The sequence below is a fragment of the Pseudonaja textilis genome, chromosome 2 (assembly GCF_049901715.1).
Source record: "Pseudonaja textilis isolate UNSWEBS1 chromosome 2, rPseTex1.2, whole genome shotgun sequence".
Classification (NCBI taxonomy): Eukaryota; Metazoa; Chordata; class Lepidosauria; order Squamata; family Elapidae; genus Pseudonaja; species Pseudonaja textilis.
In genome coordinates this window covers 109,263,487-109,407,665 of record NC_141991.1, presented here as the reverse complement: position 1 = coordinate 109,407,665, position 144,179 = coordinate 109,263,487, and the positions used below count along the sequence as shown (strand labels likewise).

Here is a 144,179-nt window from a genome sequence, read left to right as displayed (position 1 = left end):
CCCGACAAGAATAGCAAGAATGTTCAAGAATAAATCCAAAAAATGTTGGAAATGTCATCAGGTACCTGGCTCATATTACCATATGTGGTGGACTTGTGCGGATGCTAAAAAATACTGGATTAAAATCCACACATGGCTGGAAAAAATGACAAAAAGCATATAGACTTGAAACCAGAGATATTTTTATTGGGAATTTTACCTGAAATATATAGTAAAGACTTGAAATACCTGATTGTAAATGTATTAACAGCGGCTAGGATTGTATTTGCTAAAAACTGGAAAAATAAGAAAATACCATCACAGGAGGAAATCATTAAGAAAATATTGGAATGTGCTGAAATGAGTAGATTGACATTTGAAATTAGAGAAGAAGAGGATAAACAATTTTATAAAATTTGGGATCTTTTCTATCAATGGTTAGACAATAAAGTACAGTAATGAATTATGTAGACTTTTAGAAAATAATAAATATACAAAGATGTACTTCTTGATTTTAGGATAGATTTGGGATGGTAATATGAACTGTTATAAGATCTAAGTAAATTATAGTAAAACATGAATGAATAAAAGTATAGTCAAATGATTGATTAATAATGATACTAAGGTATTTAATTTTTGATTGACAATATGAGATTATATGTAATGTAATTGTAATTGAAGACTACGAAATGGAAGCACAAAACAATTTGTAAACCGGCACACTGTATGTATACCTATGGAAGATAGCTTGATGTTTTTATGTTTTGTTTGTTTATGTTTGTTTTTAATAACCAATAAAATTTGGAAAAAAAATATGATTGTCAGGAAGCCATAAATGCTCTCTGAATACTGAACAGTGATAAAGCTATAGGTATAAATGGTGAAATGGTGGTAAAAGGGCTGCAGAAGTGGTTTGCTTTATACACGGCTAAGTGGCTTGTTTTACAACAATTTGATTGCATCGGTAACACTTGGAAGCATGCCAATTTTCTTTCCCTCCTATAAAGAAAGGGGTACAAGCGGTCCTTAACTTAGAACAGTTCGTTTAGTGACCATTCGAAATTACAACAGCACTGAAAAAAGTCAGTTATGACCGTTTTTCACATTTATGACATTTGCAATACCCCCATGGTCACATGATCAAAATTCAGATGCTTGGCAACTGACTCATATGCCCTCAGTGTCCGGGGGTCATGTGATCTGTTTTGCGAACTCCTTACAAGCTAAATCTATGGGGAAGCCAGATTCACTTAACAAGTGGGTTACTAACTTCACAGCTGCAGTGATTCACTTAACAACTGTGGCAAGAAGGGGGATAAAATGGGGCAAAATTCACTGAGCAACTGTCCCAGTGACAGAAATATCAGGCTCAATTGTGATCATAAGTTGAGGACAACCTGTAATAAGAATTATTATAAAATCTCTAGGCGGACTAATTCATGCTACAATAATGTTTGTTGAGGTTGTCTCAAAACGGTACTAAGAGGTGCCATAAGCAAGATGTAGTGTTTATTTATTTATTTATTTGATTTGTCAATCGCTTACAAGATAATAGGTATAAGCATAAACATAGTTATGAATACATGAAATGGGTACGTATAAAAAAAATAAAAGAAACAATAGGACAGGGATGGTAGGCATGTTGGTGCGCTTATGCACTCCCCCTACAGACCTCTTAGGAAAGGGGTGAGGTCAATAGTAGACAGTCTAAGGTTCAAGTTTTTGGGGTTTGGGGAAGAAACCACAGAGCCAGGTAGAGTATTCCAGACATTGATCACTCTGTTGCTGAAGTCGTATTTCCTGCAATCAAATTTGATGCGGTTTACCTTGAGTTTGTATCTATTGTGTGCTCTTGTATTGTTATGGTTGAAGCTGAAGTATTCAATGACAGGTAGGACATTGCAATGTATGATTTTATATACCATACTTAGATCAGACCGAAGATGGTGTAATTCAAGGTTTTCTAGGTCTAGAATTTCAAGTCTGGTGGCATAAGGTATTCTGCAACGAGTAGAGGAGTGGAGAACACTTCTTGTGAAATATTTCTGGATTTGTCTTTATGACAGGCAGAGGAGGTGCAAAACAGATTTGTTTTTCAGTGGAGGGGAGATGTCATTAAGAAAAGTATGGAAGTGAGGGAAAAAAGCTTATTTACACTTTTTTCATTTTGAGAAAGTATCATAAAGTGAATAGTGTGGAAGTGTGGAATGTTTTACAATGAATATGAAGTTCCAATTGGTTGCTGACTGGGAGGAGAGTGATATATGATAGAAAGAAAGCACATACGAGAGGTGTGAACAGCTTAGTGGATGGTTTAACATTGAGTGGTCAATAAAACAAAGATGTGTGATGTCCCATGATTAATTTATATTATGCCCAAATTTATAAGGAAGTGGTATAAGGAGGTGATGATAGAGGTATTTTATTTGCAGACAATGCCATGTTGTTGGTTGAGAAGCTGAATAATTAGCAGACAAGTTAGATTAGATAGATTATATAGATAGCAAGGTGTATGGATCTAAAAATTAATCTAACAGAAACCAAAGCGATAGTGTTTCACTAGGAAAATGGAATGAATAATTGCAGGTTGTAAATATACCCGACTCTGTGGTTTCTTCCCCAAACCCCCAAAACTTTAACTTTAGACTGTCTACTATTGACCTCACCCCTTTCCTAAGAGGTCTGTAGGGGGTGTGCATAAGCGCACCAACGTGCCTACCGTCCCTGTCCTATTGTTTCTTTTTATTTCTCTTATATGTATCCATTTCATGTATTCATAACTATGTTTATACTTATACCTGTTATCTTATAATCGCTTGACAAAATAAATAAATAAATAAATAAATAAAATATTACAAAGAGCTAAAGCAAACTTATTTATTAATTTTATTATTTATAGATGCCCATCTTATTGACTACATTAATTTGGTTACCTTGGTAGAATGCTTACTAAAAGTGGGAAAACTTGTTAAAGATATTCAGATGTTAGTAGTAAGATGGTGGGTTGTTTGTGACATGCAACAAGGATGAGTGTTTAATGTAAAAAACTAAAAATGGTTATGTATAGCTATGTACAGCTAGTCCTCAAATTACACCCATAATGAAGCCTACCCATCACAATCTTACCTTATGACAGTTGTAAAGCAAGTCATGCACATGACTGATTCAAATTTATGACTTTTTTGCAGTGGTCATTAAGTGAATGCTGCAGTTGTTAAGCAAACCCATGGTTTGCCATGTGTCAACTTTGCTGAAAATTGGAAGTAAACACCATTTTTCAGTAAAACTGCTGCAAAATTCTGCCAATGGCCATAATTGTAACCTGATTGCTGAGCCACCAAAGTGTGATCACGTGACTGCAGGAAGGACTCAACTACTGGAACTTCAAATCCAGATTGTAAGGGCCTTCCAGATAGATCCATTGAATGGTTACTAATCCACCAATCCTAATTTAAGGGCTACCTGTATTCATCATTGGCATACTTTATTATAATGAAATGAAGGTACAGCAGGATCACAGTAAAATTACTTTGATTGTTGTGTCAACAGAGTACTGGGGAAATGTGTGGGTTAAAAGCAAGATGAGGGAAGCGCAAGAAGGAATTAATGCGGAATGAAAGTAAACTGAATATAAAAGTGAGCGACTGGTACAAAAATACAGTGGGAGAGTTGAGTCATACAAAGAAAATGAATGTGGATCAAACTGCAGGACGTATATATGAAGGAAGGTGACTCAATCAAAAGGATGAGCACCCAGCAAGTCATGGTTGGATGGAGTTGAAATGATTCTGAGAGAAAAAAGAAAGACGTAGTTTAAGAACAAAATGATAAATGAAATGGTGCACAAACGTGATAGAAATACTAGAAAGGCTTGGAGAAATAGAGAGAGTGCTTTTGTTTAACGCTTAGATTCAGCTATATTTCTTATTCTTTTCTCATGTCTTACAGCTCTCATTTCTTCTGCTTACACTTGCGCGTTCGTTTTTCCTCCGTTTTCTCACCCTCCAAAAAGAAATAGCAAATTTTCCCTTTCTCCACGTATGTAACCTTTCCAGAGGGTTGAAAAAATGCCATTTAGTGTCATTGTAGGCTGCCATGGGGAAGGGATGGGTGGTGTTCCTGACTGGACACAATATTGTTCCTTAACAAAGCTCAGGGATCAGGGATCTACTACCTTTCTCTTGCTCTACTCATTCAATAAGGTTTTTCTCTCTGACAAACTCACAAAAATCTCTTAGTCGCATTTTCACAAAACCGAATAAGAGGGGAGGGAGGGGAGAGGGGGAGGAGAAGCAGGGGAGAGAGAGAGAGAGAGAGAGAGAGATTGAAATGATGACTTCCATCAGTTCAGTTGAACGCATATAAATCTGGACCCAAAGGAGCAGATTTTATTCTTATATTCCCAATTTAGCATAAATTTTAATGAGTTCTTAATTGAAAAGCAAAATAATGTAGGATCTAGGTTTATTAAGCAGAACTAAAGAAAGTATTAAAGGCTGCATGCAAATCAGTTTCTCAATCAAAACATGACACTTGTTTTTTGCATCTACTTAGCTGGATCCTCTGAGAACTCTGAATCTGCAGGAAATGCTGCATTGATTATATAGCATGGCTCCAGGAACTGTCCTCGGGCTCTTTAAAGCCAGCAGGTATTTAGCGTGAGGGATTTCTGACTTCTGAACCAATCCTACTGATTACAAGGTATTGATGTGAAGTGAATAAATGGTTCCAATTTTCCTTTTTTAAACAAGCTGGCTGAACCCAAGTAGGGAGTTCTGAAAGGGTAATGATGTTATACAAACTTACTGGAACAACAACAAATAAAGGAGTTTTAGTCAATAAACAAGGTAAGTGCTTGGAGAACAAGATTGTTGAACAAAGATATCAGAAGCATACATACAAGAGCTAGCCATTATTAAATAGCAAGCACGCAAATAAAGAGAGGGATGTAAAACAGGAGCAAAATTGAAACCATCTCAAATCAAACTGGTACTGCAAAGAAAGAAGATGCTTTTAATGTTCTATCTACTGTATGGTTTTCCTGCCAACTTTACCCTAATGTCCCAGTTCCAGGGGTGGTATTCAGCAGGTATCTGACCAGTTCTGGAGAACCATTAGTGGAAATTTTTAGTAGTTCGGAGAATCAGCAAATGCTACCTCTGAGTGGAGATTTTACAGTATCCTTCCCCTGCCCGGCCCACCAAGCCACATCCACAGAACCGGTAGTAAAAAAAAATTGAATCCCACCACTGTCCAGTTCCCCTATTACTTTTGAATGAATGCTCACACATCCCAGGCCCACTCAATAAAACTGCTTCTGCAGTCTTTTGTTGTGCTTCCAGGACCTACAGATTCCTGATTCCAGGGTGGATTCCATTCCGTGTCTAACAAAGAGAAGGACTAGAGGTGACACGATAGCAGTCTTCCAATATTTGGGGGGCTGGCACAGAGAAGAGGGGGTCAACCTATTGTCCAAAGCACCTGAGGGCAGGACAAAAAGTAACAGATAGAAACTTATCAAGGAGATGAGCAATCTAGAATTTAGGAGAAATTTCCTGACAGTGAGAACATTTAATCAGTGGAACAACTTGCCTGCAGAAGCTGTGGGTGCTCCGTCTCTAGAGGTTTTTAAGAAGAGAATGGACCGCCGTGTGTCCAGAATGGTGTAGGGTCTCCTGCTTGAACTAGAAGACCCCTTCCCCAAGGTCCCTTCTAACTCTGTTATTCTATTAGTGAAAGAAAGAGTATTTACAGATTATCTAAAGCAGTATTTTTCAAATTTGGCAACTTGAAGATGTGTAGATTTCAACTCCAAGAATTGTTGGCCTGGGAATTCTGGGAAGTCCACATATCTTCAAGTTGCCAAGTTTGAAAAAAACCATTGTTCTTGAGTTACCATCCAGCCTACAGGTTTCTAAATATCCTACCCCAGATAATTAATGTTAGCTATAAAAGTCTCAGTAAGGTTGCATGTTTCACTACTGTGCACATATTCTAATTTTCTATACACTATGTAAGTAAATTCTTTAAAATTATTTTTCAGTTTCTTGATTGAACTATTGAAAAGGCCATCTGGGTGGCAGAGAAAAGAAACTTGTTCCTTTTCTCTGATACTGACATCCCAAATTATGTCCATTGGGAATAGATTGTGTAAATTGTACTTTAGATCAACAACTGAATAGTTATGATTGCAATTTTTTGACATAAGGGGGCCAATATTTAAAATGTGGAAGCATGTTTATAGGAATTGCCAATACATTCATTCATTCATTCATTCATTCATTCATTCAATTTCTACAGCTGCCCAACTCTAACAAGTGACTACCATACAGGTAGTCCTCAGGTTATTGTCAACTCATAAAACAACTCCTCAGTCAGCCTGACCGATTGGATGTCAACGCTGAAAGCAACTTGGGAGAATGCCAAAAAAGCTCTGGCAAAAGCGGCACAGACCTATAAGAGACAAGCAGACAAACACGAGCCCTGCAACGGCCATTCCAATTGGGGGAGAAGATCTACCACTCCAACCAATATCGGAGGTTAAGACTCCCTAGCAAGAAATTGAGGCCATTCCCCATAGTAAAGATCATCAACCCAGTCACGGTGCAGGTTGGGGGTGGGGGTGGGGATTTGAAAGAGCAGTGCAGCAGTTTGGAATTGAAAGTGCATTCCATGCACACCTTGCAAAGATTATATTAACCGACTGGAGTTTCTGCCGTGCAAATCTCCAATTGGAGAACATGATTGATGACTCTTGGCTATGGATGTTTTTCTTGGAGATTATGAATTATTATATACACAGAGGAGTGGAGGAAAATCAGGGTGACAGTAAATTACGTGTCTCAGAATCGGCTACATACAGGTCATGCCAATATGTTGCTCCTAATGAATTCTTTGAAGCTTTTTGAAGTTTGGCTCAAGGCTCATGTTTTAATTAGGACGATCACTGGAATCCTGACAGTTATCACTTGAGGAAGCCTGCTCATCACAGTTGTAAGTTATGATGGTTGTAAAATAAGTTGACCATGTAACTGACATGATTTTACAATCTTTTTAGCAGTGGTCATTAAGCAAACATGTCAGTCGTAAAGTGGCCACCATAGTCATTAAGCAAACATAGCAGTTACTAAGTGAACTAATGATTTGTAATGGGCACATTTGCCAAAAACCAGAATTGCCAATTGTTGGCAAAACCATCCTAAAATGCACTCACATAGCATCCATAGGATACTGCAAATGGTTGTATGGAACTCTAACAGTGAGAGCAATCAACCGGTGGAATGGCTTGCCTTCAGAAATTGTGGGTGTTCCAACACTGGAGTCTTTCAAAAAGAGATTGGACATTTGTCTGAAATGGTATAGGGTCTTCCGCTTGAGCAGCCGGTTGGACTAGAAGACCTCCGAGGGCCCTTCCAACTCTTATTATTCTATGTTCTCTGCATCCCAGTTACCAAGCACCCAGAGTTTGCCCAGAGTCACCCTGGGAGGGATCCAACTGTTGTAACTCCAAATATGGATCATAAAATATGAGTCACTTAGTGCAATAGTATCTACAGGCAGTTGCCAGTCACCTCTCCATGTCCTGGATTGAACACACTTGTTGATGAATTCATCATCTCAAAGCTATCCCTTCCATTCTCACGGTTCCCTGTATGGCCAACTTGCTAAACTTCATTGAGGAGGTGTCTTTTACTAAAGAGGTTCCACAGCTGGTTCTTCGAAATGAGATTGATTAGTAACTTGATCAGCTAATTGATTTCCAATACTTCTCTTCTGGTAGCTCTTAAAGAACTGATGAAAGAGAATTTATTTGTGAGGGCAGAGAGAGATCAAACCCAAGACACATAACGTAAAACGGACAGAAAAAGATAATTCTGTGTTGTGTAGATACATCCAAGTATAAAGCTAAAACCATGAAAGGAGTGATTGATGATGAGAAGCATCAATTGGCCATATCCTTGAGGATATACATAGCAAGAGTTCAAGGGCTTGATTGGTTAATGGCTTTCCTGCTGGCAGGGACAGAGATTGCCAAAGCTGATAGTTGCTTACCTTCTTGACCTGCCAGGCCAGACATCCAGATACTAAATCTGCTATTGTTTTGCCAACATCCAGAAATCAGCAATGCAAATAGAGAAGTGAAAGGAAGAGGATCATTACACACCATGGTACTGAAGTCTCACTCTTGGATCACCTTAATATCGTTTTAGTCCCTATTGTTCCCCAGATGTGCTGAGCTAAGACATTACTGTATGAAGAAACCCTGTTTTGCTACCTAGGTTCCTCTGCCAGCTAACCAACATGCGTTCTTGCCTTTTTGCAGTGTCTAAGTATGCCAGCTTCCATTATAAGAGTGAGTTTTTGCTGCCAACTCTTTCTTAAGCAGATTATGGAATGGTGGGGGGGAGTACAAATGTAGGAGTCCAATTTAGAGAGAGGCAATTTAGAGAGAGGCAGGTGATGCTCTGTTTTTTAATTTTCGCCTGATGTCTTTCATTCTTCCATTTACCTTCTCACCACCATTTCTGGGTCTTACCTTGAAAGGCACGTACTATGTTTAATCTATATCTAGCTTATTGCATTCACCAAAAAGGAAGGGAAAAAAATCAATGATCAGATCACCATGACAGAAGACTTTTAGATGGAAAGATATATATGTAGTGAAGCATTTCCAAAGGGTCTTCCCCCTGCCCCCACATATTGCAGAGTCAGGCTGGGAACTTGTTTGAGATGGGCAGCTATTCAAATTGAATAAATACATAAATCATTGAAGAAATATCATCAGAGGAATCATCTAAAATGTACAAAGGTACATCAGTTTCTTTGCTGGAAATGTGAAGAATATACTGTATAGAAACATTTTGTCATGTTTGGCGGACATTATACAAAAAATACCAAACCATTTTGGATACAAATGCAAATTCAGAAGTTTTTAAAGGTTAAAAGTACAGCTTTAGAAAGCAGAGACTTTTTCTTTTGGAACTAGAAACTAGAAGAAAGTCACAGAACTGTTTTTACCTATGATAACTGTAGTGAAACTGTTATATGCTCAATAGTGGAAAGGCTTGACACCATCCACAATGGTGGAATGACTGAGTGAAGATGACAGAACTTGCAGAGGTAGCTAAATTCTCTTTGTTTAGAGAATAAAAAACCCCCAATATCTACATTTATGGTTGACTGGAAACCCCTTATAGACTTTTTGCATGAAACAGGGAAAAATGCACAGGTGGTTTGTAGCTTTGATGGACGAGAGAAAAAAAGTGAGGGTGGGGTTTTTTTTGTAATTATAGAGAGAATTTTGTAAATGTACTTATATTTGCTGCAAAGAAAAACCGAAGCTTCTATTTGTTTTTGTTTTTTCAATTCTTTCTACACTTTTGCTTTTCTTCTTTTCTTTCTTTACTGCTTCTCTACTTTCTTAGTTGGTGTTACTTTTGATGTGTGTTGTAAAGCTTTACTAAAATATTTATTTAAAAAAGAAAATAATCCCATTTATCTCAAGGTCAAATTTGAGTAGGAAATGGACTGTATTTAACTATTATAGCTGCTTGAACTATGATAAAAAAAAAACTTTCCAATGTTGTGTTAGCTTAGTGTGCCTGTCCTGTCCAAGTCTGACTGAAATTTCTTCATTTCTTTGAGCTCTGCTTTGCTTTAATTTAATGCACTGTCAACACATCAGAAGTCCTCTTACTCCCTTTTTGTCACACCATTAAAATATGCTGACATATTTGTCTTTTGTTCTGGATAATTTGGCTAATAGGAAAGAAGCAAGACTTCTCTCCCATCAGAAATTGAATGAACCCAGGTTCCCCTTCACTGCTCAAGAAGTAATAGATTCTCTGTTTCGGTCTCTGTGATGTCCACACAACTAGTGGTTTCTATATAGAAAATACAGACAAAAGAACATCAGTAAACCTTCTCCCGGTTCCTGCCACTTTTCTTTCCAACTTAAGAAACACTTGGTGAAGAATTCTGCACAGTTTGCAAATGAGGATATATCAAGTGGTAACCTATTGATTTTCCTTAAGTGACTTTACAGCTCTGAATCAAGGTTCCTTTGAGGAGGACCAGCCCCAGTTTTGCATTCCAGTCTGAGTTTATTACTACCTTTGAGGGTTTCATCTTAATCTTGAGGGGCAGAGGTGGGTATTCAGCAGGTTCTTCCCAGTTCTGGAGAACCGGTAGTGGAAATTTTGAGTTGTTCGGAGAACTGGCAAATAATGCCTCTGACTGGCCCTGGACCCATTTGTCCCAGCTGATCGGCTGGGTCTTCTTTGATTGCCCTTCATAGGAGAACGGAGCTGGAAAGCGGGTTAGTGGGGTGGGGAGGGAATGGGGATTTTGCAGTAACCTTCCCCTGCCATGCCCACCAAGTCTAACCCACCAAGCCACGCCCACAGAGCCAATAGTCAATTTTTTTGAATCCCACCACTGTTGAGGGGTCCATGACTCCCGCTATTCTTTAGAGAAGCCTTCCCAAAACCCCAAATCCAACCCTTCTCTAAGATGATCCTTTTCAAATGTATTGTAATTTCCTCCAGTGAAGAGAGATAGAGATAGGAAACGATACTCTAATACATCTGATGGGCATCAGGTTGGTGAAGACAATTATAGTTTATATGTCATGTTTTAAGCAAAAGACCACAATAATGTTTAGAAGTTCTCTTTGAGAATCTGTTTCTCCAATACCTTATAAGACAGATGGGCAGTGTAAAAATGTAATAATTAATTAATTAATTTTGGACCTTCAAATAAATGTCACTGAAAATGTTTCCAAGGATATTTTTTTCAACAAGTCCTAATTAAGTTAGAGATTTGAGCAAAGTGGTTGTGGCAGGCTTGGTTGCTGTATTTTGCACTGCTCTCCTAGAATGGAAGTGGGGGAGCAAGAAATGATGAAATATGTTTTGTGTGGAAATGTCTGTGTATCTTGTACAGCGAAATTGCTGAAGCCCCACCCACCTGCTGGCTCCCACCCTTTGGCCTCTTCCTCCCAGCAATTTGCCTCCTTGCAGCAAACAGCAAACAGGCTGTTTCAGCTTCAGCACAGCCTGATTAGCTGATTGTCAATTGGATCGATCTCCTGATGATCAGCTGTTTCAGGCTGCAGGGATTGCCATAGCCTATTGCCACCTCTGTGTGCTGCATTTTTGGCCTCTGCATACCATTTTTGGCTTCCACGTGCTCCATTTTCTGCCTGTTCTGATCCCCGCTGCCCAGAACAGCTGATTCAACCGACAATCAGCTGCTTATGAGAATTAGGCTGTGCTGAAGCTGAAGTAGGCTATTTGCTGTTTGCTGCAAGGAGGCAAATTGCTAGGAGGCAGAGGCAGAGGCAGATTTTTTTTCTTGTTTTCCTCCCCCAAAGCTAGGTGCATCTTATACTTCAGAGCATCTTATACTCCGAAAAATATGGTACTTATGCCTGATATCTGGAGCAAGTACAAAATGGGCTGGTTGCACTGAGACACAATATGGATTTTGTCAGTGTCCATCATCATAGTTTGTACCTGATGCCTATATTTTCACCAGGACTTGTGTGTGTGTGTGTGTATTTCTAATATATATTTGTCTGGCTGTTTGACTTTAGGAAGGTCATCTGCCCTCTTCCTGCCATCTGTGAGGTGTCTGAAAAATAAACCTCCCATGAAGAGGTGCTGAAAGGTTTAATTATGAATTGTGGCAGGGACATCATTTTAAGGAACATCATGGAAGGAAGAGTGATGAAGTGAAGGGACAGAAAAAACTTTGATCAAAAGGGGCCTGGCCACTCAACCCAATATAGCGCAACCAACACAAGTCATAAAAAGAATAATACTGCCATACATCAAGAACCTCTCAGAAACTACCAACAGACTACTACAACCACTTAGAATCAGAGTACCACGCAAACCAATTAACGCCCTTCAAAACATCCTAAGTAAATCGAAAGACCCAGTAGCCCAAAAACAAAAAAACAGGAGTCATCTAGAGCATACAGTGGAATGATTGCAACAGGCACTACATAAGATAAACAGGCAGAAGACTGGCAGAACGCATCCATGAACACCAACTAACAGTCAGTGGACATGATGAAACCTCTTTAATTTCACAACATATAGACAGACTTAACCATAGTTTCAACTGGAAAACTATGACTCTCCTAGACCTAGACGAAGCCAAGTCCAAAAATGCCAGTGAATTTCTAGAATCCTGGCACTCTGACAAAGTAGCCATCAATAGACACATAGACATAAACAACATCTACATATTATGCAAAAGAGACAATCAACAAGCCAAAATAAGAACAAAAAGACGAAAACACCTCCCCACCAGCAATCAGCACCCAGATGAGCATAGATTAACATCAGATCAACAATAAGAAGTAAACAATATCCCAATCAAGGAACTGCCAAAAAAGCCAACAGTAAACAGCCCAACCAAAGAACTTCTAAGACCAACCCCACCAACACTGACAGTGCAAGCCACTAGAATGTAAACTGAGAGCAAACCCCACTCCTTACTAGCACTGATTAGTTACCTATTTTGGGTAATTAAATGTCTGCAAGAAAACAAGCAAGCTCAGAAAACATCAAGAATCCTGCACAACATAAACTTCTTGATGCCTCCCAATTCCTTGTCTGAGGGCGGGGCAACAGATTACATAGCAAGGACCTGGATTATCTTTTTCTATGCCATTGGCTATTGCTGTCTTGCCAAAGAATGAGCCTCTGGAATGATGGTTAGAAGCTGGATCTCGATCCTTAAAATCTCCTTACAAACCTTTAAAAACTGTATTGAGATGGTCAGATGCTTGAGGTGCAATCTCAAATCATTCTAAAGCTGCAGGCTGTTTTGTTTTCTTTATAAAATCCTGATTGTCATAAAGTATAACATCCTGAGAGTTACAATAAATGTACGTGCAGATTATAGAAAGAAGCAAGACACCAAGAATAAGAGGTAAATTTATGATAGCATTTATAACTGTTATACAGAAGATTGGAAACTAGTTTCTTTGTACCTTTTTCCCTTTCTTTTCTATTTTCTTTTACTTTCTTGCACTTTTAGTTTTCTCTTTGATGTCTTTCTAAAGATTTTTATATACTTTATATAATTTGTATGTTTTATCTTCCTCTTTTTTTAAAAAAGAAATCTTTAATTAGATAAAATTTGTAGGTGCAAATGTAATAATTCTCCTCATCTTCTGTCCTGAGTAGCATCTAACAGTCTCCTCATCTTTGCCTTTGTACGTTCCTGAGGAACAAATGGTACTTGAAATATTGTAACACAAAGAAATCATTAATCCTCACCCAGCATATCTAACAGCTCTCTGGAAATTATAGATGGTCTAACACATCTACGGGAAAAAAATTTCCAGATGGGAAAAAATGATTTCTGAGTTTCTGCAAATCATCTATTGCCTATAAACTCAGGTAGAAGGAGGTTGATCTCTCCTGCAAGAGAATGTTATACTAAAGCTGAATCCAGAAGATATCAGAGGTGGGTATTCAGCAGGTTCTGACCAATTCTGGAGAACCAGTAGTGGAAATTTTGAGTTTGGAGAACCGGCGAAAACCACCTCTGACTGGCCCCACCTCCATCTATTCTCTGCCTCCTGAGTCCCAGCTGATTGGCTGGGTCTTCTTTTGTTGCCCTGCACAGGAGAATGGAGCTGGAAAGCAGATTAGTGGGGTGGGGAGGGAATGGGGCTTTGCAGTATCCTTCCCCTCCCACGCCCACCAAGCCACAGCCACAGAACCGGTAGTAAAAATTGTTGAATCCCACCACTGGAAGATACGTATGGAATTGGCCATTGTAATGACTAAAAAACATGTAATGAAATAGGTTCCCAAGATAGGAACCCAAATTCTTTCTTAGCTATGATTGCTACATGAAACAATGGAGTACCATGATACCAAAGCCTGTGAATGTTCCAGGGTCCAAATTTTAGGTTGGAAAGAAATCAGTGTATGTATACATCTGTCTCTTACCAGATGCTTTGCCTCTTGTTAGCTCCTGCTGGTAGCATTTGAATAGAAGTGACATAGCTAATCCCACAAAAAGCTCACTGTATTGAAAACTGGATGCTAATAAGGTTAGAGACCGGGAGATGGTCACAGGAAACTGAGCAGTAACCCCCACAGAGCGGAGCCTCTTTTCATCAAGGCATTTACAGTGGCAATTAGCTGTCTTTACATTTTGATGCTTGCTCTTTCAAGGGAGCCAAATTGGTGGCTGCTTCGACAACAAGTCGTTTGCTTCCAGCCTCTCCTCTTTTTAATTTCATTGTGACAAATGCCTCCGGCCTGATTTCATGTTTAAGCTACTGCTTTCTCCTCTGCACACACACCCTCTTTCTGACAGGGCAGTTTATAATAATTGAGGTTAGGCCTATTCTCCCACCGCCTTCCCGCCAGCTGCAGGGAAGGGAGTCCCAGCCCTGAGAACCGTTTGCAGTCTGTTGGCTGGACTGAGAAACTTCCCCTCCCTCTTCCCATCTCCATTTCACCCAAATGTTTAAAGTGAAGATTGACTTCATCCTGTCTCTCCAAGGGTACTAATGAGGAGGCTACTTGTGCCTTTGCAGAGTTCTCTAAGGAAAATGAGCTGGCTGTGGAGCCCCAAGCAGCAGCATAGTGGGTCGTTAGCCTGAAAGAGCATTTATAAAAACATTCTGGTTTGGTAAGACAAGCCTTGTCAAACATACATATTAATGTTCTGGATGTTTGTAGCTAGGACCGACAAGGGCAAACATCAGTGGATTTAAAAAAAAAATTTTTTTTATACAATGCACCATATTGGAAGGAAAATCCATCTAGTTCTGTTCCAAGCTGGGAGAAAGACACTGGAAATAAAATGGAGGCTGGAGGCTAATTGGAAAGAAGGTCCATGTATTGATGAAAAGAACCACCAGTGTTTGTGGTTCTGGTGTAGCTGACAAAATGGAATTGAGAGTGGATAGATTTTTATACCTTCTGGATTCTTATGGGGTCATGTAGGGTTCATGACTGGCTCTATAGGCAAAGGGGGAAATGGAAATCCTAGGTGTTTATGTGAGTTAACCTTATCAACCTTTGGCTTGTTGCTTATCTGAAGTTTCTGTCTGACCTAGTCTTTCTGAATAGATCACCAAATCTGCATTTTTAAAAGCTGGCCTCCTCAGTTTCTGCGTGGGAAAGGGAAACTGGGGGTGGTTTCTGCCTCCCTTAAGATTTTTTCATTTCTCCTTTAGGGGAAATATTCTATCCTGCCTTTTTAATATCCCCCAAACTCTTGGGAGGGGGGGGCTTTCTACAACTGGATAACTGCAACAAGGAACATTAAACTCCCCAAAGCAGAATATATTGTGTAATAAAAATAAAAAGCAAGAGGGGTTTTGATATAGTAGCTATCAGACAAGTGTAGTTGGACAGCGATGATGGTAATAATTGCCCTAATCTGAGCAACATGACGATATCTATCCAGTCGAGTCTGACTCTTGCTGATTCTATGGACCAAGTCTCTCCACATCTTCTGATCTTGCACTACTTAAGTCTTCTATGCTTTGGCATAACTTTGATGGTGTCCAGCCACCATGTTCTTTGGTGCCCTGGGTTCCCTTTACCGCTAACTCTTCTAAGCATAATTGCTTTCTCCAGTGAATTCCCCTTCAAGAAATGGCCAAAGTAAGTGAGACGGAGTTTTGTGATTTTTGCCTTCTAGTGACATGTCTGATGTGAGCAAACAATAGCAAGTTGCAACTGGTTTTATTATAGGGTTGTAACACACATAGTTCAAGAGGAATTCTGGGAAGGTAAGGTCTGCCTGGTAATTAGGGCATAGCCAACCTGACACTTCAGGATCCAGAACTGGAGTCAGTAGTAAGAGGCAGATATAAGAGGTGGAAGGTCAAAAGCATAAAAATAGGAAGAAGCAACAGCAGAGAAACCAGAGTGGTCTATCTATCTAGATTTCAGACACAAGAGACTTCTATAAGCTATTCTGAGTTTTAAATCTAGAGTCTGGGAGCAGAGTATAAGGATACAGGCATGCAGAACTGAGATCGCAGGGTAGTTTTCAACAGAGAGCAAGACCTGGTAGCTACTTCAAAGTAACCTCCGCTGTGGGCAGAATTCAGGTAGGCCAGACCCCCTTTGTTCTGCCCTTCAAAATTGGGAAGGTGTCTTGGATCTGGGTGTCATGTATGAACCTGGCCGTGATCTGAGTCTGCCTTCTCCTGCTCTGTTGATGGTCTCTTTGCTCTACTTCAGGTGATTGATTGCTTGCCAGTTCCCAAGCTGACAACACATCAGATTAGGCCCTTCAGCCTCTGACTCGGATGAAACAGAAGAGAACATAACTGTGATAATCAAGAACAAGAATCGGAACATCACCAGACGATTGTCACCTTTGGCTGCATTGTGAGCATGCAGAAGAGTGTACCTTTTTATGCATTTTGTCCAGAACTGTCTGCTTACATTTGCTGAGATGTGAGCTGTGGTTTTTCTGAATAATTAATCTACTTGTTTGAAGGGATGATAGCAAGTTCCAAGTGGTAGGATTATAGCATGATAGCACTTCTAAAAGCAAATTATATTAGGTCATGGATTCTTCAATGTCTTTCAAGATCCAGGAGAATTGTGCCCAAAGGTGAGAAGCAAATCAGGGAGACTGCTGATGTCTAAGAGAGATGTGCTACTGAGCATGGGGGCTTGATGTGGAAGAGGCAAAGTCTCTGGGAGAAGAGAGTCTCATTATGCACATGGTCTGGGCTACCATCATAGCTTGATAATAAAGTGACATCTGGATGAAAAAGCCTATGCTTTCACTGTATTTCCCAGTATCTAAGCCAATGGACACATATTCATAATCCAGTTCTATAGCACTTTCCTTAAAGTGACCGACACTGGTCTTTTGCAAAATGGCCTTAGTTTCTTCTTACAGAATGTTTCTGGGGGAGAAAGAATCGAGTCCTACTCAACATAATTTTGACTACCTGAATCAGGTAATCAAGCCTCACTCTAAGCTGCAGCTTTTGAATTAGGTTCCTTTCTTGGGGGCATATTTATTAATGGCTGACTTGCAACATTCTCCAACCCTGGGCACAGATGCTCTTTTGGTGGTTGAACTAGCAAAGTGCTTGAGGAAATGTGATTTTTCACATCTGAGTTCAGAAGCAGAATAAATGAAATAGTTTTTTAACTGTACAATGATATATAGCACTTAGACTTATATACCGCTTCATAGTGCTTTATAGACCTCTCTAAGCAGTTTACAGAGTCAGCAATTTGCCCCCAACAATCTGGGTCCTCATTTTACCCACCTCGGAAAGATGGAAGGCTGAGTCAGCCTTGAGCTGGTCAGGATCGAAGTCCTCGGATGTGGGCAGAGTCTGTCTGCAAACTGCATTCTAGCTACTGTGCCATCAAGGCTCTTAGATATGTATGGGTATATGTTGTGTGATTGTGTGTGTGTTTATGCATATGTATATGCACTATGGAAAACAACATGAAACATTCTCTGTTATTAATTAATGGGTCTTTAATTTGAGAACTCAACAATCCTGCCAATTATATCTTGCACATGTTCTGGTGGCTGCAGTTTAGCCTGAGATCCAGCCTCTCTGGATACATCACTAAGGTAACATCACTAAGAATGCAGGTTGGCCACTCACTCTGCATCTCTGTTGCTGACTTTGGCACACTTGTGGGCTTTCCTTTTTCAAATAGCTCTGCAACGTATCTCAGTTTGGTCTACCTACAGTCAGGTATTATCTCTATTTAAAGTACTCCAGAGGAAGTGGGGGAGGGGGAATCTGTCTAGTTTTACAGTGTTAGAAAAGAGATGGAGTTGTCAAGCTCTCAGCTTGCCTGCTCAGGATAAAGTCTTTGATGGAAGATGCCATAGGAGACCTTTCAGTCAAGCAAGTACTTTATTTGAAGTACCCAGTTGGGTTTCTTGTAATCAACAGAATGTAAGCATGAGATAAAATGTTTTACAGTCCCAAAGGAAGATGATCTGGTGCTTCCAGTGGGCATCTGTGTAGTAAATCTGGATTAAGGGCTCTGCCTTTAATTTGATGGTGTCTACCATCCTCTCAGCCCTCGGTGCCACCTCTTAATTTGTGGAGGCTTCCGGACCTAGAAAATAATAACTGCCTGTGACTTTTTAAATCAGAAAGAGGGCATCCTTTATTGTTCATCTCTTTCATTAACCAAAATCCCTTCTGCTCTACCTTTCCCACGATGTTCTAAATCTAAAAGGTAGCGTTCAGGCAATTAAAACAAAAATTGTAGTGATCAATAAATAACGCTTAAGTAATCGGGCAGGCTATAAGGCAAAATATCACCTTGATAGCACACATGCTCTTTCAGCTGGGATGGGGAAAGGGGAAACTGAAGGAGGAGGAGAGGGCGATGCATTCATAGAGACTGTTGCAATCAGAAGTGAAAGGACTTCCTTTTTCCTCCCACATAATATTGACCCAGAGAAGAGTGGAGAAATTTGTTTCAGCATTGTACAGAGAACATCTTGCTGGGTACAAGAGTCCATGGCCATTTTAACTTTATATTTAAAAAACTGCATCAAGCAAACATCTTGGAATATTTGAGGTCTTCATCTAACTATGAAAACAATGTGGAACATGCAGTTGAGGGAGGGGACCAGTAAAAAAAAATTGCAGGAGACTTTTCATTCCACCACCTGCACTGCTGTGAGGATAGCCAAATATTTTCCTTCCCCTATCCCCAAAGCCACTCATGTATCATGAATAATTCCCCATAGAAACAACTTGGACAAATACACTACATCCGTGTTTCCCAAGTTTGGCACCTTTAAGGTATATGAACTTCAACTTCCAGAATTCCCCAGCCAGCCAAATTTGAAAAACACCCGACTAGATCCTAGACTAAGACTGATATGATAGCAGTGTTCCAATATTGGAAGGGCTGCCACAAAGAAGAGGGATTCAGGTTATTCTCCAAAGCATCTGAGGGCAGGACAAGAAGCAACAGTTGGAAACCAATCAAAGAGAGAAGCAATTTAGAACTAAGGAGAAATTTCCCGACAGAATAATTTATCAGTGGAACAACTTGCCTCCAGAAGTTGTGAATGCTCCAACATTGGAGGCTTTCAAGAAGAGTTTGGACAGCCATTTGTCCAGAATGGTATAGGGTCTCCTGCTTGTGCAGGGGGTTGGACTAGAAGACCTCCAAGGTCCCTTCCAACTCTATTGTTCTGTTATTTCTCTTATTTCCTAGAAAGGATTAGAATTGTCATTTGCTGAAATTCCAGTTTCATCACAAATAAAACAAAACCTCTGGAAATTAACATATGCAATATTTGTTGTATGCAACCAATCTCTTTTCTTCTCTTTTTCGATGTTGCTCCAAATCACCCAAAACTGGACTTTATCTGAGGATGCAGCTCTCTTCATGGTTTACTGCTTAGATAACACAATTACTTTTCAGCAACCATCTAGGCAAGCAGTGAGAGCTGCTTACCTGGACCATCTCTTGCAATAGGCTCCATTTTTGCATTCCTGCAAATGTTCTGGAGCTCCACAGATTTTAAGGCAGGATGAAAGTCATTTTTTGTTTTCTATGTGAGGAATATCAGGGGATTGGACACTTTTTGCGTGTGTGTTTTAATATGATAGAGTCCAAGGGGGTGAAGGGGTTAATTCCCCTCCCCTTTTTGGGATAATGTTTTTCTCTTTCTCTGACAGGATGATGGATTAAAGCATGAACCAAAAATACAGTAGACATTTGGAAGTGCTTTCTCCAGCAGATTAGATGTTATTTTCAATTTTCCACTATGCTGCAACAATGAAACACATGTATTATAGGGGAAACTATTGCAGCATTCTGAGTTGTGAAACATGCTTTTTTTAAAAAAGAAGTATTTGAAGGTCTTTGAGTGAAACTTTGAGTTTCCTACACATTTTCATCCAGTTCTTACGGATGGTAAACTTATATGTGCGTACTACTACTATCACTATAGGAGAAAGCTCTCATATAGGAATGCAACTATCTTCCTCCTCTGCATATAGAATGTTGATAGAAACTTTCCTCCCCTTAACTGGTTGACTGAACATTTATCTCAAGGTTTGCTAAACATACCTTTCTTGCATAAGATAAAGAGCAAATAGAGAAATGGGTTATCATAGAAAGGCAAAACGTGGCACAAAGGCTCAGAGAGTCTGTAAGCACTGTATAAGTCTAAACACTACTGCTATCATTCAACAATCAATGCTAGAAGGAAGAGGGGTTTGCTCTGTGTTTATCTACAAGGGGCTCACCCTGTCAGTTCCTGGTGGTTCCTTGAATAGGCTGTTGTTTACAAGTTGGTTGTTCCTTGATTCGGTATTATTTGTTGCTTGGTGTTAATCTCTGCTTATCTGAGTGTTGATTGCTGGTCAGGAGATGTTGTGGTCTTTCATTGATGATTTCTTTTGAATGATATATGGTTGCTGTTTATGTGCCTGTGGATGATTTGTCTGAATGCCAGACTCCCAGGAATTCTGTAGTGTTTTTAGACTTGGCTTGGTCTAGGATATTTACTGTCTCCCAGTTGAAACTATGGTTAAGTCTGTCCATGTGTTGTACAAGCAAGGCGTTTTCATCGTGTCTTCAGACTGCTAGTTGATCATGGATGATCATGGATCATGGATGCCCTCTGCTACTCTTCTGCCTGTTGAGCTGAGTGTTTTGAAGAGATAAACTGTTTAACAAAGCCAATCAGCTACACTTGGATGGATATGGTTCAGTTTCCAGTGCAGGAATCTCTCTCCTTGATGCTCAAGTTAATTTGATTATTTGAAATCTCTAATAGCTTGCTCTTCATTATTCTATCAATTAGTAAGAACTATCATTGTTTGAACTTGGACCACACTAGCTTAGGTTTTATTATGAGTTCATCTCCATGAATATATTAAGGTGCATTCCCCTGGTCCTTGAGTTAAAAGAAAAATAGGATGGCATAATTTCCATAATTCTGAGAGCTGAGATCTCTCTAAGTTGTCCCAAATGTGCTTTTGTTTCAAAAGGCAATTTGACTTTGCTTTTTTTCTTTTAAAATTATCAGATTAACAGAGTTGGAAGAGACCTTGTAGGTCATCTAGTCCAACCCCCCCACCCAAGCAGGAGACCATTTCTGACAGATGGCAGTCCAGTCTCTTCTTGATAGTTTCTAGTGAAGAAGCTCCCACAACTTGAAGGCAAGCTGTTCCATTGGTTGATTGCTCTCACTGTCAGAAAATTTCTCCTTATATAAAATATTTTGTTTCTCATCAAAATTGAAATTCTCATTCTCATCTGCTAAAAGCGTAGGTTTTTTTAAGAATTATACAAAGTGGGGAGAGGAGAACCCTAGAGAGAGGCTGAACAAGGGTAGTACGAGATAATCATTTGGGAGGTGTTCTGTATTCTGTACAGTGGTAGATTTTGTCTTCTGTACAGATGCAGATAGATAAACCCAACAAAACATTCATACAAAGTCTTTATTATTGGTTCATCAGGTATCCTCATAACTCACATCTGTGATGAAGTTCTTCTTAATGTCCAGTCCTTTGCATACCTGTCTTGTAGATAAAAAGATGGTTATCTCCTTATCCCTTTCCTCCCATCTTGTAGCGGTAGAGGTAGAGCAGCTACCACCAGTCCATGAGTTCAGGCAAGAATGAACCCATCCCATCGAGGGTCAATTTAGTGATCAATCAGGATTACAGATGTGGTCACGTGACATGGACTACATTTCCCAGGATACCTTAACTACATTTACCATGATGCATTCCCTTAAGGGGACAGCTCACAACTGCTAACTAACTATCCAATTCCCATACACTGGCTGGACAGCACAGGAGGTCATCCAGGTTAAAAGAGAACCCTGACACACATACATACACACCATTCTGAAGGATGACCATGGAAGTAATGAACTTTTGTTTCAGAAAATCATTGTTTCTGTAATGATAGACAGAAGTCAAGCTGGCTCTTGCATCAGATTCTTGATATTTGTGGGTGTTTTACTACTTAAGCCTTGTATATCTTCTTGTTTTATGCACAGATTAGGATATTGAATATATGCTTCTACTTGCATTCCATCCTCCAGGCTGGGCAGGAAGAAATTTTATTTATAATTTCCTTATATGCTATTTATATAAAGTTGCAACATCTCATATCATTTAATCAGGTATAAAATTTCATTGTTATCAGCATCATATGGAGGTATCCCTGGAACACTAAATACAGTTTTGTGATTTATTTTAAAGCAAAATTAGTGACACACGTCTTTTCTTTTTTTTTTTAGTATGTTCAGGTTTGTTTATCTGCCAGGAAAGGGCTGAAATCTCTTAACTACATGTCTAAGAGGTTGTATTATTTCACTCATCCCCCTATTTTTACCTTATAAGGGCTAGAAAGGCAGCACAGATTGAGAGCATTTTCATTACACACCCCTTACATTGGAGTAGTGGCATGAACACCAGGTGAAGGTCTGCAGGAAAATAGATGGTACCAATAAAAGCCACTTAGTTGTTGTCCCATGGTATGGGGTATCAGAGAAATTCTGAGAGAGGAAGTCTTTCAATCTGCACTATGGGCTTAACCAAAAGACCACAACTCTCAGAGAAGAATGGCCCTGTTCCTCACTGAGTGTTGGAATATCATTTAAAGTGGGGTTTCTTGACAATTGAAAGGTGATTTGTTTTCAAAAGGTGTATCATACAGATTGCCTTTTGTCTGCAAATTACCTTTACGTTGTTAGACATTATTGTTTTATTACTGACATTTACAGTATATTGAATTGGAGCACCGTGATCTTTAGAGAAAGGGGGAAATATTTCAATAAAAATATGGGCATTATTATTCAGATCTCTGTCATTCTAGCATCTCGTAATGCTAAAGATTTTTATTACAATGGTGGCATTTTATTGTATGCTTAACGTTATCCCTTTGATTTTCTTTTTATGGGTTAATGCATATCATCTGCCAGAATGCCAAAATCATTGACTGATGAACTCTCCTTGGTCTGGCCAGTGAATGAGATGGTTATAAGGGAGTCATTTTGATAGTGAGATGGGTGGCATATAAATGTATTTATAATACATGACTAAAGTTCATGACAAATTAGTGTAGAGCAGTGTCTCTCAACCTCGGCAGATGCCGTCGTGACTCGTGATGACTCGAGTTTGACACCCCTGGTGTAGAGGAAAGGATAGATATGGTTAAGAGGATTCTAGGTTGCTTTCCTATGGACACCAATCTCAATATTTTCCATAGGGAGCGAACAAATAATCTCCAAACACTACAACACTATAACATCCAGTTTTGCTGGACCTAGTGAGAATTGAACCGAATATCTGGAAGTACAGCAGGTTGTTCATTCCTCCTTTGAGCAGTACAGATTCTCTGCCAAAGCTTTTGCATTTAAAGTAAACACTAAAGGTTGTGTTTATTAAACCCTAATCTGTTGTACAGAATGGAACTATGAAGTCAGATTATCAAATCTGCAGGAGGCAGAAAGCAGTTTGAAAAACAAAAGCAAAGATTCAAAAATATCTAGGCAGGCTCGAACAATGACCTGAAACAGACAAGATAAAATATATCATCTGGGAAGAAAAAGAAATTATACAGGATGGGGGAGACTTGGTTTCACGATAGTGTATCTGAAAACAAACTACTGTAGGTGGTTCTAATATATCATGAATTAAACATATGGCAGCAGTGCAAAGCAGGAGCCAAAGAGGCATGTGCTATATAGAGATGTATTAATATAGTCCAGATCACAAGAAGTAACTAACCCACCCCCCTCTAGCTTGGGTCAGACTCTTTTAGGAAGATTGCACTGTGTCCATTTCTGGGCACTGCAGTCTAAAAGAGAAAATTACAAACTGGAAGAAACTAACTCATGTGAGATTGTTTTTAAAAAGGAACTGGGTCTATTTAGCTGCAAAACAGAAGACTGAGGGGAGATGCAACAGTACTGTAGTCTTCTAAAAGAGAAAAATATTTGTTCTTTGTTAGAGGTCAGACCAGAACTGCTGTGTTGAAACTATAGAAAAGTAGATTTGGATGAGGCATATTTTTGCACCAGAAGTGCCGTGAACCAATTGAATTAGCTGTCTTATGAAGTGATCTATTCCCCACCTCGGCAGAGGTCTTCCAACAGAAACTGGATCACCTGTTGTCCAAAACATTTTAGCACATCTAGCATTGGACTTGATAACCTCTGAGAGGTTCCTCTCATTGCACAGGACCTTTTTTTCCTTGAAAAACAAAACAAAACAAAATGCCAGAACAGGAGACTAGACATCTGGGAGACCAAGTGTTGCCCATCCTTCAAACCTCCCCAGGCTGGTTTCATATCCTTGTAGTGATCATTTGAATGCCAGATTTTAGCAGCCCAATTTTAGGAGGAGGGTGAAAAGGGGGCAGTTGAGCTGTCAGAGGTACCCTGCTTCCAATCTGCTCCCCTTCTTAAAAGCACTTTTTAAAAAGGCTGAGAAAATTGGTGCTGCTCGTTTGGACGATGTCATTGAGTCACCGGATGGGGCAGAGGCAGCAATTGTGGACACGTTGCTCACTGTCTAGGAAGTCATCCTTCCTCTGAATGTGTTACCCTGAGTCCAAGCCAGCATGCAAAACACCTAATGCTGAGCTTTAAGGTGGATTTGCCTTAAAAGATTTCAAAGGCAACGGAACAAAAGACTATGCACTTCTGTATTTGCCTTTCTTGTTTTTGATTTTAAGTCAACTGGATGACTCATTTGCAAATGTTACTCTAAAGCAGAGTCAGACAATTGTGTTTAGTTTGGAAACAACACTTTTGTGAGGGCTTCCAAAGATCACCTGGAGAAGGGGAGGTGTTGTTTCTGGCACAAGCACATAGCAATAGCACTTACCTATAAAGTGTTTATAGTGCTTTACAACCTTCTCTAAGCGGTTTAGAGTCAGCATATCGCCAACAATCTGGCTCCTCATTTTACTGACCTCAGAAGGATGGAAGGCTGAGTCAACACCTCGAGCCAATCAGGATCAAAGTCCTGGCTGTGAGTAGAGTTAGTCTGCAATACTGCATTTAATCACTGTGCCGCCATGGCTCATGATGCTGTGTGATTGGAGACAGAGAAAGAGGGAGGGAGGGAGGGAGAGAGAGAGAGAAAAAGAAAGAAAGAGAAAGAAAGAAAGAGAGGGAGGGAGGAGGGGAGAGGGAGAGAGAGGTACGCATTTCCTTTATCACATCTATTTATGTTCTCCCTTTTTGTAAAATAAAAACAGCCCCTTTTGCTAATATATTTCACTGTAGCAACTTCAAGAAGGGCTGTGCACTGCACATCTACACAGGCAGACAAGAGTCAGTTGTCCAACAACAACCAATGTCTACGCTAACCCACTATTAAAAGAAAAATTGGCATAGGAGAAACGATTCTCCTCTACCAGCAGTGAAAGCAGGAACTCCCAGGCCCCTTTTCCGTCCAGTTGTGCTGCCAAGTTGCTTTGTATCACGTATTTTGCAGGCTGCTTGGGCATTTCCCCCCCTCCCCCCCACCATTCCATCTGGAAAAAGGGCAGCTCCATCACTGAAGTCAAATGAGCCCCTAGCTAGCAAGTGACATTAGTGAAAAATTAGCAAGGAGGTGATCTTTCCTTGAGACATTTTTGATCCTGCTGGGATTATAATGAGGCAAAGTGAGTGAAACACAAAAAAACAAGCTTTGTGGAAATGAAGAGACAAAAATATCAAAGGTCCTTCCCCACTCCCCTACCTCTAACAACATACTGAAGCTAAATTAAATACATTTCTTTTCTTTCTGATTTCTGTTGAAAGGCTGAACGTTCATGCTGTCAGGTTTGCTCTGAATATGTTCAACCAGGCAGGGGAAAGCTGAGGTAAAATATATTCCAGGAGCAAGACTAGCAAGAGCTAGTTTAGTCAGTAGTTAAGCCATCAGGCTAGAAACCAGGAAACTGTGCCTACAGCCTTAGGTGACCTTGGGCCAGTCACTTTCTCTCAGCCCTAAGAAGGAGGCAATGGCAAGCCACTTCTGAAAAACCTTGCCAAGAAAACTGCAGGGACCAGCCCAGGCAGTCACCACTTTCTCTCGTTCTCTACATTTCGAAAATCAGTAATAAATCAGGCGTTAGTAACAATTGCTCCCTTGTAAAAGGAGAGGTAAAAGCCAGTTTGATGTACTGGCTATGGCATGGGTGTGGAATGATGGCCCCTTTATAACTTGTGGACTTAAATTCCCAGAATTCATGAGCCAGCCGTGCTTGCTCAGGAATTCTGGGAATTGTAGCCCACAAATTATAAAAGGGCCATTGTTCCCCATCTCTGGGCTAAGGCATCAGGCTGGACACTGGGAGATGGTGAGATCTAATCCCACCATGGGCACAAAACCAGCTTGGTGACCACGCACCAGTCACTTTCTCTCAGTCCTAGGAAGGAGGCAATGGCAAACCGCTTCTCAAAAACTTTGCCAAGAAAACTGCAGGGACTTGTTAAAGTAGTCACCAAGATTCGTAAAACTGACTCGAAGGTGCACGCAGATACACTCACAGATACACTCTCTCTCTCACACACACAGCAAGTTATCCTCTTCAGATAATTTTTTAAAAAAATTAATTTTTCTAAAGCAGCACAAATGATGTATGGTACCCAGCTGCATATCCCATGCTTTATAAAACCCTGTGCCTATTGCACATTCTTTTATATTTTAATTGATCCTGATAAACATATTGCCCTTGGTGGGGATTTGCAGCAGTGGGGGTGGAGTGTCAGTACAGCTGGTGTTACTTTTAAAGTGGCTTGAAAGGTGGGGGGAAGTCAACATTGCAGATCTCAAGTGTAATTTTCAGAGTTTATGAAGTATGAAGGGTAAACAGTTTTTTCTTCATTTGTTAGAAATATTTCCCAGAATATTAGTAGAGAGGACTGAAAACTGATTATGCATGAAGGCCATAGATTACTTTCTATGTCCCCAAGATCTACCCACAAACATACATATCAAATCCTGTGCTCTAGCCATGGCCATAAACTCCCAGGGGTTTGCAAGCAAAATATTTGCAAGTGAGAAACAGGATTCACCTGGAAAAAAAAGAAATCTAGCAACTTCAGTGACAATAAATTTTGAAGACTCAACATAGCTCTTTACTGTCGTTGTATTGCTCAGAATAGCATATTCTTTTAATGTAACATTTTAGTGGATGGCTTTATGGTCAGCAGTGCTTATATAAGAGAAGCCCAACGAAAACATGAGTGCTGAGTTAGTTACTGTCTCTTTTCTAATTTTTCATCAAGAATGTCTCAGTGGAGGTTACTTTCACAATGGTGAGAAGGGAAAATGAAAATGAAGTGCATTGGTTCTTCTTGGAGATGACCTGGGGCATGACTTGCATGGGAAGAGGATAGTGTTTCTGGTCCTGTCAGACCTCTTGACAGTTTTCACTACCATTAATTGAGATATTCTTCTAGATTACCTGCAAGGTTAGGAGTGGGCTGTAATGATTCTCTTCCTTCCAGAGCAAGTGGGGCACTTGGCGCCTCTTATTATTTAATGTCTAACCAAAGTTTCTAGGGGAGATCCCCTACTGGCATAAAGGAGGCGTCTTTAATATGCTGGTGATAATCCAGTTGCATACTTACACCTTGAACCAAACAGGCAACGCTAAGGCCTGATCTGGTGCCTGTAAACTGTTAAAATTTGGAAGGGGAAAGAAACAGCTTGGGTTTAATCCCAGCAAGATGGAATGGGTGTCCAGTTAAAAGTCTTCCGATTCCAGAAAATCCAATGACTCTAGAAAAGGGGTGTCAAACTCATGTTGCCACGGCGGTGTCATGTGATTTATCGGGACTTCCCCCCCTTACTAAACCGGGCATGGCGGTGGCCAGCATGTGACGCATCCGGCCTGTGTGCTGTGAGTTTGACAGCCCTGCTCTAGAACAAAGCTGTACTCCCCTTGTGGAGATCAAGTGTACAACCTGGAGCTCCTCCTGTGCTTAAGACTCCTGCTGTAATAACAGTGGAAGTCATGGCAGAAGAGTCCCTTTCCAGCTTCAGCTGGTACATTAGTTGTGGCCTTTCATGGAAGAACAGGTTTTACTGAAGTAATTCATGCTCTTGTCACTTCATAACAAGACTAATGTAATTTGCTCTATATGGGGCTGCCCTTGAGGGCCAATTGGGAGCTACAGCTGATTCAAAATCCAGCTGCACAGAGTTAACAAGTGAAACCTGCTTTAGCCATGTAACAGTTGGTAACACCACTACTGCAGAACTGCTGTTAATTGCCAGACAGCTTCTGAGTGGAATTTAAGGTGCTAAATGTCTATGGAGATTCTCAGCCATCCAAGTCATGGTTGCCTCAAAGGTGCTTTTTCAAAAGGCATCTGGACTTCCTTCAAACAGAGGAAAAACAAAGTCCAGTTGCCTTTTGGAAAAGCACCTTTGGGACAATTTAAGGTGTGGATTATCTTCTGCAAAGCCCTATCTGGCTTCAGACTGGCTATCTTGCAGGACTGTCTGCTCTGAGTGGCATATGCCCATCTGATGAGAGCCAGCAGAATGTGGAGGCGATGGATGCCTCCTCCTGCATAGTTTCAGCAAGCAGGTCTCCCATGGCCCTCTCCTCTGGAGCAGCTTACCTACAGGGGCAAGGATCTAAGCCAGTGATGGCGAACCTTTTTCTTGTGCTGTGCTGAAAGTGCGCAGCGCGAGATAGTGCGCATGTGTGCATGCTGGCACCCACAATGCAATGCACCCCAGCCCCCACGCATGTGCACACAACACCCCCACCCTGCTCCCTCACTTCCACTGCACATGTGTGTGCCTCCCAGCTGACTTTTGGCCCATTTGAGGCCGTTTTCGCCCTCCCATTTCGGGCACTTCTGGTATTTCCAGAAGGCCCGCTTTTCAGCCTCCCGGGGCTGCAGAGGCTTCCCTCAAGCTCCTGGGAGGGTGAAAATGGCCTCAAACTGGCTGAAAATCAGCTAGGAAGTGCACACATGGGCTGTGCAGTTAAATTTGGCTGGGGCTCACATACCCATACAAATGGCTCTGCATGCCACCTGTGGCTCGTGTGCCATAGGTTCGCCATTACAGATCTAAGCAGTACAAGTTTTCCCATCCCTAAGCAAAAAATAGTAGCAAAAAATAACATTCCTTATTGCAATAGCATTCTGTCCGCAGACAGCGGAAGTGCAATAGCTTCCCATTGTTTGCCTGCTTATTTTTCTCTAGGCTCAAGTGTCTATCATCAAGCATCCCATTAGTTCTGGAGTTCTTGTTGGCTCCCTTAGTTTTTTTTTCCTTTTTAAACCCCAAACCTTTGTCTTTTAATTTACAGCTATAAGCTTCAGCATGCTTCTGGAATTCTCCAAATATATATTTTATGTTGGTGATCTCCTTTTATTTGCAAACCAATAAGCCAGCCTGCATTTGCTGTTAACATAAGTAGTTTTTTTTTTTTTTAAAAAAACAGTCAACAGGACCACTGAATGCCTCTCTGGTGATCCCTTAAACATGGGAGCCTTTACTAGGCTACTACAAATACCTCATCCGAAGCTGGGAAGCTACAGAGCTGCTTCTTCTAATGCCTTCTTGATAAATAAGAATATTTCTGCCTGAATTTGAATTTTTAGTCATGCTCGGGGAGTAAGATGCCTGCATGAATCCAGAATAGTCTGCATAATGAGACAACAATATTCTCACAAATACTTTCCTGTCACCTGTATTTGCTCTGCAGTTCAAATTTGATGTGGCAATAGCAGCTATTGTTTTAAATACACCTTTTTTTATGATGCTGTACTTTTAAAACGGCAAAAAAGCCTTTTTACTGTTTTAGGGATGGTGTAAAAAGACAAGATTAGCCAATGCAGCGAACAGCTACATGGAAAAAAGAAAGGGGAAGTTAATACATTTCAAGACATGGCATTTGAGGCTCTTTATGAAGAATCGGAGAGTACTGTAAAACACTAAAAATATAGTATTTGCCTGTTAATCATTTCTATAGTTCCATTTCTATCAGTGCATAGGGGTAAACAAGATAGTCCTAATTTTTATTAGGATGCTGTTGGCCGTTTCCAGCTGAGTCATGGACAGCATGCTCTGAAAAATAGCTGGCACTGTGATGTAGATGGAATCGATGCGTCTTAAGCTATCCACAGAGAGGCTGCATGCTGCGAATTACCACAGGAGCCTTTTGCATGGAATGAGCGCTCCAGTGCTCGGCAATGGAAGACTTTGGAATGCAGTCCTTAAAGTGCCTTCGACTGGGCTTTGAGTGTTGCTTTGATCTTAATTCCAGCAGGAGAGAAAAGAGAAAGGTCTCTTGCTCTTGAGTGTACAGGAGACCATGACTTTTTCTTGGTACTGCTACAACAGGGAGAAGGAGATCGATGGTTTAAGATGGTTTGTCATCCGCCCATACGAGCCTATTTCTGGAGTGCCCACAGAAGTGGTTTCCTGTGCATGGGACTGATAAGTTGTGCATCAAGTGCAGGCACTCTTCGCATCATCCTCTCCCCAGCCCACCCCTGCCTTTTCCCACTGTCAGACTTCAGATTCTAGGCTAGATATCCACCTCCATGATCTTGTTGCACAAGGGCTGCGCATCCTTGGAGTTGTTGACGTATTTCTCCTCGCAGTGTCGGCCATCTGAATAAATGTTGGATAAACCCTGCTCTGATTTCTGCAGTCTCTCTGTGTGCTACCAAAGTACATGGCCCTCCGACCATCCTCATGGACCAAGAAATCCCTGCTGCATGGGGGCCAGGATGCCTGACTGAAACAGTGCTCGGTGGCACTGGATTGTTCACATAGGTGAGAAGAGCCTGGATGAAAGCTTCTCCAATAAATCGGTAGATTTGGGTATGAGTTCACATAAGCATATTGCTTCTGCACTACAGCTGAAGAAGCCCTGTGTATGCCTGAGACGTTCTGCAGACAAGCCTCTCGATAGGAAGGAAGCTGCACAGATTGTGAATGTAGCAGCTCTTTCTCCTTCCAACTTACATGATCGGCCTGCATACATTTCTTATTGCATGCGTTGCTTGGCCTAAGGGCATTGGGAGAATGGTGGTGGACTCCATGATGAATCCCAGGCAGCAGTTTTGCTTTGGGGATCAAGGTAGCTTTGGGAAAGAAATCCAGGACATCCTTGGAACTGGAACACTTTGGTGGATGCTCCCAGATGCCTAGAGAATGGAACTGTTCATGCTGTTCCAAGGTTGATCTTGAAAGGCTAGCTGTATAGGTCTCCTTTTCTCTTCTCATCTCTAGTGGGTCATATTCTTTATGGACAAAGGGCCTACAAGTTCTGTTGTCCTTTGGGAAAGAATTATATAAACAGGGATGAGGCCAGTAGTGAGTTTCCAAATTCTTTTTCTTCTCAGAAGAGAAAGCTAGCCTTGACTCCTGGGTTGCACTGCTATGCTCACCTTCTTTATACAGGTGGTCATTCTGATGGAATTTTTGTTTCCCATGGCCTCTGGACACAGGGAGCTTATACTTATGGTTATGCAGAGAAAGTTCCTGAAGAGTCCTGATTGGGGAACGAGGAGCATCACTAAGGGGACTTTCAATGTGTTTTCTGAGGTTAGCCTGAGACGTGGTTACCAAATACTGTGGAGAGTGGTACACAGCAAAACCTGGAATAATCTTATCTTCAGAGCAGTTGCCTCCTAATTTCAGTGGATGAAGTATCGGTGGGTGCTCAATTGTCTCTCCGCAGCTTTCACTGGCTGGTCCCATCGTTTGCTGAGGTGCCAGAAGCAAGGGCGGAAGGTTCCTCCCAAGCTTCTCAGTTGTTGTAGTGTTGGAGGAATGAGCCGGCCTGTTTGACCCACTAGTGTTTTGAATCACAAATTGGGGAGTTCTTAAGGAGAAAGTTGTTTGGAAGTTTTCACTCCTACTAGACCAGTTCTCTATAGTGCGTGTAGCATTTTCCAGTGAGTTCCCAACACCGGCTGTGGATACCATATTCTTGGCTGCCTGTAACATCTTAAGCACATTGGCTTGAGCAGAGTTAGCAGTGACATCTGGTTTGTAAACACGAACAGGACTCTCCAGGTTCTGGACTCCATTAAAACAGCTGTAAATACCCTGGGAATACAAGATGAAACAAGAAAAGAATGACAATTTTTTTGGGGGGAAGGAATGACTCATGATGATACTAAAGTAATCTTTTTTTCACAGTGAGGACTCATAAATATTGAATAATTTCCTTTATCTGAGCAAAACTAAGTGCTAAAACCATATAAACCTGTATATTAGATTCTTCGTCCTTGAAATAGGGAGATTTAGAGAAAGGATTTTCTACTAAAATTAGTTAGGGAAGATTGAACAAAACTTTTTTTAAATTTCTTTTCAATTGTTGGTCTTATGTGGAAAATCTTGATTCCACAATGAAGACACAACAGCTCACTAAATACTGATTAGAAAGAACTGTTCCCTCCTCTACAATGAGCTGCTCCTTCAGGCAGATGTTGTAGTATAATGAAGCCATCTTCTGTTTATCTCTCAGTATGGAATCTTGTGTTCTAGTTGTTAGCTTCATAACTGTCTTCATTCTGTATTTTAAAGTGTTTGCTGCTTAATTAAATTTTGTAAAATATTCCTTGAGGACCCTAATAATGATTGTTACGAGATGCAATGAATCTAGTGGCTGGTTAAGAAATTTCATGTAACTAGAATTCAGAAAACACTTCTCAAATACATGAGCTTAGTTTAGGTATTTAAAGCATTTAGCAACACAGGGAATTAGTGTTTTAATAGGTAAAAACAGACATTGTACAAATAGTTATTTTCTGTCTGGTTTCTATTTACGCATGACTTGAAACGTAAGTATTTTTATTTGTTTTTATTGCTTATTTAAGGTGTTTATAATGGAAAAGACAAAAGGACTTGAAAGTCCATATGCAATATAAATGTAAGAGCACTCAACAAGCAAATAAATTCTTGTTTAATAAGCACGGTTGTTTTCTTTCTTAGTAATTGTGGAAACTGTTTTCTAATTACTTTATTTTCAAATACATTTCACACAAATTAATATTAGTGGCACCTTTCTAATTTGTTTTTAGAAATTCTAACAGCAGATCCCACCTCATGAATCTATACCGGGGATGTTTGTTAGGACGGGATTATTAGTAAGGCTGAAAACTCTCCAAAAGCAGTTTAGAATAAGTTTTTGGGGACTTGTCCAAACGCCTGCTTTTCTGCTAGGGGCAAGTTTGAAAACCAATGTAACCATACAGTAGTTGAGATATTGGATGAAAAATGTTGTACTTAAAAATATGACAAGTTACAAACAGTGAAAATCTTTGGGTCTTCTATGCACAGGAGTAATTCCTATAGTCAACTTCCAGATTTTATTGCATCATCTGCACTGGCAATCATTTTAGTTTGTATAAAATTGTATTGCCTAAAACATTCATCATTCGCAGCTCTTTACTTCTATGCATGTTGTCGTAAGTGAAAACAGCCAAAGTATCTTCTTACCTACTAAAATTACTGAATTGTTTGGAATCAGACTGCTATTATTCACACAATTTCATGAGAACTCTTACTAAGCATTTAGGCTGTCACAAGTTTAATAAAATTTAAAACACCTAGAGACAGCAGGAGGCCTTATGTGGAAGATGGACAAGTGATTGAATAACAAATAAGATTGCCCCTTATGCATCAGTTAGTTAAAGTGCATTTAATTGATTTATGGCAGCACTTTGACTAGACAGACCTAAAACTGCTGACAAAGGAACTGGAGAGAAAAAACAAGTTTATTATTATTTATTATTAAATTATTATTTACTGTATTAAATTTATTTGCTACTCATCTTGCCACATAATTATCCCACAATTCCCAGCCAGTTCTGCTCCAAAGATGTTTTTTTTTTTTTGCTTTGATTACAATTTCCAATCCAAGCAGACTATTGAAAAAGTAGCCCATCAATTTAAGCCCTTAGTCCATAAACTGACATTTAAGTATCACCTCTTGTTGTGGATCTCTCTGGAGACCCAAAGATCTGAAAAACGGGGAATTTTGCATCTAGAAAATGACAAATCCCCTATCACTCACACACACAATGATTTGAGAATATTTTAACCAAAATATGGGAAATAAAAATTAATTTCCTTTTAAAGAGAGAAACAGAGTTGTTAGGAATATGTGTGCTCCCATTGGCAAGAGTCAAAACATTGCTTTTTGATGGAATGTCTTGCCAACTCGGAGCCTAGAGTGTTTGAACACATTGATGATGCCACTAATGTTTTGCTAGATGTCCTGTTGTTTAGCCATTTTTAAAATTCTATTTTTATCCAGAAACTTGTTTCATTTTCATTAAAAAAAAATGTCTTTGCAAAAGAGATAGTATCTAGAAATGGGTAAATAATTACTGAAGTTATACATCAATGCTCAGTATGACCTTAGTAAAAGATACTAAGCATATTACATCAAGTTGTTTTTATGATACAAAATTATAATTTATGTATAAATTGGGGACCTAATGCAAAACCATTATATGTATATATCATTATATTATTATAAAAGTTGAAAAGAAAAAATTAAAAGCATCCTAAAATATAGTTAATATGTGAAGTCAATTTTAGCATAGACCTTACCCTATGTAAGGTGATGTTACCTCTAAAATCAAGAAAATAGCATGCATTGAAGTGATGAGGCTATTGAATTGGGAACTGGTGCCTTGGAGGAATTGCTCTCTTCCAGCTTAATCTATCTGTCAAGGTGGTTTTATACCTCATACTAAGCCATGGTTTAGTCATGGTTTACCAGATGAACCACAGTTAGTGGAGTCTGCACAGATTGTTGAACTATAAGTCATGTTTCATAAGTCACAGCAGCGGAATCCATACATTATCGCAGTATGTGCAGTATGTGGAACTCAGTCTCAGAATCATTGTGGAAAGAGGAGCACGCTGAACAGTAGGTGGAACACAAATCTAATGAATGAATGAATAATTTAATTTGTTCTTTTTTAATGAACATTTATACAAAAGAATATCCCTATAAATATAAAGCATTTTCTGGGGGAATGGAAGAAGGATTTTGATTATAATTAGTATGATTATTAGATTTGTATCACATTTTTATTGGTGCAACTCAAGGCTGCTTGCATAATGTTGCTTCCCGCCTCCTATTTTCCCTACAACAATTGCACCGACTGCCCCACGAGATGGGTCAGATTGAGAGAGAATAAATAGCCGAAAGTTTACAGAGCTGGCTCTCATGCCTAACAAAAGACTAGAACTATCAATCTTCCGATTTCAAGGCCAGCACTTTCATCCACACCAAGACCTCAGCAGCCCCCATTCTACTCCTGCTTTGAAGATCTGCTGCTTTTCTCAGGCCTTTGGCCAGGTTGAATGAAGTCTCCTTGAATAGGGTGGATTTGTTTCTTTTTCCATCCCTGTCCGGCTTTCGTTATCTCTGTCAATTTTTATTTTGGTTTATTATTATATACAGGTAATACATATCAACTTACAACCATTCATTTAGGGACCATTCAAAGTTGCATGGCACTGAAAAAAGTGACCTATGACCGTGTTTCACGCTTATGACCATTGCAGCATCCTCACAGTCACAAGATCAAAATTTGGATGCTTGGCAATTATTTATGTATCAAGTATTTATGACATTTGCAGTGTCCTGGAATCATGTGATCTCTTCGTGTGATCTTCTGACAAGCAAAGCCAATGAAGAAGCCAGGTTCACTTGACAACTATGTTACTAACTTAACAACTGCAGTGATTCACTTAACAACTGTGGCAAGAAAGGTCATAAAATGGGGCAAAACTTACTTAACAACTGTCTTGTTTAGCAACAGAAATTTTGGACTCAATTGTGATAGTAAGTCAAGGACTACTTGTACACAAAAATGTGAAATCACAACTGCCATCTCTTTTATTCATTAAGCATGAAACTCAGTCAACTAAACATTTAAAAATGTATCTCAAATATCATTGACTGGCACTGATGGTTGATACGGGTTGCTGCCAGCATCCTAGATATTAACCATGTCTTTTCTTAAAATGTATAATGTTTTAAGTATTGCAGTTCTGCTGGTGTTATTGCAGGAAGCTGCAGTTTGTTGATATGATTATGATTATGATTGATTTTACTTGTGAGCCCTCAATAGGGATGGCATTTGGGCAACACAAAAATGCAATAAAAAAACAACGAATCAATAAACTGCCTGTGCAGAAACATTACTTACCCTGCTTATAGCTAGAAGGAAATCAAGTCTGTGGGACTTTGGCACGGAATGCCGCAACTTCCAAAACACCAGGTGCTCCCAAGCAAAGACAAGCAGGCTCAGCCCCATTGCCACCAGCAGCATATAAAAGACCCCCGCCATGTTATCAACGTCTAGCTTACTGCTCATCACTTCATTCTTTTCATTTTGGCAGATGCCAGACAACCACACAGTCTCCAGTTTTTGGGTCTCACCTGCAAAACGACACACAAACAGACCAAAGGTAGAAGAGGGAATACTTCTAGCTAAAGAATCCATCTGACATTAAACATTATCCCTTCGTGGACCAACTCTTTAACCTTTCTGGGGCGGAAATGATGCTTGGGGTGCATGAATTTCACAGAAAAGAGGGGGAAATGTATTGTCCTGGTTTGAAAAGCTTTTTTGCTATTAGCATTTTGTTTATGTCTGCGCAAAGTGACCTTTTTAACATGGCCAGATCTGAGGTGAAAAAAAATATACGTGGTAGTAGCTTCTTCTCCTACAGTGCATCATATTTGCTTGTTTTTGTTTTTTCTCCTCTGATGTTTGCATTCTAATTGTATAGTGACAATTAGAATTGAACTAAGAGGGATTTATGTGGCTGAACTAATGGTGCAGGCAAAACACAATTATGATTTCAAGTTTTAACTTCCAAGCAGTGCAAATGTTCAAGGGAACAAGAGTGTAGCTATCATCTTCCTTCATTCCCATGGAGTTCACAACCATGAGCACCTGGCAGGTGCAGCCTTTTAGATCAGTGGAACAGCATGAATGGGTAGCTCATGACCCGCTCATTATCCTGACTGCCAGTCTCTCATTTAAATCAGAAGATTAAAAGCAATAGACATGAAGCTCTGAGTTGAAGTCAAATCTCTGTATCTGAACCAGATATTGAAAACATACCAAATGTAGGGGTACTCTCAATTAAATTGACAACTGTCTTGGACAGCTTCCAAGACAGACTTTTTCTGGAACGCATTGCTGTATTGAAAGCTTCACTCAAATAAAGCCGTAGTTCAAACCAGAGCATGTTTCTAAAACCTGAAAATATTAAGGTACATAACTGAATATATAAAAGTCACCTGTGTGCATGCATTGTCTATTTGTTAAATCTATCTTTGCCTTTAACTTAGTTTAGTGTCTCTTTCACAGGAATGGCACCCCGGCAAGCAGGAGTCAGTGGTTTTTGTTTTTTTTAATAGACCACTGCTGATAACTAGGATATATCCAGTGCTCATGCTTGTCATATCAGAGACCCCTTGGAGGTTAGATCTAAAGGCATACCTAGTTCAGCATTGTGTTTGCACAGTGAGCAAGTGAGAACCCTAGAAACAGGAATTGCAATAGCACTTCCATTTGGATTCCAAGGAGTTAGAGTAGAGTAGAGTAGAGTAGAGTAGAGTAGAGTAGAGTAGAGTAGAGTAGAGTAGAATAGAATAGAATAGAATAGAATAGAATAGAATAATAGAGTTGGAAGGGACCTTCGAGATCTTCTAGTCCAACCCACTGCTTAGAGAGGAAACCCTATACCATTTCAGACAAATGGTAGTCCAATCTCTTCTTAAAAACTTCCAGTGTTGGAGAATTCATAACTTCTGGAGGCAAGTTGTTCCACTGATTAATTGTTCTGTCAGGAAATTTCTTCTTTGTTCTAGGTTGCTTCTCTCCTTGATTAGTTTCCGTCCATTGTTGTCCTACCCTCAGGTGCTTTGGAGAATGGGTTGACCCCACTCTTCTTTGTGGCAGCCCCTGAGATATTGGAACACTGCTGTCATGTCTCCCCTAGTCCTCATTTTCATTAAACTAGACATACCCAATTCCAGCAACTATTCTTTATATGTGCTAGCCTCTAGTCCCCTAATCATCTTTGTTGCTCTTCTCTGCACTCTTTCTAGAATCTCAATCTTTTTTTCATTGTGGTGACCAAAACTGGATGCAGTATTCCAAGTGTGGCCTTACCAAAGCATTACAAAGTGGTATTAACACTTTGGGTGTTCTTGATTTATCAAGATGCCTTCTGCCTTCATATAGTCCTCAACTTACGACCACAAATGAGCCTAAAATTTCTGTTGCCGGTTAATAAAAGTCTTCTCCTAAACTTCCTCAGTTCTAATGGGTATTAAGCATATGCTTGCATGCTTACTTATAGTATATCAGCCACTTATCAAAGCTGCTGAAGTAGTGGAAAATTTAATTTCTACTGAAGTGAAGAGAGAGAAAGGCCTTTTCAGGGAACTGGCAGGAGTTTGGCTTCATTTAATATGAACAGTTTTCCTAAAACTTTTCAACATTTTCTCCAATGACTAAGGAATTCAGCATCAACATTCAGCACCAGAATTTTGAGGAAAATACAGAATGGGCAAAATGCATGTTGGTGTCTAGGACAACATTTAGCCCTTATGTTAGGAAATAAGAACTAATGATGCCTTTCATAACCATTGTGTTACTGTAATAGGAAAAAAAATAGCTGAAGTAAATCCTTTCCATTTTAATGAAGTTCATTTTGCTGAAGTTTTGGAGCTACTTTTCTTTCCATCTGTTACCATCTAGGTAACAGAATAACAGAGTTGGAAGAGACCTTGGAGGTCTTCTAGTCCAACCCTGTTCAGGCAGGAGACCCTATACCATTTCAGATAAATGGTTATCCAATCTCTTCTTAAAAACTTCCTGTGTTGGAGCAGTCACAACTTCTCAAGGAAAGTTGTTCCACTGATTAATTGTTCTAACTGTCAGGAAATTTCTCCTTAGTTCTAAGTTGCTTCTCTCCTTGGTTAGTTTCCACCCATTGCTTCTTGTCCTGCCTTCAGGTGCTTTGAAGAATAGATTGACTCCCTCTTCTTTGTGGTAACCCCTGAGATACTGGAACACTGCTATCTTTTCACCCCCAGTCCTTCTTTTCATTAAACTATGTGAACAGTATATTTGCAAATGACCACCGAGAGAGTGGGAGTAGCCATTTGTCACTTAACAACCTTGTTACTAATTTAACAACTGCAGTGATTCACTTAACAATTGTGACAAGAAAGGTTGTAAAATGGGGCAAAAATCACTAAGCAAATGTCTCACTTAGCAACAAAAACCTGGGGCTCAATTGTGATGGTAAGTCAAGGACTACCTATATAGACCAAAAGAATGGAATTTATCATATATGAAGAATGATGGATTTACCAAGTTTGAGGTGCAACACAAAAATTTATTCTAAGATGTTGGAAAGTTGCGGCCTCAAGATTACAATCTTGAATCTGTGATATGTGCTCACTTTTTATCTATAAATGGGCTAGTGTAATGATGGAAAAATCATCACTATTATTCCATGTGTTCAAGGTTTAATGATTGTTTCAAAAATGGACAGCATGTTCCCTACTTTAATCATTGTTTCAAAAATGGACTGCATGTTCCCTACGGAATATGTAATATAATATCATTTTGTTGTTTTCTTTTTCCTTTGGTTCTTATGTTTGGGTTTTTGTTGTTGTTGTGCTTTTGTTTTATGCTTCTATATTACAATAAAGAAAAAGCTCTACTCTGAACTTGGCAAATCATTGTGGAAGAAAACAAATAAGATGAAGCAGTAGTTTCTCCTAAATATTAGCTAGCAATGTGTGACTAACAGAAAACAACCCACCATCTCCCAGGAATTGCAGGAGAGCTAAATCAATTGTTCTCTTCCACTTGGAGTCCTTCTGGAGGGCAATGCCATAGCCAGTGGTGGCAAAGACTTTCCCACTGCCAATAGTTACCAGTTTGCAACCCTCGTCCTTGCCAGCCATGTAATTGAGCACTGCGGCATCATAGATGAAAGCATCCAGCTTTCTGGAATCAAGCACACAGAAAAAGTAGATTAGGGAACAATTGCCATGAAACACAATAGGAAGAAGCTGGGGACCCCATCCAAGTTGGGAAAGGCTGTATTAGACAATAGGAATGTCCCCACTTTTAAAATGACTCTGAAGAAGTGCTTTGAGCTTTATACCAGTATAGCATATCTCTGTTATTTAAGGGAGTATGATCTGCTTTCAGGCTTCTCAGACAAGGCAACATTTCAAGGCAGCCTCAATGCTTCTTCAGGCTCACTTGAAAGCCAGGTAAAACTCAGAATGGGTTAATGAATACTTGTCTTCATGTGAGGGCCGAAGCCATGTTCCAAATCATTTTCAAAGCATGCACAATCCTGCTGTAGATCAGGTATTGCTGGGTTTGAATGTATCCGTGAATGACGAGGGTGCACTTTCTGCAACTTGGACTAGAGACCACAGGGCCATTCTTCACATAGAAAGAGTGACCCCTAGGCAAGGTGAGTATATGAACCTGATCAAGACATCTTTCATCCAATTAGCATTTTCATCAAATATTCTATCTGTCGGACTTCTCGCCAGACTTAATTGTAAATTAATTATTGCTTTGTTGATTATTGTTTAATCCTATTCAGGGTACTACCAAAACCCTAATCAAGAAACTACCAAGAAGAACACCCCACCCTCACTAATATCGATAGGGAAGCTCCTGTATATCAATAGGGAGCAAACCCTACACTCACAATGGAATGGGACAATTCACCACATCCATCTGCCATGGCCATGGCCATTTTGCTGTGGCTAACTTGCCACAGCCAACTTGCTGCAGGAACAACTCACCTTGGTCAATTTGCTGCAGGACAATTCAACAAGTCAATTTAACTATGTAAAATAATTTAAAAATTATTTTAATTTTTGTCATTCACATTTCATTTTGTCTCTCCTTTGGCATCCTTTCTCTATTCCACTATTTCTTTGATATTAGTATAACTCTTGTCCCATGGCAAGTTGGCCCCAGCAAGTTGGCTGTGGTGAGTTGTCGTACACCCCACTCATTAGCACTAATTATGTTTCCTAGCAAGTAATGAAATGTCTGCAAGCAAACAGCCAAGCTCAGAGAGCACCAAGGACTTGACAGTTCAACCTTAAGCTACATATATGCTCTTCTATTGGAGACATCAGATTGCTTCTTTATAGGTGCATATTTTCAGATTGGGAGGGGAGCAAGGGTGTCATATGACAGCAGGCAAAAATGCTATCTGTAGGCTGAAGACGGGTAGGCGTTCCATTGCAGTTAATGCCACAAATACAAGCTATATATAGAAAGTTTGGGCATCAAGAACTTTCTTAGCACATGATGAGGGTACCACAGGCTACCCTTACCAATATGGTGTTATATTCAATAAATGTGTCTACTATTTGAAAGCAATTGTAGAGACAGGCTGCTCAAATTGAAAGGCCTATGTAAATTTTTCCTCACCGAAATAAAGCAATTACGATAAGTTGAAAGGACTAAATCCTAGAAATCAATGTTGGTGCTACTTCAAAAGAACTAGCAGTCTTGTCCTAATCAGGTCTGGTTAGGAATGTAACTGGACACAGAAATCTTGAGGATGAAGAAACAGAAAGCTACCCCATTTTGAGGCTGACGAGGGCATCTTCCACCGAGCGCTGGTTGTATTTTACCATGTGGGAATGCATGTCGTGGTAATTGCTCCGGATATTTCTCTCTGTACTACCATTGGGAACTGTTCCAAATCGGAAGGGAGGATACTGCTCCTGAGGTTTTTGGAACTGGAAAGGAAGACCAAAAGAAAATAGTTGGTGTATTTTATACAGCACTAGAGTCTAGTTCAGAAAGAGCTGTGTGCATACTTGTGTACTTTCCATTTTACAGGTTGAAAAAGGACGTTATGTACACATTTATTTTATTTTAGCTGATAATTTTGATTGCCACAATGTTCCATTTACATTTTACAGAGAGTAATGATACATTCAAGAAAATGAAGAAAGAAAAACTGCTATCTTCAGTCACATCAAATATAGGGGCACAAATAGTTTCCCAGAAAATTGCTTGTTGTAATATACAGAGACCATTATTTTTAGTAAGTTTTGCTGTTTGTCAAAAATGAGTTTTCACATGGCTATTCTCCAAAGACTGGTTTCCTATGATAAAAAAGCTAACAAATACTTATGTAAATTCAGGTTCTGACAATTATCATGCTCATGAAAAATAACTGAGTGGTCTCCATATGTTTTGTGTTTTGACTTTTTTTCATTTTTATTTATGTGATGTTATTTGGAAAATTTATATGGCTATTGATCTGAAAGAAGTAATGAGTGATTAACAAATAAACTAATGCAATAAACTGTTCATAAAAAAACAGTATAAAACTATATAGAATGCAATAACAAAATATTAAATAATAATAAAATAATATAAACCTAATATTATAACCAAGGAAATTCACACATTATTAGCAATTCACACACTATCATATCTGTTGGGCTTTAGTTGTCTTGGCCCTAAAACCTGAGGAAGCCAGTTTATCCTGTCCTTTCAGAGCAGGATCTGGTTATCTATAGTTCAGGACTATCAGGTCCACATGTGAAGGTTCAATTAAGGTGATTTATGGCTAAAAGCCTATGCACATGAATCTGCTTAGAGTTAGATAAGGATTAATGAACGTCAAGGGGGGGGTGGACTTTATTTGTGACTATGTAGTGATTCTAGGTTGATCCCTCTTTTCACCTCTTCGCTTGACTGCCATTCCTTCTCCTATAGGCATCCAGAGCATGCCCACCCTGATGGACCTGGTTGAAACCACTGGAGAAAAGCTATTCCAAAAATAACCTGGCTCTGTGCCATGCAGGGCTTCAATGGTGATAACAAGCACCTTGAATTAAATCTGGAAATCTATTTGGAACCAGTGTGCTCCTCGTACTACTGATGCATTTATCAATTTATTTATTTATCACTCTCAAAAAGCAATTCTGAGCGGTGTACAAATAAAATATTAAAACATAAAAACTATTTTAAAAAGAGGCAAAGTTTATTAAAATCCAATGTTAATTAAAAGAAGTGGGAGGTCTTCAGGTCTGCTCACCAGCCCCTTGGCTGCATGATCCTCTGTGAGCCCTCAGGAAGACAGCAGTTATCGCTGTTGTGCCTCACACTGCCCTAGACTTCTATTCGAAATGACTCTGGAGGTAAACCAAATCCAACTTCATAACCCTTCACTAGTTATCATCAGCATCCTAAACAGCATCAACAAACCTCAAAACCATACTTTGAGTTCATCAGCTCCCAGCAGCTGATAACAAGGTATTCTAGGACAAATGGAAGGCAACAAGTTGCCACCATTGATCTTTCCAGTTACTTACTCCAAGGTCATTAATGTTGGTTACCACTTTAACACCATATTAATAGTCATCATTATTCTCACCTTCCTATCGCTCAGCCCAGAGACGGTATCAATATATTGCTCCTGGATCATGAATGCTGCCAAGTTTGCGGTGTAGCTGGCTAAGAAGATGACAGCAAAGAAGGCCCAGATGAGGACCATAATTTTACTGGTGGTGCCTTTGGGATTTTCAATGGGAACAGAATTGTTGAAAACCAAAGCCCACAGTAGCCAGATCGACTTGCCGATAGTGAAGGATGGCCCACCGGACTCTAGAAGGAGAAACATAAATAATGAATCTTTCTTGAAATAAGAAACAGGTCTCTTAGCAATAAAATAAACTTGTAAGGCATGGTTCTCATCGTTTGTATTATGAGTGCCATCTGAGAGAGGCAAACTTTCCATTCATTGATAACATTTTTTTTTAAATGAACATTTTTAGTAGCGTACTTTGGAATCTGCATTGATTTGCTGTACTGTTTTAATCACACGTGAACACTTTTGGAGATAAAACTGCCTCTTTAGAACTAAAGCTAAATGTTGTGGTTTATCTTTGCTAGCTGAAGGGGAATAACTAGAAATATTCAAAGGCTGCAAAAGGAAAAGGCAAACTAGGGAACAGGCACTGAACATCAGAATCAGGATAGCTGTGATATGAGGAAAAAATCCTAGCTACTTGGGATTGTATTTATCGATCTTGCGGGTTACAAGCTGACCATTCAGGAGAAAAGAAGAGAAAAGGGAGGCAAAGCACAGAGTCAGCCAGGAAAGGCTGAATCAGAAAAGGTTGAGATATGCTGCTGGGACACAAGAGGATAAAAAGAACAGGGATGTGGAGAGGGCAGAAGATCATGGCTGTGTTCCAGATACATGTGCTCACCCCTTCTCTAATTACACCCCTCAGCTTCTCTAGCTCTACAACTCATCTGATCAGAATTCCAGTCGGCCCCTCGACTGGAATCTTCCATTTGATAATCTGCTTGAACTTTCGAGGGACAAAATCCTCCCTGTAGGATCTCTGCACTCAGTGTAACTTGTTTGCTTGTTGTTGAGCAAAAACAGATTGGACTGATTTTGCTTTCATATATTTGGTTGTCATTCTGCCCTAAAAAGGGGAAATTGTGGTTAGAAGATTCTCCAATGTATTTAAGTGTGGGTAACTGTCTACAACCATGAAAATACATGTGGCTCTAATTAAATCATAATAATGGAACATTTTTGCAAAATATTTTGGAATAACAAAGCCTAAGGGTTTATTAAGTATTCCAAGAGATCAGCCATTGAGTGTTTGAATACATGAACCTTGGAAATCTTTTTTTTAAAACAAATTTTATTAATTTTCAAAGACAATACACAAACAAAACGTAAAACATAAAAACATAAAACATCTTTTCTGAAAGCTGCTTGATCCCGGGTTACATCTCTTCATACAGACACAAATTCAAATTCATGTTCATTTTATATACCATTCCATATCTTATTACCATTTTCCATTTTCTATATAGCTTCTCACCTCTTTTAACTTTCTTAGTTTTATTTTATTTATCTCATCTCAGTTCAGATCATTATGCTTATTATTCTTTGTCTGTTCTGTTTCCAGCTATCTATTTATCTTTTCTCTTTAGACAAGATTTCTCCTGTACACTAATTGGAGTGTGACGCCTTTAACTCTTTCCCCTAAATTTATAACACTTAGTATAGTACATAACTTCCCTTGGGATTCTATTTAGTACATTCTAAAGTTACACATTATATTTTTTTAAAAGAAAAATTTATAAGTATGTAATATAATTAAAACAACTATCCATGCCAATTCAAATCTATCATTAATATTAATATTCATTTAAATCTTAAACATTTTACACATTACTTTTCAATTGAATATCATACTTTTATGGGAACACTTATACTTTTCATAGTTATTTCCCCCCCCCACTTCACATCACTTATATTTTAAATCATTGTATCATTAAAATGTTCCCATATCTTCCTACTTCAATTCTCTCATTTATTTCATTGCCTTCCTTTTATTCACAAAAATTTCACTAAGTTACACTGAAATTTTATCCCATTTTTTGATCACATGTTGTTTCCAATTTTCTAACATTATTTCTAAGTACAAATATAACAATACAATCTTATGTACCTTTGCAGAATCCCTTTTTCAATTAAGTTTTACCCATTATCTCTAAATGAATCTTGTTTCTTTACATCTTGCTCCACACCATTGAGGCTTCTCATCCCTTCCTTCCTCCCTTGCTTCTTCTTCTCCCTGCCCTTTTTACCCCCTTGTCTCTCCACCTCCCTTTTCTTCTTCTGCATTCCCCCTTTCTGTTGTTTTCTAACATTATATCCACTTTTCACCTTATTTTTCTCTCTTTTGGTTGTTTTTTTAAATCTTAAAGTCCCCCTTTTCTTTTCCTCCTTCTCCCTTTCTTCCCCAAGTAAAGTTACTTGTTCATCAAAGATGGCTTCTTCTTTATCCCAATCATCTTGTTGCGCAGTCAGTTTCTCATAAGTGCAAATCGCCATTTCTAAGAATTGGAAAAGAGTGCCAAGAGAGTCTTTCCCTTCTTGTTCTTCTTCTTTGTATTTTTTGAATTCAATTTTCAATTCATCCACAAGTGATGCCATTGTAGAAAGAAATTTTTTTTTCCAAAACAACCACCCAAGCGTTTTTCGTCCTTCCAAGATAATTTCTAAAAGTCCCAAAGTCACCAAACAATCCAAATAAGCTGTTTCTTTTAGTACTTTCTTCTTTCTTCACTTTCTCTTTCTGGGGTTACTGTTTAGTTGCAAAGTTCCAGTTAAAATGTATCTTTTAGAAGTCTTGTTAGTATTTAATGATTCTTTAAAATTCTAGGCAATCTCCTCCTTACTTCCAAATCCTACTCCAATTCTTTTCCTCTCCCTTCCCACTTACAGCAAAAATTTTTTTTTAAAATGTTCAGAAATCCTTATTATCCCTTTAGCATTTAATTATCCAGTTTACCTATTAATGCCAAAGCGGGTTTTTCCAATTTCTCATGCATTTCTGTTCACTGTCAATGTTAGGAAGGAGAGTGAAAAAAAAACAACTTTCCCTTTTAACTTCCATTCGCCGCTTGTAAATCTCTGGGAATGATATATCTTTCACAAATTTTAAGTTCCAGGATACCTTCGTTGTTGCTTTGTCCCAGTCAGCAAAAAACTTTCACTTCTTCTCAACTCCTCCTGCACTTTCTTTGGTTTGCAGCGCTTCGGGACAGGCAGGAATCTGTGATCATGCGCGGTTTCTACCTGCACTCCCCGCTGGAGTGCCCTGAGCCATCTGGCTTCAGGGCTAGCCACCTCCGTAGAAGGTGATGAAGATAAGGGGGTTCTGGCAGGGTCGAGAGAAATCACACCTCTCTTCCCTAGCCAGCTAAACCCCCTTTTCCGAAGGCGGTAGAGTGGCGGTCAGAAATGGCCGCCACAAAGAAGTGCTCAGCCGGAAAAGAACCTTGGAAATCTTTTGAGTGTAGCCTTAATGGTACTGTGAATGCCATTAAACATACATGTATTATCCAAGAGCTGAAGAAGCTTCCTGGATGAGAAGTGAAATGTCTTCAAAGAAAAACAAGAAAGTCCAGTTGCTTCTTGAAAAAGCAACTTTGGGACAACTGTGACCTGGGTGACTGAGAATCTCCATAGACATTTACCTATACATGTATTAAATTTTATAAAGTTAATGGCTACATTTTTGCCATTTTCCTTTGACCAGCTAGATTGGGCCAGGCCCCTGAACTGGTGTTACATGCGCTATAATTGTTCCTGTTAATTGGTGTCATCTGAGAAGGTGAAGGAGCAGGACCAGCATAATCAGCTGCCTGGAGTAGACTCTGGATAGCAAACTGATAGCAAAGGAGAACCAAGAGTCAGAGGAGAGAGAGAGAGAGAGGAAAAAAAGGTGATACTGGCTTACAGGCAACCCAGAGTAATAGAAAGTTATATCCCTCTCTGCACACACAGCTAAAACACAACTGCAGGTAGGAAGGCGGCAACATGCTGAACTTGACCAAGCAGTGCAGATTTTCCCTGGGACCACAGCTGTAACATTTCATTTGTTACAGCCACTGAAACAGGCAGGAAACAATTCAGTCTTTTTTTAAAAAATAAAGTTTTATTTGGGTTTTCACACATACAAAATACAAGTAAAACATCTTTTTTGAAAATAGCATGGTCCCGCATTGAACTTCTTTATACAGACACAAAACTCAATTTCATGCTCCTTTTTGTATTCTATTCCATATCTTATACTATTCTACATTTTCTATATAGTTTTTCCCCTCTTTTAATTTTCTCAATTTTATTTTTAATTATCTCATCTCAATTCAAATCATTATATTTAAACTTTTGTCTGTTCTGTTTCAATTTCATATTATCTTTTCTCATTAAACAAATTTTCTCCTGTAGTTACTAATTGGAGTATGACACCTTTTAATTACATCCATCTTTTTTTTTTTTTTATAAATTTTATTGAATTTACAATTAAAAAAATAACATAACAACATTACATAAGAAACAGAGAGAGAAAAAGAAGAAAGAAAGAAGAGAAAGAGAGAGGAAAAAAAAAAAAACCGCTCGGTCTTGCGACCGAAAAAGGAGAAGAAGAAGTATAAAAGAGAGAGAAAAAAAAAAAAACAAAGAGACGAAAGAAAAAAGAAAATACGTTAAAACCAGACAAATATTCTTTTTGACAGTCTACAAGATCCAATTCTCCTACCTTACTTTAAATATACACATCTTATCGCTATTTATGGATATTTATGCTTATTTATGCTCATTAAACAGTTTATCTCTGATATAACCAATTATACCATGCATTCCAATTATTATCAAATGCTGAAGACTCTTTATTTTTAAGAGCTATGGTTAAATTGTCCATTTCTGCGCAGTCACATATTTTCTGAATGACCAATTGATCTGTAGGTAAACGGGATGATTTCCAGCATTGGGCAAATGCTAATCTGGCCGCAGTTAGAATATGAATTATTATGTATTTCGTCTTTTTAGGAAAATGTTTATCAGAGATCCCTAATAGGAAGAACTCTGGTTTGTATTCAATTTGATCTTTGGTTATCTCCTCCAGCCATTTTCTAATTTTTTGCCAGTATTTCTGGGCTTCTTTACAGGTCCACCACATATGAAAGTAGGTTCCCTCTATGTTTTTACATTTCCAACATTTTGGACTAGAGTTTGGGTTCATTTTCGCTAACCTCGAAGGCGGAAAGTGCCATCTATATAACATTTTATACATATTTTCTTTGTACGCCGCAGATTTCGTAATCTTAATGATTCTATTCCAGATCTTTTCCCATTCTGTTAATGTAATGCTTCTTCCAATATTCCTACTCCACTTTATCATGTTCCCTTTCACTATCTCTTGCTCTAATTCTACCTCCAATAAATACAGAACCCAAGTACAGAACCCAAATACTGAATGGTGATTTGGGATAATATATTTAATATTGTGCATCAACAAAAACAAATACTTAGAGAGATGACATCCACAACAACTATGGCCTTAAAAACAGGAAAGAAGGCTATCCCGACCCTATCGACTACGTTGACAGCCACCCCACCAACATCTCAAAAAACTATCGAGGAGTCTTTAATAGGGGAAAAGCAGCCCAATGTCCCCAATATTAATATACAAACTTCCATATTAGCCTTGCAGGAAGCTATATCTAAAATGCAAGAAATGATGATTAATAATCACAAGGAAACTAGAGCAGATATAAGTGAATTGAAAGATGAGATGGGGAAAATGAAGGCTGAAATGAAAGCGGATATAGCGAAGGTGGAGGGTAAGATAGGGTCTCTACAGCAGGCCATGGAGAGAAACGGAGTGAAAATAAAAGATATAGAGAGTAGAACAACACGCATGGAGTCTAACTTTGAAAGGATGGATGAGGAATTTAAAAATGTACTTAGAGAAACGGAAGACTCTCTGATCCACCTCGAGATGGACAAAGCAATGGCGTATTTAAGATTCCAGAATGTGGCGGAAGCCAAAAATGAAGAATTGGAACATTTGATGGCAGAAATATTGGCTGAATGGCTAGGAAAGGAAAAAGATGATCTAATTAAAGAGTTTGATGAGGTATATAGGGTTAGCACAAGCTACGCCAGGCGTAACAACTGTCCAAGAGAAATTCATATCCGCTTCTCTAGGAGATGTCTGAGGGATTTAATTTTGAAAATGTCTAGGGAGGAAACAATATCATATAAGGGCAGAGAAATTAGGATTTTAAAACAAATTCCAAAAAGAGTGAGGATGATAAGACAAGATTATAAATTTTTAGCTAATGATTTAAATAAAGAAGGAATCCATTTTAAATGGTTAATCCCGGAAGGGATGTTAATTACATGGAAAGAGAGGAAAATCAAAATAGAATCGATAGAACAGGCCCAAGTTTTTCATCAACAGCTCACAGATAAGAATAGTCAACCCACTAAAGAAGAACCTAAAACAAGACCACAGGAGGTCCGATATTATCACAGAACCCAAAAGGAACGACTTTCTCCAATTTCAAGAAGTGATAATCCACAACATGGGAGAGAAGAGCAAATCCCACAACAACAACAACAAGAGAACCGAATCATTACTAGGCAAAAATCTAAGCAGAAGTAGATAAATGGTGGAGGGGAAGAAGTTGCTCTCCATCAATATAAACGGATTAAATTCATTATTAAAAAGAAAAAGGATATTCTCAAAACTTATTCAACATAACGCAGATATAATATGTCTTCAAGAGACACATATTTCGAAGAATGACGAAAGATATCTAATTTGTCCAAAATTAGGTAAACTTTTACAGCACCGCCGACCAACACAAGAAAAAAGGAATTGCAATTTATGTAAAACAAGATGTAAAGGCAGAACTAATCTGGTCGGATCCCGAAGGAAGAACTCTGGTTATACAAGTTTGGATAAACCACATCACATTTTTACTTGTAGCAATCTATGCCCCAAATGATGACCAGGGGAAATTTTTAAACACCTTCACCAAAAATAGTAGGCTTTGAAAAAGAAACATTTGCTTGATTGGCGATTTTAACTCCATTGCAGACTACCAGAAAGACCATAGTAATATGAGGAAAAACAAGAAGGGGAAAAGGGAACTCTCTGCAGCATGTAAGGAAATGTTGAGAGAGTTAAATTTAAAAGATCTATGGAGGGAACGGAATCTTGAAGGAAAACAATTTACATATTATTCTAACCCACATAAGACTTGGACCAGAATAGATATGGCTTGGATGGATTTGGACTTGGCTAATGAAATAAAAGAAATCAAAATTCTACCGAATGAATGGGCTGATCATAACCCAATACAGCTAATTTGGAGGGATAGGAGACGAATAAAAAAAGATGGACACTAAATAACCAAATTGTAAACGAAGAAGAGTATATTAATAAACTGAAAGAGGAGCTAAATTATTTTCTAAAAGATAATAATAATGAAACAACTTCAAAACAGAACATTTGGGATACTATGAAAGCAATTATAAGAGGCACAACAATTTCCTATAATGCTATGAGAAACAAGAGAATTTATGCCCAACAAAACGCGTTACAACAACAAATCCAAGACTTAGAAACACAATTACAAAAAACCCCTAAGACCCAAGGACTACAAAATCAGTTAATACTAGCCAAACATAAGCTGAATTTAATTGAACAAGATAAATTAGAAGTTAGCTTGAGAAGGTCCAAACAAAATTATTTTGAACACGCCAATAAACCAGGAAGATGGCTATCTTATAAACTTAAAAAGAAAAAGAAAAGAGATTGATACACCAATTAATAGATGAGAAAGGCATCCCACAACATGAGATTGAGAAGAAAAAGGATATTATATTAAACTATTTCCAAAGATTATATAAAAAAGAAGAAATCAATGAGGATAAAATAAGAACTTATCTGGAGAATATGAATGATAAAACAATAGGGGAAGGAGACAAAGAATTACTAAATAAGGATATTACATGGTCTGAGTTAAAATCTGCAATGGAAAATCAATGTAATAATAAATCCCCTGGTCCAGATGGGATTCCAGTAGAATTATATAAAGCCACATTAGATTTAGTAGGGCCTCTGATGCTGGAAGTGTTTAACGAAGTACTTTCGGCTGCCAAAATGCCAGACTCATGGAGGGAGGCGTTGATTGCGTTAATTCCGAAGGAGGATGTGGATGCCAGATATATTAACAATTATAGACCAATCTCACTTTTAAATGCCGATTATAAATTATTTACCTCAATTATTGCGAATAGAGTAAAACAAGTTTTAAATTTATACATTCATGAAGACCAAAATGGTTTCCTTCCATTCCGCCAAATTAAAAACAATTTAAGAACCGTTATTGACGTCTTAGAATATTATGAAGCTCATCCAGAGAAACAATTTACACTCTTGTTTCTAGATGCGGAGAAAGCATTCGATAACTTACATTGGCACTTCTTAATACAAAAAATCTATAACATGAATCTGGGCACTAAATTCGAGAATATTATCACAACAATTTACAATACCCAACAAGCCAATATACTAATTAATGGTGAACAAACAGGCCCACTAAGCATTGAAAAGGGCGTTAGACAGGGTTGCCCTCTCTCACCCCTCTTATTTATATTTGCTTTAGAATCATTGTTAACGCGGATAAGACAAAATCCTGAAATTCAAGGGGTTAGGGTCAAGGCAGAGGAATATAAATTACAGGCGTTTGCAGACGATATGGTTTTCTTCCTAGAGGATCCCATGGAGAAAGGACATAATCTAATAAAAGAACTAGAACAATATGGTTCAGTAGCAGGACTAAAGATCAACAGAAATAAGACGAAATTACTGACTAAAAATCTAACAGAGAACCAGAGGAAAGAATTAGAAAAAACCATGGGGATACAGGCAACAAAAAGGTCAAATATTTAGGCATATGGTTAACACCACATAGTAAATCACTCAAAGAGAATAATTATGATAAACTGTTACAGCAAATTAAGAAAGATCTAGAATCCTGGAATAAGTTGCAGCTTTCTTTACTGGGCAGGATTGCCACAATCAAAATGAACATTTTACCAAAACTCCTTTACTTATTCCAGACAATCCCAATAAAATTACCAAAAAATTTTTTTGATGATATAAATAAGGTAACTCTTAAATTTATTTGGCAAGGGAAAAAAGCTAGAATCAGTATTAAGGCCTTACAAGATGCAAAAAGTAGAGGTGGGCTAGCGCTTCCAAACTGGGAATTATATTATTGGGCAGCCAATTTACTATGGTTAAAAGACTGGGTCAATTTACGGAATAAAAGAACTCTAGCCTTGGAAGGGGCACGACCTTCAGAGAGGATGGCACGCATTTCTATGGGATGTGGGGAAAACTAAACAGGCGTACTTTCATAGACATCTTATTAGAGATTCACTATTAACTAATTGGAAAAAAATATGTAAAAAACATTATTTAAAAATTCCGATTTGGCTTTCAACAATGGAGGCAATGGTTCATCCCAACAATTTGGATATAACAAAAATGACTAAATATAAAGATTTATTAGATCCTTTAGGGAAGCTAAGAACTCGACAGGACTTACAGGAACAGGGATTTAAAATTGATCAGTGGTTATATATACAAATCCATAGTAGATACAAACAAGATATCAAAGAGTTTGGAATTTATAGCAAATTACAACACTTAGATAAAATCTTATTAGGATCAAATAAAAAGAATATTTCTAATTACATCCATCTTTTAATTACATCCATTCAACTCTTATTTAAACTTCAATATATACCTTAAGTTTATGACCTTCAATATAATACATAATACATAACTGCCGATCGAATTCTGCTTGGTACATTCTTACAATACACACTATATTCTTTAAAAAAAAAAAGATTGTAAATATATGTAATTATAAACCCTCATTCCATTCCAGTTCAGTTCTATCATTAATAATCATTAAAATCTTAACATCTTTAACACTTCTTTTCAATTAAATATCATACTTCCTTAAAAACACATATAATCTCCATAATTAATTTTTCCCTTATTTCTCTTCACATATGTTTTATAAATCATTAAATATACCTTTTATTACATTTATTTATTAACAAGCATTCCACTGAATTACGCTATTTTATTAGACATTTTAATCATACATTGTTTCATATTTTTTGAAATTATTTCTGTTTCTAATATAGCCATACTATCTTATGTACCTTTGCAGAATCCCTTTTTCCATTAAATTTTCACCCATTATCTCTTAATAGGCCCTGTTTCTCTATATTTTGTTTCTGTCCTTTATGATTTCTTTTCCTTTCTTTCTTCCCTCTCATCTTCTCCCTCCCCCTTTTACCCCCTTGTCTCCCTACTTCTAATTCTCTCTTCTGCATTTCCCTCTTCTGTTGCTTTCTGATTTTATACTCATTTTTCACTCTATTTTTTTTTTGGAGTTGTTTTTCCTAATCTTAAACTTTCCATTCTCTTTCTCCATTACTTCCCCCCACCCCCATCTAAGATTACTTGTTCATTATAGGTGGCTTCTTCTTTGTCGCAGTCTTCTGGTTCTGCAGGCATTTCTTGTTGTTTCCATTAATTCCAAATCTCCATTTCTAAAAACTGAAATACAAAGCCAAAAGAACCTCTTCCTTCTTGTGCATCTTCTTTGTACTTTTTAAGTTCCATTTTCAGTTCTTCTAAAAGTGGAGCCATTTTAAACAATTTTAAACAACCACCTGATTGATTTTAGTCATTCAAAACAATAACCAAGAATCCAGAAATCATCAAGTAATCTAGATAGTCTTCTTATTCTTCTTATATCTTCTTATTTCTTTTTTGACTTTCTCTTCCTGGGGTTTTTGTTGCGATATTTCAGTTAGAATGTATCTTTTGGAAGTCTTGTTGAGATTTTGCTGTAAGTTCTTTTTTAATTCCAGGCAGTCTCCTCCCTTCCAGATCCTACCCTTTTATTCTTTTTCTCTCCTTTCCTGTTTTCAAAAGCTTTTAATTATCCAGAAATCTTTATTATCCCTTTGACTTTTTATTTTCAGCATTAAATTTGATGTCAAAGTGGATGTTTTTCCAATTTCTTGCTTAAGTCTCTTAGCTGCCAGTATAGGAAAAGGAGAAAACCAAATCTTTTCCCTTTTCTCTCTCCTTCACAGCTTAAAAATCTTCTTAGGGAACAATGTTATTGTTTTTTAACAGTTTCAATTCCAGGGTGCCTTATTTGTTGCTTTTGCTGTTTGACCCGGTCAACCAAAACTTTCTCCTGTTATCTTCCTCCTGCACATTCTTTTCTGGTCGAGTTCTTCATTGTGGTGGCCATTTCTGACCACCGCTGTAACCGCCTTCGGGAAAGGGAGTAATGCCCAGCTGGGGAGGAGAGATGCGGCTCTCCTCAACCCTGCAGGCAGTCTCCCCCCTCTTCACCACCTCTACGGAGTGGCTTAGCCCTGAAACCAGCCATCTCGGGGTGCTCCAGCAGCGAGCATGGGTCGAAGCCTCGCAGAGACGAGGTTTCGGTCTGTCGCTGAAGAAGCTCAAACTGGAAGTCCGGAAACAATTCAGTCTTATGTTCTGGCAGGCCACCCTAGCCAAGAAAAGTGTGCCTGGTAGGTCTTACTTTTTCCTCTAAATAGTCTTTCAGAATATTTAGAAAATGGCTTGGAAGAAATATACAGCCTGCAGACTTTAATCTTGATGGCAATGGTTTGGAAGGAGTTAACTGATTTGGAATTCAGAGAGTCTTCACTATTTTCATGTTCTTGATTTCTCCACATTACCCAAAAGTCTCAAAAAAAAAAAAAAAAAAAACCACAGCAGAACTTTTTGGTATGGAGATTCCTTCAATTTCTAACCTGGAGGAAAGCAAAGTGATGCGTCGAAGTTCTGAATTTTTTTTTTCTTATATTAGGAAAGTCTTTTTTGCTTTAAATTAAGAATGCAACAAACAAAACAACAATCTGAAAAAGTAAAGTACTCTGTGTGTGTATGAAAGAGAGGGAGAGGGGGAGATGGAGGGAGGGAGGGAGGGAGGGAGGGAGGGAGAGAGATTCCAATAAGGCAAAGCAATCAGGAGCATCCAGGTGTCCTGCATCTTGCCAAAGAACATGATGGAAGCTAAAAAAAGATTGCTTATTTTTACTCTAGGCTCTTCTTAGTTTGCCATCTCATTCCAGCATCCTTAACTATAATCACTGAACAACAACAACTTTTCCAAGGTGAGAAATTCTCTGGAAGGTGAGATGACTGAACAAAGGTGGCAATGGGCAGTCAGGAAGGAATTCATTCCACTCACTCCCTTTTCATTATCTACATGTCAGGATGTATAAGTTTTATCAAGGATAGAGATCAACAGCAACTCGCATCTAAAAGCAGCTGTGAGAAAGCTCTCTAAATCTCTAAAAAGTGGGACCCATTAGTTGGGGAACCTGCTCAAGAAGCCTACAGGCACTTTTGCAGATCAGGCTAATCTAGCTTGCTGATGACAGTTCAGGAGCAACGATATGGTTGAAGAACTGAGCAGACCTAGAATGGAGGGATTTTCACACAATGCTTAGCAGCAGCCTGGGTCAAAATAACAAAAAATAAAATAAAATAAAGGACAAGCCACCCTGTGGCCTGGAATGTTTTTTTTAATTGTGGATCAAATCAAAACAGTGTCAAGGGCATGATGTTTATAGGATTACCTACAGAATTCAAAGGAGAATCTTTTAATTATTGTAGAGAGGTCAGAATTTTAGGAGAGGGTGCAGCCAATCATACAGGTGTGAGAAAAGCCATTTTCTGACATTTTCAGTTCTATATATCCATTTGAACATTGTTCTCCTTTGCATTTGATTGGTCTATATAGCTTGCCCCAAAGACTCTTGGATGACTCTTTTCATTTAAAAAAAATCCACTCAGTCGTAACAGATTTGGTCTCTTGCAATCCGAGTAGGTTCGGTATTTAATGAAGTGTAAAAAATATCTTTAAGCTTTTGAACAACCTTTTGATTTCTCACCCAAGATTTGCTAGACTTCCAATCTATTGTCCAAGTTCCTGTTTCCTTATCTGTCACCCATGTGTATAGGAGGTAACAGAATTAGAGGGGATCTTGGAAGTCATCTAGTCCAACCCCCTGCTCTTGCCCGAGACCTGTACTGTTTCTGATAGATGGCTGTCCAGTCTCTTCTTAAAAGCCTCCAATATTGGGGCATCCACAATTTCTGAAGGGAAGCCATTCCACTGGTTAATTGTTCCCATTGTTAGGAAAGTTCTAGGTGCCTTCTCTCCTTGATTAGTTCCCATCTATTGTTTCTTGCCTGGCCTACAGGTGCTTTGGCAAGTAAGTTGGCCCCTTTCCCTTGTGGCAGCCCTTCAAGTATTGGAGTATTAGAGATCAATGGGAATTGCCAAGTTTGCACTTATGGCTGTACAAATCTGGGAACAATTACAAATAAATTAATGACATATATTGCTTCATTGCTGCTTTACCACTGGATGAAAAATTATCCTATTAACCAGGCATGTGCAGCCCTTCAGAATTAATATTGGCAGATATGCTGCCCTTGCTAGTGCTTCCTTCAAAACGTTGTGCCTTTTCCTGGGCTTACATGGCAGTTGCACAATCTCGGGGAAATAGATGACCGAGATGCAGAGTGTCAGCGTTCCAGAAAATCTCAACTCCAACCAATAACTCCAAGACAGACATCCTCTCCAAGGTTCCTCTTATTGGAGTAGTAAACTGGCACATCTAGGAAATCCCGAATCTGAAAGTTTTGGGTTTCCTTGCAATAAATTACAAATCCACTCCCTGCACCTCTCATGTCATCACATGCCGCATTCACCATCTGTCCCAACTTGAAATGTCCCCTCAACCAGGTGCAGAAATAACATGACCTTGACTTAGGAGAAGAATGCTATTATGTCTAATCACGTACACTCCAAGAAATTCCCCCCTCCCACTTTCCCAGGCAGTGTGGAAGCATCTGGTACTAATAGGGCTTCCAAAGCTGACACAGAGGTCCAATAGCGAGTCCCCACTTGCTCTGAAGGACAGCACATCCCTGTAACTAAGCTGTATAAGAGTTCTTGTTCTGGGAATCAGACCAAAGGGGACCCTGGGAGGAACAGAAATGTATGACTCTTCGTGGACAGGGACTGCAATGGGTTCCATGCAAAATACAGAAAGTATTTATAAGCTAATAATTGGAGACATTATCTTTTGCAGTGGCAGACCTCTTTTCTTATGTATGAGGTTTTAATACAGTGCATCTCAACCTTTTCTTCACCATGGACCCCCTTTAAATACCCTTTGTCGCCATGGACCATGATCATGGACACCCCCCCAAGACTTAACTAAAGACCCCTGCCCCCCTGCCCCACATCCCTGTACTCAGGTTGAGAATCACTGAATCACTGGATTACAATAAGACAGCATGCTCTATATTTTTCCACTCCTTGCTTACTTTAAACCTTTCTGTTCATTCTGGGCTCTCATTCTCCTTAGGGTGCTTGGAAAAGGCCAACTGACAAGTACCGTTGGACTTTGTTAGTCTCTTTCATTGAAATAACTGGCAGGAAAATGTTTAATAAGAGAATAATACTGCTTTTTGTCCTTTCCTCCCTCCCCACCCAAGTAAAGCAACTCATCCACTGAACCATTCGGAAACTTACTTACTTTTGCCACTTGTTAAATTCTGGTTGTAGCCAACGGGACTGAAATATTCAAACACGAAGACTGTGATAGCAACAACCGTGAGACACATCACAAACATCATCACCCACACAGCTGGGCTGTAAGGCTCTAGATTAGAAGATGAGAGGAAACCAATCAACTAAGGATAACAGGATTGATTAGAAAAAATCATTTGTTTATTCATTCTTACTGCAAGCTATTTCTTCTTCCTATTGAAAGGATAACCCAAAGAGCATGAACCAAGACTTATATCCAATGTCTGCTGAGATTTAAAAAAATATTTGCCATCACATCTTTTATAACTTTACATCATCATGGACAACAACAAGATCTATAACATGGAAGGAATACAAAAATGTTGCAATTTATTGTCCCAAGCAGTTTGACATGTCCTATCCATACACTCTATTTCATTGCCCACTCCTCTTTTCTATTCTCCTTCATAATCCCTTGCTGTCATCTGTGTTGAAGGACCACCATGCTAAATTCTCATTTGGGATTTTCTTTATACACTGCCAAATAATGTGTGTGTGTCTGTATATCTGTGCGTGTTTCCATATCTCCTGGTGTCTGGATAGATATAGAAAATAGATGATAGACAATAGATAGATGATAGATAGATAGATAGATAGATAGATAGATAGATAGATAGATAGATAGATAGATAGATAGATAGATAGGATGAATACTAGAAAATGTCTGTAGAATTCCTAGCTTCTCTTGCTTCCCCCAACTTTCTTTTCCCCCCCCCCCCCCGTGCTGTTAGGAGGCTGTCACTCACAATCAGAAGGATGTCAGTATGATGCTTGATATGCAGGTCCCGATTTCACAGAAGGCTCCCATTTCAAAAACAAGCATTTACACTGTAGCTGCATGCTTTTTCTCCTCCTGCAGTCACATATTCCACATTGATTCGTTGTGAGATGTGGCAGTCTAGATACATCCCTCATCTCAAAGTTAAATCCCAGAGGAAGCTAAACCTGAATCTAACCTGACCCCTTTTCCATTGAAACTCAAGGCAGGGGCTCCAGACTACAATAAATTTAAGTAAAAGAAAGTGACATGGGGAGGGGAGTACTTACATTAGATCCAATCAGAACAAATCACACATATATCAAACTCGTATCTGGAATGATTTTATGCACCCCCTGAGGAGAGACCTTTGCTACACTCCTGCTATATATAGCATTTTAAAAATAAAATAAAATAAAATCTAAACTGATAGGAGAACAAAAGGAAGAGGACAAAAGTTTTACCCAATAGGAGAAACATTCACCCACTAAAAGGTTAACTCTGCAGATAATCATGGAAAATGTATGCAAGGAATGAGGGAAGATAGGCCTATGGCACAAGATTGTCACTAGCATTTAACAGTCAAGGAAATAAAGGTGAAACATTTTCATAAGCATTTAGGAAATCAAAGTCAAATTAAAAAAGAACGGAGGTGAAAGAGGCCCTTTGATATTGTCATTTAGGTATTGTCCTGCAAAGAACTCAAAGATAATGGGGAAAATAAATATTGCTTTAGTGATGTGTGCAAAAGGATAGTGCAACCAACAGACCAGAATATTCTCCTCAAGCAGCCACACAGTGGAAATGAAATCAAATCCTCCTTAATTATAACCTCCAAGTGACAGAGGATCATGTAGGATAAAACATAGTACAAGTTAATACTGTTAAAGTAAATATCCTATTTACAGTGGGAAGAAGAGACCCCATTAACCATTCTTAGAAAATATGTCTATTTCATTGCTAGCCACAGCAGTGGGAATCTGACACTGGTTTAAGAAATTCTAGTATGAAAGTGGATGTTTTCCTCTTATCTCAATTCAAAACTCCCGAATATAAAATTCACATCTCAAAGAAGCTTCAAATGATATAGTCAGAAATTCACTCGGCTTTAGTGGTCATTGTAAGATGACTACTCCTGTCCAGTCAATGGGCCATGGGTCTTCATAGCCATTTAATTGTGGCTATAAGAAATCCAGACTTCTTATTTATGCAGCCAGCTTTTTTCCTTTTTTGATAGTGGTGGTGGGGAGTTGAACATGGGTTAGCAGTATTTTCTATGGGATCAATATTCCCATTGGTAAACATGAATAACCATAAAAAAGTATTTCAAAGCACTTAGGGGTTGTTTTTTCTGCTGGAAGAGTTTGTTTGATTTATATTGAACCTATATTTATTAGATGGAATTATCAATATCATAGCAGATCAATGATTTCACAAATTTATTTTTACTTATGATTAAACTTATATACTGCCCATCTTGCTTAGAGATGACTCGGGATACCTTACAATGATAATGCTGTCACCTGGGGGTTGTCTAATACAGGGGTCTCCAACTGGCTGAGGAACTCTGGGAGTTGCAGTCTACAAGTCTTAAAGTTGCCAAGGTTGGAGATCCCTGGTTTAATAGATTACTGTAGACAGGGGTGCAATCCATGGCTGTTTTCTGACTCTACCTACTTCTCTGGGCAATGTACAAGGTTCCAGATGTGCTACCTAACAGGTAAGGATTGAAGAGGAGCCAGAGGAGATGGACGGGGCAGAGGTAAAGAGATGATTATTAGCCTTGTGGTTTTCAAGGGGCAGAGAGAAAGCCAGCTCTGCACATCAGGCCATACACGCTGGGATTCCCATCTTGTGTTTGTGATGAGTAAGACAGTTGTGAGAGACTGCATCATTAGTGTCAGAACACCCACATGGACATGATCAATATAGGGAAACAATCACAGAATCACAAAAGCATATGGGATGAAGAAAATCAGAGAGAGAGGGAGAGAGAGAGAGAGACCAGGCCATTTTCAGATGTTGGCAGCAACAGAGAGACACTGAGAGCTCCAGCATTAAAGGCAGACTGAATAATGGGATTAATTCAGTCCCCCCAAATACCGTCACCGAGGCTCATTTGTCAGCTTGTCCTTTCCTGTCATAAAGGACATAAACTTTATCTGATGGCATCAGATGCATTTCATTAGCATACTGAGAGGCAGATGAAAGGAAAGGGAAGGGTAGGAGGTTTCATATTAGCAAGAAGAGGCCTCCATTTCTATTGGGTTTAGGCCTGTCCCTCAGAAAGGACCCAAAGGAAGGAAAAATTAAATGGAAACAGATTGCTGTCTAATAGCGTATCTATTCAATAGCATACATTTAAATACTCTTAGGCTGGAGTCCTAGTTTATTTAACTGGGGACATGCTGTGGAAAACACAGAAAGACACTGTTCCAAAGGCCACCACAATCTGGCGTTGCACAAAGGTGCCGCATAAAGAGGAGGCAAGGTGTAGAAAATATTTAATTGGAATATTAAAATATGTTTTTAACCACAAGCAAGTGCATATTCACACAGCTGGAATATTTAAAAACTTGCTGGGACACTAATGGAATTCTGTACAAGGGCACCTTGCATACCAGCAGCACCCTTGGTAAATGAATTGCAATTTTTAATCCTGTTTAAGACAGACCAAAAATCTTTCTGCTGGTGAGAGAAAATCTTCTGCACCTGGCCCAGGGATCTTCCCCTAGACAGCTCATGCTCACCCAAGGCCGGGGTGTGTGTGTGTGCTCTTCCTCTAGTATCAATAGTAAAGTACTATTTTGAATGCTTCTGACTTTTTGAAAACATTACATTTCTTTTGCACAAAATAGGGCATCACAAAATTTGGAATGATAAAAAAACTGTAAAGGTCTACTGTACTTTAATCTGTAATATGCAAATCAAGTCAGTTTGTATAATCTCTCTGTTACAAAAAGCAAATGCCTCAAGCATCCCTAACTATTCATTCAGTAGGTGACATGCTACCTATTAAATTAAATATTTAAATTAAATTAAATATTTAAATTAAATTAATAAATAAAATAAAATAAAATATTCCCTAGGGAGCGTACAATTTTCTTCCTAGAAATGCTAGTTGTTCGTGTTCATTGAACCTGTGATGAAATCTCTACTCATCCAGGAATTAGCCGATAACACAGTTCTCAAGATATACTGTCTTTATGTGAAAAGATTCATTATGGAGAATAATAGAGTCCACTCGATTGTCAAGCAACCTTCTTTTGACATTCTAGGCCAATGAATCACTTGTCAGCTCAAAAAGCAAACATGGCTGTACATTTTAAAGATAGCATTTCAATTCTTTCAGGAAAATGACAGCATTGTGAGATGAAATTCACTTGTTTGGGAACACAATGAGATGCTAACTTGTACTTGCGTGTGATAGGTTTTAAGCTACAGCTGATGAAAGGTGAGATACAATCATGAGGAGCTGTACATTCATCACATGAATTCCTATGGTCTTTTGGTCATCTGCTCGTTATTCTTTCTCAGCCCAGTCTACCTCAAAGGGTTGTTGTTGCAGAGATAAGGAACGGGGGAAGGAGTGCTGCCAGCCTTTCTGAATTCCTCAAAGAAAGACAATGAGTGAATGAGTGAGGGGAGAGAACAGGGGGGAGGGAGGGAGAGCAGGGACGAAAGGAGGAAGGAAGGAAGGAAGAAGGAAGGAGAAGAAAGAAAGAAAGAAAGAAAGAAAGAAAGAAAGAAAGAAAGAAAGAAAGAAAGAAAGAAAGAAAGAAAGAGAAAGAGAAAAAGAAAGAAAACTGTTGTTCTCCAGGGCAGAACAGGGCAGCAAAAGATGAGACAGGAAAATCACCCTTATCTGATTGTGAGCTCACTAGATGTTTTTAGGTGGTTTTCTAAAAATGATAAGATAGCAATGCCAGAGAAGTCAAGCTCTGTTTGAATACAGTTTCATATTTTCCAGTTCCTCAAAGCACCAGAAATTCTTGAAACAATTGCTATTTCACTTAGAGACTCTCACAGTTTATTTTTCTGTATTATTTGCTTATTTGCTTATTTATATTATATTATATTATATTATTATATTATATTTTATTTATAAAATTGCAAAGTGAGGCAATCTGCACTCCTACCAAGAAAAAAAACCCACAACTTGGAGTGAATTTGGAGAGAAAGACCATGATGCTACACATTGCTCTTCTTTCTTGTGTTTCCATACTTAATGGTTCCCTTTGGGACAGACATAACTTATTGTTTTTGTAGCATGTGACAACCCAAGGTTGTTCTCTTGAATTTTTCTTGAATGTCTTTTGTTCTTTGCCTCTCACACCCAAAAGCACAACACACACATACACACACACACACATCTCAAAAGGATAAAGATCCATACAGCAATGTCTGTAGCAGTTTATAACTTATCAGTTGCTGGCTGCTGTAACTGAGTTTTCACTTTGAAGGAGAATGCTGTTACTTCGTAAGGAAATCTTTGTCCAATGCAGCCTAACTGACCTTGAGAAATTAAGAATAGTCAAGTCTGGATGAAAGATTATCAGAAAAACTCAAGCTGTACAGTGGACTGGACAATTGAAAAAAAACATCCCAGAAGGCAGCAATAGGGAACGCCTATAGGGATGCAGCCAAATCTGATTTGAAGGAGATTTCATTTTATTACTTGTCTTAACAGCTCTGGGAAGGAAGGAAACTGTTCTTTTTGGCTTTCCATTCCATGGGATCATATTACCATTCCTTTCTTCCACTCTCTGAATATATTCCTAAAATAGGACTAAACATTTCCGAAGTTACTGACATAATTGTGAAATGGCACTTTATGTCCCTTATTTATATGCATGTGGTGCACGTGCACAGAGCTCTTAAGATCTTGGTGGATTCACAGCTTGCCTCTCTCACTAATCAGTCTCTGCTGAAGATTAAATTCCTTCTGACCATTTTTGCCTGAGTCTTTTTGACTTTGTCAGTGTTGCAGCTACTTTTGACATTGAGGCTATTCTCTTCTGATAAAAGAGAATATCTGTGGTTCAGGGTTGAACTGTGTGGTCCCTGGTGCTTTCTGAGCTTGGTTGTTCACTTGCACACATGCTCTTGTGCACTAATGATGCTCCTGTGCACTGCCAATGTTACCTGCTCAGGAAATGAAACACCTGCAAGCAAACAACCAATCTCAAAGAGCACCAAGGAAGTCTTTGTTTCTGCAACATCCAATAAACCAGAGAGCCTGTTCAATTCAGAAGACAGAATGTCAATCAAGAAGCTATCGGATGAGGTCTGGGTCTTAGGCCCTGAGATAAAGTACAGATGTGGGCCTTGAGGCAAATATATCACAGCATTTCATTCACTATATTGCTAAACCATGGTGTACATTAACTATGGCTTGTTAATGTTAACAATAATTGTTGCATGATACACCTAGAGCTAAAGGTTTCCCCATCCAATCATTTCCAATTCTAGAGGGTGGTACTCATCTCTGTTTCCTAGTCAAGGCTGAAGCTTCCATGGGCATGACTACATGTCGAGGTGAATGGAATGCTGTTAATTTTTTGCCAAAGTGGTACTTATTTATCTACTTACATTCGCATACTTTCGAACATCTAAGTTCTCAAGAGCTGAGGCAAGAACGGAAGCTCACCCTGTCCTGTGGTATTAGGATCTCAAATGGCCAACCTTCCAGTCAATGAGCCCAGCATCTTAACCATGAGACAACAACCTTCCATCTAGACCTTCTATAGGGAAAATTATGTGACTTTTTCAATCTCTAACAACTCTCCTATTTGCAACTTTCCAATAAGAGGTTATATCAGGAAATGGTCAAACAAATAGCTCCCATAAACTGAGCAATTAACTATCAGTCTCTTTGGAAAAAAAAAGGATTCCTTTTCTACAATTATCCGATAAAAGTCATGACACTGTCATATGTTCTAGTTAACACATAACAAGTTCATTATTTCAGACTTTTAACTTTCTCTCTGTGTGTGTCTCTGTCTCTGTCTCTCTCTCATGAACCCCAAACAAAAAGAAACACTGAAGCAAAAATATATTGATATACAATACTGTAAATTGAGGCTATTAAGTAGCATAGGATGATTAATACTAAACAAAGATTTTGCCAGAGGGAATGCTAACAAGCATGAGAAAAACAAATCTTGCTTTCATTTATTTTTTCCTGTCAATTGAACTTTCTCCAATCTAGATGATATGACATCTTAGTTTAAAACTTGCCCTAGTTTTCATTTTATGCCTTTTCCAAATTACTCTTAAGAATCCAGAAGGTGACGGATATATATGAGACCTGATATGAGCTCAGACACACAAATACAGTGGAGCAATGATCAGTCAGAATGAATAATCAGAGCAATAAATTTTTATCTTTTCTCCAAGAAGCATTAAATAATTCATAAAATCAGTGATGAAAATGACTGAATCTTAGCTTTGTAAAATCCTTTTGCAAATTAGGATGAAGGCAAGACATGTAAAATATGTACCTTGCTAAAATTTACATATCAAGGCACCATAAAAATAGCAGATGATGAGAGAGACTAAGCCTGTGAAGACAGATGCACAAAATAAGTTGGCTTAACACCTAACCCTGTTCAGTTTCATGCATACTTCAATAATTATGAAAACAGCCTTCAGTGCCCAAAGTAGAACCCTTTTAAAGAAACTCATTAACCACCTAACTATACTGTAAACAGTGTCAGCTAGAATACAGGCTAACCTAGGTCTTCATCTATAGAAATCTGATCAAAGTCTTTGAAGGTGGCTCTGGTTCACCTCAAAGGAATTCAAGAATTCTTACTACTTAACACAATCCTTTTAGAAAAACAAAATGCTCCTTCTCAAGCACTCAAAGAGAAAACCAACAGGACAATATTAATCTCATCTCTTCTGGCTGGAAGGCAAACCTCAACTTTTATTTATTTATTTTTAATTCAGCTATCAAAGAGAGGCTAACCCTTCCGAATCAGTCTTAGCTGTCTTCTGAAGAAGAATGGGTTACTCGTGATTCTATTTTAGATCTGAAGAATCCAAAAATGGGAGGGAGAGAAACAGCAAGGAAGAGAACAACCATAAGATGAAGAAGAGAAGAGATACTTTTAGAAACTAAGATGGCACCAAACATCCTGGCAGAGAAAGATCTATATATCTTGTCTTTTCCTTTTCCTGCCTCCCCTTCTCCACGCCCCCCCCAGCCCTTTTCTTGTAGCATTGGCAAGACTTCAGAGGGCGATGACAGCAACCAGAGACCTGGTGTCATCACTCCGTTTTTGTTCCAGTCCATCTCTTTGATTCCTATTCCAGAAACAAAACCCTGCCGATCCCAGCTGTGACTGACAGAGCCAGTTCCTTGTTCTGGTGACTGGAGTCAGACAGTCTGACAAGAGAGATGCCATTTAGACAGATGAATAGAGAGCAGCTGACCACAGGCTGGGGAAGATACCGTCAGTCCTGTTCAGTCCAAGGCCAATAGTCCCAGTTAGAAATGCCAATTAATTACCTGAAACTGAGGGCAGTTTTGTTTGGCACTGATGGACCTGGAGTCTCTGATGAGGGGAAGAGTTATTCAGATAAAAAGAAGATCACAACAAAGGCCTACATTGTGACATAAGGAAGACCCTCCAGAAGGATATGGACAGATGCAGACAGGTATTTAACCACCATGTTGGCAGAATAGAACAAGGTGTTTTTCATGGAGTAAGGATACTACACTCAGAGATATTCCAGAAAGTATTGAAAGACAGAAAGTCTGCTTAGCTAACCTATTTGCAACAGTGACAGTAATGGTCAGCAGGTAGCTTAGTTATATATTCTCCTGTTTCTGGAACAGGAGAGGGAATGGATACACCAATGCTAGGGTTCTCCACACTTTTTCTTTCAAATACTAATTCTGCCCAATATACCATAGATGATAATGTTTCTCGGGATGCCAGTAAGCTTGTTTATCCCATTCTGTTCCAGGAAGTAATTGTTTTCAGAAGTAATGAAAATGAAAATAACCACCCCCCTTTTTTATGGCACCTGCCAATGCAAAGAAGATATGCTGAGCCAATAACTAATTCCTCAGCTAGATCCAGAGTGGTTATGACTTTGTGCCTAGACATTGAACAGAGGCATTTGTTGAATACCAGCCAACTAGAGTAAACAGTAGAGATCTTGTTTCCAAACATTCTGTCACAAGGAAGATCTATCAGAATAGTTGATGGGCATTCAAGCAATGTTCTAGGAGAAGGCACCTTGTGACAATGATAATGGAATTCTGGACATTGTAGGTTTCTTATAAACCAGACTGAACAAGAAAATGGCAGCAAATACCTTGTGAGGGAGGGCATAATTTTGACTCTGTCCTTCATTGGTATGCTCTGTTCTATTAACTGATTTTTTTCCCATATTTGCAATCATTAGCTCAAAACATTAATTTGTAACTCTCGCCCAATTCTCCAATGCAAAGGATTGGATGCCATGCATTTCAAGAATGTTCAGAACATCTTCTGTTTGGCTGGATTCAGATAACTATATTTTTGGGTGGAATTATTATTAGCAACATTACAAAACAAATATCTGACACTGTGTTCATTTCATTGACACTGTTCTTCTCATTCTCAGTTAAAGCCATTTACTGATGTCTTCACATAATCAAATGTATGCTGCATTGCCTTTTATGCTCCTTGCTGTATGATACCTGGTTACATGCAAGAAAAAGTGCCTTTATACGCAAGCCATTTATAAACTAAGGAGAATAGGACAAGAAAATCCCATTGATGATGTTACCTAGTTTGGTAATGAAACACTGAAATAAGCTTGGAGAACAAACCACTGCTAAAATCTAAAACCTGAGCTACAAGTATTTTCTATTATTTCAAAGTGCCTTCATATTCAATTACCTTTGTTTTCTTCCAATGACCATAATTAAAATAGCCAAATCTTATTGGGTATGCAACATTTGATATCATATTCATTATGCGAATCTCCAATCTCCAGATACCCTATATTAATACTTTAAAAAGTAAATAAGGAAAAGTTGCTTAGAAGCAAACAGCAAATATGGTGGAAAAAATAATATTGTTGTATTATTTAAACATTAATGCCCAAAGTATGACATGCGAACACAGTGTTTTAGAAAAGATTTCTATTCGTCAAATTGCTATTTTCATGCTGAAAATTTAAACTAGGGAATATTAAACATCTAACTATATGTTAATATTGCAAGTCAAAACTCTTCACCTCATATAAATTTATATTAGGAAATTCTTTCCTTCTTTTTTTATTGCTGGTGTGAGTGGTGTTTCTTGAGCAATCAAAGCATAAGTTATGCAAGTCTCCAAAATACTTAGAAATAACTGTGTGAAAGTGATTTAAGAAAAACTTAAAACAGTTCAATAGGGACTGAGCTTACTCAATATAGGAAAGGGAACAGAAGACAGTATCAATGTGTAGCGCCAAAAATGATTTACTTTCTTACTTGCTTGAGATTATAGGCAGCTCCTAACATGAGACTTTGAGTAGCTAACAATTCCCCAACAAAACAATGTTAAACTACAAACATGTGATTGAAAATTAACATTAAACAACAGTCAAATAAAAGCCAAGAACTGGCATTTTTTTTTCATGAGTTCAGGAGCAACTCAAATATCTATGGTATCCTTAAATGCTTTACAAAAAAGCCAGGTCTCTGAAATACAACAGGGATGGGACCATATAGCACTTAGCATTTAGACTTATATAACCACTTTACAGTGCTTTACAGCCCTCTCTAAGCGGTTTACGGAGTCAGCATATTGCCCCCAACAATCTGGGTTCTCATTTTACCAACCTCAGAAGGATGGAAGGCTGAGTCAACCTTGAGAGAATCGAACTGCCAAACTGCTGACAGCCGGCAGTCAGTCAGAAGTAGCCTGCAGTACTGCATTCTAACCACTGTGCCATCATATCCTGGATAAACTGTTCCAGAGAAAGGGAAAACCAGCCTATCACTGATATTCTCAGGGATGATACCCATAACATGCCCCTCTATTAATTTTCACTGAATAGACAGAAAACCATTGGAGTAAGCAGCCTCACAAGATACTCAAGCCCCAAACTATAAGGTTTAAAGGTAATAATTATCTTTGAATTGCACCCAGAAGTCAACTGATAATCAACAAACTTCTGCCCCAAGGAGACACATGGGTAACAGGGAGAGAGAGCCCAACACCACAGGAGCTGCAACATTTTGAACCAACTGTAGGTTCCAAGAGGTCTTCAAGTGCTGTCTATGTAGAAGTAATTACAATAGTCAAGAAATGAGGTGGAAAGGACAGTGAAAGTGACTTTCCATAACCAAGTAACACAGAAGCATTCCATATGGCTATATTCTGTTACAAATCTCACTTTTTTTTTTAGTATTTATGGCATATGTTTGTTTGCTCTTACCTAGAAAAGCAGAGGGTGAGACAGTCCCATTGCTTCTGGCTACCATGACACTAATGCCCGTCTCCACAAAAGGTACAGAAAAATCAATAATTTGTGAGCGTTCCTCATTGATGGTGAGAGACCCGATGGCCATATCTGCTCGCTTGTAATATACCTGGGAGGTTGAAAACAGAGAGAGAAGGCATGAATAATAATGTCCTTCAACAGAACCAGCTCCAAGTGGATCTTATACTATACTGATAAATTTCTGCTTGCTTTTATTTTAATCTTAGCAAATTAAAGGATGAAAGGTGAATATGGTCTGAAGTTCAATTGTGACTCTTAGTGAGTCTCTGAATACATCCATGTAGTTTCTTGGAAACAGTATGTACATGGTTTGGTTGTCTTTGAGCCAGAGTTGTGCTTCAAGATGACAACCATACAATTCTGTTAAATAAACAAATGGTTTCCTGTTGTCTTCTTCCACAACTTCTTTTTTAAAACTTCCCAATGCAGCCACAGCCCTGTTACTCTCTGGAGGTCTCCCAATTCAAATTTTAAGCAGGCCCAGCCCTTCCAAGCACAGACAAGATGCGATGGGTCCTGCCTCCCTGTTGAGGATGAGCCTTTGTGTCTATGCTTGGGAATAAGACTCACAGAGCTTTGTGGGACTTATTTTCAAGGGATTAAAAAAAAGGTTGTACCTCAAAGAGACCTCTCTGCATGGCAACCCTACAGATAATATGATACTACCATTATTTCAGATCAAGTGTGCATGTATTTAAGAGTTTTTGTGACTGAACATTTCTGTACCTGGATGAGTCCAATCCTTAAAAATGTGTTCGTGCACCATCAAGAAACAATTCCCCACCATATATCACTCTCCCAACCCCATTTCCCTTTCTGCATGTCAGGATTGACATTGATGTCCTTACAGTAGAGACACAAGCAAGGAACAGTTCTGGCCAGAAATAGTGCAATGCTCGATTCTTTCACAACTCTGCCCTTTTTCTCATATAGATGGTTCCTGAAATGCTTCTGAATAGACATCCAGTTCAGAAAGATTTAAAATTCCTTCTGGGACACAAAATAGGAGAATCCCAAAGTGGAATGTCTATTTCTTTTCAGGCAGCACAGAGAAATCTGTTCCCTGCCATTCAGCTAGATGAAAAATCCTAACTATGCTGCCAGTCAGTCTAAATATCCCAGTCAGCACCAAGAGGTAAGGCTCTTGACACTCAAGTAGCCTGTTATCTTATTCAAAGGATGGCCTAATTGCAAAGCAGCAGGGCTGAAGACAAACTCTTAAGTTTCATGGAAGGTATGTCTTTTACACATGTTTATCCAAAGACAAGAGTCTCCACTCCCAGGTTAGCATAGCTCAATGCCAACCTGACTATAAGATTCTAGTTCCATTTCACATTCCATAAATTTCCCCAGAAAAGAGAGTAACTCTCTATTTTGTAAGCTATCTTCTTAAGGCTACCTTCTCTTAAGGCTGAAGCCCACAGACAAAGTTGAGGACTACTGAGTGGTGGGTCTTCTTTCTTGTTGAGGGATGCAAGAATGATGTATGTGCAGGGAGGTAGTTATAGAGTTTTCATTGTCTTTGATCTAAGCTAGGTCAGCCTTTAGGTATGTGAAGGATTGTGTAACTTTAGAAGAGAACCAAAGTTGCATGTCTGCTTTTATTTTCTCCACATGGAGAACTTCTGACAAATACCAGTGTAAGTGTACGTGGTTAAAATCCAAACAATGAGACTTTTAGGTTACCTAATTCCTTACCTCACCAATCATGCCATTCCAGAAACCATCCACTATTTTACCATGTTTCCCATTTGTCACCAGGTAGAGATCGTAGGAGAACTTCACAGTCTTGGCTAGTTTCTTTAGGATGTCAATGCAAAAACCTTTGCAGCAGAGTTTGGTATATGGGTCCATAGGTTCACTCCCACTGAAAACAGATAAGAAGTCATCAACAATCACACTGATCTTCAGTGTCTTCCAAGCAAATCATGCTAGGACTATGTACAATTGCTGAAATCAAAGCCTTGAGACATCCTGAACCTAAATCACTAGGCCCTGGAATGTTTCTTTAGAACCACATTATAGTCACTAGCCCAATTCCTCTATTTCAAAGTAAAAATAACTAAACCATTACTGGGATGTGGCAGCCCTATATCCTTATTGCTATCTGCAGTCCTGTTGTCTTTAGAAAAACACAGTCATAAATAATCAGCTTGCCAGCTTAGCATGGCACTGAATAATGGGCATGCCATCACAGGATATGACACATTGTAAATGAGCTGTGTAACTTCATCAGTGGCTAGAATGGCTAATGTTCCACATTTGTTATTTTCTGGAGCATCTCCTTGGTGTGAGGGCCATTAAAGAAGGCAGGGATGCCTACACACAAATGCCCAGACACACTCCAGCTGTCAACATGTACTTTTTCTATTATTACTCTTAAAGCCAGGGAGGGTTAGTCTTAGGTGTGTTGTTTGTGTGTGTGTGTGTGTGTGTGTGTATAGATAGATAGGTAGGTAAGTAGGTAGGCAGGCAGGCAGATAGATAAGACAGACAGATAGATAGATAGATAGATAGATAGATAGATAGATAGATAGATAGATAGATAGATAGATAGATAGATAGACAGACAGACAAACAGACAGGCAGACAGATAATGGATGGATGAACAAAAATACCAAATCCAATTTGAACATCTGGCTAGCTGTGCGATGTACTATAATATATTTTTAAAAATATTTACATAAGTAAAAGAAAATATAAAGGAAAAAAATGAAGAAAAAAGACAAGGAAAGAAAGAAAAATAAGAAAAATAAGTGCAAAAGCAGAATAAGAAAAAAGTAGTTCAAGAAACAAGAAAAAATATGCTACTTCTGACCTTCTTTTCAACAGTTATATACTCGTTATTCCTTCTGCCTCTCGATATTACAAAAATCTCTTCAGTCAACTCTGATATCTTTACCATCAATTCCTCCACTGTAAGAATTTCAGTGTTCCTTCAAAGAAGCTCACTTTCATTAAATGAAACATAAAAAACAAAAATCCTAAGATTCACCATTTGGAGTCCAGTGCCCAGTAATGGCTCATAAGAGCAAGGACTTACTACAAATTCAGAATCAGGATGCTTCTGAGAATTTTAGATTGGTACCACAATCGAGCTCGTTAGTCCTTTTACACAATAATCCATTTTTTTGCTTTCCCTAAGCAATCCAATTTAGGATGGAAAAATATGTTAATTTTGCAAAGTACATTACAATAAACTTAAGGAGATGATATGCTACCTTTATCATCAAGGCAGTTGTTAATCACATCTGTGACCAATTATGGACCCAAGAGGAGAGGAAAGAACATAAGGAGTGCCTTGATGGATCAGGCCATTGAACCCAGGATCCTATGTCACCTAAATAGTAGGCACACATCAGAAGTATCCAATATTTTTTGTCAATAGGACTGAGGGAAATCATATGATATTTAGCACACCATCAAACAACAGGAGAAAATATCATAGGAAAGAGGAACAGGCTGGAGCTCTTGCAGTTGAAGGAAAATTTACCAGGCAAATCTCACAACTTCCTCCTTACAAGGAGGTTTGGAATACTGTTTGTTTTCATATTTTTAATACTATTGTATAGATTGGTTTCAAATTTACTTCCTGATTGGTAGAAGGAGGCCTCCCCTTCCCATTCTCACCTTTATTTTTGCTATTGAAAATTGGCCGTTTTGCTGACTTTTGAGGGAGGTATGGTAAGCTGAAGGCATCTTCATGAAAACAGAACCAAAGAGCATAGTAAAGACCAAGGGACCGGTAAATAGACTGACTCCTTGGAACCTCTCCAGATAAGGATGAGAGATCACCCACTTGTGCTCCAGATGGCTGCTTCTCATGAGGAGACTGCAAGATAGCAGTTTCCCTCAGGTTTGAGTACACGGATTAGGGTCCAGGTAAATTTGGAAGATTGTCCTTTACTATAAGGTTCTGAAATTTACTATAAAAATAAATAGTCTCTCGTGGGAATTAGACTTATTTTAGCTATTTTGGTTATGGTTAAGTCACAACAAAAAGAAATTACTTTATGATTTTAGAAACTCGACACTGGAGGAGACTAAAGATTCTAAGGAGAAGGGGGGGAAAGTATAAGCTTATGATGTCAGTTAAAACTGGGACTTACAGAATGAGAGAAAACATTATAGTATCAGAAACATTAAAGAGGATCTTTGAAGAATGAAGCCAGAAACTTCTATTAGTTTTTCAGTTTAAATTTATTAGGGGAAGAATGTAACTTTCTCCATTGAGCAGGAACATTGATGACACAATCTTGACGAGAGAATTGCAGAGGTCAGCAACAGGCAAATGATTAAAAAATCTCTGGGCCCCAACATGTATGAATGCAGATTGATTGCTAGTGCCAGCTATTTACCTCCCTTCAACCAGCCATAGCCTTAAATCTGCAAACCATGTTATCCGCTATATCAGGGGTATCAAACCCGCGGCATCGCAGCAGCATCATGTGATGTCTCAGGGCTTTTTTCCCCTTCACTAAACCAGGTGAGGGCAGGGCCAGAAGGTGATAGTTTGACACCCCTGCACTATATGCTTCCAGGAATCATGCCTGATTATTCATTGCTCAGCCTGAAGCAGAAACATGAACCTATTCCTGGTTCTGTTCAACACTGACCAAGGATTTCCACTTTCAAACTCTCTGATATTTTAAATCACAGCTAGATAATCTCAGTTTTGCAATCCTGAGAATCTGAATTTAACTGCAGAATTCTGGTAGCCCAGTTGCAAAGTAGCATGGCTTCTTGTCATTTCAGGAAATAGTGGTCAAAATAGGACAAATACACTTGAAATTGCAAACTATTACTCCCAATCCTAATCTGTTATTCCCCCACATGCATAAAATAGCCATACTTGTTTTGCATCACCACTCCATCTTGACTTGACTTCAGTCATGAAGATTAGCCATGTTTCAGAGGAAACAGCATTTCCTGCTCATCTAAGACTATCAATGTTTCATTTTCAAGCATCACTACAAAATTACAGCTATTTTTATTAATATGAAGCAAGGATTCTTAGCCTGAGGTCTATAGACACTTGGGGAATCCATGAATAAATTTCATGGGGTCCATGAACTGGGATGGGAAAAGAAATCCCTTCATTTTCATAACCTATAATTGAAATTTAGCTTTCCATTCGACAATGAATATATGCAACAAAATAATATGTGGCCTCTAGATTTCAAAACTGTTTATTAACTTCAACTTCAAGGTCATTATCCAAAACCAATATGCCCTTAAAAAGCACACCCAATATATGTGGTTGAGTGAAGTACTATCAAAGGAGGCTATAGTATCTGGTGTAAAATACGTTGAACTTGAAGCCAATAAGTGACAATAGTCCTAACAGGTAGATATAGCAATGGAAACATTTTGTTTATTTTATATTTCCTTTCTTACTTGCAACTTTAAAGACCCTAGGACATGCCAAAAGGGGGTGTGGGGGAAGGCCAGTAAGAGTAGGAACAATTTGCAGCTAACTAAAATTTTGACGGTGGCACACAGGAGTAATTTTCCCTGTTAAATGTTTCAAAATTGAGATCTCCATTGATTGATAATCATTTTCATCAATCAAAACAACTTTTACGTCTAGTATCACCTTAGGAAGTGCACAAATGGCATTCCAAACAAATGGCAACTATTCTTCCATCCATGACCTAATATCCATCATGTTTGTGTTCATTTTATGCAAATTTAGTCAACAGCATGAGATCAATTAAAATATAGCAATTCCATTCATGTATCCTGCTCTTTATATGCTTCCATTAGGATTCATATTGTTTCAGACAGAGATACAGAATAGGCACTAGGGTGTATATTTTATCATATTACCACAGTGCCAATCATTCTTTGACCCCGCTGGCTGGGAGGGATGAAACCTATAATCCAACGCATCTGATGGGCAGCACATTAGGAAATTAGCACAGTAGCTTCTTCTGGGCAATGTGGTTGAATTGAAAGCCATCCCAACACTACTGACTTGAATGCTAGACTTGGTCCTTTGACCCATGCTTTAGAGGGGTTGCCTATCCCTGAATTCATCCTTTAATTTGGAAAGTATTCAAAGCTTTCAGCAACTACTATTCACCATTCCTTCTTTCATGGAAAATCTAACAGAGTGAAGGATTGACACACCTTCTAAAGAAAGGACACCCTCTCTCAGATGTTCACCCAAGTTGGATAAACATTTCCATCTTATTAGTATGCCAATAAGAAGGTAGAAGCAGGAGCAATACTGGACAGACAAATGCATAGGTGACACATAGGTTCTGCTACTGAGGGAGACTCTTGGTTGATAACCTTTAGTTTCAGTTAACCTAAAGGCTTAAACCTAAATTATTAAACTCACTTCAACAGTTATCTGATTCCCTTGGTGAATCATGGAAAGTGGCTCCAAATTTCACTATCATAATCATGAAGTTAATAGATTGTGCCTCCCTGTCCACAACAGATAAGTTGGATTAAATCTCGCAACACAATGAAAGACTGAGGGATGACCTAGTCTGGAATTGTGGATAAATTGTCAATCCTATCTGAAGAATACCAGATGGGAAAATACTTTATGATGAAACAGACGGCAAGTTAAAAACAAACAAAAACAAATGAATAATGGTGGACGGTGAAGTAAGCAATTAATTTAGGAATAACATTAATGTAACTGGTTTTACATGAGAAAACATGTTGTGGTTTCTGGGAAAAGATATATATTGGAAGCCAGCCCCCTCCTCCCTTTAGCATTGGCTCCAGTTCTGCTTCCTCCTGTTCCATCTTTTGAATTCTTCCCTCTCATTTACCTTACGGAGGAGTTGGTCTGTTTCCGGCAAGGGACTGTATTGCGGACACATACTCCAGTGGAAGGATCTGTGTTCTCCACAATCACAAATGGTCTTTCTTCAAGGGTAGCCACTGTGAGGTGGCGATTATCTGACATGGGCTGCAGGAAGGATCCATAGCGTGGCCACACTGGATATTCCATGCGGATAATTCCCTTTTCCCATTTCCCCACCTGTGCAGTAGGAAAGGAGTGGGGGATGCTGTTGGAACCATGCAAATAAGAGTGCTTTTGGACTTTTATATACCATTGTCAATAGGATACATAAACAAGGCTCCTTGAGAATTGTTATCGTCAACAACATCAGAGGAGGAGAAGACCATATGGAAGAAGAGCCCACTCTCTTACTCTTACTTTATAGCTTAAAGCAAACCAGTAGCGTGAAGTGATCCTTAAAAGATTAGAATATATATATACCAGGACAGATTCTAGACCTCTGGGACTAGATACCATTGAAAGTCTTTCCTCTACTCAGAAAAATATCTATAACCTTTGGGTAATCATAATCTAGAACAATTTGACAAACAGTTTGACAGTAATCACTGAATAATGAGTGATCTGAGATTATTCAAGTTCCATCTGTTTTATATTGGATACAGCAGTTAGACATTTTATTTCTGTTATCCTCATGGATGGTGATCATTTTTGCAATCATGCTGCAAACAGCATTAAGCCACAACACTTCGCAAATAGATATTACTATATTAGCTTTAAACTGTGCTGGATTTTTAAATGACCCCGTGGAAATAGTCTAGGTAATTATGTTTATTTACAAAGATTGGAAATGAACGGGATGTAACTCCTAGCAGAAAAAATTGGATTTAAATGGAGTAATGGGTACAGAATTTTCGTTGCTGTTGTCCTGGGAATATTTGAGCAACTCCAATAAGTAATTATAAAATGGACAACCTTGCCTTTAAGCCTGTTCTCATTATTCTTCTTACTTAGACACTGCAGCCAACCACTGAGTAATGCACCACCCCAGAAAACTTGAGGGCTAGTGTATTATTTTCCTTACTGAAGAAACAATTGTTCAAGAAAAAATACCATAGCATAGGTTAAAATAAAGAGCTGTGGTGGAGTAGTGGTTATAATGCAGTACTGCAAATTACTTCTGCTGATTTTTAGCTGCCAGCAGTTCAATTCTCATCAGGCTCAAGGTTGACTCAGCCTTCCATCCTTTCAAGGTCAGTAAAATGAGGTCCTAGATCATTGGGGGCAATAACTGCTTATATTGGCCTCTAAAGCATTGTGAAGTGGTATATAAGTCTAAGTGCTATTACTATTGCTATAATCACTCTATTTATGCATGGAAAGCAAGGGGGGAAATCTATTTATCAATATGCTAAGATAGTCATCCCCTTCCTGTAGTTCTTTTGTGTGAGAATAGGGGAAGGAAGAAAGGAAGGAAAGAAGGAAAGAAGGATGGACTAAGGCTTTGTATGACTAGATTGAAGTCGTAAAAACGTAAGGGACACTATAATATGGCCTTGTTGGATTTTGTGAAATAGCAATAGCACTTAGACTTATATACCGCTTTATAGTGCTTTACAGCCTCTCTAAGAGGTTTACAGAGTCAGCATATTGCCCCCAACAATTTGGGTCCTCATTTTACCCACCTCGGAAGGATGGAAAGCTGAGTCAACTTTGAGCCTGGTGGGATTTGAACTGCCAAATTGCAGGAAGCTGGCAATCAGCAGAAGTAGCCTACAGTACTGGACTATTTCCACTATGGAAATACCAGGAATGAAGCTAGGATGTTTTCAAGCTTTTAAAATATTCTTTAAAATCTTGCTAGTTTACAAATTATGTTTTTATTAGATTGTATTTAAATATGTAGGTGTATGTATATTTTATGGAATAACTGAGTGCATGCATTTTATGTATACACTTATGTACATATAACAAAAATGTCACTTAAAAAAAACTGGTTGTGTTACCATAGCCCAAGAAAACAAGAAGCACTTAGGAACATTTTGTTTGTGATTCCCAGAGGCTCACCAGTCTTAGCTTAAGTATAGAATGAGTATTATGCCCCCTGTTCTATCTTGGTTTTTTAAAATATACTGCAAAAAGAAAACAAGAAAACTGTACATTTAACACATTACTAAAATGTTGTAAAAATCAAAAGGCTTTTATTTAATAGCTACATAACATCACAGTAAATGTAGGTGTTTCCCCTCTTGGAGAAAACAGCCTAATGGAAATAGGGCTTTTTTCCCTTAGTAAATATACATTCTGCATACAACAACAAGGACCTTTGAAGCACAGCCCTCAAAACATGTTGCTCTTCCAGATATACCTCCCCAAAAGCTTGAAATTCATTAAAAGTTTCTTTTATTTTTTTTAAAAAAGTTTAAATTAAACCTTACACTTTCCATTGTTTCAAGCCAAATTCTATTATTTATAAAGGTTCTGAAATTTACAAATTTCAAATTTGAGACCTCTAAACAGTTCCTTTAAAATTTGGTTTTACTCTTATTCTCAGTGGAACTCAATAGAATATTATGATATAAGGAAGAACGTTAATATAAAGTGGGGAATTGGGGTGGGGGATTTTTTGTTTATGATCTGGCATGTCTCCTAAGCAGATCCATGGAGTATTGGAAGCAGCTAAAAGAACAGTTTACCCTAAAGTTGCAAATGCAGATAAATTTTAAATGTTTTGAGTAGAATTGTATTCTTTATTCCTAACAGAATTAATGAAAACTCAGTAGTAAATTACTATGACATATGGAAAACACTTGAACAGAGAAAGTCATATCACAAAGGAAAAGTGATAATGGAAAGCAATTATACAAATAGCTCATTTAATTAACACCAGTATCTTTCTACTAATAGCGTTCACCTTTCAGATTATTTTTGTAATTATCCAGAGATAACATAAAACCCAATCAAATATACATAGATAATTCGCAAAGAGGGAAAATTGGAGAAATACTTAGATACCACAAGCAATTTGTTTTCCTTTGTGATTTTTTTGCCAGTTGCAATATAGAAAATTACATTGCAGATGCTTAGATGTCCATTTGTGCATATGGAGAGCAGGAGAGCAACCTCATCAATATTCTCTCATTAAAAGAAATACAAAATTGCAGGAATAGATTCTAGCAAAATTGATGGTGCAGTCTAAATGCCCAGCTAACTAGAATCATTCTAATATACCTCCAGTTTTCTGGAACATTCTAGGAAAATGGGGTGAGAGCTTCAGAGCGAACAGATTCCTCAAAATTAAAAATGTAGTCAGAATGAAATGTCCTTGGAATGGCAGAAATAGCAACAAAATATTTAATGTGGGCTCAGGACATATTATTTGAAATTGAGCAAAAAACAAAGCATCACATTATTTTATATAAAAATATTCCCTTATTTTGCTTAAGATTGCCTTGTTTTAAAATGTGATCATTTGGGCTGATTTGTGAGGAAGAAAATAAATGAACAGTTGCATGTTACTCCTACAACATAAAATGCAGTTTTTCTCACACAAAAGGTTATTCATAAAGTAAACACAAGTAAAAATCCTTTGCCGCTTGAGATAGAACTTAATTCAATTACTGTTGTCCCTTCAGGAAAAGTGAATACCAATGACCTATGGTGGCTTCCTCATTTAGCTTAATGGTGTGACCAACCCTGTGAAGCATAGGCTGCATCAAACATGGGCATGATATGTGATATAACAATGTAAATTAACATGCAGAGCTTTGAAGCCAAATATCTAAATAAATTTCTCTCATTGAATCCTTTTTCTTCTAGAAAGCACTAATCATATGCTCCCCAGTAAAAGGAAAACTTGGAAAGCATTGGTCTCTTATCTTTTGGATTGACACTGATATTTAATGATGTTGTGGTTGACTCTTAATTTTTTTTTGGAAGACAGTAATTTATTGGCAAACTTTCTAATATGCCAACATGTTCTTTAAAACCTCCTTTAAACCCCCTTTAATCTCTGGTACATAAGCAGTTTAAGCCAATCTGCTTTCACAACATTTGTCGAGTTTTATTCTTTAATTCAATTTTTAATGACTGGAAAGAAGCAACAAAGTCATCTTGCACAACAAGCATTCATCCAACTGAGTTATGTGCCTTATGGCATGTGATGCAGCAAGCCTCCACTGCAAATTAAATAAATTAGTTGTGAACATACAAAATAAATGAATCTAAAAATTCATTTCATGGTGCTTCAATTTGTTTATCAAATGAAATTATTTATATTAATGACAGGGTAAAAGAAACCCTGCACTGCGCAAGTAAGAAGGACAATAAGAGGTGACTCTTGAGGACAGTCAATTGACAATTTTTGTTCAGAATCCTCAGACCTGCCAGCCTGCTGTTGCAAAAGCCAGAAAGAAATTGGGCTGTTTTAATGAATTCCAGAGAGGTGCCTATGCCCAACCTAGGTATAAAATCAGTTTTTACAAATCATGTGTCAGATGTGCATAGCCCTAATGTTCATAACAGAGATAAGGTTTTAAATACAATCTAAGAGTTTTTGAGTCAGAGTTTTTTTTCCCATTTTGCATTTTCAAAAATGTTGATTTTGTAATTGTCTTGCTCAGTTGTGGGCTTCAAATTTTTTTAGCAAGGGGCTCTCTGCCCTAATGACTGACTGGCTGGCTGGGTGTGGCTGGCTGGGTGTGGCCAACTCGATATTGCTTCTTTGCCCTAATTACCTAAAAAAAAGATAATATACCAAAAAGTTGTTTATTATTTCATGCATTTAATACTTAAATAAAAGACTGGGTGAAACCAGGCTTAATAGCAGTGACTGTGAGAGGGATCTTGGAGTCTTAGTGGAGTTTCTGGTGAATTGCATGATTCTTATTATTTGGAAATTAATCCCCTCAGAGGCTAGTGGCTATGTTATCTGATTTTCTCAATGGCTCTCTGTCTGAAGCACTGAGTGGATTGTTTATCTAGCTTGCAACACTTTCACAAGGTGTGAAATGCTTTTGGCTGAATGCCCAGAAGTTTGATTAAGCCTATTAAGAGTTTTCCCTTGGTGCTTTGTCTTTCTGAGGTTATTGGGGGTTCTCCAAGCCCCACAGAGTCTTAGCTAGGGGGTCTCCTGAGCCCCGGAAAGCCCCCAGCAGCCCACCCCTGGACTTGCTGGCTGGGAATTCAGAAAAACATGGTCTCTCTGTATCTGAGGGAGAGGTGGCGGTATCTTAATCTAAAGAACTCCCAGATATGTAGATATCCTCCACTGTTTCCAGTCACAAGGAAATTCAGTGGAAAATAAAAGTAGAAAAATGATATGAAGTCAGATTGGCTTCATCTGCTTATGTATCACCATTAGGTTTGCATTAGGTCCAAAGTAGTTCTTTCAATCATTGTCAAAGCCTGCATGGCCCTAATAATAGATATTAGTGGATGTTGCAATGTAAGCTTAAAACTGGGGGTGAATTATAGACAAACCCATTTGTAGAACAAGGAAACTATAGTTCTAAGAGACTATGCACTTAAGACAAGATATTGGGAAGGCAGAGAGGGAGGGAGGGCCTTACCATCTCCCAGAGTCGATGCCGGTTCAATGAAATCACCACCATGGTAGGCCTCACCAAGTAGCCACCTTTGTTGAAGGACAGATCCCTGTTTTCCCATGTCACATTGAGTAAATGCCTATGGAGAATAAGGAAAGTAATCAATCTTATGTTTGGGTATAACACTTTCATTTTTTTGAAAGCCAATACTCCCAAGATTGGCCTTGCATCCTTGGTTTATCTTGTACAAGTAAGACGGCAAATGGGCACCTTTATACCAAGGCCTTGCTGCCAGCTAACATCTCTAAGAAGTCACCAATGTCAAATGCCAAATGGGAGAAAGCATTTTTAATGACATATTTTGGAAGTCTGACTATGAAGAAATTATTTATTAGTTAAAACTGTATGCTGATCTTTTTATTTCCAAGGCAGCACACAGGAAGGGAGCTGCTCCACTTTTAGCCTCACAGGCCTTCCAAGTGGATTGGGCTGGAAAAGCCACTCAACAATTACCACCAGCAAGTGAGAATGTCAAACCAGTAGCATCCACTGTCCAGGCACCAGTTCTCAGTGGCACTGCCATCCATTTGTTGCCTCATGTAAAAGAAGGCACAATCCCCATATGGGCTGTGATTGGTGGCACTGCCCAGTACCAGCAGCAAATATTGATCTGCTTATTCAGTAGGCTTCTCCCAAACTTTGTAATTGCTACAGATGACATTGTCTTTTTGCGGTCTACATTTTAAGCATATTTAAGAAAGACTTGTTTTTAATGCATTCAGTTCAGCTCTTTAGATCAGGGCTCTTCAAACTTGACAGTTTTAAGACTTGTGGACTTCAACTCCCAGAATTCCTCCTCCAGTCATGTTAGGCTCAGGAATGTTGCCAAGTTTAAAGACCTTTCTTCTAGAGGAAGAACCAATTTAAAAATGAAGATAAAATTAAAATAAAATAGGCTCAAAGTGCTGCGATTATATTCTTAGTTCAGTTTTTTAAAAAAAACAAAGGAGCATCAGTGTGTATAGCAGAAAATGGAAAGCTGGCTGCTCATTCTTACTGTCACCATTTCTTGGAGATAAAGTTTCCTGGTGCAACTGGTCTCAGATAGAGAGGAGGGTTGGGTGAGAAGGCAGTGACAACAGCTTGGTTTGACCTCTCCACATGCTTTATCCTAGTATTCCACTCGTCCTTCACTCCCTTGGTGGTATAGGTAGTCCTCGACTTAAGACCACATTTAAGCCCAAAATTCCTGTTGCTAAGCGGAACATTTTGAAGTGAATTTTGCCCCATTATACGAGCTTTCTTGCTACAGTTGTTGCGGGAATGAGTGCAATTAGTCATTGTTGTGGTCCGTCAGCTGCCAGCAGAGCTAGCAACAGAGTCAGATGAGGAGGAGGTAGAGGTGGACTGGGCCAGCTTCAGAGTCTTTGGAAGGCTCTGATAAGGAAACAACATCAGAGACAGAGGCAGAGCCGGGGCCTTCTGTCCTGCCCCAAGTGGAGAGGCAGCTGTCTTCCTGAGTGAGAGAGAGGAACAAATAGGGCCCATCCCAGATGCAGGTATGCATAGAGAAGAGAGGAGAGGAGAGCAATGGAAGGCAATAAGCTGGCTCTCAGGGAAAAGGAGACATAGGCTCTAGCCAGCCCCTCCCTGGCTGGGAAATAAATAGTAGGGGTTTGGGAACGGCCTGTTGTCGCAGGCAACCATTCATTTTCCAGTGTACATCAATCAAGTTGGATTCCTTTGCAAGGTTTGTCGGGACTAATTGCTCTGTATTTGAGGTGCCAACTGAGTCTCCCGGCTGGGAAATCATAGGTAGTGAATTTGCCTCAGCCATTGTGAACGGGGAGTGTTTCTGCTTGGCTGAATCACTGAAGGACTTTTTTTCATTTTGAGTTCTCCTGTGAACAGGGAACTGTTCGTGCCCTGTTTCAGAAGGGGAAAAATGCCTTCGCTTGTAACTACTTATTTTTGGTTTTGTCTATCCAACATGAATAAAGACTGTTCATGCCCTGTTTTTAAAAAAGGGGGGGCTTGTTTTACTCATGAGTTAAGTGGTTTCTCATTGCTTGCAAGGGCTGGGTCAGAACACTCACACAGTTGTTAAGTGAATCTGGCTTCTCCCATTGATTTTTCTCATCAGAAGATTGCAAAAGGGGATCCTGTGAACCCGGGACACTGTAACCGTCATAAACATGAGTCAGTTGCCAATTTTGATCAGGTGACCATGGGGAGGCTTAAACAGTCATAAGTGTGAAAAATGGCCATAAGTAGCTTGAGGACTACCTGTAATTATAATCCCTGTTATTTGAAAGGGAAAAGAGAGGAACCAGGATCCTCTCACAGCTCGGTGGTATGATGTCCAATGAGTCTTAGCTCCTACAAAACCAAGTGCTCTGAATTTCAGAAATAAAAGACTTGGGTCACTCTTTGAGACTAATCATGGCGGATACATCCTTCATCAACCCACTTCATCATGATTGAGAATGTCACTTGTTCCCAACGTCCAGAAACAATAGAATTCATTCAGCTTCTCTTGCTATGGCTGCACTCCTCTCCCACTGTCTTCTCTCTTCCATTTAATAAACACGCCGTTTCACCATTTCAGAAATTCTCGCTGTACATATATCCATATATTCATGCCAATATCTGGCTATGAGAAATGCTGAGGAGAGGCGTGTGTTAATTTTTAAAGCTACAGTTATTAAATTATAGAAATCTAAGGATCCTTATTAGGATTACTGCTAAACTTGCCTCTCACCTAGCTGAAAATGCCCATTATTTCACAATGAAATATTGTTGTCAATCAAATTCCAATTTCTAATACCCACTAGCATCAGTTTAAATCCATGTTACCTCTACTGACCTATAGAAAGTGTTCGTTGGTGTGCTGGAAGGGGTTTTGCTATTGCAGTCCCTGCCCACGATGGGGAGATAGCCATGGGCCTTGAAATAGCTCTCAGCTCCGATAGCAATGATAGCCACTCCATCCCGGACCTTTTGTCTCAGGTTCATTTTCCAGCTTTCAGCGGCCACGCTGACAAGGCCAATAGGGAACGAGGTAGGTGGCACATCCATGTTCCCCACCGTTAGACTAGGCACAATCCAGACATAGCCAGGGCCGATCAAACCGGCCTGCTCGACCACCTGGAAGAGGAACTCTGCCTCATCTCGTGAACAATAGACGATCATGACTTGAGCATCTATCTGGCGCAGCAACTTCTGCAGTTTGGAGATGCTCATATCCTGGGACATCTCGAAAGTCAAGACATCCTGGATTTCCCAGCCAAAATAGCTGGTGTCTGTGAAGGACCGAATTACATCCAGGAAGATGCTATATCCTGGATAGAGGCTGGTGATAACAGCGAAGGAGCTCCAGTCGTATTCCTCCAAGACTTTGAAGATCACTTGTATCTGTTGTTCAATTGAGACACCCAACTGTAGAAAGGCAGAGCCAGGCTCCTAGGAAAAAGAGAGAGAGAGAGAGAGAGAGAGAGAATGAATGAAGAAGTTAAGCAAGATTTCAGCAAACAATGTATATTTCTTGATATCTTATCTAAGCCTCTCCCAGTTTGGTGCTGTATTTCAGTTTCCATAATTTTTTCAGTCAGCTTGGCCTCTATGCAAGGGAATGTGACCTTTCTGAAAAGTTGGGAAAAGCCATCCCTATCTATATTATCTCAGAATAGTGGCCTTAATGAACATTTTTGTTCCTATTCCTAACATTTTCTAATTCAGTACTAGTGTAGCATGTTGCAACTATGAAGTCAGAATTCAAACTGGTTTTCAGCCTTGTCACCTATTTACTTCATAACACTGGGCCATATCAGGATATCTGCTTTCATAGGAGAGAGTCATTTCCAAGTAAAAGCAGAAAGCATTATCACCACAACAATCTCTAAATCTATTGTGAACTTAAATCACAGTAATCATTTTTTAACCAACACCTACTAGGTCTGCTTCAGCAAGCTTGTATCAGGTATTCTGACTCATTGTGCCTTTTTAAATTCCTAATTCCCACTCTTTATGTGTCTTTTATGTGCATTTCACACTATTTCCCCCTAATATACAGTGGATGTAGACATAATAAACATACACAGGAGACCCATGTAGAGAAAACAATAATTTTCCTGAACTCCAAACTACTGAATAAGCCACCACACAGCAATGGAATATGCCATAGTCTTTAAAACAAAACATGAACCTTCACTTTTTCTTCCCAAACTTAACTTCAGTGTAACATTTTGTACAAAGATCATTTATCACATTTTAATAGTTTTCTAAATAAACCGGCCAAGTTAGTGTATTAACCTTTATCCTTGATATATTGTTCTTTATAGTAAAACCTACAGTCTTAAAATACACATATACAGTGGTAATTAAGCCCTTTCTTAATATAGGTGCATTGATATGTTTAATCATTTAGAAAAGAGGGGGGGGTATGCTTCTGTTGCTTGAGGAAATTCAAATGCAAGTTATATGTAACTTTTCAGAGCAACTTACTTTAATCTCCAAATAAAATGTTGTTTTTCTTTAAAAAAAGAGGAGAGATCTAAAACAATCCCAACAAAGTGGAATCATTAGAAAGCAAAGATTTAATATGAAATAAATTGGGAGAGAAGGCGGGAGACAAGCTGTCTCAGAAACTAAAACATCAAGCTCCTTTTTAAGTACAGTTATTGTACTTTTATGTATCCTAATATGACAGTATTTAAATTGGCTTTCACTTAAAGAGAGGCATTTTTGTGAGCTTGTTCTCTTTAAAGGACAAATTATTCCTTTTTGTCACGTTAAATTTCAATCTTTTCTTCATACTAGGATAGTGGGACCGCTTTATGCCTCCTAAATGTGGATTTGCTTACTGTTAAGAGTTGAGGTGTGGAGTGCTGCATTTTATATATGTTAATTAATGTTTTTAGACTCTGTTTGGACTTTTTGCTGACACCTGGATTGGAGAGAATGTTATTTATTGGATTTGGTTAAGAGATGAGTTATGGGAAGAAGAACTTTGTATATGTTAATTAAGAGGTGGTGAAGAAATTGGGAAATTCTTTAGACCTGTCAAGATGAGAGTGTGAAGTTGCTTTCTTAGAGTTTTTCTTTCTTTTTCTCTTTCTTCTTTGCTTTCTTGCATCTTTTTCTATTTCTTTTTCTTTTGTATTATCTTTTACTATTGCAATTAAAACTTTTAATGTTTTATTTAAAAAAGGAACCTGAGACAGCAGAAGGAATAAATTGTTCTTGCAGAAGAAAAGGACATTTCTTCAGCATAGGAAAATGTCATTGTTCTGTAATTCCCAAATTAATTTAGCAATGAAGTTAATGAATATGAACAAAATGTATTGTTGCAATCAAATACAAGCCAGCTAAGACCTTGAAGAAGATTATTTCTTTAAAAATAAGCTCGCCAACAAAATTAAATCATTGGTTTAGAATAGCAGCCATTTTCCTTAGGGAAGACATATAGGTCAGCAGTATTGCATATGCTTTGCATGACAAAAGGACCAGATGCACTCCTTACCATCTCTACAGAGATGCGCTCATCAAAATCCCACATGTCTGCTGTCAAGCAGAGCAGATATTCTTGAGCTTCCTGGAGTCTTAATTAGACTTGACCTGAAGCGCCTCCATATAATCTTCAGCTCTCAGTATAATGCAGGTTCCATGCACAGGTAGATAGTGATAAATAGATATAGTACCTAAATGAAATCTACTTATGCATCTATCTAAATGGAATATCTAGGAGTCATAGGGAACATTCAACTTGCCTATTTATGAAATATATACATTCTATTGAAATGTAAGCATAGGCACCTAAATACAGTACATTTAGTTTGATTACTGAACCCATTTTCTGAGTTAATCAGGGGTTGCCACAAAGAAGAGGTAGTCAAGCTATTCTCCAAAATACCTGAGAGCAGGACAAGAAGAAATGGATGGAAACTAACTAAGGAGAGAAGCAACTTAGAACTAAGGAAAAATTTCCCGACAGTTAGAACAATTAATCAGTAGAACAACTTGCCTTCAGAAGTTGTGGTTGCTCCAACATTGGAAGTTTTTAAGAAGAGATTGGACAACCATTTGTCTGAAATGGCATAGGGTTTCCTGCCTAAGCAGGGGGTTGGACTAGAAGACCTCCAAGGTCCCTTCCAACTCTGTTATTCTGTTCTGTTCTGTTCTATTCTATTCATAATACATTGGAGTAACCAACTTGGGGTTATCTGCATTAACCATTCACACATAGAGATGAATACATGAAACAGTTAAACATAGCAAAGATGTGTAACTGACGTAGTGGAACTTGTGTGAATACAACCAATTCATCACAACATTGGTGATGTTTAAACAAATGACATAATTATTATCACAATACTTGAATGAAATGATAATGGAAATACATCTGAAATTGCACCCCCCAAAAAATTAACAAAACTTAATTACACAAACAGGAAGGCAGACAAAAGCAGCTAATTTTATAGAAATGTTGAATGGTATTACATCATACAATATATAAGAAATACTAAGGATTGTTTTTTTGTAACAGGAGAAAACTACATTCCAGTTTAGCTGTGTGGATTGCATCAAACAAAGTCAAACAGTGTTAAGTTAAGCCTGAATTCTCCCTCCTTAAAATGTAATAGGTGCCCAATATTTTAAGGTCTAACTTGAATTTGATAGTCTTTTCTTTTGCTCATAACTTTATTAAACATTTCCTTATAAAAGATCCATGTAATTTGTGATTTAAAGCACTTGCCACATGCATTTCCTCAAAGCCACTTCTGTGGCCCTGAGAATATTCCCAGAGAAGTTGAGAGGTACTTTTCAGTGGCCATCTGAAGATTTTAAAGGAGAACTAGAGTTACTTATTTCATCTTCTTAAAACCCCAAAGCAGCAAAAAAAACATGGCCCAATTTTTCCAATTGGTTTACAGGACAAAAGAGTTTTATTCTTTCAAACTATAAATATTTATCCATCCCCAAAGGTTAACAGATAATCAGAGTTGGAAGGGACCTTGTAGGTCATCTAGTCCAACCCTTCACCCAAGCGGGAGACCCTACATCATTTCTGACAAATAGCAGTCCAATCTCTTCTTGAAAGTCTCAAGTGATGGCGCTCCCACAACTTCCGAGGACAAGCTGTTCCATTGGTTGATTGTGCTCACTGTCAGAAAGTTTCTCCTTGTTTCCAGGTTAAATTTCTCCTTGTTCAGTTTCCACCCATTATTTCTTGTCTGGACTACAGGTGCTTTAGAAAATAGCTTGACCCTTTCCTCCCTGTGGCAGCCCCTCAAATATTGGAAGACTGCTATTTTCCCCCATTGACATCCTAATATCATTAACTATGATCCAAGTGATTCCTGGAAGCAAAGCATTCTTTTAAATAAGCTGAATCATAAATACATCTATCTTTTTCTAGTTGATGAAGTAAAAGGAAGTTATGAGGAAACAGGAATGGATTTTTAATTGAAAGACAAATAGCCCATCTCTGGCACATCCTGGGATTAAATGTACGCTCAGGATACCATTTAGTCTTTCTTAATTTCAAGTGACTTCAATCTCTGCAAGACTTAAATCAAACATTTTCATTTTTAAACATGTATCAATAAGCTAGTATGCAAACACTTGCTGTATATCAATTATCCAGCAAATATCTCAAAGTAAATCCCACAAGCCTGAATTCTACCTACTCAAACGCATCGCTTGGATTATATTGCTAGCATGCCTGGAGAAAAATATGATCATTTGCAATGCACTTTTCTTAGAAGAGAAAAAAAATGGACCACTTTCCTCCAAGATTGGGGAGAAAAAAAAAATCTTCCCAACTCCGGTCCTATATATACTATATTGCCATAATGGGTAATCTTTGTGATGACTTATTCTTTCTTTCCTCAGAATGATAACCACAGAAATATATTCATGATTATGTGCCGTAATACAGCACACGTTCCTTAACCCAATTCAGAAACCATCAACAACAGGTAGCATCTTTCTACAAAACATTTTTGTAAGGTGGGTCATGAGGAGAAAGAACATCAAGAAGGAACCTTTGTAATTATCTCTAAAACAACGATCCACTGAGTTAACGAGCTGCTAAGAAACTGGTGACTTTCTGTAGTGTTGATTAATTCAGCCTGACCAATACTCATGCTGGCTAGTTACTTATAGTTAGTCAGATACCGAACCAAAGCCAAATGTATCTGGAAGATAACAAATTAAATGAGGCTGTTATGTTCTCTGCTTCCATGCATCAGGCTTGCTCTTTAAAATAGTGGATTATATATATATAATCTTATATATTATATATATATAAATATACCTAATATTTCTGCCACTGACTGCCACAAGCACATCAACTCCAGCCAAGCTGAGCTGCTATGGATAAATTGCTTCCAGGTAGAAATTTTCTTTCAATAACCTAAAGCATTTTTTGACCGGAGAGCAACAGCTTGTCATTAGTCACCTTTGCACAGTCCTATATATTACTTTATGGGACACTTTCTGATATGGGAATGATTATTAACAGGGATCTGGCCAAGCCAGAAGAACAGGCTGAAGAATATTCTCATTATTTTTAATCAAGTCTGAATGGACTTTACTGCCTATAGATAACACAATGATCCAGGACCAGTCTTAGACAAATAAAACCACACTGTGTTGGCTGCTAACAAGGGACAGAAACATACCCTATTTTCCTGTGAGAAGTTGACAGTAACCACCATTGACACTTGTGACAGGTGAGCAAGCTAAAAATAATTACCCAAGTGCACAGCCCATCTGTAAAAAAAAATCAGTGTGTTTTACAGTAGTCTCTGCAATGTAGTTGCATGTGCCCTAAATTAGTGATTTAAGACACAGGTACTGCTTTTCTAGAATGAAACATGGGATAGGATTTTGTGCTTGCCAACAAAAGCTGCATCCCAATTGTATAGGTTTATTGATCTAGAAATCAATAAACAGATGTTACACATTGACAAGACTTTGACTATACTTTCCTCCATTCCTGAAAATTAACACATTCAGTTTTATGCATGTTTCAACAATATAAACGGTTATCAAAAGGCTTGCCATAATTGTGCAAGATTTATTAATTTCTATTTTCTTGCTATGATAGCTTTAGCAGCATTTAATGAACATTGGTTGACCTGCCTGACAAAAATATTAGTATATATTGTAAGAATTCTGAATAATCTGGTGGCGTGATGGTCAAAATATTGGGCCTTCTTCCTTAGTTTCCATAATTCTACATTATAGTTTGTCTCCATAAAGGAATAGACTTACAAACGTATCTGTCAAAAATAAGGGTCTTCAAACTTGGCAAGTTTAAGACTTGTGGACTTCAATTCCCAGAATTCCTGAGCTAACATGACTGGAGGAGGAATTCTGGAGTTGAAGTCCACAAGTCTTAAAGCTGTCAAGTTTGAAGACCCCTGCTCAAGATAGCCTTAAAACCTTAATAATTCATAACTCATAACATTACCAACTTGACAAATTCCATAAAAAGAATACAACTTTCTCCATAAAAAATAGCCTCACAATAAAAGAAAGGGAGGGAGGGAGGGAGGGAAGGAAGGAAGGAAGGAAAACACAAAGAAGGCTATGGCTTGGCTTAGCTTACATATGGAGTGAAATGATATTTATAAGAGATATTTCACCTTTTTATTCTGAGAATAAAAAGTTACATTTTAAATAGTGTATATAAGATATTCATAGTACAGATTATGTTTAGATTTCCCATATCACCTCACCCCTACAAACACATGCACAGATAATCAATCCACTTTCACTATCCCAACTGCAACTCATCCAAACCCAAACTATTTAGATAGATTGCTGGATGTGAGGTCTGGGGGAACCAGCTGTGAGGTGGGGTGGGATTCCTTGTATCAAAGATGACTTCAAGTTAGGAATCATTCAGCTACTTGCTGAATTAATGTTACTACAGATACTTAGTAGATCCCAAACAACTGTGTTGAACCATAGCAATCCTGTCTGATATGATACACAACAACAACTGCAATTGAACTGTTCTCTAAGGGTTGCTCATCCAAGGGCTAGATTACTTGTGCTTAATGATTCATTGATCAACATCATGGTTGAAGGACTTCTATCATAATTGGTTTGTTATTTTCTATACAATTTTCTTCAACAACCTTACTTCAAAACAAATCTAAGTATACGGAGCCATTCTGCCATTAATATTATTACCAACACTTCTAGATATTATAAAAAAGAAGAAAAGAAACATTCTTCCTCTTATAGAAATGCCAAAATCAGAGGCCAAGGTATTCCTACATCTATTTTAAAAATTCTCAACGGGAAGTCTAAATCTGTTGCAGTGATGACTTCCCATTTCAGCCTGTCGGTCAATGTGGTGTTCATCTGGACTTATTGGACAGTAGCTCACAGCCGGCAAAGTGAAGGGGATTTCTAATCCCACAAATCTGGAGGCATCCAGTTGGAAGAGACTGTTGTTTAACCACTCAGAAATATACCTCCTTAATTCACATCAGAGCCTCCACATTTCTCCTTACTGATCTTTGCAAACTGTCCTTCAGGTAAAATTCCAAGGTCTTGCTCTTTTCATCCTGGTAGAGAAGATGGGAGATTTTTCCCCACCAATTCCTTTCCATTTTAAATTCTTATTCATTTCACTGTGGTTATAGGCACAAGTGCTAGTTCATTTTTTAAAAAAAGTTGGCATTCTTAAAAGAGACCATCTGAATGAGAAGATGAACTGCTGGAAATGGGTTCTAAATAATTGAACAGAAAGCATAACAACATGATCATGGATTTGTCATCAGTGGGTAAATGTATAATATACTGTATGCAGCACCACCAAGGCAGCCAGCATTCAAGAGAGCATTCCCAAAATAACATCCTTTTTGGTCTCCTTGCTCTCAGGTTGCTAGCATGGCTTGCAGAGGTGACTTCCTGGCCAAATCTACTTAAATTCTTGCATGATATGTGCCTGGAGCTTGCACGGCTGTCTTCTCTGGTCTTTGTTTAATCTTTTGTTGTCAGCTTCCCTTGTCAACTTTTGTCTTCCTGCCCAGCTAACTAGTGAATCTCCCAATTTGCACTGGTGCTTGCAGGTGTTAATTGTACAGTGTGACCCAAGTCTAGATTAAACAAAATTCAGTATTGTTTTTAAAAAGCCAGATTCTTAGTGAACAACAATTGCTGTTGGTCATTTACTGCAGCAGAACTATACCACTGTTTAAAAATTAAGAAAATTTATATCCTGAATGGTCTTGTAGAAAACTGTGACAATAGATAAATAAATGAACACATATGAGGTACAGTATCTGAGAATAATCTACAGGCCCATTCCAGCTCAATTTCCCAGAAGAACAATGAAATTTCACCTTAGGTGTAAGGACTACGGCAGATCCTCCACTGATACTAACGATAGGTACATAGGTCTGGGATGAGATGAAATCAAGGATCTGTGCCACAGCTTCTGTACCAACGTTGTCCTCAAAGACAATTCCATGGATTTTTGTGCTGGAGAGCATGTCACAAATTTGAGTCAAGAGTGTGCTGGGATTAGTGTCATTGACCACCATGGTGACTGGTTGGACCTCTAGAGGCATGTCCAGGAAGGTCTGGTATGTTAGTCGGCTCTGGATATGGAGGGAGTATGAAGAGCTGCTGAAAACCACAGCCACGTTTACCACAGGTTCCCTGGAGTTTGACACGGAAGTATCCATTAGGGCAGCTGAACAGCCCAGCACCATAGACAGCACCAGGGTGTTTGCCAGTGTTCTGTCCATGGCCATTAAGGAGCCCCTGAAAGTCAGAACAAAGATAAATTATGGAAAGCATCCAAGGAAGAAATGAGTGGAAAGTACAGAAGATGTGTTTTACCAGTTGGTAAAACTTGGGGAGCTATTTACACAATGGATTTTGAGAAACCTGACTATGCCACTTAGCGTACATGACCCAGAGGGTCAACCACAGTTCTAAGATAAGCACATTTATTTATTTATATCCTGCTTGTATTATTACATACCAATATTCCTTCCTCCTCCTATTTTCCCCACAACAACCACCCTGTGAGGTAGATTGGGCTGACAGAGTGACTGGTTGAGAGTAATCCAGCTGGCTTTCATGCCGAAGACAGGACTTGTTGAGAAGCACCCAGGCTGGCAGGGAGTAGGGATCAAGCACAGAGTTAGCCTGGAGTCATTGCATAACCACAAAAGTAGCTAGCTTGAACTCTGCATGTGTGGATTTGATAGGACTAAGACTCATGATCTCCCAGTTTCCAGTCTGATGTCTTATACACCAGTTCGAAGTGTAATCTATGATTTTCCAATATTGAATAATTTCTTGTAGTTGGTCACTTACATTTTTATCTGTAGACCTAAGGGGAAGTCTTAAATAGGCATCTAAGAATATGTGATTGGTGAAGCAGTTCTGAGTTATAGAAAAATGAACTCTATCAAATACTACTAAGCAATAATGGTATGGGAGGATTGCTTGCTTCTGAGATTGATACCCCATCATGTCTCCATTCTCAAGGGATCTTCTACGGGGATGTCTCCTCATTTTATCCTACAATAACAATTCTGTAAGGTAGTCCATTGGAGTGGGAGAGTGCCTGGTCTAAATTTACACAGAGCGTTTTCATGGATGAAGTGAACCTTGGTTCCCAATCCTAGCCCAACATTTGAACTATCTAGCATTTCAACCCTACTAACTCCCATTCTGTCATAATCCAAGACCTCTTTGCCTCATCCATCCCTGCTTTATAATTAAGCCTGTCATCTGCTCATCAAGTTTCCCTCCCTTTCTATTTTCCTTATTAGAAAGATGAATGAATCTTTCATTCATCCTTAAGGCTTTTCCTTTGTTTTATCATTTGAACAATTGCAATGTGTTTCACATGAAAATGCCCTTGAAGAGTATCCAGAAGCTTCTGCTGGTACAGAATGCTGCAGCATGGGCAATTATGTGCACTCTTAGAACAGCACTCCACGAGCTGTATTGGTTGCCAGTTTGCTTTCATGTCTAATTTAAATGTTTTGACCTGTAAGGCATGGAAACAGGATATTAGAGAGACTGCCTCTACCCAGTAATATAAGCCCACCCCAAGAGATTTGACAGAAAAGGCATGCTATGGGTACCATCAGCTAGGAACCTTCGTTTGGTGGATCTCAGGAGACATGCCTCTGCAATGGCATCCGCTTTATGGATCATTCTTCCCCACAAAATTAGGTTAGGTCCATCTCTTTTGACATTCCAAGACCCTCAAGACCTGGTTATGTTCTGGCTCCATTGCTGGGCTGGGTTTTCTTATCCTCTCTTCCCTGGGATTTGTGTCGCTGTTTTTTATACTACTTATTTTTAAATTATGTTTTTATTTTTATATCTGTTGGTTTTATATACAGTTTTATTTGTTTTGTTTTTTTACACTAACCAGAATCACCTTTGGTGAGATGGGTGGCTATATAGAGTTTATTAATAAATAAAATAAGTGTGGAGGACTCTTGATATTCTGTATTCCATCATTCTGTTTTACAGCCACCTTTTATATAACATATTACATCTATTGCCCCCTCAATTCTCTCTCCCTCTTCATATTTTAGTGCATCAAATATTTGCTTTTTGTATTCTGAGAATCATTTTTGCCTATTGAAGAAGCTATCACTTTCTCACTCTACGTTGAACTTCAGATCCAGTTCTAGTTGGTGATTTATTTTTTTTATCTTATTTTATTGCTGGAAGGTGTCAAGAGATGTAATTTTGGAGTCCTTGGTGCCCTCTGAGTTTCGTGACAGACATTTTATCACCAAATTAGATAACATTATCAGTGCCAGCACTGATGATGTTACCTAATTTGGTAATCAAACATCTGTAAGAGAACCACCAAGCTCAAAGAGCACCAAGGACCCTCAGTTCAATCCTGAGCTAACATATGTTTTCCTTAAGATGTAATTCTTGTTCCTGGCATTTTCTGTTATGCCTCTCTTGAACAGCCCATTTTGCAACCTGGAAAAACCCTATGAGAGGAAGTCTGTTCTGTGGTGAAGTGCAAAGAAGGCAAACTATATAGTCTGTCAGACACAGAATCAGAATCGCTAAAGATACAGATACCGTACTTTAATGTATTATTATGTGCCACATTCCCACATCCTCCCAGAAGAATAACATAAAATTCTATTATTTTACTTCATAAACATTTTTTCTTTGGGGGAAAATAATCTATCAAGTCCAATGAGCAAGGGGGGAAATGCAGAATAAATGCTTGGCACAACATTCTTTTCCACAGACCTGAAGCTTTCTTGAGAAGCTCAGTTGTGAGGCTGGTGTCCGTCATGGGTAAAACTGTTGCACCTCTCTATCTCTCCCCATCCCTCCTGAATTTCTTTCTCCCTGCCTGCCCTTTTTTCTGGCTAAATTAGACCTGATACCATTTTTCTAAGCTGATAAAATTAGGGGGTGGAGTGCCAAGTATGTCTGCTGGGGCTGCTGTTTCTATATTGTTCTGAGGTCCATTTATAAAAGAGGAACTTTCAGTCTCCTCCCGCCCCAAATTGTTGAATCTAGCTAGCTGTAGTTTCTTTTTGAATAAAAACCTCACATTGTTATTCAGATGACCTGTGAAATGATCCCCACTGAGCAACACATGAACAGCTTTTCTTTTCAAAAACTAAACTGTGCATATTTATATGGTTAAATAGAGAATGGCTTATAATGGAAGACTTCTCTCACGATAATCTTTTACTCACTTCATTATTCCCCCCCATTAAAAAGAGCAAAAATTAGGCTGACTAATCTGCTCCCTTTCCTCCATTTAGGCTGCTTCACAAGCCTATTCTCTCTCTCTTCTCTGAGACACACACACAGACACACACACACACACACACACCCCCATACACACACAAAGATATAGCAGCACAACTCCAGCAACTCAACAATGGGGAAAGAAAGGAGTCACAGAACTCTAGCTACAACTATGACACCAAGGGGAAAAAAAATCAAAACCTGTTGCAGTGAACATTTGTATTTATTTTCCAAAATGTGTTTTATTCAATTTCTTTCAACTGCAAGTTTGTGCAACTGAATACCAAAAGCTTAGCTTTCTCCCCATTTTTTCCTAAATTTTAATCTTTTCCCTTCTCAAGTTCCCTCTAGTGCCACTCAGTGGCCAATCTTGATGCTTCCTCCTCATTGTACAATTTCCTATAGATCCACGATCCCTTTGAACCAATGCATCCAGCCTTAGTTTATATTTTATTTCTTTGTATTGTGCCCAACTATTATGCTGTTCATTTTTATTCCCTATTCTTATCCTGGCTACTATGATGCTTGTATAGCTGTGAAGCCTTTTTCTCTCTCCCTCACCTCAAGCAGTGCAAAGTACTTGAGGATAAATTGGCTGATGCTTTTGTACGGTGAACAAAGTGTACATATTTAAGGTAAAAGACAATAATTCCTTATTCATCTCAATGATAACACCTCTGAAAGGAAGCATTTTCACCAGGTAAATACACAAAGCACTGGAGTGTTACCCTCTTTCTGTGTAGATGGGAAGAGTAGTGCATTTTAGTTCATATCAGTGGGAACATTCATATCCATTTGCTAAATTATGTTTTTCTTTTAGCAGAGATACAAATGTAAAAGCCCAGTGTATGAGAACAATGGTCTAGAGCACTGTTTCCCAATCTTGGCAACTTTTAAGATGTGTGGACTTCAATGTCCAGCATTTGAGAGGCCGACACAAAGAAGAGGGGGGTCAACTTATTGTCCAAAGCACCAGAAGGCAAGAAACAATGGATGGAAACCAGTCAAAGAGAGAAGCAACCCAGAACTGAGGAGAAACTTTCTAACAGTGAGAAAAATTAGCCAGTGGAACAGTTTGTCTCCAGAAGTTATAGATGCTTCATAACTGGAGGTTTTTAAGAAGAAACTGGACAGGCACTTGTCTGAAATGGTATAGGATCTCCTGCTTGAGCAGGGGACTGGACTAGATGACCTCTAAGGTCCCTTCCAGCTCTGTTCTGAGTCTGAACTCCCAGAATTCCCTATCCAGTGTACTGGAATTCTGGAATGAAGTCCACACATTTTAATGTTGCCAAGGTTGAGAACTTTGTTCTAGAGGATCTGGGATTATGTCCTGAGGACTGATAATTAAACTGAAACTGCAATATCAAGAAAATGTCCATACTTCCCTCCACATGGTAGCAGTTTCACATTATTATCTGATGAATTCATTAATCATAAGTAATGGTTTTAAATGAATTTACATTTTATTTATTTAAATTTAATTATTTATTTCAAGTACTGATATGGCTACCAACTGTTGAGGTAATTTCCCCGTTAGGAGAATGAGCGCATACAGGGAGACATAGCGAGAGAAGTGAAGAATAACACCCACACAGCACACAGATACACTGTACAGTAAATGTAGGTTTTTACTTCCAATAAACTTTTAAGCAAAGTCCAAACAAGCAGTCCAAGTCATTCACAGGTAAAGCAGTCAGTTTTTCAGTTCATCCTAATATCAAAGTCTAGTATAAAAAACAGTTCAGTAACAGACTTACATCAACGATCAGTAACAGTCATTAGGAGGAGGCAACACTCTCCAACAGAAGGAACAGATACTCACACTGAGACCTAACAACCCAGGTTTCTCGCTACATCTTATTGCCATTTGCAGAACCACACCCAATTACAGATTTAGCATTCTCCTAAAGACATAGTATTAAAATGTCTATCCTAGTTTATATATTTCCAACCCAAATAACTCTTAGGTGACTTACATTTCTAACACCAACCAACATCATGTGGCTCAGTGTTGTACAATGGAAATAAACAACAAGATATTTAATTCAATAAAATAAATTAAAATTATATTTCCTCTTTAAGGGAAGAAACCCTATGGTGAATAACCTTTCCTCCTTTACATTTATTTCCCTCCCTGTATGCCTGTTCAAAAAAGAAAGAAAAAGAATAAATAGAAGCAGAAATATTTAATATTTTTATGACCATTCTCTGTCTCTGTCTCCCTACCTCCTTCCCTCCCCCTCCCTCCCTCCCTCTCACATATGTCACCAAGTGTTGGGATTAAGGGGTGTCAAAATTTATTGATTTATTTAAGAAAATGTATATGGCCACCCAACACACACTCAGTGACTCCAGGTAGCTTACAAGGATAAAAACCCAGTATTAAAAAACAATAAAAAGCAATAACTCTCACCCCTTTATGGAAGTGTATGAAGAAGGAAAATATTAGAAGGCTGCAGCAGGTCGGATATGCAGAAAACCCTGGAAAATAACTAGGATATTTTGAGAGAAAGGCAAAGAGGACAAAATTGGAGCAAATTTAGGCAAGTGTTGCTGATCATAGGTTAAGAAGATTTGTGGGCAATGTATAGGGTTTGTGCTTGGAATGTGACACTCATGAAAAAAAAAAACAATGTTATGATAGTTATATAGTTACTTACCAAGTACATATAAACTATATTAAAGTAACCAAAATATCTTTACAATCCCCAAGGTGTGTCACATCTTTTGAGTACCCCTAATGTTTGGAAATTGAATGCTGAAAAATTTGACACACCCTAAAAGTTGCATGGAACACTACAAAGACATTGCACATGCTAAGAGGAAGAGAAAGATGACTTTGGGCCAATCCTATGTAACTTTCATTTATAATCCTTGTATTCCCTTCTTATTGTCCAACCATTTCTTGCTTCTGAAATACTGAAATAATTCTTTGTTTTAATTTTACAAGCAGTATGTTCCTCACTATTAAATTATTATATTTCTTATTATTTTTCTCTCCTGAAGTTATTTATATTTCTATTGTTAAAATCCACACTCTTTTTTGTTATTCTAGCTAGCTAGCCCAATGGAATATTGCAAGGAAATTATGTAAAAAGACCTGCTATTTCAGACAGAGATGATCGTAATGTTTAGTAATAAAATATAATTATTACTTGTCCCACAGCAAGTTGTCCCCTGATGAGCTGGCCATGGCAACTGCACCAAGTTTTCCGATTCTGGACCCTCTGTCCCAAGCTACAATAGCCATCTCAGTACAGCAGCCTTCGTGTTTTTTTTTTCTGTCTGGTCTTTTTTGTTTTTAACCCTGAGAAAGAATTGAGAATTCCCCCACTCTTCCTATTTCACAGCCTAAGAAACTCTTTTCACCTCTTTGGAAGCTAGAGAAGTATAATATGATGAAATTGGATGGACTGCAATAGTATTTGCTAGAGAAAAATGAGAAAATGCAGGGCAATTGCTGAAATGAAAAGTACTAAATGGATGTTGGGAGTAATCAAGAAGGATCAGGAAGAAAGTTGAGAAATGAGACGTTGTTTCTTTCAATTTGCACCTATCTGTAAAGCTCAAAGGAATGTAGGCTAACAACAGAATTCAAACATGACAGGAAAAAACAGTGAGATCAGAGGAAGAATTCATTGGAAAAACATATCTTGCTAAAGTTCAAAGGAAGACAAAAAAGCACTTTTGAATTCTATATATGGACAATTCAAGTCCCATTAACACAAACAATCATATCCACTATCAAATGTGATAAAATTTAGCAAACTGATTTTAGTCAAGGGGGGAGGGTTTAATAGGGACGGAGTTTTTTATTTTAAAGTTAAGATGCTCCACAACCCGACAAAACACAGGCAGATAAATGTGACTTGAAACAGTGTGACGTATTTGTCACTTGATTGAAGTATCCTGTTTCAGAAACACATTCACCTATAATTCCTTCTTTCCTTCCTTCCCACTCACTTACATACACACATGCTTCTTAATTTTCGAGTGCTAAATTAAAATCCCCTCCTTTTTATATCATAAATGATAGAGTGAGAAAGAGACGATAGATGATAGGTATGCATGTATATTTTCCTCTCATATTTCCTCTTTCTTTCCTCACTTGTCCTTTGCTTCCAAGGAGTTCAATGCCCTTGTGCAATTTTGCATCCTTTGAAGTGAAGCTATGGAGGACTATAGTCTCTCCTCTTCCCATTCCCTTCCTCATCCGTCTCCCATGGTGTCAGCTGCCACGGCACAGCCTGTCTTCCATTCAGTTGTGTATGTCTGGATAGATGTATTTCACAGCCTGATAGGTACCTTCAATTGAAAGATTAAGCAGCAGCAATAATAAAAAATTTAAGGCACTTTAAGGGAAAGAAATTAGGTTTAATGACTTTGGAGAATGCAGCACTTAAAGCTGCCAATCAAGGGTATGCAAAATATAAACAAGTTTGGAAAAGGATTCTTCAGCTAGCCTGGGGCCCTGATCCTAAGCAATTCTCACGGAGGCACAGCAATTAAGATTGTTATGAGGAAACAGCAGTATTGCAGTAGTGTTTCCTACATCCAGTACACCAGCATGTTTGCATGCACATGTCTGTGTACCTCCACATACTCGTGAATCTGTACGTACAAAAGACATCCTTAAGTCCATTTGACCTCTGGAAATGCATCTGTGCAATTTTACTGGCAGCCATACAGGAGTGATTTCATTTTGCTATTGTCCAGGGTGTTTTTTGATCCCAGTCTAACTAACAGCCATAGAAATCCCAGGTGGTCCTGAGCACCAAACTGCTTTTTTCTATCTTTGCATTACACACTTGCGGCAGAAAATAACAGCATTAAAGAAGTTTCCCACAGCAATCAGATAGATTATTCAGTGCACACTTAGGACAGACCTAAGGGCTGGCCAACTCCTGAAGCAAAGGAAGCCCTTTTTACTTCAAGTGATGGATTCATAAGGGTGGCAGGCTGCAGCCCAAATGATCCACTTTCTATGCAGTTCCTAAGTGTGTTGTATTGCAGGCAAGATGACTATAGACATTGCCTGTTCTGCTATGGCTAAGACAGTCTTCCTGACTGTCTCACCCACAAGTGCCTTACTCGCTCTGATGCCCACACTCAGGTCAAGATAGTAGAAGGTGGCAGTGGTGTAGCGTGGAGCAGTGGCCTTCCCACCTTAGCTGGCTGGTCCTTTCAGGCTTCACCGGTTAAGCCACAAGGGTACATGTTCTTTATGTCAACCCACAGCTGAAGAGCTTTCATTCATCAAATGATGACTAAAATAACCTGTAAATGATCAGTCAGGGAATGCATTTCCCCCTTTTCCCCTCTCCCAATTGGTCCTGAGGAACATAAACGTTATAAATCTGTATCACAACTGATCAATCCTTGTATCCCTCTTTTCATAGACTATATGTCCATTGTAAACAATATCACTCTCCTACTGAAAGCTATACACACACTTTTCCTAATCAATGAGAGTTGTTACCTTCTTTATATTATTGGCCTTCAAATGGCAATTTTGGGTTGCAGCTTAATCTAAGGTGGGTTACAGCAGCAACAGTAACTTCATTAAAGTGCATATTAGAACATTAAGAGGAAATCTGTGGACCTTCAAAGGTTGAAAAATGTAGATTTACTGAATTACAGTGGCCTGATTTTCACACAATACAAAATCAATGCCTGGGTTCGTATAGCATTCTAAGTGCTCTATAATATAGCTAATTAAGCAGGAGAAAGAATGCAGGAGGAGAGAAACATCCAAGTTAGGAGTGTATTATTTTTGAACTACTGCTTGTGTGAAAAAGAAATGAAGACTCAGTTGTATTTAGGGAACAATATGGTGATAGGAAAGCCTAGATTATTTAAATGTTTCTACCTCTAAGAGTGTGTTAGTGTGTTATTCTTCATTATGGAGAAAAAAATCCCAGTCAATCTTTAAATTGTATAAGTCAGAGTCAGAACTGAAATGGGAACATTTGTAGAAGAGAAGAAGGAAGCAAAGGAAGCCTCAGATGGCATCCAAAGCAAATTTTTTAGACCAGAGAATCCCTTTGCTTTTAAAATAAACAATGGGGTGAATCTAAGTGCTAGTGCTATCTTCTGAGTGTTCTCCTACCCTCAACCACCACTGTTGATCTCAAAATTGCTCTTTTTCTTCTTCAAAAGGCAACTGGACTGTTTTTTTCCCCTTGAGAAACAGAAAACGTTTCGCTTCTCATCCAAGAAGCTTCATCAGTTCTGATGGTGGAGAGATGGAAGGATAAGTTCTGATAGGATGGGGTGGGGTAATGGAAGGATTGCATTTCTTTGCAGTCATCTGGTTGTTAGTACTTTCTGAGAGCTGTTGAGACCACTTGGGGGTTCATCTGTACTCTCAGGGTCATCTGTATCAGAGTGCAATTGGGTGTGGCATCTTTGCAGAACTGCTGCAAGATCTGTGCTGTAAATTGGAGATAATAATGACTTATCCCTCCCCCCCTCTCCCCATTGAGGGAGGGCTGTTCAATTCTAACACAGATGGATTCTTTCACCTTCTCTTTCTAACCAATGGGCCTCTCTATTCAAAATGTGGACTTTGTTATCTTCAAAAGAGTGACCTTTGTCTTTCAACAGCAGAAGGACCACACTTGGATGTCTGAGATTCTCCACGAATACCACTGCTTATGTCCCAGCATGGAATATCTTTCCTGCCCGAGATCTTCCCCAGCATGAGAATCTGTAATAGCATCTGCTAACACCACAAGTCCCACCCAGCCCAATCAGCACGGCTAAAGGTTAGGAATGACAACATCTATAGCTCAGAAATATCTGGAGGTCACAGGTTTTCTATCCCTGGCTTAGGAAAAGAAATATAAACTTATTAAATATCATATAAGATTAGCTATAGTTGAAAAAATGAATTACTGCACAATGTAGTTTGCTTGGCCTGGAATTAGCTGTAGAGTAAACACTATTGTTTAGGCTTTGTGATTACAACTAAACCCATGACTAAACTACACAATGGTTAGCATAATGAATAAATCCTCTCATTGGTTAATTTACAACACACAACTTACAATTCCTCCTATGAACCGAACCAACCAATATGGTCCTCTTGGACTCGCAGCAGAACTTCAAGGTCTGAGACATGGCAGCTTATTGTTATCCTTGTAATTAAAGAGGCCAGAAAGGAAATTTGGAACATTCTGCATGCGAAACATGTCCTCTATTACCAAGTAGTAACATAACCCATTACTCATGTTAAATTTATTTGTTTCCATTTGATTGGATGCCTGATGAGAAATGGCTTATGCCAATTAAATATATGGACAAACTCCCTTTAAAATAAAACTTGATTTATATTAATAAAACCTAAAATATAAACAGCTGCTGAAAAAGACAAATGAGTGCAAGCTAAGCAGATCATTCTTCTCTTAACAGCTTAGCCACACTGCCTGGTTGCTCTTTTACCAGAAAGGGACCAGAAACATTTCTGGAAGTTTTTGGAACAGATGATATTGCTTTACACAATTGCAGATGTGCCTCCCAGGTGTCTTTTAGTGTCATTAAAGTACAGTTTTATCCTTTATGTTGCCTTGAAATTTGTGCCTAATTGGGATATTGTATGCTTTACTTCATTGCAGTCTAGCCCTGCAATTTATTGGCTACTTAACAGAGGCAAAAATGCCCCTTCAACTGAATCAATACTATAGTTTCCCTGTTCTCTAATATTTCAGATATTTCAAAACTTTCAGAATGGTTCAGAGCTTCTAGAGTTACTTTTATCAGTAATGCTATAATAGCACAAGGTTTGTAAGTTTTGTTTTGTAAATAGAAGATTGCTGTTTGGAAACCTTGCAGATTTTTTTAAAAAATAGTATCTTTCCCGCCTTGAGTGACCCACTTTCCCCTGGGCTTTTATTTTATTTTAACCAGTTGTGGATCATTTTACCATTTCACCAGTCACTTGAGGGGACAGGATTTCATCCCCTCTCGGTTTCACCTCAAGTGATTGGAGAAATAATGAAATGGTTCACTACAAGACATTTAAAAAATAGTAATAAAGTCCAAGAGGTAACTCAAGAATAAAAAAAATAGTAATAAATATTAAGTTAGGATTCAAACCAACAACTTTTTCTTTGCAAGGCAAGTGTTATATTATTGTAATTTAATGGATAAGAGTAAATCTAGATTATAGACCAGCAGGGTGACAAGAAAGGATTTTTAAAAATGTTAATCTAATTATTGCACACGCTTCTTGATGTTTTAATGTAGTATAAATCAATTTGTAGTACTTTCAATGCATAAATTTTGTGTATATGTATCTACCTATTTATTTATGTGCATGTATGAATGCATGCATGTACACTCACACACACACACATGCACACATGCATACATATCCATAGAAAGGAAAACTATTGATGATTGGATGACACAGGAGCAGGAAAAATTGTCTCCTGGGAGAATATGGTAGCTATTATGAAGTGTCTCAGCCTAGACAGAATTTTCTTAGAATCAGGTAGCAAAGCACAGGCCAAAGACTGCTTAAGAGCTCTCAGCTTCGATGCTGCTGTTATTTTCTTTCTTCCAAGTTTGCATTTTTAAAAACCCAACAATTTTTGATTCCATTTATGAAGAAATTTACACTTTGGGTTGGTTCTGTACATTTAAGAAAATAAAATAAACAAATTATTAATCATCCCTGCAATATATCTTAAATTATCATTGAATGAATTAACTGAATATTTAATTCAAGGTCAGTGGCACCGACACAGAATTCAATGTTCAGTATATTAATTCAGTCCATTAAAATCAATCAGACTTCTTTCAAAGAAAAAATATTTAGGACAGGAATGCCTCCATAACATAAACGGTTATTTCTTTTTTAGACGTCATACACAGAAAGAAGGGAATTATTAGGTTCTACCCCCATCCCAAAGCATTCATTACCTCTTCTATGCCCACCCCATGAAAGAGGGCTGTCAGACTATCTCCACTCTCTTCAATGCTTCAGTTCATTTCTACTTTATTAAGAGTCCTGTTTAGCTCAGATGATTCTCTAGTCCAGCACCCCATTTATGTAATACTGTAGTTATTTTTCGGCTTGCGCATTTCTTCACAGACAAATTATTAACTTAGGGGAGCATGAGCACACGTTAATATCCTGCCACAGAAAAGTCCTAATAGCCACCACAATTAGTAGTCATAATCCTCCAAAATTTTGCCTAATCCTTTACAAAACTGTCCGTGCTATGTTTAGGAAAAGGGAATGGGTAAGCCATCAGAGTTCCTTGCCCATAGCCCTCTCTACTCTGAAAGAGTTGGTAATGCTCATAAAATAGATGAAGGCACAGAGGAAGTGTTTATGTCCACAGTGGACAAAATCTAAACTTCCTTTCTCTCCCATATTGTCAGGCGCAAAAGACCAAGTTCACACGTGAAGGTTCAATTAAATGGATTTATTCCTAAAAGCCTATGCACAGGAATCATCTCAACTAGTGATGGGCACTTGCTTAATGATACGAGTCAACAGAACACAAGGGGTGGGGGTTGGACTCAGTTCTCTTGCGACTAGGTAAGGATTCTAAGGCTAGTCCCCCTTTTCATTCCAACCCCAGGTTCTGTCATCCCTTCTCCTACATATATGCTGTTCACATTATGACGTTTATAGTGAGCTTCTGTTGTGAATTATGAGTTAAAAGGGTGAATTATCAAATTCTTGGTGATGCACATAATTAGCACATGCCCCAATTCGATATAATAAAACGTTCTGTTGGACGCTCCATAGAAAGATCCTTAAAAGAGGCACAAGAGAATTTTCAGGTCATGGTTCATTTGCCTTTCCCTTTGCCACCTTTATTGCCCAAGCAAGGCAGCCAGCTCTCATCACCTTAGCCATCTTTGGCTAATGAGAGTCAATTTACCTGATGCTATTATGTTTTTTTGCATCCAACTCAGAGAGCAGGAGTTAACGACTATCACTTGCTACCTGTCCCCATGGAAAGGCAATGGTACAGCTCAGTGAAGAAAACCCAGAAATCACTGTACTTTACAGTAATAATACCTTCTGAAGAAAAGTAATAGCCATATGCACTCAACAAGAGATGCTTAATGAGAAGCGAACCATGGAGGGTTGAAAAATAAATGTAGTAGATCAACCCTAATGGAAGAAGACAGTAAACATTCTCTGCAGATTATTAGGAATTTGATCATTTGTTGTTATTGTTGTTATTTTCCCCATACAGAACATTCTGATATCAGGGATGGCATTAGTAAAAATAACCCTTGAGATAAAATAGATAATTAGTTGCTATTGCATCAAGCCTGACTTCTAGTAATAGCATGGATGAATACTTGCCACCACAATCTGGATCCAGGGATATCTTGTAGCTCGTCCAAGGACAATCTTATGGCTTCTTTGATCCCATCTATCCAACTTAAGGCTTGTCCGCCTTTCTACTTTGTTGAATCTTGCCAAGGTTATTATCTGTCCATGTCACATGCTCAAAGTATATGAGTTTCTGCTTGCTAATAATTGCCTCAAGTGCCTTTAATTTGATTCAGGACTAACCAATTTTTCTTGGAGTTAATGACATTCTTATTGTTTCCTAATCAATAATTCAAATGCTTCTTTCTCTCTCTTCTTTCTTTCTTTTCTTCTTTTTTCTTTCTCTTCAGCTTTCACGGCTATACATTACCATTGGAAAGACCACTGCAGTAATTATTCTGATCTTTGAAATATTCTTTTCCTTTTTTGGCTTTACCTACCATAAGTTGGTCTTTGCTTTCCTCCCTCAGTTTCATTCTTCGCAAGGTCCATCTTTATTTTTGAACCCCAGACACCAAAACTATCTATCATCCATATCTATCTCTTACCTTCACTGCCAGATATAATGCTTCATGAAGCATATTGGTTATGTTACTTTGTTTTAATAACTGTCATTATCCAGATTATTCATTTTTCTTTTTTCTTTTTTACTTTCCTTACTTTTAGTTTACAAAATAGTATCAACTTTGTATTCCAGTGATTCAGCTTCCAATACCAACTCCAGCTATCACATATCTTTCAATCCTGTCAATTTTATAATATAGTCAAGATATACATTAAACAACTATAGAAAAAATATGTGCCTTTGTTCCACCCCTTCCCTATTCTAAAACAGTTTCTCCAAATTCAAGTTCTTACATTAGCTTCTTGCTTATTGTAACAATTCCTCAAAATTATCAGATCTTCTCCATTCATGTTAGCTATCTGATTTGAAAATGGTTTATTCGTTTGACATTTTTCCCTGTATGAAAGGCTCTGTCTTTCTTTGCAAGATCCTGATTGCTCAAATGTTTATCTCAGTTGAGATTTGAAGATGGCATTTCATCCAACTCTAGGGCTTAAACCCTGCATATGTTGAATACAGCAAAGGCCCCTTTTGTGTGGTTTTTTTTTTTTTGTGGAGGGGGAAGATAGTAGATATGAAAGAGAGAACCATAGTTACATATGCTGGGTTCTTCTTTACACCTTTCCCCCCCTTAACTGTCGTGATATTCAGATGTGCATTGATTTGGATTGAACTTGCAAGCTGATACTTTCCCCTGTCCTATTTATTTCTTTATTAAACTTATATGCCACCTATCTCACCTAGAAGTAGCTCAAGGTGGCTTAGAATCAATAAAACATTAAAACAATAAAAACACTAAAATTGACTTAAACATTAACAAAGAGAAGAAGACACATATTCACATTCACACACACACTAATCACAATCTCCATCTACCCAAATTTCTAGGAGAAAGAATCTCTTTCACGTTTGCAGTAAATTTCAAGTATTTTTAGTTCCGCCATCAATATTTCATGAAGAATATAGCACCAACTACCCAAGAACTGTAGAGAGAGAGAGAGAGAAAAAAAACCAAGAGACTCTTACATCTATGATTTGCCTGTCTTAATTTCTTTTCAAGGCCATTTAACTATATTGAAGGCTGCATCGGTCCCAACTTCTACTACTTCCCTCATGCGACAGAGTTCATATTTTACTTACATACCAGAATTTGTACCTCATGCTCCAGCCAATGTGGCACCCCCAACTAGCTCAAAATCAGGTTAGCTCTGCTGTATGGAAGGAGTCATTCATGGCAACAATCCTTTCTCCTTCCCCCAATCCCTTGGGTGTAACCAGACTTGCCAATCCAATACTTTGGGAGAATTAACCATAGCATCATGAAAAGGATGGGTGAGGGTGAGAAGACTCCAAAGCAGTCATGCCTAAACAAGGCACCAGTTTCCCTTGTTTTCTTCTCATTGCCCTTGTTTCTTGGAACTCCAGGATCCTTTGGTTTTCCCCCACCTGGCACAGAGCCAGGTGCTAAGCTATCCAAAGAAGCCATGAAATAGCAAAATTCAAGGCTTGTCAGGTTGATCAGGAATACCCCAAATGGAAAAATACTGCATGCCTCTATCCTATTCTTTGAGGCTGAAGACAAGAATCACAGGGTAGATTCTAAATTCAGGACCATCAGTTATTTAAAAGAAATAACAAAAAAGGAAAAAGGTGAATTCTACACCCACTTCCCCTACATTCCTCTAAATTGCCATGGTCTCTTTAATAGTAATCAGCCAGGTGTTTAAACTGGATTCCGCATTTTTATTCATGAACCCACTTATTGAGTCCATCCCAAGGACCTGGGACAGTCTGATGTTGTCTGATGGTATTAAAAGTATCATCGCAAGATGTAAGCTGTTCCAAGTAAAGCTTCCTTTTACAATTAACTGTGGGTGAATTTTGTCAATGCTCATAATGTTCAAGTGGTGATCCAGATGTTTTGGGATTGTACCCAAAGCATCTTTTTTATTATTAGTGCTACCTTTTCTTTCTTTTGCCACAGTCACTCTATTTCTATTAATAGATCTTTATATTTTGTAGTTTTTCTCCATTTCTTTCTTTTCTAGTCTGAGTATTGTAACATCCAATTATTATTGCTATTGGTATTTGTTATTTTGGTCAATCAGAAGTATCATAGTAAAATGTAAAAAGACTGGTTGCTTTAATGCACTTGAATCATTAAGATGTAGTGCATATTTAGTCAATGGCCTTGCTTTAAGGAAAATCATTCAAGCTTACTGAAGGTTGTCCCTTTTGCATTGTCTCTAACTGGGAAACAATGCAATTTCTAGTCCATGGACAGATTACCATTTTTTAAATTCAAACTTCTGAGCTTTAAGCTAGATTACAGCAGGGAAAAAAAGCAAATCTGATTTTGCAGTCCTTGGGACAAAGCAGAACCAATCTAGACTTTCACTGCAGTACTACCTCTGAAGTGATTTCCCATTTCCACACAGAAAAAAGAGTTCTGTTTTCTAACAGGGCATGTCATATTGTCACAATTCATGCAGAACACCGAAGTATTACCACACCAAATGGTTGTGATGTTCTCAGGAATGGATTTACCCCAGACCTCCTCATACCTTAATACAGGCTGTTCCAGTTGAAGCCTTCCAGGTGAAGGCAATGGAAATTGCAGACAGGCTGGGTTTGCCAAAAACAGTTTCTTGAATATGGAAGTTAGCTTCTATGAAGCACAAAAGGGAAGTTCTTCATACAGAGGAGTAGCCATGGACAGTAGAGAGTTCATCTATTTGAGTCAAACATGCACTCACTCACTCCCTCTCTTTCTCCCTCTCTCATTATAGTTGTGCTTTTAAAGTTGTAGCAACGTTTCGGCAGAATCTCATCTGCCATCATCAGGCTTCTGTATTGTGTTCGTCTGAATACCATACATGTAAGTACCAGCGAAAACATAAGAAAACAAATATATATATATGGTATTCAGCTTTGTTTGGGTATTTTCCCACGTCATTGTAGTCGTGCTTTTAAAGTTGTAGCAACGTTTGGCAGAATCTCATCTGCCATCATCAGGCTTCTGTATGTATGTATGTCTGTATGTCTGTATGTCTGTATATATATATATATATATATATATATATATATATATATATATATATATATGTATGTATGTATGTATATATGTATATATATGTATATGTATATGTATATGTATATGTATATGTATATGTATATGTATATATATATGGCATTCAGCTTTGTTTGGGTATTTTCCCACGTCATTGTAGTTGTGCTTTTAAAGTTGTAGCGACATTTCAGCAGAATCTCATCTGCCATCATCAGGCTCATCATCTGCCATCATCATCATCATCACCAGAAGCCTGATGATGGCAGATGAGATTCTGCTGAAACGTCACTACAACTTTAAAAGCACAATTACAATGACGTGGGAAAATACCTGAACAAAGCTGAATGCCATACATGTAAGTACCCGCGAAAACTTAAGAATATATATATGTGTGTGTGTGTGTGTGTGTGTGTGTGTGTGTATGACAGCCTATATTCAGGTTCATGGAACATTTACCCTTTTTATAACCAGGATCTCTCTCCCAATGAATCCATTGAGATCATCAACCAATTTGATTTCCCCCTTTTATAAAATAATAATAATAATAATCAAATACTAAACAGACAGTTAAGGCTATGGGTGAAGAGAAGGTGCAAACAATGTAAGAAAGTGTTAAAATTGATAAAGCCATCTCAGCTTGCATTTGTGAATTTTTAGAAAAATCTGAAAGTAAACTTCATAAATAAAGAAAAGAAATATACTCCAGCCTAATGTTTTCATTTGTTCCTTTTTCCTGAAATATCACTGCCTACTGTGGGAACCCAGACCAGGTTCCTCTTAGACAGTTGCACAAACCCAAGTTCTGCAAAAGAGGATAGAGGAGAATCCAAAGCCGAACACTGAAGGAGCATTCCCTCTTAGAAACAACAACTTAGTGCATGAAACAGCTTTAAAGAGGTGTACCGTCAAACCTTTGAAGCAAAGCATGGAGATCTTAGTAGTATTAATATGTAGAATTTCTGGTCTGATACCACTAACCAAGTTTGCTAGTTGAAAATATCCCATTAGGGCCTGTAAAAGGGAAACAGAGCACTCACCACTCCAACTGACATCTTCAAACAAATGGATGTAGAAAGAAAAATCCATCTTTGTCAGTGTACTGTGTGTTTTAAAGAGTTACAATGGATAAATTGTTGCTACGTACTCTGAATGCAGTAGAAATAAGAAATGTCAAAACTACTCAGTTGAATGTCAGAGACAATGAGAATATTTCCCAGTGCATCGACATACAATGATCTAAATATGAATTGTGCTACATTCAAACAAGCAAGAGAAAGGAGCAGAGCAATCACTTCAAGGCACTGTATGGTGATATCTATTCTAGAGCTGTGAAAATCAACAATGAGATTATTTGCCTAGGGGACTGGAAAGGGTGTGGCTGAAATCAAGTTTGTGATTCAAGAGGCAAAGACCAACTGCCCTGATGCATGCCATGTCAAGATTCAGTTTTAAAATATCATGCATAGGCAATGATGGACAAGCACTGAAACATTTCCAGCTGCTTCGTTTCTGAAAGAATGAAATGAAGTAACAGGAAATGTAACCCCTTTAGAGGACATTAAGTCTGCCTTGAGTAGATGGATATGCCTTCAAAGGTTTCACTACTACTACTACAAGCACACATTCAAAATAGGGATAGAATCTACTGTAAGGTAAAGGTAAAGGTTCCCCTCACACATATGTGCTAGCTGTTTCTGGCTCTAGGGGGCAGTGTTCATCTCTGTTACAAAGCCAAAGAACCAGCGCTGTCCAAAGACGCCTCCGTGATCATGACTAAACGCCGAAGGTGAAAGGAACGCTGTTACCTTCCCACCAAAGTGGTCCCTATTTTTCTACTTGCATTTTTACCTGCTTTCGAACTACTAGGTTGGCAGAACCCGGGACAAGTAACGGGAGTTCACTCCGTTATGCAGCATTAGGGATTCGAACTGCCAAACTGTAGACCTTTCTGATCGACAAGCTCGGCGTCTTGCATCTCTTAGATCTACTATAGAGTAGGTATAGAATAGGTGGTACCTGGCTCAATAGCACTAACTGCGAGAGGGATCTTGCAGTTGTAATGGACAATCATTTAAATATGAGCCAGCAGTGTGCTGCAGCTGCCCAAAAAGCCAACAACGATCCTAGGCTGCATCAACAGAGAGATAGAATCAAGATCACATGAAATGTCCGTACCACTTTATAATTCCCTTGGTAAGACCACACTTTGAATACTTCATCCAGTTTCAGTCAAAGAATGAATGAGGAAAAGAGCAAGAAAGATGATTAGGAGACTGAAAGCTAAAACATATTAACAACAGTTGCAGGAATAGGGTATGTCTAATTTAATTAAAAGGATTAGGGGTGACATGATAGCAGTCTTCCAATACCTAGGGGGTTGCCACAAAGAAGAGGTGGTCAAGCTATTCTCCAAAGCATCTGAAAGCAGGTCAAAAAGCAAAGGATAGAAACTAATCAAGGAGAGAAGCAAGCTAGAAATAAGGAGAAATTTCCTGACAGTTAGAACAATTAATCCATGGAACAGTTTGCCTCCAGAAGTTGTAAATGCTCCAATACTGGAATTTTTTTTGTTTTTGTTTTAAAAAGAGATTCGACAATGATTTATCTGAAATGGTATAGGGTGTCCTGCTTGAGTCTGGTGGTGGACCAGAAGACCTCCAAAGTCCATTTCAACTCTGTTACTCAATGTGTGTGTGTGTGTGTGTGTGTGTGTGTGTGTGTGTACATATATACATATATACACGCACATATGTACATACATATGTACGTACTGTATGTATGTATACATTATCCCACTTGTCTTTTGTGGTAAAGGTGGTAGGTTTGTGAAAAGCACAGCACATCAGTTTCTCCACCAAAGAGCCTGTAGACAAGATGTGCTAAACTATTGCAGATAGTATTCTATTTCCCCCTAGAAATGGAAAACTTTGAAAAACTGTTTAAAAATTAAGGCCTTTACTTTTTTTACTTGCTTTTCTCAGATGGCAGGCTGAGCATGTCTTGGAAAAATGCCCACTGGCTGTGTTGCTGCTGAGCACTAGGTTTTGTTGGGTGCCAGAAGATATGAGTAAGCTTGGGCCCTTCTGGAAAAAAAAACCCCTCAGCATCATAAGCTTTAGGCCTGATGGACACTTTGACAAAGCTTGACTTCTCCTGTGTAGCACTTGGTTGTTGGTGTTTTATGCACACTATTATTTACATTATGCATTAGTAGAATGAAAGACTAACAATAGTAAAAATAAAAAAAAGAAGCAAGGGAAAAGAGAGGAAGGAAATCACAAAACCAAATTAAATTACATAAGTAAAAATCATTCAGCCCAATTTTTAAACAGGCGATTAAACCTTAACCATACAAATAATATTGATCAATATTTATACTAGACAGACAGCTGATTCATAAATGGGCAGAGAATTTATATCATCAATCCAAGACTGTAGTCCATGGGTTGTACTTTTTTTGCTGACTGACCCTCATGCTTTGCATATCCATCATTCTTGATAGAATTACACATTCCAGAAAGTTGATCTATAATTCAAAAATGAATTCACTTTACCAAGCCACATCGCTCTTTCTAACAGGGTTGAACAACCTAAGGAGATAGGACTCAGTTCTGTCCAGGTTGTGGAGTGTGGGGAATACTCTACATCAGGGGTCTCCAACCTTGGCAACTTTAAGACTTGTGGACACACCCCGAACTCGCTTTCTGGTTAAGTCCTAAGTCTTAAAGAGCTCCTACCCCCCCTCTCAATGAGCAAGCAGCCAACACATATAATACCTATTCCACAGATAGATAAGCCACAAATAAAATGGCATTCACAGACCTCCCATTTTCTTATTCTTAAAAGTACTAAATATTTGCACATATTAATATTAATCACTCTAAAATCATCACATAAAGCCATCTGATCTTCAAAATGCTTTGCAGAGCGGATGCGTCTTTATGGCATCACAGAACATCTCTTCTTCGGTTTACAAACCTACTTTGATAAAGTCCATTCCTTGGAATCACCCTTTGAAAGCACCCTTTCAAAGTTCTGCGTTCCCTGATCTATTTCAGATTTCACTAGTTTGTCCTTCTGAGTATATAACTTGCCCTGCCTGCTGCCTTGCATCCACTTATCTGGAGGACGTATAAACCATCCTCCAACACAGGCTGCACGGTCCTTCAGAAGAGGAGCAAAAGATGTGCAAAGGATGTTATTAAGCACTCAGCCAGACGATGAAGGGTCCCTTTGCAAAAACATTATTATTAATAAAGAAGTAGTAAAGGAGTTATGATTGCCTGGAGTTTGATGCAACCTTCAGTGAGTGTAAATGGAATTGTTTCAACTTAACTCACTGAGCATGGAGATGAAGAAGGATTCAATTACCTTCAGTAGGCAAAACCAGAAGAAGAATGTTGAAAAGTATAGGTCCAGTCAATTATCTAGGGCCAATGAAAGGTTAAGGCTAAGCTTAAAACTAAAGTATGCCAGTTCTCTTGGTTTCCAAATAGAGGCTATGTCATGTGATTGCACACTAGATCACCAGTGACAAAGGTCTTCAGCTGTAAATCGTCTATACTTATATTTCAAACATCATATGTATCTGTGATAGATCGAGTGATAAAAGCATTCTTAAATCAAGTGGAGTGCGACAGATCCAAGAAATACAGAGGTGTAGGCAGATGCATGGCAGAATCATAACCTTAATTCATTAGGATCCTTTGATTTTATGTCTTGTTCAATTGTTTTGCCATCCATCAATTCATTTCAAGCTATCGCAGGTGACTAAATAGTGCTGCATTAATTCTGCCAGATCTTCTATTTTTTTTCTGGAAACACAAAGTTTTGGGAGGGAAGAAAGGGTTGCTTTTGTTTGTCTGACTACTAGGTTTTGGCTGCACAACTTTTTTTTCTGATCGTACTTCTTAAAATGATATGAGAAATAGGGAAGTAATACAGCTTCTTTAATCCATAGTTCCCAAAATGTCACATCACTTTGGTGGGAAAATATTTAAAAGGGAGATAATGGAGAGGGAACACCTGCTCCTATGCTAAAAGTAGACAAGTATTTCAAATAGTTTTATCCAAAGGAAATCGGGAAGCAAGAAGAAATTCCAGAGACTTTTGTAGACTACTGGTAAACTTAAATATGTTACCTTCTCAAATGTCAAAGTATTGGAAAGAAATCGGCTATGAGCTACTCACCCTTGCAAAAAATAAAAGCAAAAAATAAAAAAGGGGGGATAGAAGGGGAACAAACCCAGAATCTACTGAACATAAAAATAGAGTTTTGACATCTCAAAACTCATCCTATTATATAGTACCAGTAGCGTATTTTGTGGAACATTTATTTTCTGCAGTGAAAGTGTCATTAACATCTACTTGTCTCAATATTTCACCCATGCAAAGGTCATTTGTTTGCTTTTTGGGAAAATATTTGTTGCAGCTTTTTTTAAAAAGGAGTACTCCATTAGGCTGCTCCCATAATTGTTTTGGTACTGCTGTAAGTTTGCATTTGCTACCATATAAATCAAACCAAAGGTGGGTATGAAAAGAACCCCAAAAGGGTAAAATAAAGTTGGTGGAAGAGAATTTTGAAGCTACTCCTTCAGGGAGCTCTTAGGCACAAACTCAGGTTCAATATTTATCTCAATGAATGGTGCAAGAGAATATTGTTGCTTCTGAATAGTCTCGGAGATTTAGAACATCTTTTCTGTGTTTTATCTTTCACTTATTTAACCAATTCAGTTGGGGTTATTTGCTCTTTAACTTCAACCCTTGGCAACTTAAGAATGTGCCCATCTCTCCTTCCTTGCTTCCTTCATTCTCTCTTTCCCTGATGTGCCTTCAAAGAGCAAAGCCTCCACAAAATACTCTAATACTGAAAAGGGAAGGAAGGAATCTCGCAGTATACATCTTCACTTCAACCCCTACATAGAGACTTTGCAGATCCCAGGACCAATTTAGACTGCTGGTGCAAATTTCCATGCGCTGACAACAGGAAGGAAGGAAGGAAGGAAGGAAGAAAGGAAGGAAGAAAGGAAGGAACCTAGCTTCCCCCCCTCCTCCCCCTCTCCCTTTTTCTCTTTCTCCTTATCCCGCCCTAGCCCCCGTTTCCCCTGTCGCTGCCCCTCGTCCTCTCGGATTTTGTCCTGCTCTCTCTCCACCCATCTAGAAGACTCCAACTTCCCAATCTCCTTTCCCGCCATTCGCTTTTTCTTTTCAGCACCGATACTATAATGTACCTCCGCATCACTAGTTATGTTAGTATCAGTCACGGTGCTATTATTTTATAACTTTCCCTTCTTCCCGCAGCAACTGTTGAGGTCGGGATGTGTGAAAGAGAGAGGGGGGGAACCACAGATTCCAATTATTCGATACTTAAGCGTTTGGAAAGGGCGGTCACCAAACGGGAAGCAACATGAGAGTGGGAGCAGTATTTGGAGGGGGGGGTAGAAATATTGGTCACCGGGACGCATCTTCTCCCTCCCCCCGCTCCTTCAAAACTCTGGCGAAGGAGAAGCAAAATAAAAGAGTTTAAAATGGTCGCAGAGAGATTATCGAAAACTAAAGGCAAACGGGGAAAACCTTGTGCCTTCTGCGGTATTGCTCAAGGTGAGCGAAGAGATTGGACGTGGAAACATCCAGCGATTAGACGGTGTGTGTAGGGCGGGGAGGAAACGGAGCTCGGATGGGGTGGGTTTTTTGTTGTTGTTGATTGTTTTTTGTACTGTTGTATGTTATTTAGGGCCCCGCTCGCTTCTTTGCCGGCCGAGTTTCAGCGCAGTGTCCTCAGGGCGATCCAGAGGGTGAACTCCCCAGGAGCTGAGCCCGAGGGGGAGGAAGGGGGGAGAAGCGAAAGCTTCTGTGGTGTTTTGAGGGAAAATAAAAGCAAAAGTTCTTCCTTGGAATGGGATTGGGGATTTTTTGGGGGTGGGGGGAGGACTTAAGAGGAAGCGCCAAGCGCCAGAGCCTCGGCTCCTCGAGGGCAACCGAGAGCGCCAAGCCGTGACATTGGCGAGGCGGCCGAATTCGCGCCTTTCCTATGAGAAACCGCGGCGGCAGAAGAAGAAGTAAACAAACCGGGATTACTTACTACAGGGTAACTGGCACGGCGGGCTGCATCCCCTGCGCTCCAAGGCAGGGCTCGGCTCCTCCGGAGTTCCGAGGGGAAGGTGATCCGGAGTGCAGGGGGCGGACACCCCGGCCCTTCACGTTTTGCAGCAACTTCCCGGCCTGGCGCGACCCCAAACTCCTTCAAGTCGTCCTTTTTCCTTCCCCCGCTGATACCACGGAGGCGGACGAGTGGCGCGCAGGGCTGGTCGCGGCTGCTTGGCAGAGGCACATCCTGGAAGGGTTGGCGGGGGGGGGGGGCGGGGAGGGGAGGGCGGCTGTCTTAGCGGACGGCTCCCGATTGCCGGAAAGGAGGGGAGGACGAGCCAACCTGGGCAACCTCCCGAGGCGGCTGGGGGAAGAGCAAAGGGACGCGAGGCACCCGTCGAGAGTTGCCCTCGGGAAGCAGCCGGCGGGCGGCGTGCTCTGGATTCCAGCAAGTGTCTCCTTCCCTCACCCTTCATCGCCCTCCCAAGCCATCCATCACGGCGGCCGAAGTGGAGAAGGCAGGCGGGACAGTAGGAAGTAAATATAATAATAAAATAATAATAATAGCCATCAACTTCGACAGTAAAGCTGCTCAGGGGGCTGCCAGAAGGAGCGGCAGTTCTCCTCCCTCCCTTCTGACCCTGCCTGAACCCTTCAGCAACTTGGCGCCTCGGCTCTCGGCCAGTCCCCGGGAGGGACAGGTGGTTCCGATTAAGGCCACCTTGCCATTTCTGCCCGGCCAACTGTTCTGGTTTGGAGGGGGGAAAAGGAAGGGTGGAAGAAGCGCGTAATGGGGTTCTTGTTTTTGTTTTTTAACTGCCGGTTGTCTTCAAGAGGGCCAACTCCATCCGCCGCGGATCTTTCCGCGTTTCCCCTTCTCCAGAACCATATGGGCCGGGAAGGACCGGCAAAATTATCCCATGTCTGAAAAGGACGAGCTGTCCGGATGGTCGCCGGATGAAATTACTCCCGAGCTGTGATCTTCGGCACGGGTGCGCCAAAGGCTACTAGTAGTGCCCTACCTGGAACGGGGACGGGTCTCTCAGGAGGAAGAGCTAGTCAGCGGAATGGCTTTGGTATCCCACCGGAGATCTGCAGGCGCCCTGGGCTGGGATCCAGCCACTCAGCCGCCTGTATCTCTTTTCTCTGGCTCTGGTCTTCAGGAGCTCGAATGTGCCCTTGGGCTGCCCGTTCCCCATCCTTCTTCCCGCGACCATCCTGCGCCCCCTGCGCCCCTGTCTACATCAAGGACTTAGCGCCCCACTTTGCTCCCTGCTCAGCAGCCTGCCTGCTGCGTTAAGACCACTCGGACCCTTGCGCTTAAGAAGAAGTAGGGTGTGGGAGGGGTCTGAGGAGAGGCGATTGCCCCCTCCCCTGCTACGCAATAGGGTGGGGAGGGAAGAAGAGAGGAGCAAAGCGGCAAAACCCCGCGGATTCCAAATTCTCCAGGTGACTTCGGGACCCGGGCTCTAATGAGATCTTTAATTTGCAAAATTGGAGGAGGAGGAGGAGCAGCAGCAGCATTTTGCGGGGTGGAGAACGAGAGGGAGGGAGAAGTGAAACGAATGTTCACGGAACAATTTGCAGCGAATTGTATCTGCTCGCGGATGGTGGAGTTCAGGAAGTCTTAGAGGAAAGTAAGAATGTTTTACATCCTTCCCCAACCTAAAACTTTCTTTTCAGAATTCAGATGCTCAGAACTAGTTGGGTGGGTTTTTACAAGTGTAAAAATGAATACTCCTTAAACCAAGTGCTCCTTGGATTTACCATCCCCCTTTCTAAACTTCAGCAGTTCTAATTGGGGCAGCTTCACTAAGGCCACTGCTCTGTTTAGCAAATTGCTATTGAGCAGCCTGCCCATCCTCCTGCATTCCTGCCTTCTTCTGCCTTCTTGCTTACCCTTGTATTTCGATGCAGCCCCTGGATGCAGGCTAAGCAGAACTGGGCCTAGTTAATATTTGAATGGATTTATTTAGATAATAGTAGGGATGTAGATTATATTGAGAAGTTTAAAAATAAATAAGTCCCAGAAACACTTCCATAATGATGCCAAGAAAACCGTGGATGTATCATTCAAATCAGCAGGCACTGTGCGAAACCTGAAGGAGGCTTTGCCTTTACCAAGAAGGTAAAGAAAGATGTTTCTTAGCCAGTATAAAAGACGGATATAGCCATAGGTTCTATTAAAATGCAATGTTCCCAATTCTTTAATACCCAACAATCTTACACACATGAATGTTTTAGGGGTGAAATCGGTTTCTAGATCACCAGTATTTTTAAAAAAGAAATGTGAGAGAGTGAATGGAAGTGCTAAAGTGTTCCTATGTTGTTTAATTCCATGTGTTGGGAGGCCACAAAGATTGTCTTAATGTGTTATTAAATTTGTGGTGTCATGTGACGTATCATGACACTTTTTCCCTTCGCGGAGCTGAGGTGGGTGTGGCCTGTGCATGATGCATCCGGGCCGCCAGTTTGACACTCCTGCTCTAGGACATCTGACTGTATAAAGCTGATGAGAAAGTACAAAAGTTTATCTTGAGTTTCTGGAACACCAAGCTATTTCTATTCTAATGACCTGCCAATATTTTGTACTTTTAGAGTGCTTTTCTCCAATGCTGTGCCTAAGTCCTCGACATATGTGGTTCATTATATATAAAAAGAATTCAAAGTTCTTTTGCTTCATAACAAAGGCAGAAGATAGGCATCTTGCATAGTATTGACTTTTAGTTTGAAGGGGAAAATTTGATCCCAGAAGCTCATAAACTGGACATTTTATCCAGCGCTGGTACAGTTGAGAATTGTAATCCTCTTCATTAAAGAGGCCATCACAGATTCTTCAGCAAAACCCAATTAACAGTTTTGGCCACCAGAAATGTTATTTTTAGCCATGATTTCAGAAATGCTGGTGGAATCATTGGCTTACTAAAAATAAAAAAATAACTCAGGCTTCCCATTTCTCCCAGGCTTAAATGTTAAGCAGCCGAGTGAACCTCCCCATTATTTCGATAGTATGAAATCCATTCATTATTTACACAGGATGTTTAATAAGGACACCCATTTTTAAAGTACCATGAATCATGCATGAAGCTCATTGAAGAAAAGAGATTTGTGCAATAACAAGGTAAAGTTCTAATGCCAAGTGCTTTTTTAGGCAGCTTTTTAAAAATCAGAATAAATGTTCTTTCAAATCAAAGATTGTGATGATTGGGTAGAGGATGGGAGCAACTTCTGGGATTGTTTTTTTTCTTCCTCACTGGAGGTTTTTGAATAGAAACTCGATAGTTGTCTGTTGGGGATGGTGTACTGAATTTTATAGTACGTAGTTCTTGATTTACAACCACAATTGAGCCTAAAATTTATATTGCTAGGTGAGAAATTTGTTAAGTGAGTTTTGTCCTATTTTACAACTTTTCTTGTCATATTTGTTAAGTGAATCACTGAAGTTATTAAATTAGTAACATGGTTGTTAAGTGAATCTCATCTCCCCGTTGACTTTGGCAGTCAGAAGTGTTGGAAGAAACATGGAGGCTGATCGGAAAGGTGGTTTTAATGATGAAGCAGAAGCACATGGGTGGTTCTGGGCAACTTGACCATGAGAATGGGGAGTATTTATATAGTCTCTTAGGCTTTGCACTTGAACTTCCTGTTCCTGTGCAAGAACATGTATTCTATTGGCTGTTGCATGGGGCCATGTACAAATCCTAGTTTGGTTGAAGTTTGAACTGCTGGGGGGTGTGTGCAATTGAGATGATGCAATGAAGGGGCTTTGGGAAATTCCTACTGTGGCTGAGGAGGGCTAATCCTACCTCTGTTAGATCTCGAGTGCAAATAAGCAAATAAAGAGAGCTCTTAAGTGATGGCATCTGCTGTAGGCTATTAAGGAAGGTGGGGGCTGCTTTCCAAGAGCATGTTTCTCCATTTCTCATCCAGGGAAATATAATATTCTGCCTTTTTAATATTTCTCAAAATATTTCATTCTTCTAGGAGAGGGGTGGGTGCTAAGTTTCTTCAGAAGGTTGTGAAAGGTGATCACATAATACCACATCACTGCAACTGTCATAAATGTGGGTCAGTTGTCAAGCATCCAAATATAAATCACATGATAATGAGGATGCTGCAATGGTCATAAATGTGAAAACGGTCATAGGTCACTTTTTTCAGTGCCATTGTAACTTCAAATAGTTACTAAATAAAGTGTTGCAAGTCAAGGACTACCTGTACTCAGGGGGCTGATTTGTTAACCTGTTAAATCCCTTCCAATTCTATGATTCTATGACCTGATCAGTTGCAAGTGCCAATAAATGTCCCAATTCTCAAATTGGAGAATTGCTTGGAATGACTAGAAACTAAAATACTAAATGCTTTACAGCCCAATGGAAATTAAGAACCTCTTGCTTTTATTCTATACAAATTACTCTATAATTTTTTATTGCTTTATGTGGGAATTACATTTTATATCTAAATTGTAGTGATGTGGATATTTTTCAGATGATAAATTTTTAAATTTTATTTGTGTTTTTATGTATTGTCTTAAAGCAGTTGGATTGAGATATTGGCAGATTAATAAACATCCAATCCCATAACAAGTATATAGCAATAGCACTTAGACTTATATATCGCTTTATGGTGCTTTACAGCCTTCTCTAAGCAGTTTTACAGAGTCAGCATATTGCCCCCTACAATCTGGGTCCTCGTGGGAAGAAGTGGAGGGGATTTGTGAGATTTTTTTCTCTCTTAACTGAAATTGGTGTATTTTAAGGTTTACATTTCATTTTTCTAACAAGAACTCTGTTAGGTTTCTGACGTTAAAGAGAATCTTGGGTATATCTGTGGGCTGGGGAGATCCAGTAAGAAAGAGTAGGAAGCTAATAGCTAATGATATGTACTCTGAACTTAAACCAAAAGGTTATTTTAGCATAACTTACCAGCTTGCTTGCTTACTTTATTAATGTATTTTACACATTTCTATTGAACCTGCAGTTGAAAGACTTTTAATAATTTACATAAAATATAAAAACCAATTAAAATAATTCAAACTTTCATTGAAACAGCACCAACCAAACCTAAAGTAGTTAAAAGTGGAGTGATGAAATTAGAGGAAGAATTTGTGAAATCATCCTATTTATAATAACTACTAGAACATCCAAAAGGGAGAAATTGCCTTGTTTTCTACTGGAGGTTGTTCGGCAGCATTGGTGCTGCCAGCATCTTCTCATTCTTCTCTCCCTGAACTTCCTCAAAATGTGGGATCAATAAATTTGCTCTCAGTTTCAATAATCAATTGGTCCAATACAATCCTGCAGGTAACTAGATCCCAAGCTGGGTACTGTATGCTCCCAATAAAGGAACTGGAATATATGTGGGCTACAACAGAAATGCTATAGAAATGCAATTTAAATGTGCAATGGGATCAATGTGAAAAATAACACTGTCTCTTACACTTTATCACATCATAAAATGTTTTTCCTCACAATCACATATACTTAAGAATACAAATTTATTTGTAGTTCCGGCTACAACTGAGATGCGATATATGACATGAAACTCAAGAAGGAAACTTCCATACAACCCAGTTTTCTGTCTCTTTTCTGATGGCAGTATAAAATTCACCCAAGATTGATCTGAGCTGTTTTTGACCATTTGCAGGTCTGTTATCTTTTTTCTCTTGCAACTCTTCCTGTATATAGTACCTTAGCCAAGGTGAAGTAAGCAAATCTCACATTGATCTAATTGGCAATAGACAAGATGAAGCTTTGTTAACCCGGGATTATTTTTATGTGGCATGTCAGTTTTAGAGGAAGGCCTTTTCTAGACAAAGGTGTAGATCTGTTTTTCAAGCAAGATGAACCCCTTAGTTATTGGATGTTCTCGTAGCTGCACATATGCAGTTACAATAAATGTTTCATTTGTTTATTCTTTCTGAAAAGGAGTAAACAGTTTTAAGGGACTGGTTACCACTCCTACAGAGGAAGAAAAGTGGAGGTGCGTTGCTTTCAAGAGCCAATCTCAGTAGCCATACACTATCTCCCAACTGTTGTCCAGCAAGAGGCATCTTGATTTAAAAAGACATTTTTTAACATGGTTCCCTTCAAAATTGCCTGTCCCCACTTTTTTCCTTCTCTTAGGAAGGGGTAAAGGATGTGAGCCTCACAATTAGTTCCTGGGCAGCTGCTGATTACTCAGTGGTAACTCCTATTTATTCTTAGTTATTACTGTAGCCAAAAAGAGCAAATACTGATGGATTGGCATGTCTGAATATAGTAGTAGTAGTAGTAGTAGTAGTAGTAGTAGTAGTAGAAGAAGAAGAAGAAGAAGAAGAAGAAGAAGAAGAAGAAGAAGAAGAAGAAGAAGAAGAAGAAGAAGAAGAAGAAGAAGAAGAAGAAGAAGAAGAAGAAGAAGAAGAAGAAGAACTTGTTGTACAACGAAACTGTGGATGCACCCCAGCAACTGTTCGCAATACAATAAAACCAAAGAGCTTAAAAATGAAGATAAGAAAAATAGAGTACCCACGTCTCCATTTGCAATTAGAGAGTACAATATCTACGAATATACACAAAATATACATCCAACACTGACTGTGATGCTTTGCTAAGTATAATACACAAGAGATAGATTGTATTGTAATATGTTATTATACATCTGAATGGGGTATTGAGATTTCACATCTTTTCACATCTTAATAAGGTAGTGACTGTGTTTATTTGCGGCTCGTACTTGCAAATATATGAATACATGCATCCTCATTGTGATTTGGTACTCACAAAGACTGGGAAATAATCTGGTTCAGTCTTGATGAATTTTAAAGTCAGTTCAAAAGGATGAGAGACAGAGAGGCTAATTTTCTGAAGGGCTCTGAAATGGAAGTTTCACATCTACAGAAACAATGAACATATTTAGATTTTAGTTCAACTGAAAGCTCCTGATCATGCTATAATTTGATTGCAGTGGTTCTTATCCCATACCAAACTGGAATTGTATTTTGTTTCTAACTTCCGAAGAAATTTCTATCTTTCTTTACTAGCTTCCAAAGAAAAGAAAGAGCATCAAATCTTGATAATGGTAGTTGATGCTATATTTCAAAGTTCTGTAAAAATAGTCCTATTATAATTGATTTGACTTTGCCAAAATGTTTCTGGTCCAAACAATTGACAGCAAATTATTACAGAAAATCCGCATGCTGAGCCCGCTTCACCAGATTTGTAAATTCCCCATTTAAACTTCTGAGGGGAAAATTATAAACAATCCAGGACAAGAAAATAAATAACAATGATGTTTCCAATGAAAGTTGCCACTGCTACTAATTAAAAGACAATTCTGAAGTCATTTTATTATTTATTCCATAATGGATTTTATTCAGAGGTGGTATTCAACAGGTTTTGACCAGTTCTTGGAGAACCGGTAGTGGAAATTTTGAGTAGTTTGGAGAACCAGTAAATACCACCTCTGACTGGCCCTGCACCTATCTATTTGCTGCCTCCCGAGTCCCAGCTGATGGGCTTAGTCTTCTTTTGTTGCCCAGCACAGGAGAACAGAGCTGGAAAGCAGGTTAGTGGGGAGGGGAGGGAATGGGGACGTTGCAGTAACCTTCGCCCTGGAGTGGGGAGGGAATGGAGATTTTACAGTATCCTTTACCTGCCACGCCCACCAAGCCACACCCACAGAACCAGTAGTAAAATTTTCAATCCCACCACTGATTTTATTTCAATATGAAAAAAGATGGGCCAGTGAGTATAAAATAAATTTTAGCAGGGTCTGTGCATTTAAAGTGCTTGCAACAAATCCAGTTTATAATAAAGTAAAACAGGAGCACTGAATCCTCTCCCAGGTGCTATTTCTTCAGTAAAGAAGTGCCAAGAATGTGATCCACTTATGACCAATTTTTATTACATGGCAGACAAAGTTGCTTTTTGTTCACAACATCTCCTGCTAAAATAGTCATGCTGAAATTGAAATGCCATGTTGCAAACTCAGTAATCACCTTCTGAGAACTGTCCTGAGTTATATAGGCCTGACTTTTTATCCAGTGTGCTATTGTCTTTTGTGTGTGTATTGGTAACTGGTATTTAGAGTAGAAGAAAGAAAAAAAGTAAAGAAAAAAAAAGCGACAAGGCTAAAATGCAGAAAAAAGAAAGAAAAGAATATAGAAGTTACTTCCACTTTTATTTTACAGCAGTTTGTAAATGTAAATTAGCCTCTTGCTCTATGGTTATAAAGATCATTTTTTCTATAATTGACATTTTTTTCTAATAATACTTATTTCACATTTTCTCTAATCAACCTTCTTAATTTAGCCCATCTCACAAATACCAATATATTATTCCAAGTGCTAATTTTTGTAGTCCAACAAACTGGGGATTGGAGGCCTCTTCAGAGTCCCAGGACTTGAATCCAAAGAATTTCCTTAAAACCTTCCCAGAATATTCTTGTGAAATAGATTTAGGCTACTCTTCCCAACTGGCTTCCCAACTGGCCATAGCTCCCATCATTTTCTTCAGACTTATAGAACTACAAATCACATTAAATCCTATAAGATGTCAGTGTTTCCTTAGTAGATTGTGTGAAGTCTGGAGGCATAATATACTTTGATTTCAGCAAAGCATTTGGCAGGCTGATTAGCAAGTCAGCTAAATATGGAATGGGTGGTATGACAATTCGGTGGAAAATCATCCTTAAAGAGTGCTTATGAAGTGTTTCTCATCAACTGTGCGAGATACTGAATGAGACACTGCAAGATTCAATCAATGAGTCTGACATTTTACAACATTTTAAATTCAAGGCTGGAAAGAATATTTATCAGACTTAGAGGCAACATAAAAGAAGGATAGATAAGTTAATACCTTAACAGGAGTAATATTCAAATCTATCAGGTTGGATTCAAGAAATTGATTGAAAATAACCGAACAAAGTTTAATAGAGTTCAATGGAAAGTTCTTGAGCTGAAAAAAAGAAGAAAAGAAATCAAGTTCACAGGCATAGAATGGGTACATCAGGCTTGATAATCATAGTTATGAAAAGGATCTTGGAAGTATAGCTGATTACAAGCTGACTACGAATCAGCAGTGTGACATGACTGCACAAAAGCTAAGCATAATTGTAGACAGCAGCTTAGAAAACTAATTGCCAAATCACAGGAAATGAAAGTTCCACTCAATTGTATTGATTAGATTCCACTTTCAGCCCTATGTTCTGTTCTGGGCATCATACTTCAAGAAATATTCAAACAAGATGAGGTAACATCTTTTTAGAAAAGGGCAACATGTATGGTTAGGGATTAAAAACTCTGAAGTACTGTAAACCTCTTTCCAAATCATTATGCATTTGAAATACCTCCAAATTATTTTGTTTTTTTCAGATGTGACAACAAAGGAAGAGTAATTGCAGCTTTTTAAAAAATAAGAAAATTAAAGTCTCTGGACAAAGCAGATCCATGGTAATACAACAGTAAACATGTATTCAAAATTCCTTTCAAGTATCTGAGAGCATACATTATTAACAAGATAATGATTTTGTTTTCAGAAGTGCAGTGAGGAAGAGGAGAAGAAATGGTGTAAAAGTGCATACACAAATCCCAGATGCTGGAAAATGTGAAAAGTCTTCTTCAGGGGCAGAGAGGAAATTAACATTTATTTCACTTGTTGTCTTGTGTCTGTGGAGAACAGACTCCTTCATGGGCTACAGAAGTTAGGGTTAGCATTTTGACTTACTTTGTGTTTGTTAAATCGGTCACTGGAAAACTTTCTCCATTGACAGAATAAGACAATATGTGGGAAACCTTTCTATTCTATTAGAAACTGTTCATGGTTGCTTAAGCTGATAGATTTGGCCTGGAGAAAAGCCAACTGAAATATATGGGAGCATCTTCAAGTACTTGACATTGCCACACAGAAGAAAAGCACAACCTCTTCTTTGTGCCCAAGAATGTGAGACATGGAGCAATGCACTGAGGTTAGCAGAAAGATTCTTCCATCGGAATGTCAAAAATGGGTCCTAATCGTAAGCCACCTTTTCAAAGGGGAACTGATTCATGAGAGAAGTGATAAGATCCCTTGTACTGGATATGTTCAAGGAGAGTTTGGATGGTCATCCTTCCTAGTTACTTTATTTTGAATGCCTGCACAATTTAGGGCAGTTCTTTATTAAAGAACCATCACCATCCTCCCTCCATAGCAATTCATATCTAGTGCTCTTGGATCACGATTTCTAATTCTTCCTAAGTACTTTAAGTAAAAGGACTTGCTTTCATGTTAGGCAAGCATTATGGGCTCCATCCCATCTCATTATTATTCTGGGAGTTTGTGAGTATTGATATCTGCCTCCCTTAGCCTACAGACTTTCCTATGCAATAAAGCTATAACATCCACGATTCCCAGCATGGGAAATGGGAATTCAGGATGAGAATTCTGAATGTTATAGAGTACTAAATTGGAGGAGGCTGGTTCATTTTGCTCTGGAAAAATCTTCTCTCTTTTCCTTTTCCTTTCATTAAATCATGCAGAACATGAAAAGATGGGCCAATTTCTTATTAGGCTGTGTGGCACTTTCAATTCAATGGTGAAAAAGATTCTTTGAAACACAAAGAACATTTCTGTGATTCCTTAAATCCAATATATATATATATAATGAATCACAGGGCAGCTTCAAAGGATAGCCACATAATCTCAGGAAAAGGAGGACTGCACTAAGGAATTGCAGACCATGCTGTATAGTCCAAACATTTATATTCATATTGCCTGGCTCCAATTTTTTTCTTTTTAATCTAGCCAATTGTTAAATAAACCTGCTAATCAGATATTTCTGTTTTCTAAATATAAGATAGAGATTCCCACTTTATCATTTATTTTGTTTTTTCACATGAGGCCAATTGGAAGTGTACATTTGTTTGTGGCGTTTGCCCTCCAATTGTAAGTTAATTCAGCAAGCTGTCCATGATAGAAAGAATCAGTGTAGCTGTCCTCACATTCCGGGAGCTGTAGAAGAAACCTGAGACTGCCAAAGTTTGGCTTTCTTGAATCCATTAGATTAGTTTTTGGGTCTCCAAACTTGGCAACTTTAAGACTTGTGGGCTTCAACTCCCAGAATTCCTCAGCCAGCTATGCTGACTGGATTAGTTCATGGATTAGTTCATGGTAGAGGGTAAATTCAGATTGGGTAATTCCTGACCCAAGACCAAATTGATGTAGTAGTTAAAGCCACTGGCTAGAAACTGGAAGACTACAAGTTCCAGACGTGATTTAGATGTGAAGCCAGCTGGGTGATCTTGGATCAACCACTCTTTCTCAGCCCTAGAAAGTGGGAAAGAGAAAGCCACTTCTTCAAGGACTTGTTCATGTAGTCACTAGGAATCAACACTGACTCAAGAGCACTCATGTTAAGGCACTCACTCACATGCCCACACAAAAGGTTCCTGATCCCAAACTATCACTTTTATTTGCCACTATCTTTTAGCTACCACTACTATCTACACAAGTAGATACACAAGTATCTACACAAGTAGGGGGCATGCATAAGCGCACCAACATGCCTACCGTTCCTGTCCTATTGTTTCTTTTATTTTTTTATTGTTCTTATATGTATCCATGTATTCATAACTATGTTTTTACTTATACCAATTATCTTGTAAACAATTGACAAACCAAATAAATAAAAATAAATAAATAAATAAAAAGTAGATGAACATCAGCTGCTGGAGATTCCCATCAAGTATTCTGGTAGTGGTCTCAACTTCAAATGGTCAGAGATAATCTGATGGATTTGAAGGGAGAGGATATATTGACTACTCTATATCAGCCTAGAAGCAAGGCCACTGAGTTGTGTATACCTATGTAGTTATTTGTTTATTTTATCCTGCCTTTATCATTTTTATAAATAACTCAAGGCAGCAAACATACCTGACATTCCTTCCTCCTATTTTTCTCACAGCAACAATTCTATGAGGTGAATTGGAGGGAGAAAGAGTGACTGGCCCAAATTGACCCAGCCAGCTTTCATGCCTAAGACAGGACTAGAACACACAGCTCCTGGTTTCTGACCTAATGCCTTAATTATTAGACCAAATTGGTTCTCCCACTGGATCAAATTGAATCCCTGAAAGAAAATCCCTGAGGAAAATTCCAGAAACTCCTAGCTAAGTCTGCTGCATACTTATTCCTTCATCCTGTTGCCTAATCCCATTCCAGTGTTCTAGCTGTGTCAAACTGTGTTTTTTAAACCATACAATGGACCAAGGAGATGTCTTTAGAGCCAATTTGGTTTAGCGATTAAGGCACAAGGCTAGAAAGTAAGAGATGTGTGAGTTCAAGTCCCATGAAAATTGTTTTAATGACCTTGGGCCAATCGCTGTCTTTCAGCCCAGCTCATCTCACAAGGTTGTTATTGTGGGGGGAAATAGGAGAAGAAAGGTATGTTAAATATATTTGCTGCCTTTAGTTATTTTGAAAATAATAAAGGTGAGACATAAATGAATACAAAAATAAGATTACCCTTTTCATATCTAATTTATCTCACAGGTATATGCTCATGAAAACTGGTAAAACGTGCTGGACTTAGTTGATATAAATATGTTCTAGAAGCAGATTGTCATTGTAAATAATGGTATGATGTGGATAGGGTTGCTTGCACAGCTGAGTAAACTTCAAAAAAGCCCATGAGAAATGAGGCAGGTAGAGAGTTATGGGTAGCATAGCCACTTTACCCTATGAACATATTTTGACAATGCATCCTGTGTTCCAAGGAAAGTTCATCATTCTAATGGTTATTTTGATATTTGGGGAAATGTAATTCAAGCATTAGCTTTGTGTAAATTTAGAATGTAATAGACTGGGACATTGAAAAACACATTCCAGGAAGCAGTAGAGAATAATGTTCCTGAATAGAGGCAGTCAACAGGAGTCCAGCTTGCATTGATAATGATGGTAGCGATGCGGATGACCAGCAATGCATACAAAAATGTGCATATTGAAATAAAGACAAAAAAAAAATCTGCCCAATGAAGTATGTAATGCAAATCTGGAGGATTTATAGGAAAGACTAAAAGTATAGAAGAGAAAGAAAGGACCAGGACAAGAAATGCAATGCAGAAAATTCAGTCATGTAGCTTACGCACTTATTTGTGGTAGACAGAATAAAAGAACCTGAGGACCTGTTGCTCACGCCTGGTCCTTTCAGGCACTGAAGATGCAAATTCTGATACACATATTTTGGGGCTTGGGAGGAAGAATTCAGGACATCCCTAAAGACCATCAAGTTTGTTGCCATAGATTAGTGGAAATATATCAAAATAAAATGTATACTCCTTTGTAGGTTGCAACAATCCTACCTGGAATTTGTATATTGAGCATAACATGCTCACTACCTTCCATCATAGATCCATAATGTGGCTGGATGGACAATACATTTCTGGAACATCTGTTGGAAACAGGGATGCTTAAGAGTAACTTACTCTTTTACCTTTTAGATTTATTTTTACACCATTTATTTAAAATATGTGCATGCACCTTTTGCCCTACTCAGGGAATCAGGCTGCAGAGTAGTGAACAATTTAAAATTACTTTATCCTAAAAAAATATAAACCAGAAATCAAAGTTGATTAAAATTAAAATCTTCAAGCTAAACTAAAACAATACCTAGGAAAACTAAAGATCGTTATTCAGGTTGGGACAGATTGTAACAAATGTAACGTTGATACCTAAAAGTAAGGATTTCAGAGCCAAAAAATACAATCAGGTCAGATTTTTTTCTACCAAAACTGATGAAAAGACAGTTTGTGTGGTGAGATATATACAATACATTTTACTTAGCTTCCTGTATTTATTCTACAGTAAATCAAAGGCCAACACAGCATGTAGTCATACTTGAAAGAATACACGGCCTTGGTTTTACAAAAATAGAATATGCAAGAATCGACATGCATGACACTGTTAGATTTCAGAACAAATTCCAGGACGTCCCTTGACCTTGGTCTTTCTACAAATCCCTCACCATCAGCCTCCCATCCATGACTATCCTTTTCTCAGAAGACAGAGTTTGCCTGTATCCAGCGGTGGGATTCAAAAAATGTTTACTACCGGTTCTGTGGGCGTAGCTTGTTGGGCGTGGCAAGGGAAGGATACTGCAAAATCCCCATTCCCACCCCATTAACCTGCTTTCCAGCTCCATTCTCCTGTGCAGGGCAACAAAAGAAGACCCAGCCCATCAGCTGGAACTCGGGAGGCAGAGAATAGATGGGGGTGGGGCCAGTCAGAGGTGGCACTTGCTGGTTCTCCAAACTACTCAAAATTTCCGCTACCGGTTCTCCAGAACTGTTCAGAACCTGCTGAATACCACCTCTGCCTGTATCCATTTCTTCCAAGCCAGAGATTCAGACACTGATTTCTTTGACTTTGTCATTTGAACCTTGAAAACTTAAGCTTGATTACATTCATTCCTCTCCCTTCCAAGAAAGAGACTGATGGAGCTATGTATCCATATGACCATCTTTTGCAGGTATAAATCAGCAGTCTGCAGCTCCACGGGTTACAGAAGCAGGTTGCTCTTGAGGAGAAATTAATTCTCGCTAACCACCAATTTAGCAAAGGCGTTCCCAGCAGCTGAAAATAATAAAGCAACCGTTTACTGGGATGACCCAACGGAGAAATGGGGAAGTCTATCTCAACCTATTGGTCTTCAGATTTATCACAAGCCTTTGCAGGTTCTCAGGATTTGACCTGGGATACAGCAGATCAGACTTCATTTGTGATTTTTTTTTTTCCTGATTACCTCGGCAATCAATATCAACCAAAAATAGTCTTGCACTTTCACTTTTAGCTAGCATTTCTTTGTGAGAGTTATTTATAACTAGATAAGCCCAAAGTCTTCTCTCTGCTCTCTTCAGCCACATGATTGATAAACAGGAGAGAAAAGGTAATAATAATAAATCAGAGGCAGGAGGGATATCATTCTAAAACAAAACATTCTTTAATAGATATGTGAAGCTTCCTGCTTCGGGCCATGTCTATCTCATTATGTGTTTAGCCTAGCATGTCAGTCAAATCTAAATAGCTTACTTGTGTGTTATTCCAACTTTTTGATTTAAATATAGGAAAGAGGTTAATTATTATCTCTGTGTCTCTGTCTCATTGGCTCTAGTATTTGACTTGGAGAATTCACTCTCTCTCATCTCAATGTTTACTCTCCCTCACAGATACCCTTTGTCTCAGTAGTTTTGTCCCTCTTATCAACTTATGATTCAGTGATTTTTTCTGGTTTGTACCCTCTTCTGCTTCAGGTGTCTGCCTCAGGGCACCCCACAAACAACAAGAATCTATCTCTGGGTCTCTAACCACCATTGTTTTTCCTTAAAATCAACAAGCTTTAACCACCAAATCTGTCTGGAATCTACCCTGGTTTCCATTTCCCCATCTCTTTCTAAAAGTTCCTCCTTCCCACAAGTCCACTTCTACCAGCTTGGCATCTGCCTCCTCCTCCTCCCTCCTCCTCCTCCTCCTCCTCCTCCTTAACCTCTAGGAAAAATCTTTCAGTGGCAAACTAAGCTAGCTTTCTCTCTCCTCTCGTTATCAGTTATAACTAGAACGTCTATTTGGGTTTCTGGATAGCTACTCAGCCAGATGCTACACTTCAACTTTCTTTTTATTTTTTATTAAACTTTTATGCCGCTCATCTCCCCTACAGTGTGACTCCGGGTAGCTTGCAGAGTTATAAAGCAAGTAAAAACTAGTTAAAAATTAAAATGAAACAGATTAAAATGCTGTTAAAAACTGTACTAGGTTGGTAAAATGAGGACCCAGATTGTTGGGGGCATTAGGCTGACTCTGTAAACCACTTAGGATTGTAAAGCACTGTATAGCGGTGCTAGTGCTATAATGCCCAGAATACCTGGAAACCCTCCTGCTGAGGAAGACTAGAGCAGGGATTCATTTAAAAGCTAGATCGCATAGCTACTTGCCAGGTCTGATAGCCTCTTGAAAGAAAGAGATCAACCAAAGCAGGAAATAGTACCACGGGGTAGTGGGGTCATTAGATTTGCAGCATCATAGTAAACTACAGCTGAAATTCTAGGCTGTTTTCTTACTGATTGCAGTTTAGCAATTGTGGTTCCTTGGCTTTCTTCTTTTGCTCCCCAATGTAAACTTATAACCAAACAAAGCAGCATTAGGTAAGACAGCTGTAGTTGCTCATGTGAGAGACTGATACTGGCTTGGTTCTCAATAGGTATTAAACTGCAATTTGCTTTAAGTAAGAGTAAGTGCAGCTCTGGGGTATTTATAGAACAGCGTGATAAACTGTGGGTAAAAAGCCACATTCACATATTGTGCTGTATAAAATATGCATCCACATGCATAAGCTGCAATATTGGAATGTGTAATTCCAACACATGGGTTTAACCTGAATTATGGTTAAAATGCAAAAAAGAATTAAAATGCATTTTTTTAAAAAAGCAAATTGCAGCAAAATAAAAAGTATATCATTTTAACAGTAAATAGTTACAATTCTATACATAGTTATATAATGCAATTATTAAATACATATAAATTGCTAATACATTTTTAACATATTGTATTTTGTATAAATGAATCCCATATTTCATTATATTTGTCCATATAAAATATTCTTATCTTTGTGTTTTTTCTTTTTTCTGTTTCTTTTTGTCACTATTTTAAAAACCATGAAAGAATAAATTTAAAAATCTATTATTAAAATAAAAAAGGTTAAAAATATCGCATGAACATATTCTGTTCAACAGAGACAGTTCCCAGAACTAAGAAGGTGTGACTCTTCCATTATAAGCTACAAAGAAAATGGAAAATGACTTTCTACACTATCTATTGACATTCCTTTATCTTTTGAAAGAATGAGCTTTTGACATGGAATAATGACTTAATCAGCGTCTATGTGGACCTATCTCACTCTCATGTAATAGCTGAAGGGCTTGTCTTGTTTAATAGACAAGATCCATTATATATATTTGGAAAAAAATCAGATGGTAAAATTTTGCACTGGATCTTTTTTAGAGTACAAGTGAAAGTGGCAGAGCTGTAGATCAGAATGCTGCCCCACACATAAAACACCCTGTTGTGGCAAAACCTAGCTCACCTAAAGCAACCCAATCACTCTGAGGATACAGCATACTTTTATTTGCATGCGTGCAAAAATAATACACTATACTGGAGCTCAATACTGGACTCAGCTTTGAAACTTTTTTGAAAAAAAAAAGCAGAACCAGGGCTTATATACCTTTGGCCCATTTCACTGCAGTAAAATGGAAAAGAAAAAGCCAGACACAGTGGACATTATAGCATGATGGTAGAATATTTTGGATAAATCCCATCTGTGTGACCTTATTCCAAGTAGTCCTCAAGTTATGACCATAATGGAGCCTGCAAATCACAGTCACAAGTCATGATGATCATAAAATGAGACAACCATGTAACTGTCTCACTTAATGACCCCCATCCCCGCTCTCCCTGATGGGTGAAACCAGACTTAATAGCAGTAACTGTGAGAGGGATCTTGGAGTCTTAGTGGACAACCAATTAAATATGAGCTAACAGTGTGCGGCGGCAGTCAAAATAGCCAATGCAATCCTAAGTTGCATTAACAGAGGGATTCAATCAAGATCAAATGAGGTATTTATACCACTCCATAAAGCCTTAGTAAGACCACACCTAGAATACCGCATCCAGTTTTGGTCACCACACTACAAAAAAGATGTTGAGACTTTAGAAAGAGTGCAGAGAAGAGCAAGAAAGATGATTAAGGGACTGTAGGCTAAAATATATGAAGGACCTGTGCGTGGCTAGTCTAATGAAGAGAAGGATCAGTGGAGACATGATAGCAGTGTTCCAACATTTGAGGAGCTGTCACAGAGAGGAGGGGATCAACCTGTTTTCCAAAGCACCTGAAGGGCAGACAAGAAAAAATGGATGGAAACTGATCAAGGAGAGATTCCACCTAGAAATAAGGAGAAATTTTGTGACAATGAGAATAATCAACCAATGGAACAGCTTGCCTTCAGAAGTTTTGGAGGCTTCATCACTGGAAGCTTTCAAGAAGAGACTTGAAATGAATGGTGTAGGGTCTCCTGCTTGGACAGAGGGTTGGACTAGATGACTTACAAGGTCCCTTCCAACTCTGTTTATCAGAATTTTCTGCCACTTGGGGTTTCCATAGGCCTACAGTCTTCTTCCCACCTCACCAGGTCTCACTTCCTCGTTCCTGCCCTCCAATCACTACCTTACCTTACCTCCAGAGTTTATATTGGAGAAGAAGAACAGACCACTCCACCCCTCAGCTTCTGCATCCCAGAAGTGAGTGTCATTTTTGGAATAGCCATAATTCATTGCAGCCACCCCCAAAATGGCAACTGCTTCCAAGATGGGGTGGGGCCTATAGGGACCTGATAGGGTGGGATGGGGGGAGAGATAGGCAAAGGGGGTGCGGCAGAGTCCCTGCAGTCGGTGATAAGGGCAAATCCTCCTGAATTCTGTGCATGTGACTGCAAGGACACTGCAGCAGCCATAAGTTCAAAACCAGGTTGTAAGTCGCTTTTTTTGGGGGGGGGGTGTCCATCACAACTTCAGATGGTTGCTAAGCAACTGAGCCCCAGGTTCCTGACTGAGTCTTCTCTCTATTGCTAGTCAGGGTCAATTCAAGGACACTTTCAGTGGTTTATACCTATGGGGGGGAGGGATATCTCAGAGGTTTGTTAATGTATGCAGGTGATATATGTACAGGGCTGGGAAACAGGTAAATCTTTTACAATCATACCACAAAGATAAAAGGAAAGCCAGGGTGAACCTGAGACCAGAGTTAAAAGACCACTGAGTATTTTCTGAACATGCCAGCTTATATCTGCAGGAAGACAACTGCTATGACACCGGAGCAGTCCTATGTGAAGCTGCACATCTGCCTTCTTTGTAGCCCAAAGGGGTTCTCAGGAAAACTCCTGCTCCTGTACCCCACTTGGGCTGTTTGTGTAAGAGCCTTTTCTGATGCTTCCACACTGATCTGACCTTGTTCTTCCCGCTCAAAATTGCAATGCAAATCAAGTTTCCAGTTGCTGCTATTATTCTCTCAGCAGCAGTGATTTCGTTTCAATCTAGAACGTCCCTGTAAACTTTTAAGAAGGAACAGGTTTCACGAGAGCTTGTAAAGTGCCAGGTACACTGCTACTGATAAAAAATAATGACTGAGGCTGGCATGCAAGAGATACGTGCACAAGGGGGCTGAAAGGGAGTTCTTTTAAAACAATTTTGGGCAGGGACTTGACATGGGAATAGCCCCTCCTGCCATTCTCCTTAGGTAGACTTTTGGCTTGTGGCTATGAAAGAGGTTGGAAGAGTGGGAAATATATGCTACTTTGCACCCAGCATGCTCCCTATATCCAGATCAGAGGAAGCCTCCATACCACTCAGTTCAACTAGCTAAAAAACAGAGAGAGAAAGAGAAAAGAGAAGAGGGAGAGGGAGAGGGAGGGAGGGAGAGAGAGAGAGAGAGAGAGATATTAAACATCAGCAAAAACCCAAAACATTAACAGGCAAAAATGGGACAAAAAACAGGCAAAAGGAGGGTGGGGGAAAGAGACGTGAACAAGCAACAGATAAAAGGGCAGCAATCTAAATAGCAAAAATGATCTACGCTATCCGTATTTATACCAAAAGATACAAAACCTTGCAGAGCTACTAGAAACAATGCAGTGGTTTGTTAATATTGTTGATCCCAAAGGGAGAGGTCTTCGGTTATCTCAGCTTTAATCTTTTTAGGCGCACAGCAGCAGAAAAATAGAGATGGAAAGTAGGACACCAAGTGACCCCTCCTCTATTCTGTACCTTAAAGTGAACAATTTGATGGATGGCGAGGATGTCAGCCTACAAAAATAAAATAGCTGCTTTTCTTAATTCATGTACTGTAGGTGAACAAATGCAAATGGCCAGTGGGGGTGGGGGGCAGAAATCACCTGTAGATGTTGTAGAAATGACTGAGTAAACAAGGGACAAAAATGCTGATCTGAATTTAAGTGGTGTGAATGTAACATTGGTGACCATTAGAAGTTTATAGCACTGATACTGGCCATCTCTGACCTTTGCTAAGTAGAAAAATAAACTCTCCTCCAAGTCAACTCAGTTCCTCAGGAGTTCATGGGTGTGTAGCCTTTTTTGAGGTAGCAGGTTGGGTATAGTTACCCTTGCTTTCTTCCACAAAAAGTTGTTTTTTTAAAAAAGTTTGGGCAACAGTCTTACTGTATATCTGGGGGTTTCCCATCCAGGAAGCAAAGGCCCCAACTGGATTTTAGTAAGACGCTAGCAACGTTTTTGTTCTGCTAAGTTCTGCTAAGGCACAGGGGTGGGATTCAAATTTTTAACAACTGGTTCTGTGGGCGTGGCTTAGGTGGTGGGCGTGGCTTGTTGGTCATGTGACTGGGTGGACATGGCTTGGTAGTCATGTTATTGGCTGGGTGTGGCCAACTCAATATCACTCACATTGAGGCATACATCTCCTCACATGGCCTCTCGTGACTGTGGGGATGCTGCAACAGTCATAAGTGTGAAAAATGGTCATAAGTCACTTTTTTCAGTGCCATTGTAACTTTGAATGGTCACTCCACACAAGCAAAGTACCAGCAAAGGAGGCGGAAAAAACTCCAGAGAAGTTCCTGAGACAGGAAGTCTAGTCCTGCCAAGAACATAATAAGGGTTAATGGAGAAGCAGTTTCTGTAAGCAACACCAGAATGTTTCCTTCCTGCCTTCCTTACAGGATTAGGCCAGTAATTTCTTCTAACAACCGGTTCTCCGAACTGCTTAGAATGTTAACAACTGGTTCTAGCGAATAGGTTCGAACTGGTAGAATCCCACCCCTGCTAAGGCACCAGGACCATGGCACTATGGTAGCCCTGATGCTCCTGCAGTAGTGTCTGGGATTTGCTCCAGAGAATTATTTTAATTTCCTACAATGCCTGATGCAGGCTATGCTAAGGGATTATGGGTAATTAAAAGATCTGAGATTTTCAGTGGCAAGTACTATATGTTGGGGACAGTACTCTCACTGATGTGGGAGACAGTAACCCCTCAATCAGAAACACAATTCTTGTAATTTACTTCTTTGTAATCCTTATAATTTGGGTGGGGCTGTGCTGCTGATGTCACTGCCCCCCTTTTTATATATAATTCCATAAAAGAAAAAAGAAAGCCAGACAAATGGCAATAACAAGAAAATAAAGTGTAAGTTAACATTCAGATTATAAAATTCAGCCTCAGAAATTTTTTGTTGTTGTTAGTTGCAAAGTTGTGTCCGACCCATCGTGACCCCATGGACAGTGTTCCTCCAGGTCTTCCTGTCCTCTACCATTCTCTGGAGTCCATTTAAGCTTACGCCTACTGCTTCAGTGACTCCATCCAGGCAACTCATTCTCTGTTGTTTCATTCTTCTATTACCCTCATTCTTTCCCAGCATTAGGCTCTTCTCCAGTGAGTCCTTCCTTCTCATGAGATGGCCAAAGTATTCGGGTTTCATCTTCAGGATCTGGCCTTCTAAAGAGCAGTCAGGGTTGATCTCCTCTAAGACTGACCAGATTGATCACCTTGCAGTCCAAGGAACTTGCAGGAAAATGTACAGTCCAACAATTGGCATAAGCGCATCAACGTGCCTACTGTCTCTTCCTATGGTTTCTTTTATTTTTCTTATATGTATTCATTTCATGTATCCTTATCCTTATCCTTATTATCTTGTAAGTGATTGACAAATCAAAATAAATAAATAAATAAGTGTCAGCCCTGAGATGAGGATTCATGCAAAGAGATGAAAATAATTGCAGCATCTCACTGTATGCAAGAAAATGAGATTCAGGACAAGAGTGGCTCACTATAAAAGCCCCTATCGTAGTTATTTATTATCTGATTGACCTTCATTAAAAATTGCATCTCATCATCCTGTTCACCATTGGAACCCTTCTGAGAGGAGAGCTCTCACTGTACTATTATCTCCACGTTGCAGATGGAGATTGAAGCAAAGCTGAAAGCAGCTGAAGAGAACTCAAGCTTCCACATAAGAATCATTCTTTCCTTATTTCATTATAAGCAGAACTGAGATTCTATTGAAGATAGAATCTTCTATCTTTGAGACCCCCGATCTATGGTGTCTGTCTGTCTAAATATCTATCTAAATATCTATCTAAATATCTAAATATGACTATTATCTCTCTCTCTCTCTCTCTGTAGGTCTGTATGTCTCTCATCTGTCTCTCTATATTTGTATCTATGTCTCTCTATCATCTGTCTCTCTATCATCTATCTATCTATCTGTCTGTCTATCTGTCTGTCTACCTATCTATCCTCTGTCTGTCTGTCTGTCTGTCTGTCTATCTATTTATCTGGACAGAACAAATTAAACAAACATTTTTAGCAGAAAGATGACCTCTAGTTTTTCCTCTGAGACACAAGACTGATCATACTGTCACAAACTAAAAGACCAATTTTTTAAGCATACTTCATACCATTTACAATGAAATAACAAATGATAATGGGATATAATATTGACCTCTAAAGTCACTTTCCAGGGAGGAACTGTTGTTAAATTATCACCAAGAGCAGCAGAGCAGCTATATCTCAGAAGCTGTTTTTGTTGTTATTTATATTTTTTAATTTATTCAATGTGTGATCTAATTTGTAAATTTAATCAGTTTGGTATTTAGAAACAGAAATGCCCCATTTTTAAAGTTTAGAGGAGTTGCTGCCGAATTCTCTATTCTGTATAAGTCTTTGTCCCCAATCATTACTCAACACGTCTTCAACTACGTTCTTAAACATATATATCAGGAAGCAATTCTATTGACCTTAGTAGTGATTGATTCACGGTAAGCATATTTGCTGTTGTACTGTCTTGTATCTGATTATCCTAAAAGTGATACCAATTTTCTAAACAAGGTTTTTCAGTCATTGCTCTTGAAAACAAGCAGATCAGAAATTGAAAATGCTTTTTTGAGTTAAGAGGGAAAGGGGGAGGGAGGGAGGGAGGGAGGGAAGGAGGAAGGAAGGAAGGAAGGAAGGAAGGAAGGAAGGAAGGAAGGAAGGAAGGAAGGAAGGAAGGAAGGAACAGATGAAGGGGCCCTAAGAAATGCTTTTGTTTTGTTTGGATAAATTTCAGGTGGTGGTTCTATTATGGAAGGGATGTCAAACTGGTTGCCCACAGGGCAGTTGTGTCACACGCAGGCTACACCTACCCCAGCTCTGCAAATGGAAAAAACATCACGAAACATCATGTGACAGCAACGTGAAGCAGCGAGTTTGACATCCGTGTATTGAATTGTTTTTATCAGATTTGTGTCTGGAACTCTGCACTTTGATAACCCAAGGGCTAATCAATAAAGCAAAGTGATAAAAGAGAAGTGTATTATGGTGTATTATGGTGTTATTACTCCTAAAATGTTGGACTCTTTGTTCTTTATTTAACTGCCCATACATATACATTATCTTTCCAATATTTATCTCTATTTTAAATACAGGGACTCCTCAAATTAAAACCATTCATCTAGTGATTGTTCAAAGCTACAACAGCATTGAAAAAGGACGTGCTGGTCCTCACACTTACAACCATCACATCATTCCCATGGTCATGCAATCCATATTCAGACACTTGGCAACTGGCATGTATTTATTACATTTGCAGCATCCCAGGGTGGGTCCTATGTTCTTCCTTTGCCAGGCCCCACCTTCGCCAGGAAAGCTAGCTGCGTGACTTTGGGACAATCAATTTTTCTCTTTCATCCCAACCCATTTCAAAAGGTCGCTGTGGAGAAAATAGGAGGAGGAAGGTGCGTTGGGACATGTCCACCACCTTGAGTTATTTGTAAAATTAATTATAAGCAGGATAATATAAATAAATACATATGTTTGTACCTTTCCCATCTGGATTCCAACACGCAAAGTCAGTGGTGGAATCTGAATTCCCTTAAAACCACCTTGCTTAGCAATAAATTTGGGGTGAGGGTGGGGGAATGAGGAATTGATCTTTCAGTTTTGGGATAGCCCAAAATCCTGATATGTTTAAATCAGGAAAAAAGAAATACATCCTAGCAGTCAGAGAGCTATTAGAAACACAGTGGGAAGCTGTCTTAATGTTATACTTTAGCAGCTATTTAAAAGGAATGAAATTGAGGCAAAAACACACCTACAGGCCATAATTTTTATTATACAATCAGAAAGAACCAAGGCAGTCATAGAATGGAAAGCCCTCCCCCCCTTGATAAAAAGTGTCCATGAAAGAGACCTAAAACAAGACGGATCAGGACATCAGCAAGTATTGTGAGTAGAACAAGATAGGAAAGGTTAGGAATTATTAGAGGTTTTATATATATAGGACCGTATAGAAACATGTAGAAGAGGCCTTCGTCCTGCAGTGGATAGACAATGGCTAAAATGATAATTCTTGCCTTACTGTCTGAAACCTAAACTCACCATAATAGGGTTATAACAGCATGAACAGCTCATTGGATCACAGGATGATCTAAGAAAGCAGAGCACGCCAGGGGAATCTGTCTTGAAACAGTCTGAAGCCTTTGTAAAATCATTTTCAGAACTGAGTCCATCTGCTGCTTAGCCAGTCTCTTGAGCAGATTGCTTTAGACACAAGCTGCAGGCATGAGTTTTGACAAGCTTTTAAATGGGCACACTTTCAGACTGAGAAGTACTCTCCCAAAGTATACCTTGTGAAGTTCAAATCCTCTGATAGTAGTATAGGAAGTAACCCATAATTGAGAGATAAGCTGCTTAATTATGAAAAATAAACAGCCTCATCTGAACTGAGTTTCACACAGATTTTCCAATGAATGCCTATGGAGATTCTCAGTCATCCAGGTCAAGGTTGTCCCAAAGGTGCTTTTTCAAGAGGCAACTAAACTTTCTGGTTTTTTCTTTGAAGATGTTTCCCTTCTAATTAAAGAAGCTTCTTCGGCTCTGATTGGATGGTGGGGAATAGAAGGATTTATACTCCTTGCAGACAGCTGGTCATTTGCATTCTTTTAGAGAGTCATTGAGGCCACCTGGAGGTTTATCTGTGTCATCAGGGTCACCTGTATAGTGCAAATGGGCGTGGAGCCTTCTTGGAACTGTTGAAAGGACTGTGTTTGAACAGCCCTCTCTCAACAGAGTGGGGGATATACAGCACCATCTATCTCCATTCTACAAAACAGTCCTTTCAACAGTTCCAAGAAAGTTCCACATCCATTTGACCCTGAGGACACAGATAAACCTCCAGGTGACCTTAACAACCTGCTAAAAGTATACAAATGACCAGCTTTTGGCAAGGAGTATAAATCCTTCTATTCCCCACCATCCAGTCAGAGCTGAAGAAGCTTCTTGTATGAGAAGTGAAACGTCTTCAAAGAAAAACCAAAAAGTCCAGTTGCCTCTTGAAAAATCGCTTTTGGGACATTTTCTGATAAACATACCATACAGCTATTGCACATATGTGGTTCTGGTCCCTTTTAAAGTTTTTAAAGGCCGGTTGATATGTTCTGGTTGTGCCAAAGCAATGTACGCTCAAAGAAAGATAAAAGACACCCCCACACACTCTACACACATAATTTGAATTCAGAAAGTTTGAGTAAGTAAAACAGACAAACAGAAAACCAAGAGGAACAAGATGATTCCACCAAACAATTCTGAAGAACAAGAAATCCTAAAGTCTAAGGGATTTGACTACAGCAGGACACAAAGGTACATGGATTCTGGTCTTAGAAAACATGAGAGAGAAAGAGAGAGAGAAAGATGAGACAAGAAGAGATGAGAGGAGATACACAGAGATCAGTAAGGATGGGCTTAGTGCTATTTGCTTAAGACAGAGCACACAAAAAAGATAGCAGCAATCAACTGTGAAGAAAGAGATAAAGAATTTTGCATACAGATACCTGCTATCATGAGTGCTTGCAAATGGTGGTGCTCCCAAACAATCCTTTAAATTATCATGCTGTTTGCTGCAGAAGAAAGATTGGGAGATCAGCCTGTATTTGTGTTGTGAACAAGAATGAAATGAGCTTAGAAACAAGTTCAAGGGGCAGCAGCCTTATGTATCTTAAGTCCCATCATCATCACTCCATCTGGGTTCAATCATTGTAGAAACAAAAAGCTTTCTTTAAAAAAAAAAAACACGAGTAGGTTTCCAGTCAGTCATTATACAGTATTTATAAGTTCTAAAGACTTAAAGCTTCAATGATTACCGTACATCTCATCCAGTTGAGTACTATCTCTGATACACAGGCCACTTACTGAGTACCTACCTATTAGTGAAAGCTCGTTTAACTGCTGTCAGGCACTTCAAAAGCAACACTAAAGCTAGTAACTTGCTGCTTGGTTTTATATATTTGTGCTAAGATAAAGAAATGAATATTTAACACCAAGGAAATAAAATGTATTTTGCAATTTATTGCCTAGATCTCTTTAGAATGTAATAGGTTTAAGTGATGTGTGTTTCCTCTTTTTTTTTAAATCCCTGCAGACTTCCACACCTCACAATTAAACCATTGTTAGTTTTCCCATGGATTATTGACAAAGCTATAGTTGGTTGGTTTGGCAACATATCAGGCCATAAACCTGACAGACCAAAGGGATAGGCCATTACAATTTGCTAAATCCAAACCAAACAAATCCCATTTAGACTTGACCTCCATGTGAACCCAGGCCATGC

At 38.8% G+C, this 144,179-nt stretch overlaps 1 protein-coding gene and 1 long non-coding RNA gene across 2 annotated transcripts; one reads left to right on the top strand and one right to left on the bottom strand.

Annotated features, from left to right (window-relative positions):
• Nucleotides 1-29,167: 29,167 nt before the first annotated feature.
• On the bottom strand, nt 29,168-118,966 carry GRIN2C (glutamate ionotropic receptor NMDA type subunit 2C). The gene is made up of 13 exons (XM_087924893.1): nt 117,504-118,966; nt 93,058-93,481; nt 84,558-85,153; nt 81,716-81,830; nt 76,174-76,385; nt 71,081-71,249; nt 69,317-69,470; nt 58,079-58,204; nt 43,433-43,662; nt 41,620-41,780; nt 39,818-40,005; nt 36,172-36,404; nt 29,168-32,044 (listed from the first exon to the last, which is right to left on the bottom strand). Exons 2-13 carry the CDS (start codon nt 93,469-93,471, stop codon nt 30,494-30,496), a joined length of 4,149 nt encoding a protein of 1,382 aa, XP_087781019.1. The 5' UTR covers nt 93,472-93,481; nt 117,504-118,966; the 3' UTR covers nt 29,168-30,493.
• Nucleotides 118,967-118,985: 19 nt separating this feature from the next.
• Nucleotides 118,986-128,575, top strand: LOC148127007 (uncharacterized). The gene is made up of 3 exons (XR_015741812.1): nt 118,986-119,145; nt 126,861-126,938; nt 127,025-128,575. It is a non-coding gene; the product is annotated as an uncharacterized LOC148127007 (long non-coding RNA).
• The last annotated feature ends 15,604 nt before the right edge of the window (nt 128,576-144,179 follow it).

Coding starts and splice junctions, on each gene's coding strand:
- GRIN2C (XM_087924893.1), bottom strand. CDS start 93,471: ATGGCCATGGACAGAACACTGGCAAACACCCTGGTGCTGTCTATGGTG. Junction 85,154..93,057: donor CCGTAGTCCTTACACCTAAG/GTGAAATTTCAT, acceptor TCTTTTTCCTAG/GAGCCTGGCTCTGCCTTTCT. Junction 40,006..41,619: donor CTCGTCAGCCTCAAAATGGG/GTAGCTTTCTGT, acceptor GCTTGATTCCAG/AAAGCTGGATGCTTTCATCT.